Source organism: Centroberyx affinis, unplaced genomic scaffold (genome assembly GCF_046629955.1).
Source record: "Centroberyx affinis isolate AG114_WGS23_722 - 3 ecotype Tasmania unplaced genomic scaffold, CSIRO-AGI_Caff_v1 ptg000270l_1, whole genome shotgun sequence".
NCBI lineage: Eukaryota > Metazoa > Chordata > Actinopteri > Beryciformes > Berycidae > Centroberyx > Centroberyx affinis.
Genome location: NW_027278950.1, coordinates 125,692 through 237,468, shown reverse-complemented (window position 1 = coordinate 237,468; position 111,777 = coordinate 125,692). Strand labels below are relative to the sequence as shown.

Below are 111,777 nucleotides of genomic sequence, written 5' to 3'. Positions count from 1 at the left end.
TTGTACCAGTGGCGAGGTAAGTTCACTTGTCTCAACTAGACTATTTTCAATGTCTTGAGATAAGGCGCGTCACTCCACTAATATCTAGATAAAGTCACTTGGTTCAAGACAATTCTGCAGACAAGTTGATTTGTAGGGGTGAAATGATCATATCTTACCCAACTGGTCGATTTTTACTTGTTTTAGCCTAATTAAAAAAAGAGTTTAAGAGTCCATACTAGATGAATGACTTGACATGTTTGTTGTGGTGAGTAGACCTATATCACTACTGACGTATTGCCCTATAGTTCCCCTAGAAAAGTATATTGTCCCGGCCTCGGCACTATCTTGTCTGCTCCGTTACTTTGCTCGTCTCCACGTCAGCAGTACATATCACAATAGGCTTAAGGCGGAACCAGTGTTTACCGGGAATTAAGGTCATCGGGCTAAACGTATAGGCTCCTGAAAAAAGCAAAAGCAACGATCAAACCCTGGTCAGCTGTCAATCACAGTGTCTAAACTCAAGGCAGACCCGCAGTGTGTTCAGTTGGTTTCAGTTGACAAATTGGTTTCATGTTGCAGTCTAACTGACAATAAAACAGTCTATAAAATTAGGCCTACAGTTTTAAAGACAGTGTAATTTATGTGCGCGCGCGCGTGTGTGTGCAAGATGACATGGCATGCAGTAACCGGCATGTTCTTTTCCATCAGATGTAAAAAAGAAGAGAACAAAAATAAAAGAGAGAAAAAAAAAAAAAAAAAAAAGGAAAATTGGCAGGTAACTGATTTGGCGGGGTGGTGACGCAGCAGTAGTGAAAGTGAAGGTGACTGCACTGAAAATCACTTGTGCTGGAGACCCGACGACGGACAGCAGACGGAGCCTAACCAGTGTAAAGCTAAACACGATTAATAAATAGGACTTCCGCTCTAACGTCCAAAATAAGATCCACGTACTGCTGTTTTTTTTGTAGCCTAATAGAAAGTGCCAGCGTGTAAATAAAGGGCATAATTAAGAAGGAAGTAGGCTACTAAGTGAAAATACATTTGTTTTCCCTAAAGTGTTTTTTTCCCATAGGGGTATCAAGTCCATACGTGTCTATTAGTCTATTTGTCACTAAACTGTTATGCGACAGCGTATTGATGTCACAGTGGGAGAAAAATATAGGCTCACTATCTCGTTATAACGAGATATTTTTCTCATTATAACAAGATATTTTCACGTTGTAATGACATCTTTTCTCGTTATTACGACATACCAACTTATCTCATTATAAGGAGAAACGTTTCTCGTTATAATGAGATACCAACATATCTCGTTATAACGAGAAACGTTTCTCATTATAAGGAGATATTGATTGTGTCTGAGTCAGGATGAGCTGAGCTGACTGCATTCGCCAGCTGGCTGCAGTGCTGAGCATTGTGAAATGTTTGTGCAGTGTATTGTTGATGCAGTGTGGAGCTTGTACCATCCAGCATCCCATTATATGTTGTAGACTTAACACCATACTGATTTCTTGTGTGTGTAAGAGATTACTGTGTGTGTGTGTGTGTGTGTGTGTGTGTGTGTGTGTGTGTGAGTGAGTGTGCGCGCGCGCGCGTACGTGTGCGTGCGTGCTCATATGTGTTTATGGTAAGGATCCATGTAACATGAAGCTCCCCTGTCTGATTGTTGCTGAGTTGTCTCATTCAGTGAGTCTAGTCAACTTGATTAAATCGTGTAAACGAGCCATTCTCAATTTCTCCGATGTCCATAGGCTGTTTTCTCATTAGGCTATAGATCTTTTTCTCATTGATTCCACTGAGGATTTTGAATTTTTGTCGTGTATACCTCAATACTTAGCCGAGGCCTACTTATTCTTTCTTTTCGTTTTGCTTATTCATTTGATATCCTAGCTAACAAATAGGTCTACATTGAAACAGGAAAGATGGGGGAGAGAGAGAATGTTCCTGGGACATGGTATCATGAAACAACGGAAGGTCCCAGGATATCGCAGGTACGGTATGCTGTGCGACCTGCAGGCTTTTATTTTGAAGGCGAACTCCGCTAACTTCCTGTGTGTGTGTGTGTGTGTGTGTGGCTTCATGCAGCTGGAGGGAGCAGTAGCTAGTAGCTCAGCCTGTTGCGCACTTGGCCAGACGCTCAGAGCGCACTCCGGCAGCGTGGACCGTAACAGAGCCTGTGATGGACTTCCTCTGATCACTTTAATTGTTGTGTTCCGCTGGGACGCCGCTGCTGTTGGCCCGGTCGCCGCACTAATTTAATGACCCCACATTAAGGCACCAGCTCTGAACGGATACAGCCTTTACGCATCCCTGGAACCGGGGCTAGATAAGAGGTGCGTGCGTGCGCGTGCTGACTCTGTGGCTGCTGCGCGTGTCGCTCCCTGAACCTGGATGGAGATTTGAAGAGCACGAACTTCCTTCTTTTCCTGGAGATACAGGTGTGTGTGTGTGTGTGTGTGTGTGTGTGTGTGTGTATGTGTGTGTGTGTGTGTGTGTGTGTGTGTTGCCCAGTTGCGGCGTAAACTTTCACTTTCGCCAGGTGTGTGTTTACGGCTCAGGTGGAGCTTCGTTGCTAGCTGGGGAAAACAAGGAGCCTACAAAGGGTGAAAGTGAACATCAGACGTTGTCTGATAGACAACACTGTAGCCTGTTGGTTATGCAACGACTCGCGTAACCATAAACCTAGCAGCTGTCATCAGGTCAAGTCAGATAAAATGAAACATTATTGATCCCAGTGGGGAATTTGGGCGTCACAGCAGCAGGATAGAGCACGCGGATAAGAGTATAAATCAGAGCTAAAGTGAATGAAGTGTGCAAAATAGCATGAGTTGTCGAACTTACTGAGACAAAAAAGACTGAAATGCAGCATGGAATAGGGGGAAAATTATATATAGGCTATCTAATCAATATACAGTATATATATATGTATATATATATATATACATATATATATACACAATGAATGAGAGGAATATGAGATTCTGAATGAAAACAATGTGAAAGATGCAGAATATATACATGGTGTGCAGTCATATTCAAGTCCAGGTTAATTGCATTTTTATTCCAAAAGGGTAAATGATTAAATCCAGAGTACACATAATTCGATAAAGCCACAGACAATTCATGCTTGTCCAAGACTTGTTATTTGTTTCTTTGACCTGAGCCACCTCACGTCTGCTGTCATGCAGTTGTGATTATGGCTGTGGTTGAGAGGAGAATTGGTATTTTTGGCTATTAATTTGCAAATGTAACCTCTAATTTCCGTTCAAATAAAATTGAACAAGGGACAGGATTCAGTGGATAGCCGCCATTCATCATTCTGCTTGGGCTCTATTGCAGATAGACAACACATGCAGCCTTTTATCTTTAGACCACTTACTGCCACACTGGGCATCCTGCCTACTGCTTGCTATTGCTGAAGGCGTTTGGCCAGTTTAGGGCGAATGAGTCTTTTTGGGATTGTAATTGAGATATAGTGGACATCATTATTATGTTGTGTTGGATCAGGGGGCTGAGGGGCAGGCAGGACTAAAAAGAAAACCAAGGATCAAGAAGTCCAGAGAGAGAACAGAGGGGGGAACAGAGGGGGATAGGAGCCAAGAAGAGAGAGAGAAGGGAGAGAGCTGTGGTGAGTCAGCCCCGAGCAATGTCAGCGCCCTGGCCCGCTGTGTGTGTGTGTGTGTGTGTGTAAAGAGAGAGAGACAGCAAGAGGAGGAAAAGAGAAACTAAGAGCAACCTATGTATCCTGGTTTGCATGTCCGATATGTGCGTATTTGTGCATGAAAGCGCAATGTAAAAAATGTGTGTGGAGGGAGGGTCGTGTCCAAAACTGAACTCAGTGACTCTGTTGAATGCAACGAACTGAAAACATACTGACTGACTCCATCAATCCGCTTATCACAATGGAAAGTTATTGATAGTCACGTTAATCATTGCAGCGCTTCGTAGTGATTTTTATATCGGGGGAGATTTCCACGCTGTAGCCAGAGTTTTCTTCTTAGTTTTGGGTGGAACAGTGGATTTTTAGAGTTTTTACTCAGCAGCTGTGGCGACTTTCCAGCAGCGTTCATCCCTCACTGCTGAATCAGTGCTGGTGGACTCCAGTGTCACCGTGCCCTAGAAAGAAGATGTATCAATTTCCTTTTTCACTGTTTCACTGTTTTGGATTATTTTGCTTGAATGACAGTCGGCGTAATGGTTGTAATGACCCCTGGGATCATGTGAGCCCTTTGAAAGAGTGTCAAATGTTAAAACTCGGGGCTGTTATTACTGTTATTAGACAGGTCCCCTGATCCCTTTAGGCCTGTGTGGTGAACGAAATGCCTTGTTGTGATCCGAACTGAACCTAGATTAGCAGTTCTCTCAGTTTAGGTTAGTGTTGCTTTGTTTAACTGAGGGTGGTATGAAATATTTTGAATGTATAGACTTAGAAAATAGAACACTGAGCAGAGGGACTGTGATGGCTGTGGCTGAAGTCTGTCTTCTCAAACTGTTTTCAAGCGTAAGAGCTGATTCAGGATCAGTCGTGCGTATGCAGCTGCTGCAGCAGTTTGGCCAGACAACAACAAAGGGACAAATAAACAAACAGAAAGAAAGAGAAAGTAAAAGAAATTAAATGATAAGTAGACCAATGTGCGATAGCAACTGTTATGGTGTTATTACCCAGTATCAGTTTCTGGGCTTGCTGTGGCTTGCAAATGGCAGTTTGGGTGCTTATATCATGATGTAAACTAACTGAAGTCTCCCTGTTTGTTTGGGGTAATAAATAAGGCTTTATTATGAATTTTCATGCTTTTATGGGGCAGTTTTCCAGCAGTGGTAACTATTTTTTGTGTGTCTCAAGGGTTAAAAATTATCGCCAGGACTTAGATTTCATATCAACAAAAATCATACTCATAGCGGCTTTGAAATGATATACTTCTGCACCAAGTTTTACTTTAGTTGGGCCAGGACTCACTGAAGTAGTTTCCTGTGATTACCAAACCCTCCGGACATTGTTCTAATGGAGACCGCTCTACTTTCACAATCAAGATCGCATTGTTCAAAATCTCATCTTTTGCTCTCATCTGAACTGTTTCATCAGTCAGATTCGGTGATTTGTAGATTTCCTCAGCAAATTTTTCAGCAAATTTCAGAGGTTGGCTGCCTGCCACAGCGGCATGCAGAACTGACAGTCCTATCATTTCGCTGGTGGCTCGTGATGATTTCACGCAATTTCTTTGGCAATCATTCAGCCAGCCAGCCAGCCAGCGAGTCAATGAGCTAGTCGGCAAGCTGCGGACTCGCTCTCTCTTATCTGTGTGTCCCTGTGAACTCTGAAGTGCAGTGGAGTGCTGGAACAAGGCTTTGTGCATTAGGCAAAAGCATCAAGAGGAAGAGAGAGACACAGAGAGAGAGCAGGGAGGGGAATTAGAGAGCCGGAGGGAGGGGAGCTGACTCATAGCTGTACTGTTTTATAAATATATACACTCTTAAAAAAGATATGCTGTTTTCAACACCTGTCTAGTTTGGGTCAACCTATTTGTATGAGCATGTTTTGAAACAACATATTCTGTTATCGGTATGTTATGTTGAAAAGTGACTTCCATGTTCTGTCCCAAACTAGACGCACAGATGTGCTGAGAATTACACAATATTTGATATAAGTGTAGACATTCAGAAGAGATTCTAGACTCCATGCGATTTCTTTCAAAACATTAGAAGAAACTCCTGCACCCTGCCTCCTTTACTTGCAATTGGAACATTTTTATCATGACATGATTATCATATTCAGTGGCAGGCTTTCACGAGGGAGGCTGGACAAGGGATTTTGTCACCTATCTTACAAGTGAAGTCAACAGAGGGCTTAGACAGCAGAATCTCCTCTGAAAGTGAAACCAATATATTGTCAAGTAAGGACGTTGGAGGGTGCCAGTTTGTGGTTTATGGTTCAGGATGTGAACTCCACTGCGAACCTGTCATGCACTGTGCTCATGCTTTCTGAATTAGAGTCCATCCAATACCCTGAGATACAGTCAGAGGACCTGATGCAAGCTTTTTTGGGCGGAAAAAGGCTAAATTTGATAGATTTTGTTCCTGCGAATCCTGTGAGTCAGAAAACACATGATATGAAGTGTTGAACGCATAATTGCCAGTGTTTAGTACACATGAAACAGGGATTGATTGCATGCAAAAAGTGGTGCACAGAGCTTTGAATGTGACTGTTCAGCATATGTAAATTTTTCTGTTTATTTTTATTTCATCTTTGGCTCATATTTCTTGCCCCCAGCTGATATAAAGCTTTTCACATTTTGCAGCGTCTAAAACTGACACTGTAGTGTATGGAGGCAGATGGCTTTCCTACATCTGAAGCTGTGAACTGAAAAGCGATAGGGAGCAGCATTCCCTTCGTTGGAAAACAAAATCCTCAGATGGAGCCCCTTGATAACTTAAGCTCTTTGGGAAAACGCATGGAAAAGTAAACAGTCTGTCAGAGTCGCATAGTGGTTCAGACTCCCTCCTGATGTTAGCTGTTGCCCCCCTGCTGGCCGAGGATGGACCGCTGACAGAACGTTTTCCTCTGTGTCTTCCCTAATGTATAACCTTCTCAGCTTACTTACTCAGTAGAGTGGGACTCATTTTCAGGGGGTGTGGGTGGAGGGGTGCTAACCCTAACTCAGCTAAAACTTGGAGAAATATATGGCAATATGTATGACTAATTTAATATAAACACATAACCTTGTTTTGCTGAATCCTCTTGCAGTGCTTTGATTTTTCTTAATCCGTGCTATTTCAGCTCCCACTTTTGGTGACGATTTTGGATTTTGTTTTGCATGTGGAGGGGCGTGTCAGTAGCAGTGTGTGTATATGTGTGTGTGTGTGTGCCACTGCCAGTCTGACACACAGAAAAGGAAAGAGAGGGCCAGTGAAACTCAGTTCAACCAATTCAGTTACTAAATTGCTCGGTTTATGGAATTATTGCATCCGAGGCGTCCAGCCGGTCCACACACTCAGCAGCCCAGTGGGTTCCTCCTGGTTTTTGGGCAACAGTGTGTTGTTGTCCCCCATGCATGATGCAGTCCACCTCTGGGCCTAATCGTTGCACATACTGAATGTCATACGCCTGTAATTGTAGCGCCCCCCCCAGGCCATTCAGTGTATTTTTTGTTTTTGTTAAAAGACAGACCTCAATGGTGAAATGCATCATTTTGTCAAAAGCAGCTGCATCTGAGATATTGAGCATGATGGATGGGCAAACAAACAATCGTACAAAAATTCCATGGATAGTGGACTCACTTCTTTAGGGAAAAAAAACATTCCTCTCAGATGCTGCTGGAAGTGGCCGTGATTTTACTGCCAACAAATTGCCATTCTTATTGAAAGCAGGACCATTATTTTGACAAAGTGAGAAGAAACGTCCAGAAATCACTGAGTGCCAGTTCTGAGAAGTGAGAAGTGAGTGCAGCTGCACTTTACCCCGCCTGGTCCAGCCCGCTGTAGCAGGAGTGCTGCAGATCTCAGGCGAGGTATCATCAAACATTTTTAATGTCAATATTTGTTCCAATAAAAAGGCTTTTAGCAAACTTGAGATTCCATTGTAAGAATCAAACAGAATACGTTTCATTGCTTTAAAATTGGTATTGATGATGTACTGAAGTCGGTACAGTATAGTTGTTTTTTGATACTGGCCCTCTGCAGATCTAGTAGAATTAGTAGTGTGCTGTACCTGCACTCAACCTGCTATGAGTATGCTACAGTACTCAGTGAGCAGTTTTGGCTTCGTTTGTATGGGGGAGCAACATAGTGACATCATCCCTTTGAAAGCGGCCCAGTAACAACTATGTTCGGGCACCTTACCAGAACATTGCTAATGTCCCTGCGGTGGATCAAACTGTGCACCGAACAGAAAAAACATCCTGTACAGCACAGCGTAGTAACACAGTGGAAAAAGCATCTAGGATCGTGAAGCACGAGATCTCCGAGGGAATTCTGAGGCTTCAGAGAGAATCAAAGGAGATTAATCGCCGTCTTTGGTCCGGCTTCACAGTGGGACCTCTGTAGAGTCAGGATGCCCAGCCATGTGCTGCTGCTCTAACCTTTTTTTTATTTATTATGGTTCTGATGTCAGAGGTATGGGGTCAAAGCGATTCTAGTACATTTCTGAACGTGCGCAATGTTCACAAATGTTTCCCAACTTGTGGTTGTATATCAACATTTGGGAATGCGTAAAAAAAAATATTTGTAGTTGTACATCAACTTTTGCACACATGAAATTAAACACACATTTCAATTCTACATGTGACACAGTGTTTATGAATGTAATTCTTCATGATACACTGTCTATGCGTACAGATTTTTGTAAAATGAACATTTGACGCTTCCATGCGATGAGCCAGTGGAGATGAACAAGGCAAGATGCTGAACCGCGTCAGAGTTAGTTTTTTAATCATGTTCTGTGAAAACTTGCCAATGAAATGAAGGCATTTAACGATTAAAAATCCTCTCCTCTTTAGTGGAATATCTGCACCCTCTGCCATACAGCACCTTCTTGCTAGACATAGTTGTTGGTTTCCAGAAGCTCTCCAGTCCTATCATCCTCAATTGAGAACTCAATAAAGATTGTTTTTGTATGGAAATTGAACCTCTGTGGTGTTTTCTCACTGTCATCTTTGATTAGCCATCTAGTACAGCGAATAAAAGCCCAGGCTGGAGAAATATACACTCCATGCACTCTGTTCAGACCACATCTCCTCTGGTTCGGTAGTCAAAAATTAGGCAAAATTTAGCATCACCACTAGCTAATCGTGTAAAAAATTCTATAGGGGAAATGTGTTATATACTGTATGTCTTTTGTGCACAAGTTAATGTGGAAATGTTTTTGCACATTTAAAAAAAAGGTGATATACAACTACAAGTTGCTAGTTGCTAATTGTAAGTACCAGTCATAAAACATGTGTGGACACAATATAGAAGTGATTTGACTGCAGCAGAGGTTCTTAACACTTTGTCAGGCCTGGTGGAAATGCCTGCCTGCTCCTTGGTGTTGTGCCTTTAAAACTGCAGCTTGCATGTGAACTGACCAGAGGAAGGCCCTGGGCTTATTTATTTTTACATTGAGTTTATGAAACCAGAAGGCCTGAAGGCAGAAAGGGATTTTATCTTTCTTTGTGCCTTTTTATCTTGCCTGCCTCCACCAAACTGCTTGAATGACTGTCCGACCCTCTTTCTGTCTGTCTGCCAGTTTCTCTGTCTGTTTCCCGTCTGTGACTCTCTGTTTTTGGTTTCTTGGTTTCAGGCTGTCAAGAGCAGAGAGCAACAGGGGCGCGAGAGCTTATAAAAAACCAGCATGTGCTTCTGCCAACGTGTTTCAGAAGTGTCGGAACATGCTGTGAAGACCTGAAGACCCCTGAAGCCTGACGACCCATGTGTGTCCCACTGAACACACACACACACTGAAGAGTTGCAGACGCATTGTGTGGCAGTGTATCGCTGTCTGTGTGCGTGTGTGTGTGTGTGTGTGTATACGCACTGCACTGAGTTGAAAGCACTACGGAGCTGAGGACTGAAGCCCAAGCCAGAGTATGGTCCAACTGTCCGCCTCAACCTGCCTGCTGGGAGGCCTTTTGGGTAAGTGAGACATGTGTGTGTGTGTGTGTGTGTGTGTGTGTGTGATGACATGTGTGTGCTCTGTGCTGTGCATTGGTCCTCTGGTGTAATCAGTTTGTGGTTGGTTTTTGTTTGATTCCCTCTGTGGGTTAGGGTTAAATCAGTGCGTGTGTAAAAAGAGAAAGATGGGTGAAGAGAGAGTGAAAAAAGGAGATGGGGATGGTACTATGTGTGCAACAATCATATATCAAAAGGCCTTATATCATATAGCCATTTGTCTCTGTCTCTGCCCCCTATCTCTCAGTGTCTCTCTCTCTCTTTTGCTCTCTCTCGCTGCGTCTCTCCATCTCTGGTTGTCTCTGTGTGATGAAAATGGGGTTAGGGGGTTAACATGGATGTCGCAGTGACTCACTGGTCCTCTCTGTGGAGCAATACCTCAAGGCATTTAGTTTGGGTACAGAATGTGAGGCTGACACACACACACACACACACACACACACACACACACACACACACAGAAATTTCGTACACAAGTGTACAGTATTTTCAGGAGAAGATCTGTCATTAGTCAAGTGATTGCTGTGACAGTTCCGGAACATCAAGTGACCCTTGTAAGTTATTTCCGTCTCAGCATTGCTACATTGAATGGAAGCCATTGTTCGCTCTGACAGAACAGAAGCTAAAGAAAATGGTGTTTTGGCTGCTTAAGCTGTTTAGTAACATTAAGAAGCCTTGAGCTGACAGCCTGTCACCCTTCTGTTCAGAATGATTGGGTTTAGGCTGTAGACAGTTAACTGTAGCCTGAAATAGGTTGACCATTTGATTTGGACTCTGTAGGCAACATAGGCTGTAATGGTCTGGATGAGAGTAAATATAGCCAGGAGAAAGGGCTGAACCCACCACCTTTGGATTTAAAGGTTAAGACAGAGGCTGGACAGAGGCCAACCCGGTGTGACACAGGCTCTCTGTCTGGAGCTTTTGATTGACAGATGTCACCTCAGGATGTGTGGATGGAGGGGTTGGCTTAACTGAGGAACTTTGTTCTCACACTTAGAAAATATAGGATAGCCATTTAGACTGGGGCTCATGTACGGTAAGCGAGTGAGAAAGCTCATGTGGAAATCATTTCACTCGGCATTCCAGTGGCAGTTGAGGTGAACATCCCAAATTTGTGAGTCTCACGCAGTGTTGGACTGAAAAAAATGTATTCCTCATTACTTGTTACTCACTTCAAAAGTAATATTAAGACTTTAAATACTTAAAAAAAAAAAAAAAAAAAAAATCACTCCCTGGGAGCAGTAATTCATTACACTGCTCATTACATTACTTTTCTGTTACACCCCCAAAATTGGCGAGCAAAAATCATGGACAGCTCAATCGCCTCGCCTGTGCGCTTCTGTCTGAGCTATCAGGGAAACCACATAGTGTTGATGTCCAATGTTCTTGTCATGCTTTTTCCAGAATCAAAGTGGAAAACTTTCACCTGGAGAAAATAAACCTTTCTGCCTTTTCTTACCCAAGCTAGCTTTGTATGTTCCTGTGCCACCTGAGAGGAAGCGACTAATGACTAATTCTGACCAAAACAAATCCGCTTCTGCATCCTCTAGGCTGCTGCCACCCCAGTGATAAAAGCAAGCAGCTGATCACAGCAGTAGGACAACAGACAGAATCCTGGTGGTTTCATACCCTAGAGTCTAATTCCAGTCTGCAAGGACCGGTGTCCTGCAGGTTTTTGTTCCTCCCCGATAGTTAAAGAGCCACACTTTGTGTCAAGTAGATGCAGACCAGGTCTGGCTCATTAAACACTGGAATTGGACTGGAATTGAGTACCTAGGGTTAGGGTTGCAAAGGGGTGGAAAATTTCCGGTAAATTTCCGGAAACTTTCCGGTAAATTTCCATGGGAAGTTAAGCTGGGGAATTTTGGAAATATTCCAAATTGGAAACTTTCCATGGGAATTATGGGAATTTATGGGAATTAATGGGAATTTATGGGAATTAACTGGGAATTGAGGGTAATTTAATGGAAAGGTATCATATCCAAGCATAAATATTTGTTTTGTTATAAGCAGACATCCATCCAAAATAATACAATTAAAACAGATTTATTTGTAAGTAGAACTTTATCAAGTGTTAAATATTTTATTGAACAATCAATTCTTTCATTGAAGAACAAAAACATGAATGTTGAGTTGCATGTAGGGGGCGTGGTCTCAATAGCCCTGCAGTAAGCAGTGTGCTATGTGCATGTGATTGAGGAATAGCATAGATATTCAACTGTACTTGCATGATATCTGGTTGTTTTAGTCAGGATTATGCTAAAATATATTTTCCCCAACTATATTTAAGTTCCCTATTAAGAGCATACCTTCAATTTAGTAAATTCCTGGTTTATTCCCGTTTATTCCCATAAATTCCCATTAATTCCCATAAATTCCCGTTAATTCCCATGGAAAGTTTCCAACTTTGAAAATTCCCGGAATTTTGCAACCCTACCTAGGGTCCATAGCAGGGATGGGCAGCTGTGTACCATGAAGAGCTGAGAGTCTGCAGGTTTTCATTGGTCCTCCATGACCTGGTTGCCTATCCTCGTCCTAGATACACTCACTGATTAGTTCCTCTTCTCTGGTTGAAGTTGTGTTAATCAGTGAAATCAGACTTGTGGCCCTCTGTCAAGGAGGCAGAGGCTAGGACCCAGGACCCAGAGGCTAGGACCCAGATGCAGACAGTCGAGGCAGAGTGCTTTTCTGAAGCTTGAAACTTTAATAAAGAACTAAGGCCGAGTACAAATCAGGAAATCCAAAAAGCAAAAAACGCAACAGGCTGGCAAACAAAGGAAGACAAAAAACCCAACCTGGCCGGCAACAAGATATCCACAGGAAAACGGGTGACGAGGCAGGTAACACGGGAACACCACAAGGACAGGTAACACTGTGAAACACAACAGGAAAAGAGCAGGTAACTAAACAGACAAACTGACAAAGACTACAAGGAACCAAGACAAGATATACACACAGACTGATTACACAAATGAGGGACAGTTGGCTGGCAGGGGAAAGTCCGGGAGGTGATTGGCTCATGAGAGGCAGAAAAAAGCAGAACAAGGACACAAGGCTAATGGGCAGATGACACACAGGTGTGGTGGAAGCAGGAGGGGGGAACAGGTGAAGAGGGGAAGTCCGAGGACCTCTGGAGGCTGGCAGGAGGATGGCAGGACTGGGGAGTGAAGGGAGAGATAGACCAGGGGCAGAACACGCAGACAGGGGCAGATCATGACAGCCCTCCATGGCCGAGAGCCGAGAGTGCTGTCCTGGATCTGTTTTTATCATTTATATACTGGAAGATTTAGCACCTAACTTAAGCGTTATACTGAGTTGAGTGCTTACTTTTTCTGAGGGATGATTAATCATTTGAAACGATACATTTTGATGTATTTTTGCCCATCTCTTGTAGGGCTGCAACTAACGATTATTTTCATTGTCGATTAATCTGTCGATTATTTTCTCGATTAATCGATTAGTTGTTTGGTCTATAAAATGTCAGAAAATGGTGAAAAATGTGGATCAGTGTTTCCCAAAGCCCAAGATGACGTCCTCAAATGTCTTGTTTTGTCCACAACCCAAAGATATTCAGTTTACTGTCATAGAGGAGTAAAGAAACCAGAAAATATTCACATTTAAGAAGCTGGAATCAGAGAATTTTGACGTATTTTTCTTAAAAGGTTACTTAAACCGATTAATCGATTATCAAAATAGTTGGCGATTAATTTAATAGTTGACAACTAATCGATTAATCGATTAATTGTTGCAGCTCTAATCTCTTGCCAAGTTAGGCAAATTAATTGCACTTCAAGGTAGTTGTGTTAGTGGAATAACTGAAGCCACCAATACATCCCAGTGGGTGATTCAGCTAGATCTCGGCTAGCTAGCTGTGTGTTTGTGTGTGTGTGTGTGTGTGTGAGTAGTGGGTTCACATTCTGCATTCTCAACTAACAGGTGCTGTGGCTTACTCTATACTTTTGTTGGTTCGTTTTCTGTTTGATTATATAAACATGTTGATGCAACGAGGCCCCTCTGCACTTTATGGATTTAATAACCATATCTATGGCTCATGCCAGACCTGCGCCTGGAGTCCTACAACTTCTCATTAGAAGAGATGACGTACTGCCAGTTGTGCTGTGTTCAGTGGCAGCCAGTGTAGAAATCCTCCATCAAGCATATATCGCATATATAGGCTTCAAGATAATGCACCAGTGTGTGTGTGTGTGAGAGAGAGAGAGTGTATGCCAGCACATGTGAGGGCTGCATTGCCAGAATATGTTCATTCTGACTGCTAAATGCAGCTCATATGGTTCACAAGCAAAAGCTGCTTGCTATTTGTTCCTGTTATTGATTTTTTTATTTGCATCCCACTGTGTTGCCTTTGCTTTCCGAGTTGAGCACCTGCAGCCTCCATTTGTACGGCTGACGCCTAAATCTCATGGTTTATGACTAACACATGAGTGAAAAGCATTCCTCATAATCCCATGGGGTTTAAAAACATGCTGTCGAACTACAGTGAAGTGACAGCTGGGATTGAACTCATGAAACCCAAATCATCGAGGTGAAGGTTAGCTATTATCTCTAACAGCTTTGTGTCTTCTGTGTCTTCTTCTGCTGATTTATTTTTGCACTGTCTTCAGCTTTTATTTTGTAGTATTTTTACTATACTTAAGACTGTTATGATTGTATAGATTGTATTTCCTTTCTATTGAATTATATTAAATTATGGTTCTACATACTGTATGTAGGAGGGTTTTTTATGTCATGCTAGAAACATTTCAAACTCATATCAATTAGTGTGGCAATCATATAAAATCATACAGTAATTGGACTTGTACTTGGTGAGTTATAGAGATTTTAGCATTCCACACTTACTTGCATTGGTTTAGGTCGGAGAGTATACATTGTATAAAGGATACTCTGTCTGGGATTTTGCACCTGAATTTTACCAGCCATAAGTATACATTTTCTAAAATTCTGCAGATCTTTATGATCAAAGCATAACAGCCACCGGAAAAAACATGGTGAAACAACATAAGTTTCACCCTCCTTTCAAATTTGGAGGAAACAGCCAATCTACTTAAAAAGCAGTGGGGCATGTTTTACACACTTGCTGCAGTCTTTTCCAACTGCATCAGTTAAAAACACCTTGCTCTGGCTGCTAAATGCTTTTCTTTCGGTGGATCCTCATCAAACCCTTTTAGAATTGCTTTATTCCAAAAAAATGTCAATCACATTATATATATTGCCCAGTTACAACTTAACAATTCCTAAATGATGGGGAGCACATGGAGAACCTGGCATTGCAAAGATGTGGGAGATGGCTGTACATATTTGGCTTCTATGTGCTGTGCGTGCTTTACAAGCTTCACCAAATCAATTACTGACTATAGAAAGTGTGAGAAAATGTACATTGCATTGTGCCACATCACAGGAAAAAACTTGTGCGTTCGTTCTACCAATCACTCTGAACAAACTGCGTCTCAGACGAGGAGAACAAGGCGGTTTCTGAAGCAACAGCCGGCAGGATGTTGGCACAAGTGTTTCAGTGTTTCAAGTTTTAAATATGTTCCTGCCCTGCACTGACGATGGACTGAAGGCATTTTATTGAGACTCCATGTGATTAAAATGTTGCCCGAAACTGTGATCGAACTTGGGGAATAAAAAGTATGTGTTGTCTTGTGCAAACGTACCATCTGGGTCCCAGAAAAAACCCGCTGCATGACTACAGAAGTTAGTCTCAGACCGATGGTAGACAGGTGACGGGCGACAGGCGACGCTGAAATGGGTTGACAGGGTTCCTGAGGTCGTTTGAGGACACAACCTGCCACTAGTAGATTAGTGTTTTTTATGTGACTGGGTTCAACTCCATTTTTTACAGATGTGGGAAGCGAGAGACGTTAAGTAACTGCAGGTACCGGCAGGATGTTGGTGTGTGTGTGTATGTGAGTGTTCAGGAGGCGCGCCACCAAGCTATTACTCATGATAGATTATACGTTCCAGCCTCATACCTCACATGCCTGCAGCCACTCAAACTGTGTTTCTTATCTTTGGACACTGCAGTATATCTTTACATTACTTAGCAGGTTGTCTATTCCATTCCCCAAAATATCCAAAATATGCAGACAGAGAGTAATTATAGGTAGCGGGAATCACCCGGGTCAGTGAAGTCGTCTGGGACAAAAAACGAAAACGATCAGTGCTCTCTGGTTGCCTGGGTCCAGACCTTTGAATCCACCCACTCCACCGAGTTGACTGATTCTGGTGTGGCATCGTGACATGAAACAGCGGTTTCTACCGGTTGAAAAAGTGATCGGTCCAATGAGTGAATGAATGGGGACTAACGATTAGCCAATCAACGGACTAACGCCGTTGTCAGGCTGTTGTCAAGTTGTGCGCCGGAACCAAGGAGGAGTAATAACAACAATGCTCTCTGGCTTTCCAAGACCAGACAGCCTGCATTTAACCAACATTTCTACTGGGCATGGAACTGTTCTCATGGAGTGAAAGGTATACTTACGTTAGGGTGTAATGAGGTGCACATTCTGTATGCTCTGCAACGTAGATAAGACCATACAATACAGGGACAATTCTTTTTAGTGGGCTTTCCACGTTACGATATTTTATAACAGTTTCCCTCCTGATGGTTTTGTTTTTGTCTGTAACTCACTACACAAAGGACACTCTGCTGTGATACTTTGCTTTTGCCTGTGGGTTTGCCCCCCCTACGATGAATGTGACGTAATTTGGCTGTCCTGAACCGCCTCATGATGGACTGTAGTCTCCCGTCTCCCCTCCTCTCCTCTCCTCTCCTCTCCCCTCCTCTCCTCTCGCCTCCCCTCCCCTCCCCTCCCCTCCCCTCCCCTCCTCCCCTCTCCTCCCCTCTCCTCTCCTCTCCTCTCCGGATGCAGAGTCACATGCATTGCCATTGCAACGCAGTAAACGTACGCCCGCTCGGGACTGGCTGACCCTCAGAACTTATAGATCTCTGTCTACACAGCTGTCTGCTAGTGCTGCGTGTGGTGGGTCGTAGTGGTGATGGTGGTGTGTGTGGGGGTGGGGGGTTTAGAGTTTAGACATTTGAGAATTAATTATTAACCTGTTGAGTATATCTGGCAGACACACGTTCCATTAAAATGTCAATGTAAAATGTAAAAAGATCAAATCAATCACAATGCCATATGTCAGCTGGGCCAGAGAGTATAGAGCTGGGTATTGATGTTGCTATGGAAATGAAACTGTTTGCCGCATTGGCATATTTGTATGTCTGCTATATTATGTTACGTCACTGTATTGGTTCCAGAGGAAACAGAGTACATTAGCAAACTATTATCTCAGATAAAGTGAGACGCAGACAGTAATGCAGGTCAAAAGAGAATATGGAAGAGAGAGGGAAACAATCAGAGAAAGAACGACAGAGAGAGAGCACCCAAAGGGACAAAAAGGAAAAGAACCGTACAGAGAGCTAAGTGCTAACTATGTCTGGATTTCATTAAACATATAGATCGTGGTTACACTTTGAATCGAGAGAGAGTGGGGTGCTAGAGGGGAGAGAGGAAGAGGAGAGCGAGAGAGAGAGAGAGAGAGGAGCTGGAGAAAGGCAGAAGTAGAGGTCGACTGTGTCAGAATCAATCAAGCCCATGAGGTCCATCAGTCGTGTGGTCAAACAAAATGTCCAGAACATTTAAAGCTGTTGAAAGTCCGGGCGAAGCAAAGCTCTTAAAGACTATGGAAAGTGCATGCAGACATATCCTTCAATGCTCTAAGTTGACAAATTTACATTTAAATACAATCTGACACCGAATTTAAATAGTTTCTTTTAGGGTTGTGCGATGCCCAACATTTACACATCATTACATCGCTCAACCAAACGTCTCTCTGATGGCCGATGACATCGGGGACAGGCAGCCTGAGGGACTTTTGTTCCCTCAGTAAAGCCTGCCAGGCTAGCTAGCCTAGTTGCTAAAGGTCTGGAGAAGTGACAATAATTTAAGTGATTTCCTTTTGAAAATAATCACTGTTGTATCCCTAACTACAATGAGGCGTCAGTGAGGGAACAGGATTCATTCTCCATTTTGGGGAAAACAATGTTGCTGCCTCTTAGGAGTGGTGTGTGAGCTGTAGGGCTGTGTGTGTGTGCGTGTGTGTGTGTGTGTGTGTGTGTGTGTGTGTGTGTGTGTGTACGTCCCCTGCTGACTCGGCTGAGGATTGTCCGATGACATCGTACATCAGCACAACCCTAGTTTCAATAGTTTCCCAATATATAGGCTACTGCTATAGGTTACGGCTGCTACTGCATTCCAGTTGCTCACTGATGCGAGAAGAGCCATCAAATGTTACACATGTGGTTTGAGACTGACACTTAACTTCTCTGTTTCTCCCTCCTTCCCACCACTAAAGAAATTGCATTGCCAAGGAACATGATGAACGGCTGATTGAATGATTCAAGTTCTTCACTGACAAAGAAACATACTTGTCAACAAGTCAAAAGGATTACACATAAAAAGCTCTGAGGCTTTTTTGTTTAAACATTGTGGTTATACTGGTCTTGTCAGTGGTTGCTAACAATGAATAATTGGCTCAATCGGTGGCTGTTTGCATTTCAGTTAGTTGGAGGCCACATTTGAATAGCTGTCTTCTGCCATGTTGCACCACCGTTATTTTTTCTACATCAGTGTGAACACTGTTTACGTTTCTGCATAAAAGAAGCTGTTTTCACATACAGCTAACAAATGATTGTCCCAGTCAGGAGTGAGACACTAATTTAACATTTAATTGTTAATATTACACTCAAACTCCCACAATTCTCTTCTTTTATTCAGAACAAACCACTCATGTCAACATCGGACGAAAAATCTCCTTTGGTTTTCTTTACATGCACACTATTGGAATCCTATCTACCAATAGGTCAAATATTCTTGGTCACAATTCACAACCATATCTGACACGGTTTATGTTCGATCGGCTCTTTCAGAATGTGTTTTGAAATAGTTAACCCGTGAAATACAAACCCATGGATTGCGCTGTGAAACTGAACATAATCTGTACTTGTTTTACTCTAATTTGCAGAAATTCTTTCCTCTGTGTGGAAAGGTTTCATAGCCCAGGGAGAAAGTGGCCAAACCATGGATTATGGATTGTAAAATGTAAAAAATGTGTGGGCGCCCATGGGAAAATTGGCCAGACTCAACAAACGTTTGATGTAGTGTCAGAGCATGGGATGAGCAGCATATTGCGTGAACATGCTTGTGTGTTTGATGTCTATATAGGAGACCATGGACTGCATTACCACTCTCTGTCAAGGCTGTATAGTGTTGCACAGTCAGACTTTATTCACTGCTGCTCTCTGACTAGAAAAACCTGTTTGGGCAATGAAGAATCCTGTCTGTCTGTGTCGCAATCTAATCCAGCAGACCGCAACAGAACCACACAATGAAACCCTTTAACTCCGAACAAATGTCAGCTGTTGGCTTGGACACAAAAACATACATGTACATACACACACACATACTGTACATACACATACACACTTGCACACAAACACACAGATGTATAGTCACGGGCGTATGCAGGCGTACAAGCATGCATAGACATGCACGCATGGATACACACAAACACACATTTTAGGTAGCGTTCACACCAGCAAGGTGTCTGACATCCTGTTGTGGTGAGTGTGTGAACTGTTCCCATGGGGAACAGCACCCATGGGTTCACCCATGGGTGCCCACCGCTGCCCACCAACATGAGGCCCACCAACATGAGGTGCTGTACAGCGCCATATAGGAAACCAGTTCAATTGTATAAGTGCTGGGGAAAGGGCTGCATTTGTACCAGAGGAATGCGTTTAGTTCACTCCTTCAACTCTATGAAACAAACTTACTCACACTCACACACATACATACACACACACACACATACACACATACACATTAAAACAGACATATGGTTCTTTTTGTGAAAGCTATAAACAGGCAGAGGTAGTTTTTCATCTCCATGGCACAAATGCTGGGCTCATTTCATAGTTGTTACTCATTTCAGAAGATATAATTCTTTACTCCCTGAGAGCAGTAATTCATTACACTTTCCATGATTTAACTTTTCCATCACACCTGCAAAGCTGGTGTTTCATCCTCTGTGTTGAGATGCTGTTTAAATGATAAGGCTGGTGTTTTTTAATGCATTTCTTACCATCAACAAATCCTATGAAAATAACAAATCAGCAATGAAGTTGTTTTGCTAACAAGTCTCGTCCATGTAGCCGATGCCCAATAAAGCCATGTCTCAGTAGCCATAGAACGCTATTGTATTAAAGAAACTATTAAAAACACGTCAAAGAGCCATGCCGTTGCTCTGGGCAGCATATTTCATCATCACGATGCACCGGGGCGATCTCAGGAAAGTAGTTCCAGAGCACTGAAAATAGTCCCCGGCATAATGAAGAATTTGTTCTCATTTGAATTTGATTTGGTAATAACTACAACAGCCTGACTTTTCATGGTAACAGTTAGCGATTTTTAAAATTGAAACTATGTCTTTGTGAGCTGTATTTAAAGGTTTTTAGCTTACAATTGGAGCCAATGACTTCTGGTTGACGGCTAAAAAGGGAACGTGGGAAATCTGAAAGTAATGGGAGTAGAGCAAACGCATTGTTGATTTCGTTATTTTCATAGGATTTGTTGACGGTAAGAAATGTATAAAAAAACCAGCCGTATCCTTTAAGCAGGTGCTTCAGAAGAGTTGATGGAAGATAGCACTTATGTCCTACTGTTTGTAATGATTATTTGTTCCTTCGCACAATTTACAATCTGACAACAATGTTCTTGTCATCCTTTTTTCCACCTAGGCTAGCTCAGTACATGTCAACTGGGAGGACAGTAATTCATTCTGACAAAAATCTGTCAATGGGGGTGGGATTGTTTTTGCATAATTCAACTTTTCTTTTCATATTTCATCTGACATTTATAGAGGAGGATAATAAAAGTAATGACTTTTGTTTTATGGGTGGTTATATCATTACTGAAATTACTGTAATTAAAATACTACTCATCACCGGAAAAAGTAATAAATTACCTCCTACACATGGCCACCCAAGTCAGCATAGCACACATCTGACCCCCAGCCACTTGCATAGTGCTTGATAGACGTCATCATACTAACAGTGACCGTGACATTAAAGACTTCCTAAGTACTGAGCCATGAGTGCACATTGCCAGACTGAGCGCTGACTGACTGCTGGTTGTGGCAAAACCCCACATGGCAGTGTGTACCGCCCTGCAGATGTGAGGGATGCTGAGCCTTTCAGAGGACCTGAAGCGGGCCTTTAAAGTGATGCTGAACTGTGGTACTACCTTGGGTTGTGTAGCTTCCTGGACATGATAAAAGCCCAACATCGGCGATTCTCTGTTATCCGTTGCTCTGGTAGAGGAGATTACACAACTGTGTTTTTTCCTCTCTCCATCCACTGCCATTATAGGGTGAAACAGGTCTCAAAATCAGACTTCTACCACATAAACAAACGCGAACAAAGCAGATTCTGACAATATATTAAAAAACTAGTCCTGTCGCTCACTTTTGGTTAAATGAATCACTTTCTTTACGTTTATTAAACCTTTTAGAACTGTAACACCGAAATCCGGTCAGAGGAAACTTGGAGTGAAGAAAATAGTATGTTTACCAGCAATTTTAAATAGACAAACTTGTCAGACTCTGCATTGTTCACGTTCCTTTATGTCCTAGAGGTGTGATTTTCAGACCTGTTTTGCCATATAATGGCAGTGAATGGAGAGAGGAAAAAACGCAATTCTCCAATCGCCTCTACTGGAGCAACAGATAACAGAGACTTGTCTATTTTGGGGTTATATCATGTCCAGGAAGCTACACAACCCAAGGTACTACCAAGGTTCAGCATCACTTTAACTTCAACGAGGCAGCAGCCCACTCAATTGGCGGCAGGACAACAACACAGATGCTGTGCATGGATAAGTGTGATTGGCCACACAACTGTATGTGTGGGGTTAGGGGAGCAGAGGGGAGCAGATTCGTACACAAATTAATACCTTGTGCAAAAACACTGACATTGGATTGGCTGTTAATCTGTCAAACTGAAGACAAACAGTCTGAGAGAGGAACACAAGAGCAGAGGAGAAAGGTGAAGCTTTGTACTGTTCAAGTCCTGCCAAGGGCGTTGGTGTGCTTGTAAATATATTGTAAACCCTCAGTGTTAATTTAACTGTAGCTGTATGAGGCTATATAGAGCAGATCCCAGACCCGGGCTGTGAGCATGTTTGTATGAGGGTGAAGCAAGGTTTTATGGGAGTGTGTTACTTTAGTTCCACAGTCCACTCCACCCGCTGGTCATATCTTGTAAAGTCAGCGGGTAGATTTGATTTAATGGCCTATGTGGGCCTTTTGATATCGCAAGTCCACAATGAAATGCTTGTTAGTTTACTGACAAGTAAACTAACCAGCAAGTCAGTAAAAAAGTCAGTAAAAAGTTTACTGACTTGTAAATCAAACTCTGTTTGATGCAGCACAGCATATTTATGATCAGACGTCAAAAATTGCACGGGAATGTAACCAATGAATGAAGTTGTGCTGTTCTCTGAGGCAGTAATGCATAGTGGAGGAAAAAGTGTAAAGCTAGATATAGACAGGCAGACAGATGATACTGATGGATGAGCAAACATGATGAAACAGATTCTGTACAGTCCCACGCTACATTTATGGCAATGACAAACAGGCAGTGCAGAGATTGTTTTCCCACTACTAGGTCGCATGGTATAAAATATTTGGATTTTAAAAAGAAAGGAAGAAAAAGTATAGTTTTCAGCCTACTTATTAGCCATGGACTTCGTACCTTGGTGACAACATAACTGATAAATGAAGTCAATAAACCTAAAACTATGTGACTCATAGGCCTGCTATGCAAAAACTGTCCTTTACTTGAGTCTCAGGCCAAACAGGATGCAGTTGCACCTCACTGCCGTTCAGCCAGGCGAAGCGTTAACAAAACAAAGTGTGTTTCTCCACATTATTCGGGTCTGGTATCCTGGGGTTTCTAGGTGTATTGAGTACGTTTTTCCATGGGTGTAACACGGTCAGTCTGCTGGCAGAGATTGGACAAGGAGATAAATGAACTCTGGTGGATTGCTCAGTGAAGAAATTTAGCACATAGAAAACATTTAAAGTCAGATTGTATCTGGAATTCCTCTTACATTACCTCCCTTAACAAGTCGGGGCCTGGTATGGAATCATCAGTTTTTCAGAGAGATGTTAGCGGCCATTTGCATCGCTTAGCCACATGGATGTTTCACCATCAGGAGGCTGCGGTGTTTGTGTCTCAGACGACATCTGGTCTCTGCTCAGGGGTTTTCATGCAGTTCCTTTACAGTGGTTTGAGGCAATTATGTGTAAGGGGAAAGGAAGAAGAGGGTGAAGAGAAAGAAAGAAAGAAAGAAGATAAAAGTCGTGCTGAAAATATCCGTACCGATTAATGTTTTTGTTATCACAGAATGAAAGACGTCATTGTGTGACTGATCTATTTGGACTGTTAATTGAATTTTATAGAACAAAATGAAATTGATTCCTATTAACTCCTTGATGGCTGATCAACCCGCTCAGTACACACAGTATGGGGTTGGTTTGGATTGGAATGGCCCCATTTTTTCAGCTGAACCATCAGTGGTCAAGTTTGTCGATATTATCAGCTTTGTTCCTACTAATTTGCGTTCAAATAAGACAAAATCTCTGAGACAGCAGATCAGATCCCGTCCTTGCTAGACGCTCCTCTGCACCTGTATCCTATCCTGCGCTGCATCACCTTGATAGTGACAGTGAGAGAGAGAGAGAGAGACTGTACTTCTACTGCCATGTTAGAATAAAGAATAGCCGTGACTCATGGCCACAGTAAAGATACTGTTTATTCTCTCACCCACTTCAAGAGTGTATTTTTCAGCAATCCTCTTAATATAAATCATTTGGATAGTGCAAATACTCAAACACGGGTTCTCTGATCATCAGGAGTAGCATGTGAATAATCACGCTAGAGTATAGGAATGCTTAGTCTTGAAAAAAATGTATCAGGGGCATCTTGTAAGTCCTCACCTCATGTCACGTTAGGATAAAAGTCACAATTTCTGCCCTGTGCCCCCTGGGTTTTCCTCATGACTGCACAAGTGATATCAGTTATCAATACTCCTTTTGTGTACTGTGTATTGTGATCAATTCCAGATTGGCCAATGGGGGGATTTTACATGGTGGTTAAAAGTCATTTTATAGAAATTTGAGCCTGGCCTAATCTGAACTTGTAAAAGTTTTGTTCAAGTCAGAAGTTAGCCCAGGCGGTGTAGCTTTTTTGTCAATAACATTTGAACCCATGACTAAGTGTAGTGAAAGCAGGTGCTTCCACACAGGTGGGGTTCCTAAAAAATGTGACTTTTGATCTAACTGACCAGCATGTTTAGGAGTAGGGATCGGATGATATATTGAAATTCAATATATAGCAATCCAAAAATATGACAATACCTATTGTGAGGAAGAAAAATGAATCGCTCCATTTTACTCTGCTGTAGTAATCACACATGAGACGGCTTGCCCATCACAATTTCACAAGCTCTCCATTGAAATTATAGTATTTTCACTTTGTAATGACATATTTAAATCGTTTGAGCTTTTATGTATTACATCCGTGACCATGGTGTCTGTGCTTTGGTTTGAGATCTACAGTAAAGACAAACAGACAAGCAACTCTCATTTAGTTGACAGCAAATGTCAATCTAAAGCATGAGCAGGCAGTTTCATCAAGAACAGGCAATGGAGAACTTCACAGGGAGCAATGCCACAGTATGGTCAGGGTGTATTACGTCAATCTCTTGTCACATCTAACATTGCACATTTTGTGGTTGAAGTGGTGCAAAAATGGTCTGCTGAGTCACATGGTCAGATCAGGTAATCCTTCGCACAGTTCTCAACAAGTGCAAGAGGACTTGTACTGAGCACCTCAAAGGAGGTCTGCAGGCACAAGCACTTGTTTCCCACACTGTGGTGTTAATCTGTCATGATGTGAGGTCTGTTTTCCTGGCATGAGAGAGGGAGAGGGAGAGAGAGAGAGAGAGAGAGAGAGATAGTTGAGTTGAGCCTGAGGGACAGCAGCTGACTGTCCTCTGAAGACAGACGGATAGACGGACAGACAGCTCTCTTAAGACTCTGTCTATATACAGTACTTCTATTGTTGTTATTCTGTTCTATTGTTGTTCATCTATTATTTCATGTTATGATGGATTTCTGTAATGTCGTTTTGTGAGACTTTCATTTTTATGGATGAGCACTATCAGTGCACATTTGCTTTGGCAATATTGTTACACAACTGTCATGCCAATAAAGCTTTTTGAATTGAATTGAATTGAATTGAATTGAATTGAATTGAATTGAATTGAATTGAATTGAATTGAATTGAATTGAGAGATAGATAGATAAACTTATAGGCACTAAAAATTTCACAGTTTATTTAGACAACCCATACATCATCAGCTTGTCCTAGCAACAGTCTTTCATGAAAACAACTCATCTGGTCCAGTATGTACCTGTACTAAGGCAGTGTGTGTGTGTGTGTGTGTGTGTGCACGTACATGAAAGCACTTGTGCGTGTGTGTACACATGAAAGCGAACATATGTGCATATGAACAGACATACTTACGTACGTGGTCCTCCGATGAAGTGAACAACTCAATAAAGCTTCCTCTCACACATGGAGTGAAAGCACCTTTTGAGAAAGCAAACACCCGTCTCAGGCTTGGGGGTTTCTGGTGCGTCTTTGTGAGATAGATGTTGCAATAAGGTTTATATAACCCCAAACCTAAGTGCAACTTTAAACTTTGATGTGGGTTTCTGGGTGTGAAATATTTAAGAACCCCTAACATGCAGAGCGTTTATCTACCGTGGAACTCGACCACAAGATTGTCAAAACATGGAGGGGAGTGACGGAGTTTACTGCGCTTTCAACACTGCGATAATAAATCACACGTCAGTCACTCTCACTGACGTGTGATGGAAACAAACATGATGTTAGCTTTGATCACTTTTACGTACTTGGCTATCCCCACTGCCAATGAACTGTGAAGTGGTAAAAAAATTAATAACTTTATAATGTTCTTCAATATCCGTGTACAAAATGGCTCTGTCATTAATCTGGTGCTCTGTGTCGCCCCTCGCAGGCCTGTTGCTGCTAGTGCCTGTCCTGACGACCCCGACGCCGCCCGGCCTGTGCACGGCCTTGAAGACGCTCAACGGCAGCCTCACCCATAGGCGACGATACATGGTGAGAGAGTGATGGCATGCCAGTTGAAACTAATTCTGTCAGTGTTAGCTAGTGGCTTTTTATTGTACCCACTTTCCCTCAACCTGCCTCGTCTACAGCATCCAGATAGTGATAGCGATAGTACCAGCAAGAGAGGACGCTACTGTTGGTGGGGAACTTGGTGTCTCTGTAAGTGTGTAACTCTCTCTCTCCCCTCTCTCTGTCTTTCTCTCTTCTTCTCTGCTTTGTGTTACAGAAGCACAACTTCCCCATCAACTACACCATCAGGGTTCACTATGAGGAAGTCTTCAGACTCTCAAACATCAGCAGACTGGTAAGAGTCACCACCTGCTCTCTCTCTCTCTCTCTTCTCATTGAGTAAAGTTTGATTCATTGACCTCCTCTCTCTCTCCTCTCCTCTCTGTCTTTCCCTCCCTCCTGCCCACCAGAAGTTAAAGGTGGAGGGGTTGGAGGAGCTCGTCCTGCAGAGGTTGTGGTTCCAGGTCAACCAAGGCGTGTTGAAAAAAGTAAGGATACAAACTTTCCAATTAAAGATGCTACACGTACGATTTTATCCAGTGCAATGACTTTATTTCATTCAGGAAAAGAGTATCCGTTTTCCATCTTTTTGTTGGCCATCATGTCTGACGCAGAAACAACTGACGCTCAGAGTACAACCTATGCTAGAATACATTTTTTGGACAAAAAGAAAAATAACAAAAAAAGCCTACTGTGAAAATCATCTGTTACGCCCCTGGTCTAAGGGAACCAGGACACAACACGTTCAAAGCCCCCGCTCTTCCCTCTCCCAAGAATGGCCAGCCGCACCACAGTCAAAGTTCACAATGTAGCAGTCTTTATTATTTTTCTGTGCTTCAGAGATGAGCAATGCCCAAAATAACAAACAAAATACTTAAATTACAAAACCCTAAACTTCCCTAACAAAAGAAATAAAGAAACAAAAGACAAGGCTCTAACCTAAACTCCTAACAAAAACAGGAGAAAAATGAATTACAAAAGAAAAGGGCTTCTCACTCCTACTAACTGCTACTAGGGAAGAATTTTCACAGTGGGTAACAGATGCAGATTTACAAGTAACTAAGTCCTTCTGAACCCAGTAGATCAGACCGGCTCACAACTACCAGGTATAATAACACACAGCTCCAAGGTGCAGCAGCGCGGCCTCCATTGTTGGTAATGGGAGTGAGCAAAAGGGGGGGCATTTTGTTGGCCTCAGCTGGTTTATATCATCTGGGTTAACCAATCAGCTAGCCGCAGTCCCGTCCCCTAAGCCAATCAGGAGAACACCAACACCTGCATCTCATCACACACACTGAATGCACACACACACACACACACACACACACTGAGGAGGAGAGACGAGCTGTTAACCCACAAACAACACAAATGACCAGAGTCATAACACATCAAATAGTTAAAAAGCCACATCTTAAATTTAAAGCCAAATAGAAAGTATAAGCCAAGAGTTTTCAACACAGAGGTTTTTCTCCCCTCCTACTGCCTGACTTAAAAAATACAAAAATAATATGCATGTTTAAGGTAAGAAGAGAAGTGAGAAATTGCAAATAACCACATTTTACAGCAGCCTATGTTACTGCTGCCACTTACCAAGGCAATCTCACACTACGGGACACCTCATTATCTATGCATACTGTCGACCAATCAGAGCATTCATTAATATCTGGCTGTATTTTACATCTTTTACACCAGGAAGTAGATTGTATTTCTAAAACTCCTACATTAACATCTCCATTGTTAAATACTACCGTAATATTTAGAACTCTAATTCTCATTTCTTTCATTCTTTTCTCTTAATATTTGTGACAAATTCTAATACAGGGAGGAAAAATGGGACGGTTTCCCCTTACAATCGCACCAGTGATTTATTTTATGCTTTGATCCAGTGCAGGTCGTTTCCTGTTAACCGGTATTAGAGTTCTGTGAAAAAATGAAACCGCGGCGGTTGTCACCATTCCTCTAGCAATGATGCATTGAGAGAAATCCTACACCAAGATTTACACTGGCCCAAATAGTTTGCCCAAGTTTTCTTTCTTTTCTTTTTCCTTTCTTTCACTTTGTGTGACACTGATCTGGGGCTGTTCAGATAAAAGTCCTAAAAAGGTTTCCTGTATCCTTGTGTGGTCTATGAAAAGTGTAAACAGATTTTATGACTCAGGGTAACAAATATGCTTTTCCTCATCCAAACTCTGCGTCAGACAAACTTGTGATAAACTGTTAATAAATACAAATTTCATCAAACTCTTAATCAATTATATAAACATAAAAATACTTAAATAATAATCAGTGCAAATGTAAGATTCTGATAAACACATTTTTGCTAAACTATGAATAAATCTCAAATGGGCTCTGATAGAAGACTAATGAATGCAAATTTAAGGTTCTGATTATGTGAATGTAAGGTTCTGATGAGCTACTAATGAATGCAGATGTAAGGTTGTGATGAGCTACTAATGAATGTGACTTACAGATCATCCGGGTTCTGCCAGAGAGACACCCTTCCCGCCCGTACACGGCCGAGCTGGAGAGCCGCTTCAGGGACGCAGAGGGGGTCTTCGTACAGGCGCATCCCCCAGAGGTAAGCCAGAGTGCACACATTCACATCACGGCTGGATTCAGTTCCCCCTCCACTGAAGCCATTCAGTAAGTGGATTTCCCTCACAGCTCAAACATCCAAGAACGTTTGGCAAGAGACGGCTGTCACGTCGGGCTGATTAAGGATTATTGCTTCTATTTACGACCTTAAAAATGATTTCATTAAAGGTCAATTTATCCCAGGCTTTGTTCATTTATTATGTAAGATATTGAGCTTTGATGACTGATCTACAGTCTTAACGATATTTTAACAAAAGTAATTATGTGGTAAACCAAGGACCATTCAGTTTTGATTATGGTTCTTCATTGACCTCCATGTTACTCCATGGTATCAGCAAAACAGAGCACTCACAACCAATACCTCAGTTTCTACACGCTTCCACATGAGCGGACATGGACAATTCACATGCATACATACAGTCACCGTCACCACGGCGCCCTGAGGCCATGAATCGTCATTGTTGATATCTGAAGAGAGAAAGTGAAGCAGACAGAGAGTGTAAATAATACTCTCCATGCCCTGCTCCACATCCAGCCTGTTCTCTCCTGTGGTTTGCACTTGGTGTGTATTGTTTCTCACAAATGTGAAAAATGGGGCATTTCTCAATCCTCATTTCCATGTGTCATAAGGCATGCAAAGGTGATGAGATATTTACAACTTTCATTTCTCTGATTATGGGACTGGGACTATTTTTGACGTTGTCCAAGGCTAACTACTCTGTTAACTCTGGATTCATTTGGCTCTTAGTCATTAGCCCTAGTGGGCTACCCCAACTTTGCGGCCCGACTTCCCAGTGTTAACTGTAGAATTCTGGACCAGACTGTAGCTCTGTATGGAGGAATATTCAGGACAAATTAAAATAAATAGTGAAATATTATCAGAAATAATATATGTAATTGTTACAAAAAAAGAAGAAAAAAAATCAATATATTAATAAACAGACAATTATATATAACATTTATTTATCTATACATACATTTATGTATTTCAGTGTCACAAGATGTGGCGTGTGCAATGAAACAAGTATCTGTCAACTTCATCCATCAAAGCCAATGGGCGGGCTCTAGCTTTTGATTCTAGCTTTTGATTTTGGTTCTGACTTTTGATTGGTGGTTGAATTTGAGTCACTGTTACATCAAATGTTTAACTAGAGATTTTGTATGATATAGAAGAAGGTCTAGTAAGACCGAAACGGCAGTAAAGTGTGTGAGATTCTTTCTACTAAGAATTCTCTGAAGCTTTTGCAATGACATCGACCCTCTCTGACTGTGACACTGATGATGCCGTGCTTGACAACCTGGAGGAAATTCCACAGTGAATCAGGCTGCATGATGGAGCTGTAGCAGGGACACTGCTCACCCTGCGGCCCGTCTGTTGACATTCCTGCTGAATCATTGAGCATTATGAATTGTGGCTTGGGTGAGTTCTGGATAAATATAATCCGGGTCTGAGAATATGCAGCATGAAAAGCATTAATGTGGTTTTAGAGAATATTTGATCTTCCTCAAAGTCCCGGGTTGTACAGTATAGATTGCACACTACCTCCCCATGCGATCTTTAATCAATTAAAGTTGATGAAAGTCCCTTCTGGAATATGAAATATTTCCAGTATCATCAAAGTATCTGGAATGACTGATTGTGAACGGACGTACCATTATGCATCTGTTTTCTATTGAAATTCAACTCCCGCTCTTTCACAGTCTGTTGTGAAACAGATGAATTATTATTGGAAAATATAGGGTGTGGACAAAATAGACAGAAACATCTATGAAACACCACGAGTATCAGGTATCTAATAAGGCACAGAGCCAACCTTTGCCTTCAGAACAGCTTCAGTCTTCCTGAACTGAGCTGTCTGGTGGGATGTTGGACCATTCTTCATACTTTATAAGTCTTTTATCTTTTGTATCTCTTGTCTGTACTTTTGCACTTTTTAATTGGAAATCTTTTACCTTTACTGTATTTTTATCACTCTGTAAAGCACTTTGAATTGCCCCAGTGTATGAAATGTGCTATACAAATAAAGCTGCCTTGCCTTGCCTTGCCATTCTTCAAGAATGAAAGCTGCCAGTTCTCTGACGGATGAAGGAGATGGGAATCTACTTTGCACTCTGTGCTCCATTAGGCAACTTCCCACAAAGGTTCAGCGATGGTTAGATCAGGTGGTTGAGGCTGTGGAAAGAGTTTGACTTCATCCTGGTGTTCATGAATCCACTCTTGAATGTGTTTAGCAGAATGTATGGGGACATTGTCCTGTTTGCATATGGGAACATCATGAGGGAACAGTGTTTGATCCCTCAATTCATCATGTAAATTGCCTCATAATCCTTGGTTGTTATACGAAGATGCAGAGCAATCATCAGAACAACTGACTGTGACAAAATGGCCGCCCGTGCCACTATAGATCCACCACCATGTTTAACATTTGGCTACAGGCATTGTGGGTTAAATGCAATGATTTTTAAGACTGTTCCCCTTGCCACATTAAACAATTTAGCAGTTTTTGTGACTGATACATCCGCAATTTTTGGACTGATTTCATCTGTTTGGATCGCTGTTATTTGTCAGACCTTTTTTAAAGCCAACATGCTTTAAAAGTCTTTCCTGTGTAGCGGCCTTTATAATCGAGATTTAGTTACTGAAAAGTTAAAAGCCTTTTTCATGTAATGTGTCGATTATTTTTCAAAGCATGGGTAGCAAAACCGAAGAGAAAGTGCTAGAAAAACATAAGCTGTTCTGGGACCAATAAAAAAGGTAAAATAAACAGAACATAAATCACAAATAACAAGCAACATAACTTAATAGAACTAGAATTGCACTCGCAGAGCGCAGACCTCCGCCAAAGTTCGTGCTATTATTGCTTGTTTGTGAGTCGGATCCAGATCCGCTCCAAAATTTAATGGTTCTTCAGTGGCCCATGCTACACCCTTCCACCAAGTTTAATGAAAATCGGGCCAGTAGTTTTTCCATAATCCTGCTAACAGATAAACAGACAGACAAACAAACGGCACCGAAAACATAACCTCCTTGGAGGAGGTAACAACATAATAACAACTGCAACTGAACAGAACAAACTAATGACACACTGGGGAACATTTATACTGGCTGGCCAAACCAGGGCAGACACACGGTGGAAGACAGAAACATAACAGTTCTGACTTTTATGTTTACCACTTAATACGATCTCACATTTTTTACTTCAGTTTACATTGAGATGGTATGTCCCAACATAATAAACGGGAAACAGATATCATGACGTGACGAGAACTGGTATCTTTCGCAACCCCACTTATTTCAGTCTTTCCGCGACATGAACAGATGGAGTGCCTGTCTTTGCCTCTGAATTATTGTCAATGCTCGGAGATTTATGGTGTTTGGAGGAAGTCAAACCAAGTAAAGATGTTATTTGCTCTGACTCAGCTGCCGCCTTGGTAGGCTTGAAGATTAAGAGATCAAGAGCTCGCCCTGACCTCGTTAATGAGATGCTATTATGTCTGTGAATGCAAAAGAGAGGCCAAGGCTTTGGGGAGTTGAGGACAATGAAACGGTGGTTAAAATTGCCAAGGAGTCACTTCCAAAAGAAACAATTGATTTCAGATTACCATTTGGTGGACTGGAGTGCTATAATTTATTCAAAGAGGGACTTGCAAAGAAGTGGCAGGACGAATGGAACAATGAAAAAAAAGAGGGAGGCTTTACTTTTCGGTCCAAGAGTCTGTATAAATGAATAGTGTATATATGGGAGGTGACAGAAAAGATGCTATTAAATTGATTCAGCTAAGACTAGGGCATTGTGGGTGAGTGAGTAAACATCCAGGCAGGCTACGTGAATGTAGCGGTCCAGAGACAGTGCAGCATGCTGTATTTACTTGTGGGAAGTATAGTAAAGGTGGTGAGAGTTATTATTTAAGGAATTAGCCAATTTAGGAGTTTCTTTTTTGCTCAAAGCTTTGGTCAGGCGAGGTAAACATCATCAGAACATTGAAAGAAGAATTTAGAACTTTTTACACATTACAGGCCCATATCCTCGGGTATATTACAGGCAGAAGATGAAATACGGCGGCACAACTCCCCAGCAGCATCGGTAACTTAGAAAAGAAACTACATAAGAACAAAATAGCCAAAATAGTAGTATTGACATTACAATGTCAACCAAAACCTCTGGCCAAGTCTGCACACAGCTGACAGTATATCCTACTTAAGCCAGACATTTTTTCATCACATCCCCTTGTGTGTATGTGTGTGTGTATGTGTGCAGGTGTTCCAGCAGGAGCTTCCGGACAGCATCCAGGACCTTTGGGACCGGCTGACAGAGGAGCCCGACAGAGTGCCAGAGTCCAGCTGGAGATACGCCTCTCCCAAATACCTCCTGGACAACTTCCGCCGCACCATGCAGTGCCTCTTCACTGACTGCTTTGCCAGTACAGATGCACACGATGACTGTGAGTACGGCAGATGCAGTGTGTAAAAACTCTGTCTGGGGTAACTGTGTAACTCATGACTCACAATAAAAACCTCACAAGACTATAAGGCATTATAATGTGAGTCATGATGTGATTGTAATGGAATAATAGAAGACTAGCACATATACAGTGCAGGCAGGCCTTATTTAAATAGCACAAAACACAAACTGCATTACACATGAGTAAAGAAAACAGAATAGGAACCTCTAAAACAGTTACTAAAAAAATCATTACATAAAAGCAAGTAAAAAAATGGATTTTATTAAATGATTTAAAAGGTGATATAGATTTAGCCAGGCTACACTCCAAAGTCTGGGAGCCCCCTCGCCTTTTGTTTTTCATCTACATGTTGGATCAGCCAGTAGGGACCCGGCCAAGGAACTCACACGCTGATCTGGTTCATATGGGCTCAGACTGCTGCCAGACACATCCGTGCCTCAAAATGAACCAGTAAAATGCCCAAACCAATCGTGTAGCCTGTGTAAAGACGTTTAAAACCAGGGGGATGTGAAGCAGTGCACAAGAAGCGAATCTCTCCATCTATCTATCTATCTATCTATCTATCTATCTATCTATCTATCTATCTATCTATCTGTCTGTCTATCTATCTGGGGCTGTGTTATACTTGGAGAGAGAGAACTTACTTGACTGTGTGTATCGTATCTGTGTACATGCTTTTACATGTCCTTGTTTGTTTGCAGTGCATCTGTGCATGTGTGTATGATTAATCCATTTAGATCACCGTGGACAGTCCACCTGTTCAGCAGATAGCAGGCAAAATGTTGCACAGTTTATACAGTATGGTAAATGTGATGCTATCCAGGTCCTTATCAGTTAAATGAATGACGCATAATTACTGCAGCGTCAGTGTTAGGCAAGTTAGCCGTCCAGGCAGCGGAGGAAAGGAGGAAAAGTTAAGATCTGATGCTACCACTTTGTGGAGAGCAGCGTAACAGGCAGCCTGTTAGATACAGAGCCATTGGTTTGCTGTCATTTGATTGGCTCACGATTAGAGAGAGTGTACGGTGGTCAGCAGGGACAAAGTTTGAGAACAGGCAAAGAGCAAAGACTCTATATAACATTCAGATGTTATCGTGTCAAAAAGTGGTTAGTAATTATTATTATTAGTAATAGTAGTAGTTATTAGTATGCCTAATTTTCAGTCCAATGTGACTGAAAATGATAGAGCAGTTCACAGTTAGAATTTCCCCATGCACTGCCCATCACAGGTCACTGCTAGTTGACTGGAATAAAGTCATGTGCGGTCATCGCTTCATGTGCGTGTACTGTACTAACCCTCCAAAACACCGTCCAAATGTCAAATGGGAGTCTACAGCACAATTACAGAATCTGTTTTCCAGTATGCTGCGGTAGTATAAACCATTCCTCATTAGTACTGCAGCCAACATTTTACACATTTTACATTTTACTAGCAGATGGCAACATGACGAGGGGCGAGAGCCATTGCTGCCCTCCTGTTGGCCAAGCAGAGAATATATATTGAATTCCACATACGTTATTTAAGACTTGTTACACAGCTGTGTTGAGAACTTAATCCTCATTGGCCGTGCATGAACGCAGGCCTGTTATTTCAGAATTACAGGATGCTGTTTCATACAACAGACCGCTGTTTTATGTTGCTATGTTTCCAGTTGTGCCTGTATTTTTGATTTTGATTTTTTGGCTGAAGCTTGTCAGTTGCTTTAACTCGTTATGAAATCATTTTAAATCCGTTTTCTGTGTCAAATGGTTCATGTCTTTGGTAAGCAGCTGTGTAATAAGCAGGATGATGTACAGCCAGCCAGTCATTACTGCTAAATAAGCCATTTGAGGGTGAGCAGAGACCCCACGCAACATCATTTACGGTCGGGTTTACATGTCACGCACACCACAGTACAAACCAGTCAGAGAAGTCAGCCACTTCTACTTACTGTACTGTTACTGTTATACACTATCTGTATATAGCCTTTGTGTATTTATGAAAGAAAAGCAGTTGTACACATTTAAAATTGCTTGCAGTAAAACAGTAAACACCATAAAACTTTGTGGCCTTGTAAATAAGCTTAATGTCTCCATCCCATCAACTCCCACAATTGAAACAGAAAACAGAAGTAGTATATAACAGAAAACTTGACCTCAACTTAACTTTAAACTTTACCAATTGTGTAGATGATAATTGTGCATTATCACATAGTACGCATAACATCACCACAGCAGCGCTTCATTATGCACCATAATTAAACATAAATCTTATGGCTTAATTCACTGTGGTGAAGTAGCTTAGGTACACTTTCTATAGTTCATAACACAAGTTTCAAGGAAGGAGATGCTTAGACCACCAAATGCATAGCACAGCATGTAGGAACATACTCTAGTTACAGTTATAAAAGTATGCAGTCTGTGTGAAAATCAGTGTTTATAAGGCAGCTGACCAGGCACATTAAGATATGCTCATTTTATCCTTTACTGATTGATTTATATTTTGAATTTAAAAACATATACACTATAAAATACTATATGTGAAATCATAGCCTGTTGAATATCCCCTTACTAACATCATAAAACTCTATTTGAACATGTTAATGACCTTTCTAGGTGCTCTAGGGGTATGCATTATTAGAGTGGCATAGAGCAATAATAAAAATACACAAAAGCTCTCACATCTAGTCTTCAGGCCATCTAGCATCTCATAGGGGCTTAGCCTGTGCATGCATCCTCACAGACGCACCCACACACTCCATCAGCACAAACACACAGAGCCCAGCTCTTGTTGAGGTGCTTCTTCTGGAGCAGCTAATAAGCAGGACTACAGTGGAGTGAAAATCGGGCGCACTGCCACATCCTGCACCCAAATTCCCTTCGGCATTATGCAGATGCATTAGTAGGCAAGAGGGCAACTCAAGAGTCAAGAACTGGCAGAAATCTAATCAGGCTTGTACTCACTTGCAGCCAGTCTTTATATTATCATAGCTAATCTTAAGATTGACTGATTGCGGTGTAAAACGGGATTGTGGGTGCATTTCTGAATATCTCGTTTGTTGTGTCATGCGGTCTTACGTGTGTACATAATGTGATGTTGTGCAATTGTGATGATGTATAATGTGGACTTTTTTTTAAATGGTGCTTTTATTGGCCTGTGCAGGACATTTTAGATAGCTGTAGTCTATTTAAAAGCCCAAATATGGACAAGGGTTGGAAATTATATTTCAATTGTGAAGTGTAATTATGTTAACTGCACTGACTCCCTATCAAATAAACTACAAAATAAAATAAATGCATGGTGTAGAGACTGCACAGTGGTACACACACTCGTGTCAATTTTAAGTTTCCTTTCTGGACATGCGCTTGGTTTATATATGAGACCCCTGGAATTTATCCTATTGCCACTTCACCTCTGCTGTAGGCAATGTAGCCCATCACCACTGCTTTAAAATGCTGCCCACGTGTCTGAAGGGCTCTTTGTTGAGCTTCGCTGTGGTTTGGTTTTAATCCTGTGCTGCCAGCATGGTGCTGTTTAGCAAGTACAGACTCCCTCCATATCAGAAATTATATCTGACTCCCCAAAAAGTGGTGAAACACGAGGGAGGGAGAGAGAGAGAGAGAAAAGTGCTTGAATCAAGCGCTGTAAGTCCTGCATGCAGTATACCCATATGGATCACTTCTACACCCCTGACAGTGCTGACAGGCTGTTGAGAAACTTGACTCTGGCAAGGAGAGAGTTGGAAAACAGAACATCCTGCTGATGTATGTGGTGAGAATAATGCTGCTCTGGCCGGGCTCCTTCACACTGGCTGGACGGTGAATATCAGGATTAGAGGCATACAGATGTTTGCTGTTACAGAGGCCCTAACATCTGGACATCGAACACACTCACACACACAATAAACACATCAATCATTAAGCAAACATTGTGATGTGTCTCCTGTGGGCCTTGAGCCAGCCCAATATATTCCCCCCAAAATGTATTTTATAAGGCAGACAGTATGTAACGCCACATACGAGTTCCATATCTTTTCAATTATACGTTTCTCGCTGTACTGTCGAGAACATATATAAATATATATATATAAATTTATGTATATAAAACCTGGGAAATGGGAATACAACCTAAAGCCAAAGATGTAAGACTCACATTACAATCACCTAATGTAACTTTCCATGTGTGTAGACTCATGACAGACGAAAAGGGGCACATTATTTGTTGGGTAATCTTTGTATTAGTTGATGGATGAAGCTACATGCTGCAATACATGAATGTAGGAAAACTTCCCATGAGGTTCTTATTCCTTACTTCATCTTTCTGGAATAAACTCTATGGGAGTTAAAGGAGACTCAGCTGGAGTGTACATATAATCACTGCATTGACTCTGAATGGGAATTAACCAAACATTTTTATGGGTGTTGAGACACTAATGCTGCCAGTGTTTTGTGAATTGAACACTGGTTTTTTGTTTTGATGGTATTCATAATCATTAGCTGTGGTTACATGAGCAATATTTTTTCATTATTAATGAAATCATTCTGATTAATGAAATCATTCTGATTAAGTTGTGCGTTCACATGCTCGTATGTAATCAGAATAAAAGTTCCTGATATGTGCAAACTGAATCCAGCACTGTAACATGGGCTTATGTTTTTAAAAGATGGACCTGTGTCAGGTGCTTTACTGCTGTTCTTTGTGATGAAGCAACAGTTTGATCAGAATATGCGACTGCAACAGTTATTAAGTCGAGAGCGGGATGAGCTTTACCGCAGCACAGCATTTCAAGCTAGACAATTCATACTCAGGCTAGCATTTGCCAAGTGATCTAAGATAAGACAACTCAAACCAAAATATGTTTTCTAAATGAAATACAAACCACCTACATCAAATCTAAAAGCAGAGGAATTATACAATTTCCTAAGGGCATCAGTCAGCAGACGTGTTCCATATGTGAAAAGATATATTTTGTGTGAAATGAAGAATATGTTTAGAAATCTGTCTCAGAATATACAAAAAATGGGCAAAAAATGTATCTTTTACATGTAGATGACTTTCATTCCAGATGTATTTTGAGAGGCCAAAATTTGGCTTGCAGAAAAAATGTAAGAAAAACCATTACCTCTATAGGTGCCTCACTGTCTCAGAGAGTCTGCTGTGGTCAGGAAATCAGCCACTTATTGTTATTTGAACACATTATGACTCAGACCCAAGTCACTGTGGTTTAGTCTTAATCCTATGCTGCCAACATTTTGGTTTTGCGAAGACAAAAGATATCCGCATCTATCTGCAACTATATCTGGCTCCCCAAAGTGGTGAAAGTTGAGAAAGGACAAGTGAAGTACTGTATGTCCCGTGGGCAATATTTCCATATGGATCACTTCTGAACTTAAAAAACGCAAAAAGTACTGACAGGATGCTGAGAAACTCTGGTAAAGACAGTGTTGAGCAACATCTTTGCTGGAGGGAGAACAAAACATCATGCTGCCCTGGCCAGGCTCCTTCACACAGGTTCAGGTCCAGTGTGTTTGTTGCACTAATATCTTCACACATCGAAAAATGTCAAAGCATCAGTCATCAAGCAACAGTGTCAATGAGAAGAGGAAAAAGGGCTATACCCAGCTCTCTATAGCAGCAGTGTGTACCTACAAACACAACAGCACATGGGCTGCACTCCACACTCAGTACTGTTGGCACACAGATGTACATTTACCCCATCACTAACAATAACACAATTACACACAGACAAGGGCTAGTCCTCAGCTCTGTGTGCGTGCAAAAATGTAAAGAACTACCACATTTGCTCTGTGGCCTGTAAAAAAATCACTGTTTAAGCTCTGTAAAAATCCTCTAACTCGTCTGCTTCTCTTTATCTACATCTCTGCCTTTGTGATTGGTAGAGATTTAATAAGGGAAATCAATAAGGGATAATGGCTTTTACCTGGATTCACCTCATCAGTGCACTTTATGAGAGGATTAAGTGTCTCTCATACTGTAGAGTTCAATGAGAAAATTAGTCACGAAAACGACAAAGTTAACGTCAATTCAAACTTAACTGGAAATGAGCTGAGGCTGGTTTGATAAGTCCAACTTACCAAACTCTTGTTGCAAAATAGAATCATAGCTGAATTCTCACAGAGATGAAAAACCTGAAAAGAGAGCTTCAAATTAAGATATCAAGAGTCTGTTAGTGTTTGTGGGTCTTTAATGATCTCCTAAAAGTGACCACTTTAGTCCCATTAGCATCATTTGTCCAATACATTTGGCATCCTGAAATGGTGAATCATGAACTAAAACAGCTGTGGGGCGGTTAAGCTTTAAGAACTTTGTGATACAAGCACCAAATATGGCTCACAGGAAGCGCTCTATGGTAGAAAAAGATTCAGATATGCAGCGATTGTAAAGTTGGCCCTCGAGTGCCACAGTGGCCGCCGAACAGCATCGACTCCAATGGTGAAGGGACTCATGATGCATCTTCATCTACTGCATTTCCCCGTGGCACTGTGAGCTCCACAAACATAGAAAATACATTTACACAAAGGTAATGATATGAGACTTTGACAGACTCAATGGCCTATTTAAAAAAAAAAAACAGCTGACGTAGCATGGGGTGGGGGTTGACGGGTATATCTAATGTCTTGAGATGATCTGTCTGTTCTTACATCTAGAGTTATTTAGTGAGTGGTCATAGGAAGCAATCAATCAGCCAACCAGTCAATGAGCAATGTAGAGAATGAAGGAGTGAATGGATAATGGGTTTTCTCTTCTCATGTGTTTTTCAGATTGTGCTATCGCCCATTGGAGGAAAGGCAGGAAGAAACTCTTACAGCCAGAGAGCTGAGAAGAAGCCGGTGGGGTGAAGTTGTCCCTGTTGATACTGATTAGGGATTAGTGTTATAATCTCCCTGAAGGGTAAAAAGGACAATCCACCCTGAAACAAGAATGTCCAGTCCTGATTTGTGAACATCAAGAAGTCTCTCCCACAGCTACAAAAGAAAACCAAGACTGTCTTGATGATGTGATTAAGCAACAATTGACAGTAGGAGATTTTGTGGATACAGTACCACAGTGATTTTATGGGTATATGGACACTTTTCTGGTATAAGACTTTTACGTCTACAATGAAATAAAGCTCATTTGGGAGTAAAAGCTCCAATTCCCTGTAAGTGAGGAAGCCCCAGGTCTTTTGTCTCTTGGTGGCATCTCAGTTCAGAGCCTTGGCACTCAGGTTTCTAGCTTTGGGAGAGACTTCTTTGTGTTCATGTATTGACTGAATGGTTGTGTGGTCAATTTGACGTACACTCACCGAGCACTTTATTAGGAACACCTTACTAATACTGGGTAGGTATCAGCTTTCAGCTCAGTGTCAATCGGCTACCAAAGTGACATCCGCCTCAAGGTTGGACGTGTTGCATTCTGAGATGCTGTTCTGCTCACCACAGTTGAAAAGAGGTTATCTAAGTTACTGTAGCCCAACCAGCTCCAACCAGTCTGGCCATTCTCCTCTGACCTCTCTCATCAACAAGGCGTTTCTGTCCGCAGAGCTACCACTCACTGGATGTTTTTTGTTTTTTGCACCATTCTGTTATAACCTCTAGAGACTGTTGTGCGTGAAATCCCAGGAGATCAGCAGTTTCAGAAATACTCAAAGCAGCCCGTCTGGCACCAACAATCATGCCACGGTCAAAGTCACTGAGATCACATTTTTTCCCCGTTCTGATGTTTGATGCGAACGTTAACTGAAGCTGCTGACCTGTATCTGCATGATCTTATGCATTGCACTGCTGCCACATGATTGTCTGAATGGATAATTGCATGAATAAGCAGGTGTACAGGTGTTCCTAATAAAGTGCTCGGTGAGTGTAGGTTCAATAGGACTGGATTCTGTTTTAAGGTGGATTTTCACTTTAAGTTTAAGAAGGAGGGTGTGGCAGAAGCTGCTGATTCCTGGTCAGCAAAGGGTTTTAACTTCACCCTGGACTGAGGACGTCGCTGTTGCTTTGACATGTCTCTGCCCACAAAGCCCGTGGTGTGCTCCGGTGGACCCGCACACTTCACCACTGAGACCAACACGAGAAAGTAAGAGAGGCTAGACATTGATTTCATCACATTGAGGAAATTCAACATTCAGCTGACTTGTACCGCGGGCCACAATTCTTTTTTTTTCCAGGACTGCTTCGATCAAACACCAGTGAGCCAGAACAGAAAGAACAATGTACATGAACTGGATTTCTTAGCTAAAGGCAAACTATGATAACTGCTGTTTTTCCGGAGATCTGTTCTCACATTACTTCCTCGCTGTACATTGTACAAACACTGCACAAATCTAACTTTACTTTGCTTATCTACAGCCTACATTGAAAGTGTTATTTTTAGAGCGTGTGCTGGTCCCAAAGTAGAGATACAAAAGCTGTCGAAGCCTATTTACGCCCCATACCATGTAATTCTTTCTATATTATGCACAAAGAGTGGAAGCTCTAAGCAGATTGTTGTACAATCATGTCTCGCTTATAGATTTCCATCCAAACCGTGCATTTGTACATTTAGATCTGTTTTGGAGTTTAACATATTTGGCTGTCTCCACTGTCAGCAGACTGTAAAATAGTAACAAGCTAATGCTTAGAGAGAGACCGGTAACATTGAAAGCCAATTAGCTGCAGCCTGAAAGTATCCGGTTGTTTCTGTCTTAGACCTTCGATTGTATCAGCTTTACAACATTTTGCAGCAGCAACAGGGTGAAAAGCATGTGACAGGATGAGGCCAACAGTGCACAGACATATGGTTTGGCGTGGCTTTACTCAGATAGTAAGTGATGATCGCACCACCGCTGGAGGATGATACAGCAGGCCTTGTACCTGACACACCTGTGTGATGTCATGCCATAGACAATGACACATCTCGCCTGCCTGATTTAATGACTTTTTTTTACTCATTCACGCACACACACATACACAGACATCCTGCAACCTGCTGCTAGCATTTGTTTTGCTATTGAATGCTAAGATTGCTAACTATCCATTTTTTTATTCGAAAATACAAAAAGAGTACTTACACATGAATAGAAGCAGACTAAAATTTAAAATGTCAAGGTATGAACTCTTCAAACTCTCCCTATTTTGACAGATAATATTTTATTGTGTATTTATATGACATTGTCAGCTGTCAATGTATGCATTTTATGTTTCAAATGTATTTTGCTAATGAATGTGTTCTGTGACCTGCCTATGTATATATTACTGTATAGACTGTTATTTGATGCAAGAGACATTATAATGTGCCATACAACAGAGGTGGAAAGAGTAGTGAAATATTATTATTATGCTTATCGCATTGTGTCCTGTACAGTCTAACATTTATGTTGAATGTTGTTGCTGTTGAATGAAAATCTTGTATTACCAAAAAGTCAGTTTTTAAGGAATTAAGAAAAACAGCCATACTTCAGATAGACCTTGCACTGTTCAAGTTATCCAATGCCTTTTGAATGGGTTTATTAGTCCTTAGGGCTGTGAAGCTCGCTCAGCACATAAAGGATAATGCAAAGGTTAAATCCAGGGAAAACTAAAAACCTGAACAAAACATGAGACAAGATAGGAAAACAGGCTCACCAAGGAAATTGGCAGCATGCTTGCATGAGCTATGTGGCGTTTCCGCTCTCTCTCAACTCTTACCGAAATAATTACCAAGAAAGCAACCATAATCACAGTAAAGAACACAGCTATACTAGTTACTAATACACATTTAGACACATGTATACTGAATTAATTTTTTTCTTCAAAGCAGTAGCCTACACATACATAAGAAAATGAGATAGATTGGTCGCCACAAAAGCAGGCATATCAGCCAGTGAAGCACAGCTAGCTAAGCTTTATAGCAGCTTTGCAGTTGTGTCACAAATCTCCTAGTATCCAGTATGTGCCATATCTGAAATCGATAGCTGTGGTGTAGATGAGGGTCGTTTCAGTAACATTTTAAGCAAAACTAAATCATCTGATGAGGTAGATTGGTTTTCAGCTCAGGTAACCTAAGCAAACAGTTGTTTTTTTCTGTTTTTGTTAGGAAACCGACTATCCAGCAAGCTAATTTAGCAAAGCAACTAATGTCAATGTACAGCTACCAGCCACTTGTAGTTACTAGCCACTTAGCAGTCTCAGTAAAAAAAAAAAAAGATCAGTCCCGAGCCAAAAACATCACAGAAAATAAGCATGTATATTCCATGCTGTTGAGATGGCAGAATTTTAAGTTGAGTAATGCAGTCAGCTAATTCTTAGTAGTTTAGCTGTTGTTGTCAAGAGCTGAGGACCACTGATATGGCTGCCAGAGGTGAATTACATCACCTGAAAGACCTCAGTCATTATCAGCACAGTTGGAATGCATCTTTGATCATATTGCTTGGCTGAAACTTCCCATTTCATATGTAGGTTCATATGACCGTTTAATGTGTCCCTCGGGGTTACAAGCCTGTTATTACGATGTCCCTCTTGACTGGGAAGTGATACATCTGGGAGCGACTGGGATTTCCTTCAGCTTGATTGTTCATGCCTGGCACATAAGAAAAATACCATACTGTATGCAATGTACAAATAATTGTATATTGAGTCATAGGGCTCACCCTGGGCCTTCTGGGAGGTATTTGACCGACTGCCCCATGGGAAACGTGGCTTATTTAGCCAAGTAACTCTACCTGAGGCCCCATACATGTAAATGCACTTCCTTTGGCCGGGGGGCATTCCTCTTCAGCTAACTGGCAGAGGTTCATGTTCCTGCACTGGGACTGGAGCTCCATCACATTCAGTCCAGTACACTCAGAAAATAGACATAATAATATAATTAGACTGTGAAATATCCATCATCCGTCCATTGGGAATCCTATCTGGAATCACAATGTATGCCATTCATTCATTCCTTCATTCTCTGACTTTTGGCAAATGCTTAGAACAAGAGAATAATATTTTCAAGAGGTTTTGACCTGGTTCTGACAGATAAGTTTGCACTATCTGTCAACAATAGACTATTGGGTATTCCCTGAGGTTATTGTTTAACTGAAAATCAAGCTTCTTGCTTCTTACAAGAAGTGAACCCAAGAGGAGTGGCTGATTCATTCTCTTTTGAGAATGATTAACAATGGTCTGTCAATAGATATTCATACTGTATGTTAAGTAACAAATATCTGTAAGAGAAGTCATTTGTTAGACATACTATTTCTGGACATACGTACACTTGCTGCAGAATATATTTTGTTTGAGGAACCAGTAGCCTATGCACATCTGCTATTCTTTGTTTTTTATCTTAATAAATGGACCAGGTGCTCAAAGATGGCAGCCTTCAAGAGCGTCAGTGTCAGGCTTTCCATGATGCAAACGGGCCAAACATCTGCTCAGAGATTTGAGAGGAAGTAGAGCCATGCTGGGTGTGGGCGGCGCTGTCAGGTGTGCTTGGACGATCGCATCATGTTAAATTAGGAATGTCTAGAATTTGTCCACACCCACGCTCTGGCTGAAAGAATGTAAACCTAACTTTCTCAAATTATTATTATAAACAGGTTGAAAATCTGTACTATTTACTAGAGCCAATCACACGCTGCAAGGGCGTGGCCACTTTTTTTTTTACTACTTCCTCATGTACTTTTCCTAATAACTTCCCAATCCAACATATATGTTTGAGTTTCAGCCTGCCATCCTTATGCACCTGGTCCACTGCCTTCAACTGCTGACTTGCTGGTTTAGTCAGTTTATGATGCTAACATTGCTTCATCTCTTCATTACTTTTGGGCTAATCGTTGCTATTGCTATTTATACAAAGCCAAATGTTTCTCTCACACTTGTTATCAGAGTTGGTTAAATTACTTTACTTCAAATGTAATGTCTTATTGGATATATTACTGTGAGTGGCTTTCACAGACTCACTCATATGACTTGCAAACAAGGAGTGTCAGTCATCCATCAGTTTAGGAATGTAGAGGACTCATTTAACTGAAGTGTTCTTTCCTCTTTATCGTCATTTGACTAAAAGCAATGTGTTTCTTTCCACGAGGAAGAGATTAAATGGAGCGACATTGCAGCTGCTATGTTTCTATGATTTATGGTTGAGCAGAAAATGAGTGAAGGCATGAATCCAGTAAACAGTGTGGCTTTTTAAACAAGAAGGCTACATTATATAAACACTCAGGTAGAAACGTAATTCTGAAAGTTGCTTTGCATTACTTGAAATGGTAATTATACGCAATTTGAAAAAGTAATGTATGATGTTAGTTACACTTCAAGTAATGTTATGATGTGACTGATGGAAACTGAAGAGCTACCCCCAAGACTGCAGGAAAGAACAGCTATTTGTGAAAGATTCTGTGTGAAAGGGACACTTTCAATTAATGCATTCGCTCCTAACTTTGCATATGCTGATGTTATATTCAAGCCTTGCAAGCCTATAGTTGTGTCACTCTTCAGGAGGGAGAATGATGATGTTAAATGATTTTGTAGAAAATACTTAATGGATTGAGCCAGAGTCTGAAAAGAACTTGTTGACTGCCCTTTTAAGTTTATTAGGGGCTAAACTTGGTCCATACATGCAAACGAAGCTCTATAATGAGGTTACAGTAAGATGATATTGACAATTCAAGTTATCAGTATAAATAAGTGTATTTTTATTCTACTTTATCAATCATAAGTAATTGTGTGGTTGTCTTATTATAGCCATAAGGAGAATATTTTAAGGAGTTTTCAGAGATCACTTATTGTGAACATAATGTGTTATTTCCCAAAGTCGACAACAGGAAGATGATAACTGCAGGAACTTGGTTGGTTGTTGTCTGACTATGGTCTGAAGATAGATTTTAAAAACAGATTTTTTTATACACAAGATATTGAAATTATTTATTTTTTTCTGGAAATGTATAATGCTATGAGACAATGCTTTTACAAAAAGAATTAAAAAAAAATAAATGGCTATTTTTATCAACTCAATCTGTTTCCAGAGTTCAGTCATTATAAAAGTTAAAAGATTCTTACAATATACTGCCTTTATTGTGCAAAATTAAATGCAGGCCTAACAATCCCACATTTGTCAAATTAGTACTAGTAAAACCATGGGTCTGATCTGGACAGTTTACAGATTACCTACATATCTATCTTTGTAAATTAATAAAATAATGATTATATATTACAGATATTAAAATCCCTGTTGGGCCTGTTTTGTGGCCACTTTTTGTATATTTTGAAATGTATCTGTAATGTATTCCAGCATAGGTGAAATGTAGCCTAGTTTTTGCAGTAGGCTTATGCAGTTTTTAAGTGTATTGCTGATTTAAATTCTCAAGGTTCCTATCAACACTGGAAAGTAATCTGGTAGACATGTACGTGCGATCCGTAGGCTAACCGTTTTGACAATAATTGTTGGAATTCCTTAGTTTAGTGCCTGCTGATTTATTAGAAAATATTTTTTTTCATTGCAAGAATGCATGTTCAGAGTCACATACTGGTAAAGAAATAAATAGCTTCACTTGGTGGCCATTAGCTCTCATATAAGCAAGCACAATAATGTCATGAAAGCGCCGTAAAAGAACATTATTATCTGCCAGCTCCTCTCTCTTTTGCGGCAATCCATGAACCCAAATCCTTCGGCTATGTCGTTATTTACTTTAGCGAGCGAGTAAAATAAAACCACGTTGGTAAAGTAATGATGCTCCATTTTTTCCTCTACATTCGGCACCGATACTGTTATAGTGTGAACGCTTGAGCAACAGCATATCCCCAGCTAACACGTGACGAACCAGCGACGTAATGCGGTCATTAAATTACCAGTCAGCGAGGTATGTCAACTATCAAGTATGAGCAACCCCAATGAGGCAAAAGGTGCATTTTGTGGACAATCTTAATTTCTGCAAATTGACCAACTGTTACAATCTTAGAGAAAATAAGTTATGTGTATATTTTATATATATATATATATATATATATATATATATATATATATATATATATATATATATATATTTATACACACATACTTATAGTAATATAACTTAGAATATACGTATAGTCTACATATATGTATAAATATACTTAAAATAAATTTTATTAAAATATTTCTAGGTTTCTGTTGTGACTATGTTCATTTGTATCGCTAGTTCGAATGCAATGCAAAATGAAACATGCTTGCATTCTCAAGTATCTAGTAAAATGTACAATATAAAAATTGATTTCATTTGAAATAGAAATAACAGTGATATTACTTCAAAATATGAGAGATTCTAATCATTTTCATTAGACAAATACGCTGCACAAATTCCAATGGCTGTAATTTTGGAACATCCAAGGCAACATACTTGAAAACATCTGTGAACTGCTTTAAGAAGGTACTATTGACTTCTAAAGGTGCACTGTTAAATGAAGGCTAAAAACACGTCTTTTCCCAAAAAAAGATGACATGTTTCCTTCTTCATTCAAAATCAAGGTAATTTTTCTTTATTTTTTTAAACTGATGGAGAGGAGAGTGAAGCCTGGTGTTACTGGCTGATGGACAGGAGAATGAAGCCTGGTGTTATTGGCTGATGGAGAGGAGAGGAAAGTGAAGCCCATTCTGTCTCTTAAGAAAATCTATCAGAATGGGCTACTACCTGTATAAATGTGGTAAAGACTAGGGTAGCCCATCCAGTCGCTTAGGAAAATGGGTCAGAATAAGCTACTACCTGTATAAATGTGGTACAGACTAGAGTAGCCCAACCGGTCGGTTAGAAACATTTATCACAACAGGCTACTAAGTGCGTAAATGTGGTTAAGACAAGGGTACCCCATCCTGTAAGGTCAGAGAATGTATCACAATAGGATACTACCTCTGTAAATGTGGTAAAAACTAAGGTAGAGGCTACTAAGTGTATAAATGTGGTACAGACTAGGGTAGCCCATCCTGTCTCTTAAGAAAATTTTATCAGAATAGGCTACTATTTGTATAAATGTCATTAAGATTAGAGTAGCTTGTAACAAAGTGGATATGTAATAAGGCTTGGGTAGAGCACCTCAGTGATTAAGGACACATAGATGACAGAAAAAAAAAAGATGCTGACTGGACTTCCCTTGATTGCTGAGCAGCCACAGATGCTCAGGTCCGCTGGGTCACGGGACTCACCGGAACATAGGAGGGAACAGGCCTGGCGGGGACTAACCCAAATCTGTGGTGAAGCCTGACATCTACTACCCTACTCCTCCATCTACCCTACTTTTCGCCATTAGATGTCAGGCTACACCACAGATTTGGGTTTGGGGTTTAGTTACTCTTTAAAAACAGAAAAGTCCACCTAACCGGGAAGCCAGGCCACTTTAAACAAACGCACAATCAAATGACAGGCACAAACAGTTCAATCTGAGCCGCGGAGCTGGCAGGTTGTGTTGTGAAAATGTTGGGAAAGAATAACTAATGTGTTCAAGTGAATTTAACTTGTAAACAGACAGAAATATCATTGTCATTTTCTCATTATCCATCTTTGAAAGTTAAATTACTATAGTGTAAAGTCTGCTACCTAGCGTGGCAAGGAGAGTGAAGAGGACGGTTCCTCAGGTTGGTCACATGCATCACTACCCCGATGACTGTTAGCAGCCCATCTAAATGGAAAACACAATGAGTCATGAATTACTTTTATTTAACTGACTACATGCCTTTCTTAAAAACATGAAATAAAAAGTAAAAATAGGAAATTTCATTAATGATACAGGAAAAATTAAAGATGTGAAAATATATCTTAGCTCAAATATTCAGCACTGTTGAAAAAGAAATCCATGCTCAAGCAACAAAAAGGAGTGATGCAACCTTACATCCAAAATAGCATGCTGAGAGAGAAAGGCGTAACACTCTCTTGTAGAAGACAAATGGAAATCTATTTATTTAGCTATAAAAACATTAAGTTTTGGTCACTCGACCCTGTGCCTTTCTCTCTCAGCAAGCCCAAATATTCAGTAAGAATTAATTGTTGGATCATTGTCAAACACATGAATAAGTATATGTACATTGAGAAAGATGCTGGGCTATTTCAGAAATGGTAGGAAAGAAATGGAAGAAAATTTGTTTGACAGTGGGACTGAATGCCAAAGGCTTCCAGAGAAAGCTTAAATAGCTCTAGTTGAGAGACTTGTATAAATCTACATGCACCTAAATCCAGATCACTCTTTGTGATTATCTAAAGGTCTACATTTTATTTCAGCCACACATTATAATGCTTTTGAAACATATATTGACTTTGAAATATTTTTGTAGACTAAGAGAATTCTTTGGGTCTAATGATGGGTGCCTTGATGATATACCCATTGAGGTGCGCTATACAAATAAAATTTATTTTTATGTTTTTTTTAACATGCCCACAGTTAAGATTATTTTTTCCTGGGATTTGCCTGGACATGCTTTACTAATAAACTGCACTCCAATGTCAACATCTAAGAATTATAGAGGAGTGTCAATTAGAAAATATTGTAAAACACTTGAACTAAGATCAAGCCTACAAGTTATATCCTGAAATGTAGTAACTGTAATTGTCCTGTTTTTACTCAATACAGTACAAAATATAAGAACTACAATATGCAATAAATACAATCAATACATTACACAATGTACACTACAATACAATTTGATGATAACTTTAACTGTAGTGCTTTACCACTGAATCCCCATTCATTGTCCCCCACGTTGTATGATAACTTTAACTGTATGACCTGCTTTACCACTGAGTCCCCATTCATTGTCCCCCACGTTGTATGATAACTAACTGTATGACCTGCTTTACCACTGAGTCCCCATTCATTGTCAATGCCGCCCCCTAGCGGCACAAAGTCAACATTACAGTGTGACTAACAAACTAACGAACTAACGGACGGAGACCGATCCATAGTACCCCCTTTGGTGGGGACAACTGTCATGATTGTGCGCTACCACATAATGTTGTTCATCGCAGCCATATGCATATCTCTATTACAATTACAACCTGTTGGAAGGAAGGAGACAATGCATGCAGACAGTCAATACTAAACAGGGAATATTAAATGCCAAGATGTATAAAAGATAGAAACAACAGAGGTTACCACACAGGGATGTAACAAAACTACATCGTCATGCACGATAGTGAAACATGGGACTACAAATGCAGGGCAATGCATGTTTCCTTAGTTCCGCACATTTAGACCCTCGCTACATACCGTAGTTTACGTAAATAAAAGAGCCAGAGAAATACAGGAAGTGGGAGTTCTGTCGGCAAAGTAAAAGCGTAAACTTGCTCGTGTATGACTATGAATATGCTTCGAAAATGATTTTGGGAAACAACAACAGCAATAACAATAACAACTTAAGACAGATTCCTCCTTCAATATATTCCTCATTTATTTCCACATCCGTGCTTCGTATTACCCAACGTCTGTTGTCAATGAGGGTTTTATTTTGAAGGTCGTGGTCGGAACTCATATGCTGTAATTGTGGCTATTTTGACACTGGTTCGCCCAACGACGTGAAAGTACATTCTGTCCGTTTGAGTTGATAAAAACATTGCAGTGGGGTCCGACAGCCTCCGACAATGTCTTCCAACGCTGGCATTCAGATACCGAGCCGTCTCCCCCTGCTGCTGACCCACGAAGGAGTGCTGTTACCGGGCTCCACCATGAGAATTAGCGTGGACACTCCGCGGAATATGCACCTTGTCAGGAGCCGGTTGTTGAAGGGGACCTCGTTGAAAAGCACTATCATAGGAGTCATTCCCAACACCAGAGACCCAGAGCATGACACCGATGACCTCCCAACTTTGCATAGGTACTATATATTCATGTATATTTGGCATGAAATAGCCTAGCTCTTTCTTAGCATGGGCTGTTGGGTCGTTTCCTGAGCTCAAGTGATGTTGTTTTGGAGGCGTCACATGACAGGGGTTTCTAAACTTTTTCAGTTAAAAAACCCTCTTAGGTACACATTAGACCACGCATTAGACCACCATTTGATATGACTGTGTCCCAAGGAGATCTATCTGAGAAGACTTTTGTACTAATAGTCCCAACAACTGTCTATACTGTAGGTTGGGTGATGACAACATTTGGGAAAGTGAAACCTCTATCAAAACAGTCATCCGTATAGCCTACGTTCTTGTGCCAACTTGTAGGGAAAATGAAACTATACAATGATATTAAACTATTCCTCATTTTGCTTTGGGCAAACCTCGTAATCAGTGCAGTGTGTGTGTGTGTGTTGTTCTAGAAAGGTCCTTAACTCAGTAGCGGCCCTGTCTGCCAGACAGACAGACAGACAGCCAGGCCAACAGACTCTAGAAACGGACTTCAACCTGTCTTCCAGTCCAGTCTGGTTACAAAGTTACACAAACATTTAGTACCCCAGCCACTGTTACAGGAACCAGCTATTGTTCTCACTGAGTTTGTGTTCTAATCTGTTCTGATATAATTAGGGCTCCAACTAACGATTAATTTCATTGTCGATTAATCTGTCAATTATTTTCTCGATTAATCGATTAGTTTGGTCTATAAAATGTAAAAAAAATTGTGAAAAATGTCGATCAGTGTTTCCCAAAGCCCAAGATGATGTCCTCAAATGTCTTGTTTTGTCCACAACCCAAAGATATTCAGTTTACTGTCATAGAGGAGTAAAGAAACCAGAAAATATTCACATTTAAGAAGCTGGAATCAGAGAATTTTGACTTATTTTTCTTAAAAAATTACTCAAACCGATTAATCGATTATCAAAATAGTTGGCGATTAATTTAATAGTTGACAACTAAACGATTAATCAATTAATCGTTGCAGCTCTAGATATAATTCCTATTTGGTCATTTATTTTTTGAATCTAGCAAACATTCACCAGTACACAGGGCCTGTGCTGTTTTGGGAGAACATCTATATAGAAATTTGGCCTTGACATTAGAGAAGTTGAGAGTTATGTCATTGGGGTTGGCAAGTGGGACTTCCCATGACAGATGTTTCTTTGATTTAGACCCAGAACCACCTCCACACACACCTGCTCTCAACCCTAAACACCCTGTGCCTACATTTAGGCTTACACCTACTTCACAAAATTACACACAGTAATTTCTAACCTCTGTCTCTCTCTGTCTGTCTGTCTGTCTGTCCCTCTCTCTCTCTCTCATCAGTATTGGTACAGCAGGAATGGCAGTGCAGGTGGTGGGCAGTAACTGGCCGAAGCCCCACTACACCCTCCTTATCACCGGAGTGTGCCGGTTTCGTGTGTCAGCCCTGCTGAAGGAGCGCCCATTTCCACTGGCAGAGGTGAAGCTTCTATAATACAACACCTTTGTTTATTCGAGGGTAATAATGCTGTTATGATACTGGCATCAGATATAGGGCCAATACCAGATCAGTATCATGTCAGAAATGAAAGCGAGAAGGAAGTGAGTTTTTACTTAATGGAGGAAAAATTGATTAAATGTCAGTCATTTTGTCCAGTAACAGATTATTAAGTCTATACAGTTCTGTAAAAGTAATGAATCATATCTGTACTTGGTATCAGCCAATACTTGAGCTCTTGGAATCTGTATTGTCAGTAAAAAGTTGCAGTCAGTGCAGTTCTGCTTGAAGGGCTTCATTCCAAATTGCTATATTTATTTTCAAACCAGATATTCATCAGTCAATATTTCAGAAATCCAAATCCAAATGCAGTTTAAAAACAGGTTATTATATACTCCAAAATGTTACAATGTTGTAAACAAAAGCCTTATGATCGTGTACATGACTATCCTCATCATAATCATTTTCATGCCAGTAATTATTTTGTAGGAGCAGCTGTCACATTTGACATACCAGTGGATATTGAATCCACTATAAGCTTAAATCACCAAACTACACATGACTTCTACTGTGTTTGCTGGGACAGTATAGTATATAATGTAATTATAATGCTCTGTTTATTCAGCGCGTTTACAACATGGCTTTTCACCTTTATACCCCCTTTAGTTACATTCTCTTCACTCAAACCTACAGTTAATAATTAGTGATAATATTATGATGGTGACAAAAATGTTAATTTACCGTTCATGCGCTGTCAGTAAGCGCTTGTTAAAACCGTTTGAGGTTTTTGTAAGTTGCTTTGCATAAGAGCGTCACCTGAAATTCTAAAATGTAAAATGGGTGTGTGAGTGCCTTTTTGTAATTGCAAATTGCAGGTGGAGCAGTTGGATAAGCTGGAGCAGTACACTACCCCAGCCACAGAGGGTGTCACAGCAGAGGATGGAGAGCTGGGGGAGCTGTCACAGAGGTTCTATCAGGCTGCCGTACAGGTGTGTGTGTGTATGTGTGTGTGTGTGTGTGTGTGTGTGTGTGAGAGAGAGAGAAAGGGATAAAGACAGAGAAAGGCAACATTTTTGTAAGCTTAAAGAGGAACATGATCATCAGTGTGTACAGTTTGAAAATGTTCGGGGGTGTTTATTTCAGAACGAGGAAATAAACACTTGTTCTATACAGCGTAATCAGACTACCTGTTATTCACTGAAGCATCATCTGTACCAACTGAATGTCAGCTGATAGACCGGTTTCCCGCTGCCAGGCAGTAGACGGGCTGGGAGTGTTCAGTTTTTGCTCTCTCTCTCTGAACTTTTCCCTCTCATTACTTTCTTCCTTTCTCCACATTTTCTCACACTCTGTCTCTCCACACTCCATTATTATCTCCGCCAACGGAGTTGCACGGGGCTTCTGTTTTCACCCTGTTCCGTCTGTTTGTCTGTCAGCAGGTTATCTCAAAAAGTTAAGAATGGATTTGCAGGAAGCTTTGTGGAAAAGTTGGACATGGGGCAAAGCAGGGTTAGGGTTAGTTTTACGTTTAGGGTTTAGGGTTAGGGTTAGGGTTAAATTCCAATACCTTATTTCCTGTATGAACTTGAGGTCGCAGACTAAAGTCAATCTCATCGATGGCATCTTCCCTCTGGTTTGCAAAAATGTCAAAATGTTATGTTGTATTTTTATAGGAACACAGGAAGTGCTGTGTTTTATGTTTCCAGTAACAGCAACAGTGATTTTTTTGGAATAAATAGAAGAAGAAGTGGGTAGGTAGAATGAGCAGTGATAGCCACCATGACCTAACAGACAAAGAAAAGAGCGCCACCTACAGAAACTCAAACTTCATCAACATCAAAAACATTTTTTGCTCCCAAATATGCTCCTGATTGCTTGCAATGTAACTCTTGGCCAACAGATGCTGCTTTTGGAGGCTGTGTTTGACATTGCTCTGGTCTCAATGAAAATGAAATTGTAAATAATACAATTTCTATTCATTTTTATAAGGTTGTCTGCCTTGACTATATAATACTGAAAAAAATCCTGCCTTTATTTGACTTATTGGGTTGCCATCTTACATATGTTGTCTACAATTTACACAAGTATCAACCAGGTCATTCAGCAGTAAATTAATCTTTATTCTTTGTGGCATGTCTGTGTCTGACAGATGACTTTATAGTCTATGACAGACTTGATTTTACCCTTGTTGGGCAAATCCTTGGTGCTGGACAGCCAACACTAGGCCTGTCTAATAATGTGTGTGTGTGTGTGTAGCTGGTAGGTATGTTGGACATGTCTGTTCCAGTGGTGGCTAAGCTGAAGCGCCTGTTGGACAGCCTGCCCAGGGAAACTCTGCCTGATGTAGTCGCCTCCATGATCCGCACCTCAAACAAGGAGAAGCTACAGGTACACTAAGCTGTGGGACTGGGTCACCTCTTGCGTGTGTGTGTGTGTGTGTGTGTGTGTGTGTGTGTGTGTTTGTGTGTCTGCTTGCCTGTGTCTAAGTAAGTGTGAGTGTTTATTTGTGAGAGAGTGAGTGTGTTTTAATGTCTGTCTGAGCCTCTGTCTTTGTAAGAGTGCGTGTCTGAGAGTGAGTGAGAGCCTGTGAATGTGGAAGTGTGTGTGCTTGTGTGTGTGTATGTGTGTGAGAGAGAGAGAAAGTTTGAGTGAACGTTTGTGCACATCTGTGTGAGTCTGAATTATTAGTCAGTGACTTTTGGATGTATAAATATTCATGATATGCAGGTTAATCTATTCAGCTGATGTAGACATGTCTTGCATTCATTATCTGTTCATTCATGGGATCACCTCTGGTGTGTGTGTGCGCATGTATGTGTGTGTGAGAGAGCATATATTTGTGCATGTATATGTAGTTAAACGAGTAATGACTACAATGATTGAGTGTGTGTGTTCATGGTGTGTGTACAAATGGCACAATTACAGATGACTGGTAAACACAAAATTGAAAGAAATGACAGTAGTTTTTAAAGGATAGTAGGGAACTTAAGTCCTTGGTTGACAAAATGCTTTCACACTTTTACAAACTGGATCGTCCATGTTTGTGCGAAGGTCCTGGATGCGGTGAGCTTGGAGGAGCGTTTTAAGAAGACTCTGCCCATGTTGACCAGACAGATAGAGGGACTGAAACTGCTGCAGAAAACCAGGAAACCCCGGCTGGATGATGACAAGAGGGTAACACACACGTCTCCGTTCCTCCTCTCTCTTTCTACCCTCTGTTTATCTTCATGCCTGTTTACCCCACTCGCTCTCTCCGGTCCAGGTGTTGTCGGTGCGTAAAGGCGGGGGGTTCCCGGGCCGGCAGTTCCCCCTGGAGGACGAGGGTGAGGATGAGGATGGAGATGACACTGCCGCCCTGGAGAGGAAGGTCCATGGGGCCAACATGCCCGAGGCCGCCTTCAGAGTTTGCCTCAAAGAGCTCAAGAGGTACGCTTGCTCCTGATTGCACTCCTGTCTTCTCATTATGTAATGAATTTGTGCTTACTCACTCCTTACTAAACTTTTGCTGACTCCTTAGTAGTCTTGTGCTCTTTTTTTGACATTGACACTTAAAATTTAAAGAAGATTATTCCTTTCTTTGTTAAAGGAAATAGCATTTGATTGTACAAATGAGTAAATTATTTTTGGTGAAATATTGGTATATCATTTGCTTTTCTGTATCCGATCAGATCATGCATAAATTATGTAATCAGTAAAAATCCCTGTTAACCAGAAGAAAGCTTGAATTCTTGAGTTGTAAGAATCTAACATTTTGAAGCTTTTTAAAACCTTCCAATAATGTTTGATGCCTTAAAATCATTATTGATGCCAGAAATTACTATGGTGTCGTTTTGTTTTCAATACACAGTTCTACTCATTCCTTCTTTATAACTGATTTCGATGATCAGTCCTTGGTGACAGTCAAATGTGTTTTGAATTTAATGTTGTTAACCTGTGTTCAGATTAAAGAAGATGCCTCAGTCCATGCCTGAATATGCCCTGACTAGAAACTACTTGGATCTTATGGTGGAGCTCCCATGGAGCAAGAGCACCAAAGGTAATTATAGCTGCAAGCGCCCATTAGCAGGGTCCAACACACACAGATGCCTGAGATATCACAATTTGCTGTGTGTACAATTTGGTGGAGACTGAGTCAACTGTAGGGGAAATTAAAAAATATATCCAGTATGTCTTATTGCATGGATGGCCTGATGGTGGTGCTATGGTGCATGACCAGATGTGGTCTGACCACTTCTGGGTCCATCCCAAACATGTGTTTGGCTAGAAGTGGGCTTGAAACCTATCCACCAAATTTGTTTGCCCTGGGATGTGTGGTCTCTGAACTCCAGATTGGTTTAAGGCAGAAAAAGAAAAAGCAAAAGCCGAAGAAAAATCCTAACCAAAACAGTAGTATTCCAGCACCTGCGGTGCTTGGATTCATGCATTGCCAGGAATCTGCAGCCTATTTGAGAACAAAATGTAGTACATTTAGCCTCATTAAACATAGTTTCTACCCAGAGTTAATTCACAACCTGCAGTTTTTCTGTTATTCAAATTCAAGATTTGGGTTGGTGTTTTGTTTTAAATTTGCAAGAGAAGATTAGAGTAAATCATTGGGTGAGTCTTGCCTTTTACTGAGGGGAATCCACATATTTTCTAGCATGTGTGTGCTAACAACAGACTAGCAGGCTAGTAGAAGAGTATCTAGAGAGCAACAGAGAATGAGAGTCTATGAAGCCAAGGCACGTTCAGTTCAGTTGGCTTTTTTTTAAATGTTTTTTGCCGCATTTGAGAGGCAAATTGGGACTCAAATTCATTGTGATTTTTTGACAGTCTACTGAAATACGAATATTGAAATTTGTTCTGAAGTCCTGAAGAAGTCTTACCAAGTCTTAAATAATACCATCTAAACTGAAGACCTGAAAAGGTTTTATATACAGTTAAAATAAAGTATTTTAGGTCTTTCTTTAAATTCAGTGTTGAAAGTCTTAAATTCAACTTGATGGAACTTGCATAATCACTGTTGTCTCTGTTGCTGGTTGCCAGTGGAGGCTGGTGACTCAAAAAGTTTATTGTAGTCGGGTGGAATAGACAGCCACACTTTATTTACTTTTTTCATCTCCTTTATCCTCTATGGACCAACCATCTCTGCCAAAGACCAAAACTCTGCCAGTGGTTTTTTGTGTCCGTCTTCCTTCTTTAGCTGTAGCTGCTGTTCTCTGAACGGCCACCAGGTGGCAGATCAGACTCTGCTGTTACACAGTGCATCAGTACAGTGACGAGCCATGACTTTGTTGGCAGGGAGCGTTGTGGGAATTGACTGATATGATTATCTTTATTATTAACTCTTGTCCTCCACTTTCCTCTCTTCCTCCTCCCTGTCTCAAATTCCACTCATGCATCCCTCTGTTCCTACTTCTCTTTCCACCTCATTTCCTCCACTCTCCTTTCTCCCCCATCGTCCCCCTACTCTCTTCACCTTTACCCAATGCCCTTCAAATCTTCTCTTCCTTTTTCACCCTTCCCCTCATCCCTTGACTCCCTCCAACTCATCCCCACCCCACCTCGCACACACACACACAAATACACACACACACACACTCTCTCTCTCTCTCTTTCACTCTCTTCAGACTGCCTGGACATCCGAGCAGCTCGTATTCTATTGGACAACGATCACTACGCCATGGACAAGCTGAAGAGACGTGTGCTGGAGTACCTGGCTGTGAGACAGCTGAAGACTTCACTGAAGGTGAATCAATCAGTCGATTATTAATCAATCACTCATTCAATCCAAGCCTCAATGCCTGTTAGTTTCTAACAAGTGCTTCATACTTGTTTATAAGAAAAACAATTAAAAACAACAAGCAATCATAATGCAAGAACTGTTTTGTATTGTATTAAGCAAAAATACACTGTAGCCATTATTTTGAATTTCATGATGCTGCAGTGTAAAAAACCCTAAAAATAAATGTTTTCCAGGGCCCCATCCTGTGCTTTGTGGGGCCCCCAGGAGTCGGTAAGACCAGTGTGGGACGCTCCATAGCCAGGACCCTGGGCAGAGAGTTTCACCGCATCGCACTGGGAGGAGTCTGTGACCAGTCAGACATCCGAGGACACAGGTACGAATACACACTCATTTTATAGACTAGTAGTAGAGTAGAGAGCAGAGAGAGGGAGTTTTCACTGCAAGGCACTGGGATGAGTCTCTGATCAATCTGATATCAGAGGACACAGATAGACTTGAGGCGATATGAATGTGAATAAACTTGCAGGAAGGGAGCTGCACTTGTGTTCAAAATTTCATCACTTACTTCACTGTAGAGCTTTATGTACCTCTGGTTCTCAGGGAGTGCTGCTCCCCAATACACACCCACAGGGCAAATGCAAACTCCAACAGTCGAACCCAAAAAGTGAATAAAACACGTCCTTTAAACAGGAACACTCACACTGCAGTTACACATATCTTATATCTTAAAGAGCTGTGATTGAATTACCATAGTATGACATTTCAGTTATCACAGTCCATTTGATATGTTTTGGCGTTGCTCACACTCTTCCTTGTTTAGCTGCTGGTCTTCTGCAGTGTTCACGTCATATCGGAAAAGCTGGAAGAACAGGATTTCATTGCTACAGCTTGAATTTATGTTTAACTCTTTGGAACACCTTCATCCAGATCAGATTTTTTTCCCATCAAATAGCTATTGATCGTTGTTTTGAGGAGGGGGGAACCAGGAATACAAAACCGTATTTTTTTTTTTCCTGTCGGACATACTGTATGTGTTTTACTCAAACACATTTACCCACGGCTCAGCAACAAAATGGTGTGGGCGTACAACTGGTTGTCATGAGCTTAAACCATCAGGAGCATGATTTTAAATATGCAATCAGACTTTACAAAATAGAGTACCGGTTCGAGAAAAACTGTAGTATAGGAGTGATTCTCAAATCATGTAGTGAGGCATTTTTTTGAGTAACTATACTCTGTGCAACACACACACACAAAAAAACATTATATACAAATGCATATCCATACGCACACGACACACACACACGTACCCAATACCCTTAGTTACCTGAGTCAACATAAAAATAATTGCTCAGAGTTAGACGGTAATGTCATCATTATCTCACCACCCATTTGCCTTTGATGTATCCGTCACCATAGAAACAGCCTCAATCTGGAATGGGTTCATATTTGTGTTTGCATCTGAGCTCCATTAAACACACAAACACACATGCACACAGACATCTTCCCTATGCACAAACATACACACACGCTCTCTCTCTCTGTTGCTCTCCTGTGTATCTGTTGTCACCTGAACCGGCTTGTCAAATCATGTCTGTGTTTTTAGATCTGGGTTCAAGTTGCCATAAATGAGGTTTGACGGGCGAGGTTTCAGGTTGGATGAAGGTATGGATTGACTAGCAATGCAGTGGAATGTGTGTGTGTGTGTATGTGTGTGTGTTTACAGAGAGGTGAGAGTGGTAGTGGAGTTCACGTCGGGTTGCAGGCTGATCCAGCAGGCTTGGTATTTTAAAGGAATACTAACACGGCTGGGGCACTTTTCCCCCAGCTAGATGAAAAACATGTGTCCAGAGCAGCAGGAGTGGAAAAGAGATAAAGATGAAAGAACTTTTAACGGCGGATTACACAATTTGTTCGACTTTTTCATATTTTCTCCGATTGCCCACCTTCCCCTGGTTGTGAAAGATAGATGTCAAGAGAGGAAATGTAAAATAGCACTGACTTCCATAGTAAAACTAGGAAAGTGCACCCTATGTTTTTCCACATGGAGATGGTAGAGTTGTGTTTTTTCTTTTTTTTTTCTCTGAAACTTGAGATCTGGACCCCAATGCCACGGCCAAGTGAACCACACATTCTTAAAGGTTCGATTTCTCTCTTTCGTTCTCTCCTCCCTCTTCCCCTCCGTCTCTACCCATCTGCCAGACGCACATATGTAGGGAGCATGCCCGGCCGAATCATCAACGGTTTGAAGACGGTGGGCGTCAATAATCCTGTGTTCCTATTGGACGAGGTGGACAAACTGGGGAAGAGCCTGCAAGGAGATCCTGCAGCTGCACTGCTGGAGGTCCTGACACACACACACACACGCATGCTCGCTCACTCAGATTACTTCACTTGTATATATATTGACTTAGATGGATTCCCTAACCCTAAATGTTACCTTAACCCATACCATGCTGTCAGCATAACCTGCCCTCTAACCTTAGCCTGTATTGTCAAAATAAGCATTTTCCTCTTTTAAGAGCCAGCAAAATAGTATTACACATGGGAGGTTTCTAATTACACTGTAAAAGATACAATTACTAGGGATTCTTTTATCTTTTTTTAGCTCCTAATTTCCCCATGGAAGTGCCCAACCCTTGCTCTGTTTGCGCTTCTCTTGTTTTTAATTATGTTTGTCTGTTTGTGTTCTTCTGTTTGCTTCGTAAAGCACTTTGCAACAAATTCGATTAGTAAAAAGCTCTTCTACTAAATAGAATTTGGTTTGATTCGAGACAAAGACCCAATCACACAAATATACACGCACACACACACACCGCCCTTAACACTCCGTATATGTTCTCCCAGGTCCTGGACCCAGAGCAGAACCACAGCTTCACAGACCATTACCTCAACGTGGCCTTCGACCTCTCCCAGGTGCTCTTCATCGCCACGGCGAACACCACAGCGACCATTCCCCCCGCACTGTTGGACAGGATGGAGGTGCTGCAGGTACCAGGTGAGCTCAGGTTCAGGTGCTGACCTCCAGGTATCTGACTCAGGTCTGCATGGGCTGGTATTGGTGTCAGAAGTCAAAATGTTGCTCTGGTGACGACACTGATCTCAAGCAGACTGCCTCCATATGAATGACTTTACTGCAGTATAGAGATGGAGTTTTGTATACAAGAACAATTAAAACCTTGAAAATCAGCATACTATCCCATACTGGAGACTATATTATGATCATTATGCTTTAAAAACTATCAAGCTAACAAGCTTATTTCCACTGTGGTCAACACAGTGGGGTCAGAGGTCACAGACAGGCAGCCAGTCTGTACTCAGTTAGTTTTTACTTTTCTAAAAACAACTTATAAATTAAAGTGACAAGGCGTAAACCTCAGAAACCTCTAAATCAGAAATCTGTTTGGACATGCTCCCTTATTTCTAGACAGCTGCATAAATATCAAAAGGGGAGTGGAGAACGGGAAGTCATTTTCCCAGACACCCGTCCCAAAGGAAATTGTGCATTTATTATTTTGTGCACGCTCCCCACCCCATGCTCCCCACACAACACACAACTGCCCCCTCAGCAGCTGACCTCTGGGTCAGTCTGGGAGGGCAGTGGTTAAGAACTGCCAGGAGGCGTATGGATGACGTGTCCGAGTTACTTATCGATTACCGTCCCATTGATTGGATATATTGAGCAGAGAGGCTATTGCCATAAGAATGGGAAAATGTCAGCGCAGTACATGATAAAGTCTTTTCTTTTTAAGATGACGGATGATATGTGTGTGCGCGTGTGTGTGTGTGTGTGTGTGTTTTCCAGGCTATACCCAGGAAGAGAAGGTGGAGATTGCCCACCGTCACCTGATCCCAAATCAGCTGGAGCAGCATGGCTTAACACCTCAACAACTACAGATACCACAGGACACCACACAGGATGTGATCACCAGGTACACACACACACACACACACACACACACACACACACACACACACACACACACACACACACACACACACACACACACACACACACACACACAGAGTAGCAACTACATCCAGAGGGACAAAGAAATATCCCCTACTTAGTCAATAGACAAACGAATTGCGATCAATAATGGGAAGAAAAACCTAAATTATACAACATAATAAAAAGGTGCACAGTTACAGCTTTTGTTTGCAGCTCTTGTCTCCACTCTTTTCCAGCATCATGAGAGCAAATCACCACATATCAGTCATAATAAATACAGAACTGTATTTAAATTATAATTAATAATATATCATTTGCACAACTGTACATACATAAGCAAGACAGGTATTTTTTTGCTGAAAATGCAAGGGACATTAACTCCATTCATTTAGTTTGTGTTGTGTCAGACTCTTCGAGTTTAGGCTAATAAACCATTAAATGCAGAGAAAAAGCTTACAATGGCATGAACAAATTCCATGCATTAATGTAAATAGTGACTTTAAGTAGTACACTGAAAAGGACCAAGCTGCACATTTTGAAACACTGAAGGAGTGCTGCTACAGTCACTCATGACCTTTGCACTTAAAGAGATATATACATATAGAGATTTGAAATGGGTGTGCTCTCACATGGGGTAGGGCTCAGTGGGGCCCACCGCTGAGACACACTGCTCCATAAAGAGGCAGAGAGACGCGTCCAGTAGCTGGTAGAGTGGAACGGAGCGCTCAGCCAACTGGCAACTAGCATTTGAGGTCAACATGGATTTCCACATCTGGTAATCAGAGTGTATCATTAAGTTGTCAAGTGGGTTAGTGGGTATTTGGTTTGAATTCTGACCATTATATCTCTGGCAAGGTGACCTATGAGTTAAAGAAAACATCCCTCTACCAGATGGGCGAGGAGTGAAGCCAACGTGTCGGCAAGCGTCTGCCCTGCTGAAGTGTTCTTGAGCAAGACACTGAATCCCTGCCAGCTCCAGAGGCGCTGGTCTGTGGCCGAGCCTGACCTTTGACCTCTGACCTGCCTGGAAGGCAAGAGAGCAGAGAATTTCCCTATAGGATCGATAAAGCATTACATTATTATATTACAGATTAATATTGGTCCCCGAAACTTTCTAGCATAAACTGGTGGCACCGATCACTGATTAAACCTTTCTGGCATGAGAGGGAAAAAAATCAGAAAACATAGAAAGCATTTGTAGAGAGTTATGGTCTTTTCAGATGGTAAGCAGTATGCTGCCCGCGGTCCTGCACAGCCTCTCCACAACACTCGCTGCACTCCAGCCTGGTTACTATAGAAACAGCCAACAGCACGCAGCTCGGTGCTTGTCCTGTGAGGAATATTCACATTTTTACCTGCTAGATGTCTTAAAAAAAAAAGAGAGAAGAGGTCAGCAGGGTCGGAGACAAGAGAAGGAGGAGAGAAACAGAAACCAGACAGGTTAACAACAGGTTAGCTCACACTGGCTGTCCTCTCACTCACTGACTGAGATGCCTTTTCTGTTTCAGGACGTTGGGTTTTTTGAACACCCATTCATTTTGGCATGTTTCTGTCCCTCTCTGTCTCTGTCTGCTTGTCCATAACACGCAATATCTCAGACACCGCTGATCGGATCTTGATGAAACTTGGAAAAATGATGCACCTCACCTCTGAGTTCAGGCGTTTTCAAAGTTAAACTGATTGGTCTGTAGGTGGCGCTACAGTTACAAGGTGACATATTTGTTACTGATTGGCACAGAGGGGGATTGCATTATTAATAGGGTACGATGATGTTTAGTGTTGCCTAGTTTCCCTGCTTTTTGTGTTCCTGATCACATCCCTGACACACACTGATGGACATGTGCATGCACAGAAGAGTACAGCATTACATACATCACACACACACACACACACACACACCTGCACACGAACCCTCAAACATAGACGCTATTCATGATTTGGGCCTTGGTGTAGATTTATACTTCTCACTTTAGTTGGTTGGCTGCACACAGCAGCATAGTATGGATAGAAATAAATATTCTTGATTGTTCATTTGGCTGGTACATTTAAGGTGGCTGCCATGGAACACATGAGTGTAAAATGATGGTTATGGTAGTGGTTCAAACTCAGAAAGCTGAAGTGTTACCATGGCAAAGTTTTTTTTGCTAAACAGTTCAGTGGTACTTGTATTGAACATTTTATTGTTGAGTTTAATGCACTGTCTGCACATGAAATATGCAAATTTCCATGATAGATCTACAGCTGCCATCTTAGCTGTAACAATAGAGATTAACAACATGTCTAGGCTACTAGTAAAGGCTAATTTGTTGTCCACATTTCAACTGTTTCTGTGTCGTGTGTGTGTGTGTGTGTGTTTGCCTGTGTCCGTTCTTTCAGCTACACCCGCGAGGCCGGCGTCCGCTCCCTGGAGAGGAAGATCGGAGCAATCTGCCGCGCAGTGGCAGTGAAGGTCGCTGAAGGTCAAAAAGTGGCCAAGCCAGAGGCTTCAGCCCCTGAGGGCCCGGCACAGGAGCAGGGAGGTAAGAGCCTCAGCTACCTGTCTGTCTGTCTGCCTGCCTGTCTGTCTCTCTGTGGGCCGGTACAATCGATCTGTTGATGCCTGAGTGTAGAGGTGGGATCCACACAGCTTATATAATGCATCTTAAAGTGTAAGTACAGCAGCCATAAACACCACATCTGGCATTTTCCTCCTACTGAGCCTGTGACTTCTAGTAAAATGCAGGATAGAACAGAAAAAATAAGTTAATTTTTTAAGGAACTTTTTGAAGGGAAAACAAAATATGCCTTTTTGTAGGGTTAGTACTTTGAAAACTCCAACAATATCCACTCACTTTGACTGAAGTCTGTTCCTCAAGGCCAGAGAAAAGAGAGTTTACATGTAAGATCATTATAGCAAAATTATTTTTCAGTAATGACCAGCTCTTTGTACATCATCCTGCTTACTACACAGCTACTTACCAAAAACATAAATCATTTAACACTGAATATTGATTTAAAACGATTTTATGAATTTACAAATTACTACCAAAAAATAGCTCAGCACAACTGCAACTACAGAAACATCTGTAGCTAGCATCATAAGGCTACACTGTTTCAGATCTGTAACCATAGCAACGGTTAGATTGCCCTTCAGCCTCTAACCAACAGCCAAAAGCTTTGTGGTCTAAATTAGAAGTAATATTGGAAAAATCCTCCATGTTTCTAACCTCAGTTAGCCAAGCAATTGTCTGCAGTAATCGGCCAGTAACACCTTTTTGGCACCAGGTGTCGCTAATTAATTTGATTAGGAGTCAACAGAATAGATTTTCTTTCTAATCAAATTAACTCACGACACCTGGTGCCAAAAAGGCGTTACTGCATGATTACTGCAGACGGTCCTGCTGGACTGTTGTTTTTGATGGATGCTTGTAAATCACCTTAGCTTGTAATAAAATCATTTTAAATGAATATTTCATGTCAAATTATGAATGTCTTAAGTAGCTGTGTAATAAGAGGGAGCTGGTCATTATTCAAAATAAGGCCCTTCAGGATGATCAAATCTTTAATCACCATGTTTTGTGATAATGACTGGCTCACTGTACATCCCTTACTCATTTGGCAGTGACATTAGAAAATCCTACTCAAGTTTAGCACAAGGACTACTATCATGCAGTTTTACCAAGGGGCCATGGTTCATCACGGTGCAAAGAGTAAATCAACACTAAATCACATGGGCCAGAAAATTACTGCTGCTGAATTGCTTCATATTGCGGCTGCACTGCTCTCTATGGGTTGAAACTGTCAAGCATGTTGCATTTCTGGCCACACCCCAATCAGTGATGTCAAAGCAGGTGCTGTGCCTTTGACAGCTGATGGAAAACAGCTGCTTTGACATCACTGATTGGGGTGTGGCCAGAAGTGCAACATGCTTGACAGTTTCAACCCATAGAGAGCAGTGCAGCCGCAATGTTCTGCCCCATGTGATTTAGTGTGGTTTACTCTTTAAGAAAATGCCTTTCTACAAATCATCTCTGTTCTTTATTTAGCAGTATCTAACTAATAAAAGGAAGTAAAAGTTAACCGTAAATCCTTACACCTTATCTGTAAATTTTCACACAATCTCCACAATCCTCCTCTCATATTCTGAGAGAAATTACACCTCATCGTTACAAATGTGCAGTGTGACTGAACAGAATCTGAACTCTTTCAGACACTGGCTCAGGACCCAAAACTGGGATTGCCAGAAGATTAAAATGACTCCCCAGATTATTCTGGAGAAAAAGCGGATGACTGTTTTTTTTATACCAGAAAATTCTAATTTTATATGAGGCCACTGGCTGTACTGCCATAGCTGAGGTGAGGCTGGCGCAATAAAGTACTGTAAGTTAGTGGGCAGGAAGCCTAAAATGTGGATGAATTTTGTTGGATTAGTTTATAAAATAGCCTCCAAAATCAGTTTGGGTCACTTTGGGTCATGGGAAAAATTTCTTTCGGTTGTTCCCCAGGGAAAAAAGGCTTGAAAACAATTTGAACTATTTAACTGTACAAGCTTTGGCAATATACGTTGAATTGTACCTCATGCTGTTATAGCTTACCAAAGTGAAGAAGAGAGAGAGAGAGACTAAAGAACAGACAGAGAGAGGGAAAAAAGATACAGGAGGAAAAGAGAGTGACGACAGAATTAAGAGAGAGAGTGAAGACAAAGAGGATATCAGCAGTGCTAACTCCCCTTGTGCAAATGCCTCTCTGTTGCCAGGTAACTGACATTATTGACACGCAACACAAAACACTGGTGTGTGTGTGAGTGACAAGAGTGATGTGTATTCTTGTGGTTTTTGCCAAGGGTGGGGGGTGTTTGATGTTTCTGTTCTCTGTCCACTGTGTGGTGTTTGTAGTTTTTGTGTTCGATGTGTATTTGCACGTGTGTTATTCTGCGTGTCTTTGTATGTTGAGTGTGTGTGTGTGTGTGTGTGTGTGTGCGAACCAGCTGCTCCTCTAGTCTCAGTTGGTGACCAGTTAGCAGCTGTGGTCAACCCCCCGCCTCTCTCTCCCTCTCTCTCTCTCTCTCTCTCTCTCTCTCTCTCTCTCTCTCTCTCTCCCCCTCTCTCTCTCTCTCTCTCTCTCTCTCCCTCTCTCTGTCTGAGCCCCTTTTTTCATTGTCGCTCACAACTCTACACAGGGATCTGTGGATGTGTGTGTGGGTTCCAGCATGGACACCGAATGACTGGCTTGCGTGTCTGTTTGTGTGTGAGATACGTATGTGTGTGAGAGATAGTAGATGGATAGATAGATATACTCTTCCTTTACCTGCGTATCAGACCATCTATCTCTGCCAGTGAGTTCTCTCACACACACAGCAGAAAATGCATGCAACTGCAAATATATTTCATTTTGAATTTACATTTAAGGCATTTAGCAGATGTTCTTATCCAGGAAGACATACAATAAGTGCAACTTACTGAATAAGTTTAAATCCCTGAGTCACCAACACCACAAGCAATCTATAATAAGGACTTGTAAGTTCTCCTGTTTCCCTGGAATATTCAAGTATCATCAAAAACGTGCAGCTACAAGTGCAGCTACAGACGATCAAAGTTCTTGTTTGTTTGTGTTTTTCACCACGACCACACAAGTAACATGGGCCTCAATCACTCACTTTATTGTGTGTGTGTGTGTGTGTGTGTACAGACATGGCCGCACCCCCGGAGATGCCCATAGTGATCGACCACATTGCCCTGAAAGACATCCTGGGACCACCTCTGTTTGAAATGGAGGTAAGGAGGGGAGCGGGGAGGTTAGAGGAGGAGGTGAAGACAGAGAGAGAGAGAGAGAGAGAGAGGGGAGGAAGAGGTGGGTGGGGCAAGTAGACAGGATCTGTCCCGGGGCAAATAGCATCTGCAAATAATTTGCAGCGTCGGGTAGGCTTTACTGCATGGGGACGACCTGGACAGTCACTGGCGAGTTACGTAAAATGTTGCCGGACTGACCCCCAGATATTTTTCTGTGACCGCCTGAGGTTTTCGGGACCTCTTTGTGTCGAAATATGTGGCAAACCATGTGCTACTCCAGGGGGGTTGAGAGGCAGCCAAAGAAGAAGAAGAAGAAGAAGTAGCGGGGGGGGATCAGGAGGGAGGGACAGGGAGGCTTAGGGGGGAAATGAACGGCACCAGGCGGCTCTGAATATAGCCTGTGAAAATGTCTGACAGCTCCACAGCCAGCTCGGCTCATACGCTGAAAATAGCCAGCAGCACAGTAGTGGAATGCTACACTTAAGATAGCATGGTACAGTATAATGTAACACAATGCAGTTTGCCCTGCAGAAGGGCCTGCAAGAGCCAGGCGGGCGCTGTCTCCCTCTCTCAGCATCTCTCCTTCTCTTGTTTTTCTCCCCCCAGTCTCCATTACTCCCCCCCCCCCTTCTTTTTGCTCTTGCATCTTCTGTTTCTCCCGCCCCTCTTTTCCTTAACTCCTGCCCTTCTCTCGTTCTCCTTCCCTCATATCTTTTCATCTCTCCCCACCTGGGGAAGCTTGGTTGTCAGCCATTGTCAGATTTTTGAAGGCTGACTCCAGGTCAGTTTTTAGATCAGTTACAGGACAGGTCTCTCCAGCCACTTGGCCTCCCTCCCTGTCTTATCTTAGACAGTCCTCCTCCTACAGCGATACAAATGTGTGTGTGTCGGTAGGTGTCGGAGCGGCTCACCCTGCCCGGCGTCGCCCTGGGCCTGGCCTGGACTCCTCTGGGGGGGGAGATCATGTTCGTGGAGGCCAGTCGGATGGAGGGAGAGGGCCAGCTCACTCTGACCGGTCAGCTGGGAGACGTCATGAAGGAATCTGCCCATCTGGCCATCAGCTGGCTCAGAGCGAACGCCAAGAACTACCAGCTCACTAACAGTCAGTGGACATGCAACACATGTACAGATACAGCAGAATACACACACACACGTATACTTGCCTATTTATGTATATATATATATATGCAAACAGTCTTCAGCTAGTATAAATTAGCAGCTAAGAGCTGACATTAAGAAACTACCAACTGACTAATAGTGTGTCAACACAGATGTAGAAACACTCACACACACACACACACACACACACAGGTGGGTCAGTTAAAGCTAAGAGCTTCCAGCTGTCTAATAGTTGACACGGAGAGGCAAACACATAAACATAGAAGCACAAACATATAAGCATGTAGTATACACACATACTCATATGTACGGTATGTAAATCTAAAACTCAAAGTAATGTAAGCTGAAGTAATTATCATACACTTAGTCTGTGGATTTGTGTGTGTGTGCAGTGGTGGGGGGTCCAGACCCGATGGAAGGGACAGACATCCACCTCCACTTCCCCGCCGGAGCCGTCACCAAGGACGGCCCCTCGGCCGGTGTTACCATAGTAACCTGCCTAGCCTCGCTGTTCAGCGGCAGGTTGGTCAGATCAGACGTCGCCATGACAGGAGAGATCACGTTAAGAGGGCTGGTGCTGCCGGTGGGTTTTCATACACAACACACACTATAACATGTAAACTTTTCATTTTAATCTTTGCGATAAATGCTTTATTTGCAGCTTCTAGGCTTCTTCCAATAATCAATCAAGTAAAACAGCCCGGAAAATGAAAGTAAAAGTCATGATTTGGTGTCAAAGTTCACCATTTTGAGCATGCTACAGAGGCTGGAGAGGGCATTGCATAGTTTTTAGGCCAGTGCTGCATCCCATCCTCAGACATGATTGGTCTGTCCTCCCCAGGTGGGCGGGATCAAGGACAAGGTCCTGGCGGCCCACAGGGCGGGAGTGAAGCGGGTCATCCTCCCGAAGCGCAACGAGAAGGACCTGGAGGAGCTGCCGGCCAACGTCCGCGCCGAGCTCGACTTCGTGACCGCCGCCAACCTGGACGACGTGCTGAACGCAGCCTTCGACGGGGGGTTTCCCACGACGACCAGCGCACACACACACCCTCAGCTGAGCAGCAAGCTCTAACACACACATTCACGTACACGCACACGCACACGCAAGCGACGACGTGAAGTTCGTAAAACGGCCCTGAGATGGCGATGATGGCAGTCCAAAACGGAGGGCAGAATATGGAAAAGCAGTTGTGACATTCATATGATTGGTAATCTTTTCCTGATTTGCAGTGGCAAGAAGATTTTTGGCTCAGTTGCCCTGGAAGTGTTGGAAAATCAGCCAGTGTGCACAGCTAGAATCCTGACTAGTCATTCTAGACTCTACACCAGCTTTGTCAGTACAGATTTCTAAACCTTTGACCTGTTATGTGAACTTATCAGCGAGTATTATAATTTTCCCTGTCAGCAGTATGGATGGTGTGGTGTCCATATATGATATATATGATAAGTATATATGATAGTATATGTTGTAAATGTTGCTCCTCTCTATTTTGGGTCCAGCCAGGTTTTGTTTAGCCTGCCCCTCAGTTTGCATGGAGATTTAAATTTTATTAACACTGTCAATAGTCTTGCTCTGGCCTCGCCCAGTGGCTCTTAGCTTTGTAATGCTGCAACACACTGGTGAGCACAACTAATCATATTGATACATGTAGGTGCCAGGTGGACCTGGACAGTGTGGCAGGGGCCCAGGCTGGTGTCACTGTGAAGAGTCTGTTTAATCACACACTGTAATCCAGCGCAGCCTGATTTCAGATGGATGGTGGATGTTTTAACTGGCGCTGTAATTAGTCCAGATTTTAGTGTGATTAAACAGTAATTAATCAGCTTTGCATATGTGATGACAGCTAAGGGTTTGCTATGAAAAGATGATTAGATTTGAGCCACACAATGAGACCGGTGTAAGTTTATATAGTCGTGTCACCTAATTAGTGATTCCAGACAAACATCCTGATTAAATAAGGTTTGGAAACAGCTTTTTAGCTAGATTTTGTTTCTGGAACAAACTCTCATTCCAAATTGCCATTAATGGGAAAAGTGTTCTCACTGGCCAAATTAATCATATCAATTTAATTTCTGTGTTTTAGCAATTTTTTTGGGATGCATTTTGAAACCCAGGATTTCAACCCTAGTAGTATTCTGTGTACACAAAACTCCTCACAAATCTTTTTATACCCGGGCTTGATGAGGTTTTATTTTAGAGCTCTTGTATCACCATATCCATGTATACCTCGCAGATCTGAGACACACACACTTGTACTCATTTCAACAAAGGGGTCAGAGGTCAGGTGCAGCCAGACACATTGACAGAGATGGAACCTGTGACTTTCCAGTTATGAAATGATCTCAGACCACAAGGCTACACCTACTCGCCTTGTGTAGCCCTGGAAAATGTGAAATGCTTGTGAAATGCTGACTAGAGAATGAGTGAGACATTGTGTAATTATTGTTAATATGAAAGATGTGGTTGGTGTGGTATGACACTAATGACTAAATGTAATACAGCTCTTGATTGCACACTAAACACATTAAGATGCACTGTTGTCTTATGAAATGACTAACAGTTGAGACTTAATTTTAAAATTAAAGGTGTTTCAAATCTTGCTGTGTGTGTGCCAGAGTGTCACTGAGGAAGGCTTGATTTGTTACATAAATGCTCTTGAAATGCAGAAAAGCATGCAGTAGCGTATTAAATGTATATAGAGATGTACAGCAGAGAGTTAAAATCGTGTCAGTGTGTGTTTCTGTGTGTGTGTGTGTGTGTGTGTGTGTGTGTGGCTGAATTTACCCGGGAACAGATGTGATCTTCCCATGGCCGTCTAATCTGAAACACCAGACTGCAGTGTGTTTTTTCCATTAGAGCATTCAGACCGCCATGAAAAGACCAGTGGTCCCATGTATAAAAAAAACTGCTAAATCAATAACAGAACAAAGAAACACAGCAGAGAAAAATTGCCAGTTATAAAACACAGCGTACACCACTTGTACGCATTATTGAAATACTCTATGGTCTGTTCTGCATTTAGTTTCTCTTTCAACTTGTTAAGTCTTGCCACAAAAACAACAAAAAAAAACAGTGGTAAACTTCAATGTGGCCAATTTGCCAAAGGTTGAATGTGACTGTGGAGGCGTTGCAAACAAAAGAACACTTGTGAAATGGTAAAAAACTAATAATGGATTCGAAGGAAAAGAAAATCAGAGACACTTCACCCCTGTGCACTTCTTCATCAAGCACGATCCGGCTGATAAAGTGAAGTAAAAGTGGTATCGGTGTGAGAACTGAACTTTACCCTAGGAATCCTCACACCTCGGCTGTGAGGTTTCACACGACTCCCACAGTCCTCTTCACTTACTCATTGTGTAACTAGTTTGATCATCGGCAGAAGATGCAGAAACACCAGATGAGATAGATTCCCCTCTCAGCTGTCTAACACAGTGACAGTCTGAACTCTGCAGACTGATGGATGATGTGAGGAAGCTGTCAGTGATGGATCTGTCAGCGCTTGCTCATTCATCTGAGCTATTGTAAAATTAGTAGATGAATTGGTAAATTGGCAATATTGGTAAACAATAACACCCTTCACAAATGCAATAATGTTTTGTTTTTCTCCCTATAATCAGCATTATTTACACATGTATTCACTTAAATGGAATCCTGGGATTGTGATTTGCATTCCCACTATTGAAGGAAACTGTCCCTCAAGTAAAACTGTCTATGCTTAGAATACAATTATCTATCATCCATTATCTGACTTTCCCCCCCCAAAAAAATAAGTTATCCACATATTCATGATCTTTAAATATTACTTTATGCCTGTGTGGTGTCATTTTTTAAAGAACCTTTTGGGGTTACATATTTCAAAAGACAGATAGTTCTGCCAGCCGCTATGCCAAATCTTTGCTGCTCAGTATGTCAGAACCACACTCCACCCAGACGGAACCTTACAATCTATCTAATGCACTCACCTGTTTTTTTTTTTTTTGCGCTATGAAATGAGCCCCCGGACATCTTCATCAGTCACAGCCTCCACTTTGCTGATTGAAGAAGACCTTAATGAACAATGTGTATCGGTGTGACCCGTGACTGCAGGGCGGCTCCAGTCAGCACAAAACCAGCCTCCTCCTCTTCTTCATCACAGCGGCTCCTGCACTCTGTCAGGCTGCTTTCCTTCTGCTTCACCAGAACAAGCCTTACCTGGATTTCTGGGCTTTTTTTTCACTGCATACTTCTTAACATTACCAACCTCAGCCTGTGATTTTTATTGTTGACTCCAGCTGATTACAGTGTGCATTTGTATGTGTTAGACAAGGCCTCTTTAATGAAGCTTATGTATGTGTGTGTGTGTGTGTGTGTGTGTGAGTTCAATGCAGCCACACCCAGCCCCAGCTCAACCCCAGTATTAGGACTCGCTCACTAAGCCCTCTGTATTCTATATTCCCCCTCACCACACACACACACACACACGTACGTTTCCACTCTGGTGAATGGGGGAAGTTAACCTCTACATAATTACCCAGAGGCCCTTGGGGTGCCCTTAGCAGACTGGCAGCGCGCCCACTTCACAAGGCAAGAACACACCCACCCCCAACACACACACACTCATACACTGTGCCGACCTCAGTCTCCTTTAGGTGTGGCTCCTGTCGGCGGCGCGGCCCCCTGGGGCCACATGATGGCAGCTGAGGGGAAACACTGACGTGCCAGCTGCGTGTTTCAACCACGACATGTGAGAGAGATTGACCTGAGATGACTGAATATGTTTTTACCCCCCAACTCAGCCTCCACACAACACTGTTCTGTTTTTAATAGGCTGTTACTCCAGAGATAAAGGCTCCAACTGCGCTTGTTTTCAGCCTGATAGATATGCAACCGCTCCAGCGTTTGTTTCTGTCTTGGCAGACGCAGTTGGGGAGCTTACATTGAAAATAAGTGTTCAATTTAAAAGGTTTAAATATAGGAAATAGTTATGCTTGTATGGGCTGTGTGTACATTGGGAATCTCTTCTTTTTTCCCCCTTATTTTCAATGGAAAAGACACAATGTCGAGTGATCCTGACAGTGCTCAGACCACCGAGCTACAAGTTAAAATATTTAAACGTTAAGCCAAAGAGTGCTTCAAGTGAGTGTTCAATAGTCTCACAGGAACAGCCAGTGCTAGAGGTTCCAGAGCGATGGCCTACCACTTTACATATCGTATCAAATGTTTAATATATCCCTTCATTTGAGATGTAAGTGAAATTGTGTGAGGAAATCAATTACATCCCCAGCTATGGAGAGATATGACTGCCACAATTTGAAAGCTTGAAATTAAGTTCTTGGTTGGCTTGGGTTTCGACAGAGGGCGAATGATTGGTTGAGAGCAAATGGCCCCGCCCCCAGGCCCCACTAGTTCAGGGGACATCATGTGGAAGAGAACAAAAACACAACTGAACATCAAGTTTCAAGTATTCAAACTGAAATTCCAGACAGATTTTTGTAGAGTACAAAACTTTCTTACAAACTCAAACACAAGCACAAATTCATTCCTGCAAAGATTCAAAAGCAGCTTCAGGCTTTCACATTGTGGCACTGACATCCCTCCGTCCCCATGCACCTAGCATGGAATGTAGCTTGTTGGGGGAAACGCGAGGTACACACAGCTCCTCCCCTTATTCAGAGCGAATAGCCGGCGCTCCCTTGGCTGCAGAGAACTATTCCTGTGTTCCACCCTGCCTGTCTGATCTACCTATGTGACCCAGCAGGCTGCCCTACATCCCAAGACCTACTTAAGACTGATAAACTTGGGAGGACGGCGAATGAGTGGAGGACAATATCGCTGCAAACAGAGCTGGGGGGGCAGGGAGATCAGGGCTGCCGTCACACATAAGAGTCATTATTTTTCCTTCTTCCATGCCAATACTTCTTCTTTCTGCATCTGTGTTCCAGAATGATACTGTTGGAGCACCACTAATCCCAACACAATTGTATAACAATTCTGTTTCTTAAAACATGTATTTTGATCCCCCCCAAATTCACCCTGAGTAAGAAGCTGAAGCAGTGTTTGTGGTTCATGATTAATGGGCATGAAATGTGAATTAGCAGTGTCAACTTATTTACCCAAAGATTTGCTGAGCCTGTGTGCTTTTGCCCTGATTCAGTGATACAGATGCACACATTCACACCTGGGAGCTGCCCAGTACAACCACAGTGTGTAAGTGCTGCCCACTGAGCGGCGTCACTGGAGAAGTAAGAGGGTTCACTGCCTTAACTCAAAGACCCAGGAGCTGTTACGGAGGGGGGGGGAACATCCAGATCTCCCCTGGCTTGGATTTGGACCAGTCACAAGTTTACTTCTCTCAATGCAAGCTTGATCAAGGAACTACTGCCTTATCCGTCTTCTCAGGATCAGACATACGTTAAGCAGCATCCGGCCTGCTGAAGGGTCCTTGAGCAAGGCACTGAATCCCCAGCATCCTCCCGTGCTGCTCTGTAGCCGAGCCTGACCTCTGACCTCCCTGTAGAGAGAGAATTTCCCTACGGGGATCAATAAAGCATTGATTATCATTACCACGGCCAGATGAGAGTCAGGACCCCAATGATTACCATTCAATTTTCTGTATTGGCATGAGCTGCATTAGGATACATTCAATCAATTATCAATTGTGATGTCAATCAATATGAAACAAAGACATTTACAGATTAAAATGGGAAGAAGTGAGGCATCAGAGCATGTTTAACTGAACATTTTATGAACAATGTGAGGAAATGGAGGCCGTCACTAAAGGCATACAGGCAGATAAATTGACACTGGCTTCGTAAAATCTTCCTCGCATCAGTATCAGATCCAGAAATCCAGCAGCAGTCAGGCTCCGACGCCTGAAATGAAAGCAAAGGAGAAGTGGCACCGGGTATGAAAAAGATAGATTTATTTAATGACAAATTAAAACAGAAAAAAAAAACAAAAATAAAAGTCAAGGAGTTGAAGGAGAGCAGCAACATTACTGAGACTCCACGTGAAGAGCAGGGAGAGACGATTGGCTTGACCTCCCTCCCTCCTCATAGACAAACAAAAAAATAATAAAATAAAATAAAAACAGACTTGCCCCACAAACAGAAGGACAGAAAGACAGATGGACAACAAGAGAAAACAAACAATCCAACTCAGAAAACAACCGTCGGAAGAACGACACAATTTGTTTTTAACTACAAACACTGAAGTTTAGCCACGAGTTTTACAACTGCCTTTTTCATTTTTGTTTTTAAAAGTCATTACAAAAAATGATAATTATGATAATCTCCATTTAATAATAATAATAGCAACGTTGTAACGGTAGAAACTGTCCCTCGTTCCTGGTTTGGTGGTCAGTCAATCAATCAGTGGTTGAGGCCGAGGCTAGAAGACGGAGTGAGAGAGAGATGGAGGGGAGGGAGAAATAAAATGAGTCGAGTGAAAAAGTGAGCGGGCGTCTCTAGCCAAATGTCCATCTCTCTCTCACGCACACACACATACACACAAAAACACCAGGAGTTCTTCTCTCTTCTCATTCAAAAAGAAAAAAAAGGACAACTAAAATAATTAAAAAAAAAGAAACAAAAAAACAGATTTAAACAATAAATCACAAAAGAAAAAAAAAATAACTTTGACTCAACTGAAATGCACCGTTTTTTTTTTCCTCTTTCTAAAAAAACAAAAACAAAAATTGCCATCATTTATATACCCCTCCCTACCTCGGTCAAAATGCTCTGACACACACTTATAACCCCCCCCGCTATCTCACCTGTTCCTGCCCCCTGGACCACATAAGCACAATGTGTGTAAGGAGCGACTGTGTGTGTGCATGTGTGTGTCTGAACTCCACAAAAAAAATAAAAAAAATAAAAAGAATCATTCCAGGGCTGCTGTAGCTGGGGCCCCATCTTAAATCCATACAGTACAAGAGCAGAGTCTGTTCTAACATCAATCAACGACGACAGTCAACTATTTAAGAGCATCCGACACACAATCCTTAGCCTCGGACTAGACTGGACTGGACTGGAGACTGCGAGGAAACCACATGAGCCGGGGTGTGGGCCGAATTGACGTTTTGGGTTCTAGTCCCAGCCACAGATGTAGACAGACAGCCGCGGTCCAAGCTCCATTACTGCAGATCCTAGGTTCCGGTCCCGGTCATATTTGGACACCTATGGTTATACGGGTGCTGCAGCCATCCATACCTATGGGTCACCTTTAAGGCCCGGCCACAGCCAGCCATGGCTATGGGTTCCAGTCCCAGCCATCGCTAGCTATGTCAGCCGCAGATAAGGATGAACACCCACAGTCCTGGATTTGAGACCCGGCAATAAATAACTATGGATATAGATGAATATCTGTGGTTCTGGGTTCCAGTCCTAGCTAATCATAGATAGAGACAGCCGCCCATGGTCCAATTTCCATAGAAATTGATAGCCATGGTCCTGGTTCAATATATAATGGATTCCCACAAGCAAAAAGTTCAATGATATCGCCATCTCTCTGTGGTCCTAGATTGCAGCCACGCCCATGGTTCTAGCCCTATAAGTGTCGGTAGCGCGTGAACCGTTGAAGCCAGGAGGTCTGATGGGTAATGAGGTCTATTACAGAAAGAAGGGAAGGGGAGGGAGGGGGGAAGGGGGGTAGAGGCGGGGAAAGCTAGAAAGCTGGCTAGCTAACTAGCACTGACCAGGAGTCCGTGTTGAAATATAACGTGAGCCTTCTTCACTATGTGGCCTTCAGCGCGGAGAGGGCCGCTCAGTGGTGACCAGCCTCCAGCATCGCTCAGTGAAGGCCGGAGCGCTGTAGTGTCTGAAATGTCTGAGGATGACGGAGGGAGAGAGAGAGCGAAAGAGAGAGAGAGAGAGAGAAAAAAACACTAAAAGTGGGGGGTTGGAGAGAGAGAACCACCTCGAAGAGAGAGGCGGCGACCGAGAGCGAGAGACAAGAGTTTGACAAGCGAGTTAGACCAAACAGCTTTTTTTTAGTTTGTGTGTTTGTGACCAAGAGAGGGAGAGACTGCATGTGCGTGCACGAGTCTCACATATATATGTGTGTGTATAAGTCTATAGCCATCACTACACAATTACGTCCACGTGTGTCCACCCATCCATCCATTCATCCATTCATCCATCCCACCCCTGGGCCCCCATGGCTGTCCAGTCAGACAGTCCGTTTTGACCTCAAGTCAAGTCTGTCTCAGGGGGTGTGGGGGTGCGGAAGAGAGGGGGCGGTGTGGGGCCACATTTTTGATTTGACCCCTGAAAATGCCCCCTGAACAACCTGCGACTTTTTGACCCCCCTGTCGTCACAAGGTCTTAGCACATGGAGATGGTGACGTTGATGCCCAGGTTGCCGTTCTCGGCGAACAGCTGCGCGATGGACGTGTCGAACACCAGGCAGTCGCTGTTCATGATGGCGGTGGCGATGCCCTCGTGGATGGAGCGCGGCGTGGCCTCCCAGGTCAGCCGGCGCCGGTGCCCGTTCAGCTCCAGGCGGTAGGCGAAGTTCTCCGCCTGCTTGCGCGTCCCGATGAGCTGCACGATGGCGAAGAACTGCTGGTGGCCGTCGTACTTCTCCTGCTTCTCCAGCACCAGCATGAAGTGGAAGCCGAAGCAGGACTGCATCATCACCCAGTCGACCGCGCCCGGCAGGTTGATGTCTGTGGCCAGGAACACAATGTCCTCCCCCTGGACAGAGAGACACAGGTAATACGAGTTTATTCATATACCTTTTATTGAATGTACCCAACTGTTCCTGAGAGTCATATGGTTAGGATAAACAAAAGGCCTCCCACCAACAGGATACGTCCTGGCATGGCAGCAACAGTTGCCAATGCTAAAGACAATAACTTGGAAGGGAGTGTCTGTTTGTTGGTAGATGGGACTGGGCGGTGGCTTTGATTTTAATAAGAGTTATGATCATGTTAAAGAGGCGTGCTGTTTCCTAGCAGACACAATACAAACCTCAAGTGAAAGAAAGTGTAGAGGAAGTCTGTAGACAAAGCTATTTTTGTAATTGCAAACAATGTTAGCAGGTCTACTTTGTGGTCTGCGTGGGTGTGCACCTTACACTCATGAATATGCAAATCAAAAGCTAACATGTAAAAAGTAGCCTAAAGCTGGGGCAAAAAGCACACAATACTCTGGACACAATTCGTTTTTGTGTTGGGTAAAATGATCAAAACCTGTTGTCACAGATTAATCCCTAATTAATCACATGTATCAGTAAAAGAAACCAGATATCAGCCTGTCAGAGTGTTGAGGAATCACAACACAGAACCCATGTTTCATTATGGTGGGCTGGATGGCAACAGATGCAGCATTCAACGGGGGCAGGACATTTCCATTTTCGTAATCACTTTTCGTGGTGTTAAAGACACGCTTTGCAAGTCTGTCCTGTTTCTAACCCTGCGGAGGGACGAGAGGAAGAGCAAGCCAATATTCAACAAGGCTTTTCTTGATATTCCAGTATTCATTCAATCTCACTGTCAAACTCTTTCACCCACAACACACCTAGTTCTGTCTTCCAGAAACAATGCCGTTTCTTTACACAGGGCTTCTGAATGGGTTCAAAAATCCTTGTTTTTTGCTCCTAAAAATGTTGTGGCGTACCCATGGCGATGTAGATGCCTAACCTGCAGTGTAGTGATGGACTTGTGCTGGTGCATCAGGTGGGGCATGACGGCGTCCAGGGAGCCCTGCCACTTGCAGGAGGCGCCGGGGCAGGGGCAGGAGTACGGCCGAAACTCGCACAGCTCCTCGTGCTCCGCCTTGTCGGTGTGGGGCAGGGTGACCTCGCAGCCCGACGAGGCGTACTTGCAGGGGAACAGGACGGAGTTGGCCACCTTCTCCATGGCCAGGTTCCTGATGGAGCCCAGGGGGCCTCGGCAGGTCGGGCAGCAGGTGAGCTTGGGCCGGCAGTTGGAGCATACCTGGTGGGGGGGACAATGGATACGAGTCAGTGGTTTTCCCCCCACAAGTTTTTATTCCCTTGCTGGCGTGAGAAAGGCATCTGAAATCTCACAGCATCTAAGCGGTACTGTGAACAACTACAGATCTTGGCATGTCTTTAGTTCTTTTCCGGGCTAGACTCTACATACCAGGTGTCCGGACTGGCACTGCAGGATGGGGGGCAGCACATAGTCGAAGCAGACAGGGCACTCGAACAGGCTGGCCAGGTCACTGTTGGAGGCGGTGGTGCCTGACAGGGTGGGCACGCGCTGGGAGGGGGGGCACTTGGAGGTTCCTGTGGGCAGCGCGGTGGCGGTCTGGCGACTCATTTCTGGTGGAGGGAGAGAGACGGAGAGGCCTCGTGTTAAAAGTTATCGGTAAGTCTTATGCCTATTAAAGTCTTTGCATCAGAGAGAGGTGTGACAGACGGTCTAGAGCCGTCCTTTCCTTGTAACTTTCCCTGATGACCTCACTCTCTGAACATCTAACAGTTGAGTTAGAGCTACACTGGAGCCATTGGGCGTCAGCCATCAAGTGAACGCTCCCTTTAAAGTCGATTGACCCCGCTACACCGGATGTGCTGCAACTGGAGAGCGCCCAGCGTCGAGAATCGGCTAGATCCAATTTCTCAAGGCTGACACTGGCGTTCATTCCTTTCTGTGAATGGGAAAAATGAACACGGTGGCTGGAGCTGCAACGATTAATCGATTAGTTGTCAACTATTAAATTAATCGCCAACTATTTTGATAATCGATCGGTTTGAGTAATTTTTTTAAGAAAAATAAGTCAAAATTCTGATTCCAGCTTCTTAAATGTGAATATTTTCTGGTTTCTTTACTCCTCTATGACAGTAAACTGAATATCTTTGGGTTGTGGACAAAACAAGACATTTGAGGACGTCATTTTGGGATTTGGGAAATCCATTTTTCACCATTTTCTGACATTTTATAGACCAAACAACTAATCGATTAATCGAGAAAATAATCGACAGCTTAATCGACAATGAAAATAATCGTTAGTTGCAGCCTAACGGTGGCCACACCTCATTGTTTCTAGTGGCATAATGTGAAATTATGGTGATTTGGTTAATGTCAAATAAATAAATTATCCTTTATTATGCCCACTCATTACCAAGCACAATATACATCTAGTATTTTTATTTTTATTTTTATTTTTTAGTTCGGTAAATGTTAAATAACCCGTGGCCCAGATTATGATGATTTACATAGAATGCATTAAAACAACATTACTTAGGTACAATGAATCGGGAATATCTGATGAAATTAGGGCAATGGATGATCAGAACATTATGGACTTAGCAATTCTGTGAGCAGAAGGGAGAGCGTCACAGCAACGCAACAAGAAACACTCCCTCTGGTGTAGCTTCTCTGTACGGGATATGACAGTTAGGGGAATACAGGCCTATAGACAACAGAGCTGATCGAGACCGACAGACCAACCGACTGGCCGGAGACACGGAAAAAGGCTGTTAGAGAAAAGGATAGCAGATAGGCAGGCAGAGACTGACAAGACAGCCTGAACTGTTCTCTCTGAGTGCACCTAGGCTTGTCATATAGTATTCTAGCAGTGAGGTGGACAGCTGAGCAGCACAGAAGGAAAGTGTGGTACAGTTACACGCAGACACTATGAGCTTATCTATTCTTGTCTCTTCTGTGACTATCACCACACATTACGGCTCTTGCACTGAAAGACAACTGGCGAGGACAGCTACACTTCACAGTAGTCTACAGATTGTTTGCCATATATTCATCTAGCTATCAACAGAACAAACATTTCTGAATTATGTAATGAGTTGTGCACAAGCAGATATTACCCAACAGTGCTACTATTCACCCTCTTTCAAAATTTCTGCGACCAGCTGTAGAATGACATGGAGATTGTAATGCGCTTTAAACCAAGTGAACTGTACAAATATAGCTACGCGTATATAAAATCAGTTCATTAAACAATACAAAACGGATTTACTGGCTCACAGAGGCAATTGTTGTATATCCACTGGTGTGAATCTCTGTAGCCCATTTCCACACAGCCTAGCAGGCTATGGGGTCATCCAATGACAACTGTTAATTGCTTTTTTGTTTTAGGCCATGGCTGTTAATTCTTTGTTATAGGGTACAACAGAAGCCCATTCTGTCAACAGTTCTGATTATTCCTGCTTGACTGAGAATTAAATTGTGAAAAAATACCCTTCACGCTGTTACCCTATCTTTATTATACCCATCGTCATCCAGTTTCTCAGGCTTTTCTCTGGCTCAGAAAAAGCTTCTCCTCCTCGGGCTCGCTTTGGGTTCGGACAGAAACTGTGCGGGCTGTAAGTTCAGGTCAGGTTTGAAATTGTAGGCCTGAGATAAGCTCCCACTCGGACCCATCAGCATCCCTTACTAAGAGGAATGTACACCCTCTCTCTCTCTCTCTCTCTCTCTATGGCTGATAGCAACGAACAGACAGGAGCCTTATCTGCACTTTATAAACAGCACTACAGGAGGAATGAGCTGAGAGCGCATCATGCCCTCTCTGTCTTCTTTTCTCTCCCTCTCACACACACACACACACACACACCCAGAGCCTGCCATACAGACAGGGGTCTATTTTTGTCCCAGCAAGAAGTTAGAACTGCAGAGATTTTCATGGTCACATATATAAAAAAAAAGAACAACCAGACAGTAAAGTGAACTCAGATGTGGTCTGCGTGTGTGTGTGTGTGTGTGTGTGTGTGTGTGTGTGTGTGTGTGTGTGTGTGTGTGTCGAGCTGCTGTTTCCTATCGTGCTGTGCAGTTGCCTTGGTAACAGGTTTGTGGCTAGGAATGGGATGGCCTGTGGAGCAGAGGAAAGGAGAGAGTAGAGAAAAGAAGAGAGGGGGGGAAAAAGAAGATGGGGCGGAGAAGAATAGGTATGAGTTGAGGAATGGAGATAGGAGAGGAGGAGTGATAAGAGGAGAAGACAGGAGGATGGAGAAGAGGACAAGGGGAGGGAAGGGGAAGAGAGATGAGGGAGCGTGCAGAGAGGAAGGAACGAGATGGGAAAGTTAGGAATGAAGCGGGGCGAGTAGATAAGAGGTGAGGAGGAGAGAGGAGAGGAGGAGGAGGGGGGAGTGTGGGCAGACTTGACACAAGGAGAAAACAGAATAGGAAGAACAAGGAGAAAAAAAAAAAAAAGAGGACAACCGTCCAACAGAGGACAGGAGAATGGAGAAGGTGAGAAAAGGGGAGGAACAAGATGTGAACATAAAGCAAGAGTGCGTACAGCAAAAGTGGGAAAGGAGGGTGGGTGGGGAGATGCGAGAAGAAAGGGAAGAAAGGAAGGGAGGGTAAGGAGGATGTTTCCCCAGGTCAGGTCTTTTCTGGGCTGAAAAGACGTTTGGGTGCGTGTGTGTGTGTGTGTGTTTGTCCCCACCTGCTCTGCTGCCTGGCATGGCTCATCCTTATTATAGCCTTACGCACAGACAGACACAGCACAGCGAGACCCAGAACAGAGACAAGAGGGGAGAGACAAGAGGAGAGACAGGACTCTGGAGAGGAGGTGGTGTGGGAGGTGAAGACAAGGTAGGAGAAGAGAAAGAGGTGGCGAGAGAGCAGAAATATGTAGAAACAGAGTACAACATATTCTTAAATTAACAACAGCCACCAGCCAAATGCTGCCAAAATCTTTGGCTGTGGCTGCTCAATTTGTCCAACTGACCAGCCACTTTGGGTTAGTTGGGTAATTTATAAAAAAAAACAAAAAAAAAAAAACACACACACTTACTAGGCTGTTACAAGAGGAATTTGGCTGGTGAATAAAAAAAAAAGTTACATTTGCTTCCCTGGAATAAGGAATTGACCAAGGGAAAATGGGAGAAAGGGAGAATTTTTGACTAGAATTCTCTACTTGTTTCCTTGGCATGGATGCTAAACAAATTGTTCATATTTTTCAGGATGTTTGTGGCTATTAGAACATTCAACTCCCCAAACCACTTGTAATCGGAGGATGCGGTTTTCTCAGAGTTTCTGTTATATACATTTTGCAGCGGCAAACTATTGCCGCCGCTGCTTCAGAATTTTATTAAATGTCATGAAGTCGCAATTACACGACTCTGCTGAGGGCTTTTAATTTGAAACGACGGATACAGGAAGTGGCGACACCCGGCCGAGGCGAGAGGGAGAGAGAGAAAGAAGACAAAAAGAATGAGAAGCGAGAGAAAGTTAGATTACGCGGGCGTGTCCACCAAAGCGTTTATTGATGTGGAAAACCGCTGCCTGGAGCGCTTTTTGTGAGGAGAAATAAAAAGCGGATCACGGCAACGTCACCTGACGTTAGCTGAGCAGCTGCTAGCTCACTAACCAGCTGGTTAGCTCTTCTAGCAGACTAAACAGTGTTGTGCAACAAGCAAAGGTTTACCAGATTTTTCCAATACATGTCCAGTTCCAGTATAATCCATACTGCCTTTATGATAGCTGTTGCGATAATGGAAATTCACTTATTACAACGTCCAATTTCTCCACCGGCACTTTCACTTTCTCCATATTTGTTGTTGCTATGGGAAACGGCCAGCGTCTCCGTCATCGCGATTGGTCGGCTGGGGAAAAGCGGTTCACGTCACCCGGCGCTTTCCTGAAAAGTTGAACTTTCTCAACTTTTGAAAGCGCTCCGCTCTGACGAAAAAAACACCGGCTCCATCGCTTTTCGGGAGCGGCCGCCTTTTGTGCGCCTTGCGGCCGCTTCCCATTACTTTTAATGAGAAATGGGCGCTGGCAGTTGGGGGGAAAACGCTATGTGTGAAGTGGAGATGAAGCATTTGATAATATGACTATGGTTAATTTGCATTTTACCTCAGACAAGACAGGACACTAGCCTGATCCTATGAATCGCAGTTTTCAGCACTCTTCGAATTTGCATGGCGATTCATAACATAACCTTATGAATCGCCATGCAAATTCGAAGAGTGCTGAAAACTGCGATTCATAGGGGCTGGATACCAGGCTAACAGGTCACTGCATTCAAGTCTGAAATTCACCTAGATTTGCTAGAAAAAATAAACTTTTCACTTTTTCGCCACTAGGGCGCAGCCATCTTCTCGCAAGCTAGCTGGTGACGTCACAGGGATGGTTCGTCTCCGAGCCATCGAGATACATCTGCTCAACCTACATTTAACATTACTTTAAATAGAATGAGAATGAGAAATGTGTGTGCTGGGATACTGCCAAAGCTGTGCCCCTAAATATTTCATTAATATTTCATTTAACACAAAAAATTACGTATCATATATGAACAGGATTATCACACAATATATGAGGCAGTACTGTATAATCATACAATTAAGTCAGTTGAGTCTACATCATAACAATAATTATATGTAATTATAAGCTAGCCTAATCATAATATATTGAAATAAAAATAAACAAAAATAAAATATTTTCACAACTAACATGACAGGGCAGGTTCAATCAAGTTGGAGCGAAAGGCGTTTACTGCATGGTGTTTGTAAACATGGGACATGTGCTGCACCGGTGCAGGCTGATCTGGTTCTTATTTGCTGTTTTCACGGAAGATTTGGACTTTGGGATTAATTATACTGAACAAAAATATAAATGCAACACTTGTTTTTGCTCCCATTTTTCATGAGTTGAAATAAAAGATCTAAGACTTTTTCTATGCACACAAAAGGCTTATTTCTCTCAAATTTTGTTAACAAATTTGTTTAATCCGTGTTAGTGAGCACTTCTCCTTTGCCAAGATAATCCATCCACCTGACAGGTGTGGCATATCAAGATGCTGATTAAACAGCATGATTATTGCACAGGTGTGCCTTGGGCTGGTCACAATAAAAAAAGGGAAAGAAATGCCTTCTGGTTCTAAAATATGTAACGTTAGTGGTGGCTACTACAATATTTTAATGTTCTTACTGGTTGCGTGATCAAATATTTGTGATGTGAGAGAATTATCTAACGTTACTCATTCTCAAATGTAACCTTATTAGACAAGTAGACAAGTAGACAGGCAGGAGTAGTGGAGGCGAGTGGAGCAGGAGAGCAGAGTGAAGGTCAAGGTAAACTTTATTATCCCACATAGGGAAATTCAGAGTGAAGCAGGACAGCAGAGTGAAGCAGAGTGGAGCAGGAGAGCAGAGTGAAGCAGGAGAGCAGAGTGAAGCAGAAGAGCAGAGTGAAGCAGGAGAGCAGAGTGAAGCAGAAGAGCAGAGTGAAGCAGGAGAGCAGAGTGAAGCAGGAGAGCAGAGTGAAGCAGGAGAGCAGAGTGAAGCAGAGTGAAGCAGAGTGAAGCAGGAGAGCAGAGTGAAGCAGAAGAGCAGAGTGAAGCAGGAGAGCAGAGTGAAGCAGAAGAGCAGAGTGAAGCAGGAGAGCAGAGTGAAGCAGAAGAGCAGAGTGAAGCAGGAGAGCAGAGTGAAGCAGGAGAGCAGAGTGAAGCAGGAGAGCAGAGTGAAGCAGAGTGAAGCAGGAGAGCAGAGTGAAGCAGAGTGAAGCAGGAGAGCAGAGTGAAGCAGAAGAGCAGAGTGAAGCAGGAGAGCAGAGTGAAGCAGAAGAGCAGAGTGAAGCAGGAGAGCAGAGTGAAGCAGAAGAGCAGAGTGAAGCAGGAGAGCAGAGTGAAGCAGAAGAGCAGAGTGAAGCAGAAGAGCAGAGTGAAGCAGAAGAGCAGAGTGAAGCAGGAGAGCAGAGTGAAGCAGGAGAGCAGAGTGAAGCAGAAGAGCAGAGTGAAGCAGGAGAGCAGAGTGAAGCAGGAGAGCAGAGTGAAGCAGAAGAGCAGAGTGAAGCAGGAGAGCAGAGTGAAGCAGGAGAGCAGAGTGAAGCAGAAGAGCAGAGTGAAGCAGAAGAGCAGAGTGAAGCAGAGTGAAGCAGGAGAGCAGAGTGAAGCAGGAGAGCAGAGTGAAGCAGAGTGAAGCAGGAGAGCAGAGTGAAGCAGAGTGAAGCAGGAGAGCAGAGTGAAGCAGAGTGAAGCAGGAGAGCAGAGTGAAGCAGGAGAGCAGAGTGAAGCAGAGTGAAGCAGGAGAGCAGAGTGAAGCAGAGTGAAGCAGGAGAGCAGAGTGAAGCAGAGTGAAGCAGGAGAGCAGAGTGAAGCAGAAGAGCAGAGTGAAGCAGGAGAGCAGAGTGAAGCAGAGTGAAGCAGGAGAGCAGAGTGAAGCAGAGTGAAGCAGGAGAGCAGAGTGAAGCAGAAGAGCAGAGTGAAGCAGAGGGCAGAAAGTGAGGAGAGTGGAGTATGTTCTAAAGTTTGTTTTGCAGTCAAGTGTCACTTTATTTCATATTTTTTAATTACCTATTGATATTCACTCCGACCGCCGGCGTACTACACGCACACACCACCCAGGTACAACTAAACCCTTTCCCCCCGCTGCTAAAAAAAAAAATCCTAGAGGAAACACTGTTTCTTACTGTTTTTTCCATTTTCTCTTTTTTTTTTTTTGGGATCATGATTATACCACTGCTTGCATGTTTCTGTGGGATGCTACAGATTGGGCTAGACCACATTAATTTAACATTATATTGTTAGGCTAGATGTCCGTCTGTTGGTGAGACAACTATTACTACTAATAACAGTAATAATGATAAAATAATTTGTAAAATCTGTTTTGGAAAGTGCTAAAAGCTGCTTTCATACAAACATAACACCACCAATAAGAAGTGCCAGTGCTGCTACAGAAGAGACCATTTTAAATCTCAGTGATTTGTCACATCCTGTTTGAGATTTTTTGGCCACTCCTAGGATGCTTTCGGGTCAACCAATAAGCATGCGGACAAAATGTGGTGCTTTGATCTACAGCATCATTTCTCAGATAAGCTCCCCTACTACGTGTAGTTTGGGAGCTGGCAGCGCTGCTAGCAGGCAGACCGTTCCTGTAAGCACATCTGCTGGGATAAAGCCTCTCTGCACGCGCACACACACGCCAAGTACAGAGGTAAAAAACGGATCTAGTGCGAAACACTATTAGCTAGCTGTCCCTGTGGCTGCCTGCCTGCCTGCCTGTAAACACATCTGCTGTGATGGAGATAATGCCATACCAGCTATTAATAGCCCTTCTTAGCCAGCTAGCACGCTAGCAGCAGCACTTAGAACAGTGGGACCAAATTAGCTTAGGACACTCAGCTAGGCCAAGGCCAGGGTCACAGTCAGCTAGCATGCGAGGCTAATGTAACTAGCCTAGCGTAGTTCAACATAGGCTATAACTAGCTTGACTAATACAGCTTGCTAGCATGCATGACTAAAATCTGGGAGGATAACACCATGATCACAGTCAGTCAGAATCTGTGGTGGAAAACAGGCAGTGCATGGTTTCCTGTAGGAATTTTGGTAACAGGCAGCAGGGATAACTTTGTTGCTGGGACCAAGGTGAGAAATGTTTCCAAAGGTTGGCACATCACTTTGGCACTGGGGGGGCTGTGCGAATAATGTTCTCTATTCCTCTATTTAGTGTATTCAAATAAAAATGGGTTTCATATTGGTTTAGTTGCGTGAGGACCCTATCTAACTACGCTATTATTTTGGTTGCATTTTTATTGACATTTCATTCAGTAAGCTCACCATCAACATAACCCTAACATTACCATAAAACAGCTCAACATATCTTGTAGGCTAATTTTAAAACTTTGCCTCTCTATTCAGCTCACAGCACAACTCGAAAGAAGACAACTGACCAATAACATGTTTGGTGTGTGTAAATGTACGGTGTAAATGTAAAAGTGCCTGAAAATGCTTTTTATTTAGATACTTATCATATTTGGAATAAATGCCCTTTGTTTTGATGAAACCTGATGATGAATTTTCATTGAATTTACACTTTTCTAATAGTGGAGGCAATTTGCCAGCTGTGTGTGTGTGTGTGTGTGTGTGTGTGTGTGTGTGTGTGTGTGTGTGTGTGTGTGTGTGTGTGTGTGTGTGGGTGGGTGGGTGTGGTTGGGGTGTGGCTTAGGGGTGCTGCTGTCAAATAGGGGAAACCAGCTTGCCAGCTAGAAACTGCGAGAGAGTGGAAGTCGGACAGGAATCTCAGTGTGCATGTGTCGCCCTGCCAATCCTGACTGGCTGTGACCATAACAGCTTTCCTCCAGCTCTCCCATTACGGCCTCCAGAGGGTGCTGATGGTGTCTAGTTCAAACTAAACGGGCTAAAGGATTCTGAGTGCAACGCAGTCAGCAGACTTACTGAATGATAAGATGAGAGGCATGACTATACATACAACACTTAAATAGATCAGCACTGCACCTCAACCAGGAGGCCAGGAAGGGGGCTTTGTGACGCCATGTCCCAGAATCCAGAGATGTTGCGTGGCCATACCCAACACTCACTGAGGCAAACCTAATGCCAGTAAAATTATTAGTGAGTTAAAGTAATGGCTTTTTAATTCAGCCCCAATATACGAGTTTAATCCTATTTCAGGTTAATGTTTCATTGTCTCAAGTAATATTATGGTTCACAATCAGGCAGGAGACCACAATTCACTGGTGCGCTGCCATCTTAGACAAAGTTGATTGGTGGAGCCGAATACAGGCTCCTGGGATTTGCATACCAACATGCCACCAACGTGGCAGGAACAAGCTATGGCAGAATGGCTGCAAGACTACGGAAAAATAGGCTTCATGCACATTAGGAAGAAACAGAGGCTAAATCTATTTCTTATGTAGATCAGTGGTTTTAACAAATTCTTTATATGCACTCCTGCCACACACACACTTAAACAAAATCTCTGCTGGCTAACACTACAGCTACAATAGCCATCTGGCAGCACATGGGGGTAAAACAAGTAGTAACATGCACAGCTAAAATGAGCATGCAGGGGGATAAACATAGCATCACTTTTTCAGCCAGCACATGGGGGCTAATAAGTGACACCCCTAAGATAATAGCGAAGGACACACAGAAAATGCCCAGGGCCTTTTTGTTGCTAACAGCTAGCTTTGAAATGGCTTTTACAGTCCATTGAATTTATGGTTTACAAGGCTTCTGGGTTTTGGTTTAAGAGTGTGGAGAGTGGTGAGAAACTGTGGCTCATTAGAGATGATACGTCCCCAGAGAGCCTTTATACATACACCAAAATCACACATTTTACTCTGGTTCACGCACACACACACACACAGAGACAGGAAAAGACAGGGCACAAGAAAGTGCAAGAGGAAGTACAAAACAAAACGAGAGAACAAAAGTGTGACAGAGGGCAGTGGACACATTGTTCTGTGTTCACAGAGGGGCTGGGGAGGCAGAAAGAGACAGAGCTAGTCAGTTAACCAGTTAGAGAGAGGGCAGTGGGCACACAGCGCTCTGTGTCGAGGGGGTGTGGGGATAGATGATGACACGAAAAAAGGAGCAGAGAGAAAGGGCAGTTGGGCACACAGTCGTCTGTGTTCAGGAGGAGCTAAATGGAGGCAGTGCATACAGCTTTCTCTGTTTAGTAAAAGGGAAGAGACAGAGTGAGAGAGGCCGATTATGCCAGGGGATCCGTGTACATTTTCAATCCAAAACCTAAACGAGAAGCTGAGTAGCAGTCAGAGAGAGATGGCAGGCTGCACACAGTTCTCTGTGTTGCAGGAGGAGTAAATGGTGCTGCGCAGGTGGAACATATTGGACGTCCCGACACCGCATGTAGGAAACGGCACATGCTTTGGCCCACCACCAGCCTACAGCTGACGCTATCGAGACAGATAGCAAGAGACAGAAACAGGGTCGGAGAGGCTACTGAAGGAGCTGTTGTAATCATCACAGTCATAATACACAATTGCAAATGGGCAGGGAGACAGAAAGAGAAAAACAAAGACAGAAAGATAAATACACACCTTCGTCCATAAGATTCCCAAATAAGGCTTTCTTCTTCTCTTGAAATGTGGGGACCTCTGAAAAGAGAGAAGAAAAGAAAGGTAAACATGATTTTCAGAAACTATTCCAAACATATTGTCAGGGAATCACACCAACACACTGGGGTCAAATGCCTGTGAACCATCCAAGACAAACATGAAATAGGGCCCTATCCTTAGCGATTTGCAGAAATGATGTCCAACAGAATCTGTGTTTAAAGACAGAGCTCTGACACAAAGGCAGAAAACCATGGTTGAATTGTTGGCTTTGAGGAAATTGCCATGGAAGTAGCAAAGCATTTGATATGTTGGGCACTTTTCCATCAGGTAGAGATAAACAGAAATGCCCATATCATGATGAAAGTATTCTACCACACACTGAAAGGCTTCAGAGACATCTCATTATTTATACGCGTTTAATATTTCTTTAGTAGAACAATCAATACACTGGAGCAAGAAGCACGTTTTTCCTTCAGGCTTCATCAGGTTCAATAGATTCCAGCTGTTTGGCAAGAGTCATGTGAACATATAGTATACATTCTTTAAACACTGCATCGTTTACTATGAGATTCATATTATATTTATACGCATGCTGACATTTCGTAAAATATCAATACAGGCTTTTGAATCAGCACACAATTTTATGAAAACTTTGTGGGAGAGTTGGAGTGCAGCTGAACCTGCCTGACCTCATCAGAATCAGTAGATATATTGTATAACTGTTACAATAACTGTTATTATCCCTTTGTCTCATCTTCACCTTTTCTACCCTGCACCCTTTCCACCTCTATTTAAGCTCTGCAGAACAGAGAGCTCACAAAACACCTTAATGCAATACTAATCGATCCAAACTTCAAATCGATGCAGTTGGCTTTCCAACTTCAAATCGATGTGCTTCGATCACAATGAATCGCTGCTTTTTTTACACCCCTACTCGTTAACCTGCTTGTCAGCTCACATATGAAGCAGCTCTAATTTCCATGATGACAAATCTATTTTCTATGGCAGCCATCTAAAGCCAAAACACCATAATGGACCAAGAAGGGCGATGCCTATCCAGTCCAATTCTATAGACAGAACAGTGCTCATTAAACACATTCAAGCCACTTACTGCACTGCTAATGCAAAATACATTAGACCGCACTTATAAAAACACATCGATTCCTGTCCTGCTGTCAATTTCCTCCCTACTGTTTTCCCAGCACTGTCTATACATATTTCATAATGCAGATAAAGCTCCATCCATGTTGAAGTCTGTGCCTCTTAACTACTGTTTCAGAGCCACAATATGCTGATGCAAGGCCTATTACTCTGCAGACCTGACCAGCTAGCTGAACTGTGGTCACTGACTCAGTCTGATAAGCTTGTTCAGGGCTCTCACTCCATAGGAAGTTATTATCAAGGACATTATTGATCCAATGGCAAAAATGCATGTGCTTTCTGGGAATTAAGAGCATTCAATTGCGACCAGTGTAATTAGGAATTTGTTCCTTCAGATTTCAAACAATTGTGTACTATTTTGTACTGATTTGTGAACCACCAGTATTGGCTGATAATACTGGCACACCTATGTATCAGCCTGGACCTATATTTCTATATTTCTGACGCCCGTCAAAATCTCACACTCCAATGTCAAAGGTTAGCTTAGATTGCGAACAAATGCCTTGCTGAATGTACCTCAGGTATAACAAACCTGTAGGTTCATCAAGGGTGTTAAGTTGTTGCGTGTAAGTGTTTTACTGTAGTACAGCGTCAAAGGTTACACAAGTCTGGTGATGTTCTTTTTATCCAAGTTCTGGCAAGCTGCATTTTTAAAATCAGAGCCCAGTAAGAGGCTCGCACCACCATTGTAGCCTCTGCCACTTAGCCTACTCCTGCAGTAGAAGCTGTTAAATGATTACTACAGTAAACAGGAGCGGAGTCCTTAATAAAAGTAAAAAACGGCATCTACCCTTCTTTTACAGCTGTAAAAAAACAACAACATTGAAATAACCATATTAGGATTTAGAGAATCACTTCTGTTTACTGTGGTAAACAACATCATGATACATTTTGTTCTGTTCCTGGCCATAGTGTGCTGTAAGTGTGTGATCAGTATTATGAGGTCAGGTGAGAAACACAGTGGAGGTTGTGGATATGGAAGGTAATTAATCGGATACACTTTGTCTGTGTGTGTATATACTATCAATAAAAGGAAGCCACCACTACCAGCATGTGTATCACTTTCCTGTCTTCCACTCACGGTGTTCGATTTTTGTTTTTTTACACAATACAGCAGGTGTACCAGCAGGCAGACAAAGTACTAGTTTCTTTTCTGAATAGTCTATACTTGCATGCATTCTTATGTCAGTTTATAGTTCTGTACCCATCCACAAGTCTCGTGATGCTCCGAGTTTGTGATCGGACTGTGCATCATGTGTTTCAATGAATGAGACATTGTGACCAACATAAGGTTTCCATCACCATCAGTCATTGAGATTTAGGCTAAGCTTGAGATCAACAATTTTGGACTAATGAAATAGCACACATCGCAGGCATCCACCTTGGAGGGAAAGTAAGATGCATTTCCATGCATCTACACCATTTCTGGTTGTCAAATGTTAAAAGGTTCCCATTTTCCAACACAAAGGTAAACTGATTATTCTGTGAATATTGGTGGTGTTTTTGTCTTCCACTTGTTGCACATAGCACATGAAGCACTTTCTCTTGTAACAAGATCTGTCTCAGTTAAATCTATCTGAATGGGCTGCAGTGCATAATGAAAATCTAAATACATTTACTTTAAGTCAGCCTAGTTAATATGCAGAATGGAGCCATGGGTATACACACACACATTCAATAATTATTTGTATCTTACAATAATATACAGACGACAGCCATTATCTGAGTTGGCAAAACAGATGCTGGTAGGCCAAAAATGAAAACCCTGCATCCAAGTACAGTGAGTCAAACAGAGATAAAGGAAAAGGAGGTGGGCAAGTACTAGCTTGCCTTGAACAACACACAAACACACATTCACACACCCCATAGGCGTGTGTGTAAGCAGACATAGGCGCACACACAAACAACTACAGCACAACAAAGAGATGGAAATGGATACAACAGAGGGATGCGCAGGCAGATATCAAAGAGTGATGCTGAATGACTGTTGGGCAAAGACTGAAGCCAAGAGAGAGAGGTGGAAATGAAAGCACAGAGGCAAAGAAAGACAGAGACACAAAGACAGAGAAAGGGAGAGAAAGATAGGTGGCAGGGAGGGGGAGAAAACAACTGGGAGAGAAAGACGGAGATACAGAGAGAAAAGGAGACGAGAGAGAGAGACACATACACAAGAGATAGATAAACAGAGAGCAAGAGGGGAGGGGGGAGGCAGAAAACAAGCTGGGCTTCAACACAAACAACATGCCATTCTTTGTTCTCAACTCATGCCCCACTCTTCTCTCAGTCTCTCCAAACACACACATTTCACAGTGGACATACACGCTGCCGCACATAACCCCCAATGCACACATACATTGTTGCTTAAAGCGCCTTCTCTACACGCCCACACACACGCTCTTCGACATGCATTCTGTCACACGCGCATACACTGGCCAAGCTCCCACTGGACAAAGTACCAATTCATCAGCCTGCAGCGTACAGAGCTACAGCTGGCCTGTGCACAGGAATTTACGACACTTTACAACACCTTGGCTGCAGCTGGACAAGGACAAGCCTGTGCGTGTGTGTGTGTGCGCGCATACATTATGACATTAAGCTGATAAGAAAGAGGGGATCAATGTGTCCAAATGTGAGCATGCCATGTGTTTGCGTGTGTCCTTTAAGTACCCATTCACCTTTAGTCCTGTGCACGTTTCTGGCGGCTACACATGAGAAGAATCTGAAAAAGGACTTCCAGGCTGGAGCTCGCAGTGCTAGGCTAGCCGGCTTCGATTTCACTTGGACCAGAGACATAGGGGTAGAGCGATCACGCAGCCCCTCATCGCCATATTCCTTTGGCCTTTTCCATGGAAACCAAACACAGTTGCTGCTGCTGCCCTAAACATAACACAAAACAGAGGATCACATTTCCTTTTCCTCCCACTCGTCCCCCATCCAGAGAGGCAAGCTCATGAGGGTCCGGGGCAAGTCGCCATGAAGGAATGGGGGCTGGAGCAAACGGAGAGCCTGGACAGCCAAAAAGATAACAGCCCAAGAGAGGAGGAGAGAAGGCGATGAGATGAGAGGAAGACCCCCTGCGTTTGTATGTCCTTGTAATCCAAAAAAGTTCCACAAGAAAATATCAGACTACAGCTCCAAGGTCCTCCAGTCAGCAGAACGGTCTCCCGTTGCGTTAGTGAAGCAGGCAACCATCAAACCAGCCTATCAAGCCAAATAGAATGCCAAACTGTGGAAATGAACATCAAGCAAGTTGCTAGGTGCTTAGGCCGCAGTCCAGAGAGAAAGACGGCTCGCTGATGTTTTTCCTTCCACTGAAAGCCTTGCCAATTTTAGTCCGGTCAACAGTCTGCAAGCAGTCTGTCAACGTGTGGCCAACCTGCCACTCCCTGGCTGCATCCCAATCAGCCACTAGGGACCTGTGTAGGGAATATGAGACAGTTTAGCCAAGCCACTGTAGATTTTCCCCCAACACCGGATAATTATCCTTTTACAAGTTCCAGCTTAGAGCAACTTTCTTTTTCCCCGGTGCAAGATCTTCAGGAAAGGTGAGAGTTTAGCACTGCACCGCTGTAGCTTTTCAACAGCACATCCTCTTCCAAAACCCTTTTCCAAAATTTCAGGTTTTCAGCACTAAATCAGAGGTCCCACTGCCAAAGGAGGTCTGGTTTCCATGAAAAAAAAAAAAAAAAAAACGACTTTTAGGACGTAATAGAGATGCTAAAGCAATAATCCTTACTGATTGGAAAAGAGAGCCCCGCTCTCTCCTGGTCTCCCTGGCAGAATGACAGAGGAGGAGGAGGAGAAAAAGAGGAGCGATGGAACAGGAGAAGGCTGCAGCTCGTGGGAGAGGAAGAGAAGGGGGAACTCCCGAACGAAGAAAGTGAACACAAGGCGGGTAGATGACTGTGCTTTCTGTCGCTCACTCCCCGTCATCCCTTCTTTTATTCCAGCGAAGTTCTCTCTGTCCCCTGCAGTGTGGTAGGTGTCATCGCTACTGGGTGTGTGTGTGTGTGTGTGTGAGAGAGAGAGGAGAGCGAGCTAAGCTGGCATCCAATGTCAGCCCTTACAGAGCATGCTCACTCACGACCAGCAGTTTCCCCTTTCTCTCCCCCTCTGTCTCGCCGACTCCCACTCCAACCACACATCCCCTCTCTCTCCACCTCCACAACACATTCTTTCTCTCATACATACACTCTTTCACTTGACCTTTACACACTGTTTCGTTGGCCCCCTAAGCCCGTCTGTCTGCGCTATGCTGATGCCTTCTTCGTCAGTATCTCTCCGTCTGCCTCTCTCTCTCCGACAGTTTCTTGCTTTTTCTCTCTGCCCCCAGCCTACATATTTTGCCTCGCTTTCTTTCTCCTCGATGGACACTCTCTCGCTCACTTGTGTTTCTTTCTCTTTGCCCCCTCCCTCCACCCCCCTCTCTGTGGTTGAGCGAGTCTCAGATTTCAGCCTTGTCTGGCTGCAGGCTGTACCACCAGCTGCCCTCACTGACACCATACCTCACTTTCCCACTGACTTTTCTTTTCGCTCTTTCCTCCTTTTGACTTCTTTCACAATTTGTTGCTCCCCGCAATGTAAGGGTAGAAGAGGGGTGGGGGATATGAAATGGTTTGTTTGTTCGTTCATCACACACACACTATATCTCAGACACTGCTGAATGGATTTTGATGAAACTTGGAGGAATGATGCATCTCAGCACTAACTAAATGGCATTTTCAAAATTACACTGATTAGCCCAAGATGGGTGCTACAATTACAGGTCAAAACAAGGTGACATATTTGATACCGATTGGCCCAGAGGAGTGCTGCATCATTTGTGGATGATGAAATGTTCAGTTTTGCCTTGTAACCTTCTGGAACCAGTCTACCACTTTAACTTTTTTTCTTTTCCCTTACCCAGGCGCACACGCGCACACGCGCACACACACACACACACACACACACACACACCTGAGGCAGCCAGGAAAGAGAAGCCCAAGTGAAACCAAAATATCACTGTGAACCACAATCTGTCTGCAGGAGAGAAAGTGATAGCTAGCTTAGTGCAAACAGAGAGGGAAAGCTTGAGACACTGGTATTAGCCTACCTCTACACCATCAGGGCACAACTGTTTTTTCTTTATCTATACTTTTAAAGATGCTAGGTGTGGCATATCCAATATTTAATTGAGGTTTGTGGTGGCGACACATTGCAACTCATTCTAACCCACCCCACAACCACACTTTCTAGTAGGAGAAAGTGGTAGGAGCACTAGGCTACACCAGGAGAGATGTGTGCAAAGGTGTGGATTCACCGATACTGGTCTGACTGGTTTAGTGTCATGTGTGAGGCCGTGTCAATGTTAAATTACAAATCTAACGTAAAACCTGGCACACTGACGCAAAAAGTCGAAAAGATAAAAACCATGTGGGCATGATAATAAAAATTCAAATTACCTCAGTGTCACAGTACCCTGTTAAACCCCTGTTATACCCTCTGGCAATAAACAGAGTGCTTCTGCATGTTCAGGGATGTTTCAAGTGAAATTACAAGGGGGAAAAAAATAGACAGTGATATGCCTGCTACTAATCACAAAGTTATCCCTAAGCAAAAGAGTGTTGTGCTCTGCAGAGCTCTGAAAGCTCTTAAAGCCTTAAAGGACAATTCCAGCACGACTGGAGTTGTTGCTCATTTCCTGTATTCCCTTACTGTTTGACATCACTGTAGATCGTTTATCACGTTATGAGTAGGGCTGACCCTAATGCCATATTACAGGCTTCAAATACTCATGATTAATGAATGAACACTCAAATACTCATTCTCAATAATAGCATGGCACGTTCAATATAATATTAGAATAAATATTTCTTAACTAGGCATTGCAACCGAATCCTCAAAGCCTGAACCGAAGGTTCAGTTTGATGTACATCAGGTGAGTGGACACTTTTGTATCAATAATGTTGCAGGTGACGGGCAACCAACATGAATTATGTGCCATAGCCTACAGCCATACTAGCTGTGTAGCCTATACCAGCCTAGGCACGCCCGTCGTCCTAGCCTAAAGCCTAGTGGATTTTTCTTTACCAATACGTACATATTTCAGATGATCGATCAAATTTGTCGTGCCCCAGTAGTATGCCAATTTCTGGTCACATACATGGCACTGTACGTTCTTTCATTGGTTGAAAGTTTCATTTTGCAGAGGAAAACATGGAAATTGGACACATAATGATCCAGAAGAGGTTCTCATGTTTACAAGCAGAAAACTGAGGTAAGACGACGGGATGGAAAATGTGAAAAAAAGAGCAAAACAATCATGCTAGAATTGTCCTTAAAGGTAATCTTGGTTTAAGTACAGCAGTAGCGATAACATCAATTTCAGTTTCTACCAGCTGACGTGTCAAGGACGACACAAAGACACCATTTTTTTACGTGTCTTCTTGAGCTGATGAATTAATCACTAGAATAATTGATTATGAAAATAAATGCTTGTTGCTGTTCTAAACCACAGTTTGGAGGTAGAAGTCTAGAATGCATCAGACAGTGTGGGCAATGAACAATAAAAAAAAAGTTTGTTTATCACCCCATAGCCGAGGATACATTGGGGCTGGCTGCACCCCAAGTTCCAGGCTTTTTCCAATTAGGAGAATGACAGACATTAGGCACACTGACCATCTATTCAAGGAGCTGCTTGGCTTTACTGCTATGGCCAGCTGCACTGTGCTGCTTTATTCTCTTCACCAGCTTTACGCTGCATCTGTTCACATTATCACCAGACAATATACACATATGCAGTCAAAAATTGGGCACAGAGAGCCAGAGACAAGCAGAAACAAATATAGGCACAGAGAGAACACGCAGACAGATTCCAAACACACACAGCTATAAAACAGTACTAGTGACACTAGTCAATGCCCAGAGTGTGTTATTAAAGGGGAAGGGCAGCAGAAACAATGAGCCATCTGGAGCAGGCGGCAGTTCATCACCAGGCTAATAGAGAGACCCAAACACTTCATCACCTACAGCCAAGACCAATGGGTTGGGAGATGTAAAAAAGGATGCCTAGGCTGGGAGACTGTAAAACAAGCTAGGGCAGAGACAAGCACCAGAGAGAGCTACATCCCCATCTGAAATGACTCCATTTATATCCCAGCTTAGACTAACTGGATATAGTAGCTGATGTATGACCAAACTAAAAAGTGAAGAAAAAGATTCTTTCTCTGTTAAAAAACAAAAACAAAATAAATAGCCTACATGGTTGGATTGCATGAAGTCTAAATTTGCGATAACAGAAAGGAATATCACTTGACTTTCATAAGCTTTGGCATTGTGTACTAAAACACTTTGCAACAACATTAACAAGATACCGCTCGTCTCAGAGGTTGAACACTGTTGACTACAGCTGGCAGAGTTGCTAAACCAGTGGTGCATTTAACAAGACATTTGTTTGCAAACATGAGCCACATAAACACACTTTAGCCAAGGACGCTTGTGTATGAGCAAATGGATAAAGGATATAGGACGACACTTACTTAAAATTATTGCGAGTAAAACAGCGCTGCTGCATCACAAGTCAACTGGGGATAGTGGCATGGAAAGGCCATTCTACATCTTTCAACTGTACAATACTGTTCCCTGCAAACAGTTTGTTGAACACGCCTCTGTCAATACTACACCTATTGTGTATAAAGTTATGATTACATATTAATGCAAGTTCAATACACCAGAGCACAAAAGTGCGTGTTAAGGTATGGTCCTGACTGTTTGCTTTTTGGCAAGTTTAGTAAATCAGAACACAGATATGTGCCACAGAGGGCCACACACTAAAAACTCAGACCAATTTGTCCAGGGATGCAAAACGAGTCATTCACAGCATTGGTTTTACTTGCTGAAATGACTTGATGTTAAACAAGCTAAGACAAACTGGTCTATGAGTTTTTAGTGTGTGGCAAACCTAACCTCCTATGGACTATGCTTCTCCTCTTCTATGGATTTTGCCAGCACCTAGACGAAGCCCCAGCTGTGCGGTTTCACTTCACTTTTACAGAGATATGTGCCTTGCAATTGTGTAGCCTATGTCATGTTTGCATTGTGCTTCAAGTTGCACTACAGCATACAATGTGCACATTGCCTACATTTAATTCCTCCTTGCCTAACAAAAACAAATGAAAACATTGAAGTAAATACAACTTTTGAGTCAATATGGCCTCTAAACATTTAAATAATTCAGTCTTGTATCGAAACACGGATTATACACACCATGCATCAATTCTTTGAATATTTCAGCCGTGCATATTAAATATCCATACAGATACATACAGTACTGAAATCATCAAAACTATTAAATCAAAAATGGTACTGTGGAGTCCTTGCCAATACAGAGTGTTACTACAAAGTATAAGGAAGATAATCACTAGACAAATAACAAGATACTCCAATGCTATTGGGGGAAAAAATATATATTTTTTGATACTCCATTGATCCCTGATGAGAAATTCTCTTTCTGCTTGCACCCCTTCACAAGGAGGTCAGAACAAAGGATCAACTATAGAATATTGCCCCGGAGCTGGCAGGATTCAGTGTGTTGCTCAAGGACTCTTCAGCAGAACGGATGCTAGCTGACTCAGGGACTTGAGCCTTGATGCTCCAGTATCCCCACTCACTGCACCACACTGCTGTGCCTCTAATTGCGTTGGGTTTTTTTTGCATGTACTTCAGGAACATTGAATTGTATTTCATGACATGTTTCCAGATGATAGTGAATGAAGGCAGCTCATGATACAAGGCTCCAAACTATGTCCCCAAACAAAATACATACAACTACCGAAAGGTACTGGAATGACACTGGGAATGGGTCCTGCAGCCAACCCTGGTCCCAAATTTAATCCCTGAATAAAAAATAAATGCGTACAAACATTTCCTTTAGAGGGTAATGCTGTTCTTTCTTTTATTTTGGCAGTCACCCCTTTTCCACAGCAGGAAAAACAACTGAGGACCAGAGCAGCTTAGCAGCTCGTTACCATGGAGAAGCCACACAGAACTGGGATGTCAGGGCAGAGGCAAAACTACCTCCACACACACACACACACACACACGTCGTAACACATACACTTAAATGTACGCCACATGTGTTCACAATGCGCGCGCGCGCGCGCGCACACACACACACACACACACACACAAAGAGAGCGAGTAGGGACTCCCTTCAGCATTAGTAACAGATCTAGAATTACCTCACTGTTTCAGAGCCAATGAGTCACTCCCAGTCACACACACACACAAACGCACACCCGTCCTGCAGCAGGCTGGCAGAAACGGCTGTCATTCTTGTGAGAAAGGGCTGAGCTCTATTCACTGGACATGTGCTGCTGATGTTCGGCCAGAGCAGTGGCAAAGGGACAGTCTGCTGGCGAGCCAGGCGCACGCACACGCATGCACACACAGCCAGGCTCCTGGAGGACTATAGCAGTTTTGTCCACCGACCACAGTGACTTCTGATTAAAAACAAATTAGCCATATATAAGCACCAGTCAGCCAAAATCAGCAATATGATCATGTCAAAAAAAAAGGATATAGCGGGGGGATTAAGGAAAATACATCTCCACACTGAAGCTGTATGAAGTCCCTCACAACAGTTGGCTAGTTGGTAGGATCCTTAAGTGCCTGTTGGTGTGACAAATGGACAGACTTATCAGCCACAGCACTGAGTGAGCAGTTGTTTGTATTGTTAAAGAACCAGGCAACAGCTACAAAACTTTCCTGCTTTATAAAGCTTTGGTCAAAACAAGCACTTTTAACCAACTACTGTGTTAATACTGCATTTTAATTTCACTGTGGGCTGAAAGACAGAATCTGGAAGTAAGCCTTTTCACATTTATATACACACATCCATATGGCATCGATGATGGGTCTGGAGTGCGTCGCTGTGATCCCATTATGCTGTAAATACTTAAATGCTCATCATTCAGAAACACTGAAGCAGCAAATCAGTAAAAACACAAACAATCTAGCATGACTGTGGGCCAGCTAGCAAATGGCCCATGTCACTGTGCCCCAAAACAGCCAATGCTACACCTCCCGACAGAACAATTTTGATTGACACCACAGCGATGCCACAGCAACACCAACCTGTCTCTTGTATGACTGAAATGCTGATCCTTCAGTATCATGATACACTGGCTGAGGCAATGCAGATGGACAGTTTTGCCACTACACTTTTCTTCATACTTTGTTCCACACAGCCCATGCTATCCATGCTGAAGTTCATCCAGTTGTCAGTTCCCATCCCTCTAACAGACAACACTGTTATCCACACTGACACAAAAACTTGCCAGTGTATTATCACATAGACCATTTCTAGCTCCCCCTACACTCGCTTTTACCATCGGAGGCACACAAGCTTCCTAACACATAAAAATCCCATACTTGATTTTGAAGTGTTGAATGAATATGAAGATTCTGGTAAGGGTTCAATATGACATACGCCAACATTGGGTGAAAGAGGTGTCTACACCTACAAAAAAAAGCAGTGTATCGGTACTGAAAAAACATATATTTAATATATTTTGTGCATCTCCTGCAACTTTTTTTTTTAAAAAGGTGCAAGTAAGAGCAAACAAAAGTGCCTTATATGGTAGGTAATGGTCCTTAAGGTGCTGCTATGTATGGGGCTTAAGATAAAAGGTCCAATGAACACTTGTTTCATATGGCAAAGCCCCAGTACCTAAAGGTACCTTTTGTTTCTGACAGTGTTGTCAACTTCATGTGCCACCTTGAAAACAGTGCAAACAGTCACCAAGTTTGTGCCAGAATAACAGAGTCAAATTGTTTTTTCATCCAACTAAATGAAAATGTGAAAAAGCAAACCCCCAGTAACGGCCTACAAATTTACTATGCGCATTATGACTTCAAAATGAATCTTTCATATGCATGCCACATATTTACTCCAAACAGCACTGCATTTCCTACCTAATGTTCTGTCATCTTGAGTCTGTAAACACCCATTCACACATGAAACCCACCCCAATAGCTACATTACCAACTAAGCCTCTCTAAAAGCTACGGAAAACCCTAGGGTCAAAACAAGTTCAACTCTGCATTACAGACAACCAATATTGTACTGAGCAGACAGCAAAACATCCAGCAACCAATCTTTTGCTCTGGATGTCGAAGCAAAGAACTTTATTGTTGCCGCCAAAAAAAAAAGGTTCCTCTACAAGGTTTTGTGGCCATATTTTAAGCAGGGTTCAATTAGGTTCTGGAACCCAGGCTCTTCTACAGTTTTATTCCCAGTATCACTTCCAGTACTTGTTTAAAAATGACAGATATTTGGATCCTGGAATATTCTCTAGTGCAATTTAAAAAGAAATGCAAAATCCTACAATTCTTCTGGGGTAAACAAGGTATTCTGAAGCAATGCAGTCCTACAGTCCTACAAGTCCTACACCAGTGGCTTTCAATTTTGGTCCTTGGACCCAGAGCCATGTAGCCATCTAATCTGGGACTGATTTACATCTGGGATCCTATCATCCCTCTTCTCATATGCAAATGATTTTAGATGACACATGACTACTGGGTTCTTCATCTAGGCCTACAGTTTGTATGGACTGCTGCAATACAGTGACGTATGTATGTACGCACGTTTTTATGATTGTTAAACAGCACAAACTGGGATTTTCTAATAAATATGTTGTGAAAGCAGTATGTATGCAACATGCTACAGGTTATGTTTACTAACATTACTGTATTCTCAATAGAAGGGATGAAGGCAGCCAGAGAGCTGAGATCACATTCCAATAAACTGATAAATAATAAGGACTATATCTCATTGCCACTAATGAGATGTCAGCCTTTGCAGAATCTGTGCTCACTGAATAATCTGTTAGTCAGTGGACAGCACTTATCTCTGCTGCCCTAACAACAATGGTATGTGCACAGCAATGTTTCCCTATACATAGATATATTTTTGGTGCTTCAAAAGACTACCAGACAGGCCCACCACTGAGTCCCAAAACTAACACAGTAACATATGAAAAAGTGTGTAATATGTTGCATGTGTACATCTTTCCACTACTCAACTCTGAGTCTCCTGCCTACCACCACAAATAACCTAGCAACCTATGGGAAACTCTACAGTGTCTACAGGGGAAAACCTCTGGATTTAGATTTTAAAGTGTCCCTACACACTAACAGTTTAGTCCATTTGAACTGTTAAACTGTTGTCTTTATCTCCCACAGCCACAAACCAGGGAGAGTAGTTTTTCAATCCCTCCAATCTAAGATGTCATTTCAACATAAAGCTCCAAACAGAATGAAGAGGAAAATATAGAAAAGGTGTGTAAGCTAGTGCTCAAGATGATTTTCTGATTGTGTCAGTACACTTTAGTATTACTTTAACAAACTGATTTGGATAGAAAAGCTCAACCAACCACAATACATGAATGCACAATCAGGCTCCCTCATTGTATACTGTGATGTCATTACAGTGTTGTTTCTCTGGTTTCTTGCTCTGGAAGCCTGTTTATGTTAAAATACTTCCACAGGTGTCCTAGTTAATAAGAATAATAGGTGAACTGTTAAACGATAGTACTCCCCTACTGGTAATGACAGTAATCAATGTTTATCACAGCAAACCAAAGCGCCCTGGGGCATACGAATTACATCTAAAAATCTGACATTCAGTCGTACTCCCCTTTGAGACAGGTCAAACACACACACAGTACATCTCAGCTATCGTCACCAACCACAAACGTTACTTTGACCAAACATTAGTCACCACTTCCTCTACAACTCATCATAGAACCAAGTTATACGGGAACGTTGCAATGCAGTCAAAACAATGTCATGATAGGTTTCTGTTGACCTGAACTAACCTGCTTCGAAAGCAAAATGGCCTAGTCTTGCAGGGCAGACAACGGCGTAGCCTAGCTAGCTTTTACAGACATGCAAGGCCTTGTCCTGCCGTAAAGCAGTAAACCGTAGCATAGCTGCTTCGGTAACTTGTTAGCTTAGCTAACGTTAGTGTATGAACAGGCAAGGAAAGTAACATATTCACGCTTTTCGTGCACCATTACAACGTATGTTTACCACCGTTGTTGCTGTCTAAACATCTATATCGACAGTGCACTACAGACAAGTGTGCACCTTAAAGCGTCAAGACGCCAAACAAGCTAGCGTTATGGATAGCCAGCTTTTTGCCAAGCACAGCTAGCTAACAGCCAACATTAGCACCGTGCTAATGAAGGAAGCTAACGTTAGCCAACCAGCTAGCTACCTAGCTAACGTCTGCTAGAGCAGGGCTGTTGTTTTCCCCAACACACACTGCACTCAAAAATCCGATGTGTTTCACTCGCCACGGCAAACCCGCTTACCTCGGATGAAATATCCTTGATTTTATTGTAGCAAAGTGGGTAGATGTATTGCGAGGTGATTGATAAAGGACCTCTCTTTATCGTCTTTCATGCGTTAGCTCGGTGTATCCACATTCGCGCTGCACTTGAAACAGAGACGAGACGCCTGGCGTTAAGTACCAGCCGCTCGGGAGCGCGCACAGTTGTTGGAAGTTTGTCGCGGGAGCTCGCCCTGCACGAATCGCAGAGCCGCCAGCACTCCCTACTCCCCCGGAGTCCAAGGCTGTTGTAAGAGGATGTGGATCCTTAGTACCAATAGGCTCAAATGGAAAATCTCCCTCAGTTTTCATTATCCAGTGTTGATGGTTTTAATGCACAAATTAAATAACAAAACAAAAACAATTTCAGCTCATTTGCCCCTCGCAAAATTTAAGCTCATTTACATCACACCACAATTAGTCTTGACTTTCTGGTTATCTTTTCAGTTTTGTTCTGGCTCAAAACACACACACACACACACACACTAGGGCTACGCCAAGAGAATCATCAGGGTTGGGAAGTCAGCACAGGTGTTTGCTTCATTTTGTTTTCACTTCTCTCTTTCATGCTTTGCCCCCATCCATCTGCTCAGTGTCTTCATCACGGGGGAATCTCCCCCTCGGCTCTGCGTTGTATTGTCAGTACAGGAAAAAAAACAGCCTGTGTTTTCACCTTGTACCTTTAAAATGAATTTACAGTTGTGTATGAAAGAGCCTTTCATAACTACCAACACTGAGTTCTGAAGATAGTTAGGTTTGGACCACTGCGTCCTGTTAAAACCTACTGAACACAATGAAAATCTATAGCTAACAAACTAAAACAAAATAAATACTACAAATGAAAAATAAGGATTCCTCGGAAATAAGGGAGTATTGGCAGCTATGATCAATTTCAACATCAAAAGTGGCATAGTATACTAGCACTCTCCTAATCAAGGCCACAGCACTCTGAAACAGTTGGAAACGACATCATCATATGAACTATTTTCCCAAGTGTGGCCCCGTTTATCTCAGCGGGTAGAGCATGGCCCTAATACTGCCATGCCTAGGGGTTTAAGTCCCACTGGGGCCACCCATACTGAATATTTGTGAAAATTGTACATGAGTGCTTTGGATAAAGATGTACTCTACTCTAGAATAGAAATAGAAATAGTTTGCACCACAATCAATGGTAAAGCAGCTGTGAATGGGACAGTGTGATGCAGCCGCGATGCTGAGCATACATGTAACTGGGTGAGATTAAGATTAAGAGGTCATGTCACCTCTGCCATAGTAATCCGGACATAAGGGAGTTTCCCCCCTCCAGGAACATAACTGGGCTGAGCAATATGAGAGAGAGAGACAGAGAGAGAGAAAGAGGGAGAGAGAGACAGAGAGAGAGAGCAAGAAAAGCAAAGAGAGGGAAACAAGACGAGTGAAACGGAAAAAAGAGGCAAGTGGAGAGGAAAAAGAGAGCAGAGTGAGAGACACAAGGGGAGGGGAGGGGGGATTTGAAGAGGAAGAGAGGAAAGAGAGGGAGAGGGAGGGGAGAGAGAGGGAGGGGCTACACAGGCAGGGATTACAGAGAAGGATTGGTTATGTAAGCGCATTGTCCCAGTAGGCCAGCAGCAGCCTGAGAGCGAGGGAGAGAGAGAGAGAGATAGCAACAGAAAGAAAAGCGAGAGAGAGAGAGAGAGAGAGCAGAGAGACTTGACTTTCAACTTTTGAAAATTTAATGCCATTGTCCTGTCATCAACCTTTGCTTTGGCAGTGTGTGATGCCAGTTTGTCACGCTCATAAATTGTATTGAATTGAATTGAATTGAGAGAAAGAGAGACTTTAGTTTCACCTTTTTTATGTGTAATGCAATTGTTACCCCATCTACGTTTGCTTTGGCAACATAAAACGTAACTTTATCATGCCAATAAAGGTTATTGAATTGAGAGAGAATAGAAAGCAGCAAGAGAGGAGCATGGGAAAAAGGCAACAAATCAGTGTCATTTTAAAAATGCCAGAACTCGGTGGTGAGATGCGTCATTCCCTCAAGTTTCATCGACATCGTATCAGCGGTGTCTGCAAGTGACACATGGACAAATAAACAAATAATGTACCCCCCCACCCCCACCCCCCTCACCTTGGGTCAATCAGTGTAACTTTGAAAATGTCACCACACGGTGAGATGCATCATTCCCCCAAATATCGTCACAATCCGATCAAGATATTGCGCGGCGGACGAAGGGAGGTGAGGTAGACGACACGGCGAGTATAGGAAGAGTAAAGTTTCCCATGAAGAGTGGGGGAAGAGAGGGAAAAGAAATATTGGAGAGAAACGAGTATAGGCAAAGTAGGAGTTAAGGAAAGTGCATAGCCACCTTTTTCTCTGGGCATATAGTGCATATTTACATATCAGCCAAATTGCCATTGACATAGATAGGATTTTGGGGTCATGGCGTACTCATCTCTCCAGCATACAACCCACTCGCCCTGTTCAGTTACCTCTGCACCATGGTGATGAAGCCACAGAGGTATTCTACGGTTGTAGAATAAAGATTAGAAGAATACAGAGGCTGAAGAAAGAGAGAGTGAAAGTAATGAGAGAGCAGGGAGGAGAGAGGTTTGGGGTGAGGGAGGGGAGTGAAAGTGGGGAGATCCAAACCCGACAGAATGTTAAGCTGTTCTGGAATGCCGACGGAATTTGGACATTCCTGGTCGGACGTAACAACATATGTTTTTTTTGTTTTTTTTTCCTTATCCAAGTCAAAGGGAGACGAGGAGGAGGAGGAGGATGAATAATAGAGATCGAGCGGAAAGACAAGAAGAAGAAAAGAGGGAAGGAAGAGGTGAGGGCAGATAGTTTACAAAGAGGAGAGGAGAGGGAGGGAGGGAGGGAGGAGAGGAAGGAAGCAAGGAAAGGGGGAAGGGTAGAGAGAGGAGAGGGTGGAGGGTGGAGAGTGGAGTGGAGAGACGGGTTTGTATAAAAGAGAGGAGGAAGGTGAGTGAGAGTCGGGGTTGGGGTGGGGGTGGAGGAGGAGGAGGGGGCAGAGCAGTCTGGGCTCTCATCAGCAGATTCCAGGCATAATGCCGCTTGGCAGTAGATTCTTCTCCTGACACCAATGCAAATTCTCAGCTTTTTGGTTTCTCGGGCTCCTCGCTGAGGCCTCAGGGCCGAGTTTACTGCTGCAAACCCTGGCCAGGTCGGTTCTGAAGCCTTGTCCTTTACTAAAGGGTACAGCAGGCATCCAGGTGGCTCAGTGGTCTAAGGCAGGGGTCCTTGAGGGGGTTCCAGGGGGTCCCCAGCAAATTGATGAAGTGTTAAACTTTACCATTATTTCATTAACAAGAAGTTAACACAATTAGAGAATGTAGAAGAAAATACTATTTTGATCATAGTTTCACTGTTATCTCTCTACCTACAATACAGACAGTTATGGGATGGGATGGGATGGAATAACAATATTCTCAGATTTGGGACCGAGACAAAATTTCATCAAATGGGGGTCTGGGGCCGTAATGTGGACTAAATTAGGGGTCCTGGATATGAAAAAGTTCGAGAACTACTGGTCTAAGGTGCGTACCATGTAAATGTGACATCCTGGGAATCCAGACCGGGACCTTTGTCACATGTCTCTCTCTCAGTCTGTGCCGTCTGTCTCTACTTTGATCTGTGGACTAAAGGCGACAATGCCTGCTGATGTGTACCAACCTGCCATATATATATACTGTATATCCCAACATCAGCTAAATTGCTTGCAATATCTCACTGAGGTCGTTTTTATCCAAATGGAACTGTATAACAGTGAATCTAACCTTTTGGCTGAAATAGATGATGAGTCTCATTCTTTCCTTGTATTTTGTCTTCAAGGAAATGCTGAATAAGCCCATTTTTGGAAAAGATAGGTACTTGGAGCCTAATGCGATTTTTTTAATTAAGCAAAGTCAAATAATTTGAGAACACACAAAAAGGTAAAATAAATAACCTGCTGGCTGTTAAACTGCAGATCAGGACCCAAAATTGATCTTGGATTTGTCTCTGGTAGCTCTAAGAGTACAAGGATGTTTTCATGAGCCTGGATTCCAGACTGAGAGACTAAACTAAAAAGCTGAAGAAGCCAGAATGAGAATGGTTTTATTTGCTAAGTACAAACCATACAGTGCAATGGGACAGTGCAAGACATACTCATATGAATTCAAAATGTAACAAATAAACAGAACCATAATTCATACCAGCATCTTCCTGTTTTCCTTCATGCTGACCATGGCTGACTGCTGGACAGCTGGGTTTCCACAAACATAAAAGATGCCCATTCAAAACCAATTTGTCAGATCCTGGTTTCTTAAACTCTGGCTCAGGTCACAACACGGGTCACATGGCTGTCGCATGTGGGTCCCCACATAATGACAAGAGCAGTGAAATGTTTTAATGACACCCTGGAAGAGAGGATGGCGTTCTCATTTGTTTCTTTGGCTGAAAAAGGTTTAAGGAACCCGGTGTTACGCTGCATAATGTCATGTATTTCCACTCATTTGCCCAGATTGCAGTGCAGCGTAAATTCCTGGCCACTGAATAACTTTGAAGTGTATTACTGTGATTATGTGATTATGAAATGCAGCTGCTGAACTATGGTCCATGGGCAGCGATCAAAGGACAACTGCAACAAACAGCATTGTCTATGTGTTTATAACCATACAGCTTGTAAATGATACACATAAAACCAAAGGGCAGCGGGACAGTCAGAAACAGTCCGACTCGGAGACAGAGAGGCAGAGGGAAACAGCAGCAAGGCAGGATTTTGTAATTGAGTGGCCTCGTTAAGAGTGGAAAAACCATAGGTCTATAATGGGCAGCAGTATTTCCCCTTTTTCTGTTCAACTGTGGTGGTGAGAGGCACAATTCAATCCTGCGCCCACGGGCCTGACACAGTCCTATAGCATCCGGTGACATTCTAATAAAATAAAACGCGGCAAAATAAACAGAATTAGAAATTAAATATAAATCATATTTGTATTATAACAGGAACTGAGAAAAACAACTTCTATGCAAGAAATATTTGTGAGCTATGTCACTCAGTACTGACATTTACATTTATCTGTATGTGTATCGGCCAATTCAGTGATTGAGAATTAAATTTTCACCCATGTGCTGTGTAACTGTATCATTACATTATTAATGAATGTGCCCTGACAATGTTAAGACCCTGTGAAACGGAAAATGACTTTTTGAGTTGTTAGGTGATGTAGCCAACCACAGTATAGTCCAAAGAAATGTCAAAGGCGAATAAAATTCACAGAAAGCCAAAATATATTTTTTCTCCTCTTCCTGTAATCACTCTTCTCTGTGTGGTTCTCTGGATCAAAATTAGCCAAATGTAGTCTGAAATAAAGAGACAAAATCCTGCCTCTTCTATTCTCTAATAGATCACATCTTGGTGGTTCTTTTGGTTTTTGAAGCTTGTCAATACCCCAAATTATCATGGAGATAGACCATTATTGATGTGGAAATCCTCTGTTTTGATCACACTACCAGTCAAAAGTTTGGACAAACGCATTTGTCTATTTTTACTATTTTTCACATTTTAGAATAATAGTAAAGACATCAAAACTATGAAATTAACACAAATGGAATTATGCAGTGACCAAGTGCTAAGCAAATCCAAACTATCTTTTATATCTTTTCTATATTTTAGATTCTTTGCCTTGTTGGAAAGGCAAAGGCTTTGGAGAGAAATTCATACATAGGCATCAACTTCACTATTTATATTTGTCTAAGAAACACATTTCAATCATTTAAGCAGAAGCCTTTAGATCAAAATGGTGTAGATACAAAAGAAGAGGGACAATTTTAATGTTTTTTTTTGTGGACCATCTTTTTCACAAATTCCCATGATCCTTCATGCTAACACTGAACAAGCTGTGCGCTCGCCATGCTCAATAGCAGGCTTCCCAGTCTGTCCCACAGCGATCCCGAGGCCTGCATGTTATTATGGAGTGTTTTCCACTGCAGTCGAGGAATAATCTTTGGACCGTCCCGCTGTCATAGTGCTGGCATGTCGCTTTGCCTGAAACACAAGCCACACACATTTGCATAATGAGAGACAGGTTGCGAGGTTAAGCATGTTCCTTATGTAATGCTGTACCTGATCTCTATGTGTGTGTGTGTGTGTGTGTGTCTTCTCTGTGGTCTGGGGCCTTCCATTAAAAATATATATATCTACTGTATAAGTGTAAAGGAAACTGTGATGAGTAGAATCCCAAACCAGGAAAAGCAGTGTTCAGTTTCAGCCAGACTGGATTGATTTCCTCCTGGCATCCATCTTGTCTGTGTGCAACCTTTTTTTTTTATTCCAGGACTTTTGAAACGTTTTAATCTGGAAGCCCCAGTGAGAAAGTTTATCTGCTGCCTCGTGGCCCTCGTTAAGGAAAACATGCAATGGGGGATTCAGAGGGAGGCGTGTTTCTCGGCATTGAAATGAACAACGAAAAATGAGATGAAGCAGGTTTAAATATTCCATCTTTCTGCTTTGTTTGAGTATTAGCTGAAACACAAACCACACACATTTGCATGAGAGGCAAACGGGTCGAGAGGAGCGTGTTTCTTGCGCAACCGCTCACCTGATACCTGCGAAGTGTGTGTGTCCTCTTGGAACTAGGGCTTCCCCCCCTAAAAAAAAAAAACACCCTCCAAGGGAAACTACGACAACCAGTATCAGAATCCAGGAAGAGCGGC

The 111,777-nt window shown here is 42.5% G+C and overlaps 3 protein-coding genes across 3 annotated transcripts; 2 read left to right on the top strand and 1 right to left on the bottom strand.

The window, feature by feature from the left end:
* Positions 1–2,204: 2,204 nt before the first annotated feature.
* il34 (interleukin 34) lies at positions 2,205–45,934 on the top strand. The gene is made up of 8 exons (XM_071547509.1): positions 2,205–2,420; positions 9,257–9,588; positions 25,818–25,921; positions 26,157–26,234; positions 26,350–26,427; positions 28,410–28,517; positions 32,794–32,977; positions 39,761–45,934. Exons 2-8 carry the CDS (start codon positions 9,543–9,545, stop codon positions 39,817–39,819), a joined length of 657 nt encoding a protein of 218 aa, XP_071403610.1. The 5' UTR covers positions 2,205–2,420; positions 9,257–9,542; the 3' UTR covers positions 39,820–45,934.
* A 4,528-nt stretch (positions 45,935–50,462) lies between these two features.
* Positions 50,463–71,490, top strand: lonp2 (lon peptidase 2, peroxisomal). Its single transcript, XM_071547476.1, has 17 exons — positions 50,463–50,753; positions 52,096–52,231; positions 53,125–53,238; positions 54,506–54,637; positions 55,301–55,423; positions 55,512–55,675; positions 56,191–56,285; positions 57,859–57,977; positions 58,208–58,347; positions 60,177–60,318; positions 60,822–60,972; positions 61,780–61,906; positions 64,303–64,445; positions 67,594–67,679; positions 68,589–68,796; positions 69,206–69,396; positions 69,655–71,490. The coding sequence occupies exons 1-17, from the start codon at positions 50,521–50,523 to the stop codon at positions 69,883–69,885; spliced, it is 2,535 nt and encodes an 844-aa protein (XP_071403577.1). The 5' UTR covers positions 50,463–50,520; the 3' UTR covers positions 69,886–71,490.
* Positions 71,491–75,448: 3,958 nt separating this feature from the next.
* On the bottom strand, positions 75,449–94,412 carry siah1 (siah E3 ubiquitin protein ligase 1). The gene is made up of 5 exons (XM_071547487.1): positions 94,378–94,412; positions 90,524–90,580; positions 79,901–80,082; positions 79,436–79,732; positions 75,449–78,488 (listed from the first exon to the last, which is right to left on the bottom strand). The coding sequence occupies exons 2-5, from the start codon at positions 90,531–90,533 to the stop codon at positions 78,117–78,119; spliced, it is 861 nt and encodes a 286-aa protein (XP_071403588.1). The 5' UTR covers positions 90,534–90,580; positions 94,378–94,412; the 3' UTR covers positions 75,449–78,116.
* Between the last annotated feature and the right edge of the window lie 17,365 nt (positions 94,413–111,777).

Excerpts from the sequence above, each read along its gene's own strand:
- il34 (XM_071547509.1), top strand. The coding sequence starts at position 9,543 with ATGGTCCAACTGTCCGCCTCAACCTGCCTGCTGGGAGGCCTTTTGG. Across the intron at positions 26,235-26,349 it reads TCTCAAACATCAGCAGACTG|AAGTTAAAGGTGGAGGGGTT; the intron begins GTAAGAGTCACC and ends CCTGCCCACCAG. Across the intron at positions 32,978-39,760 it reads TACAGATGCACACGATGACT|ATTGTGCTATCGCCCATTGG; the intron begins GTGAGTACGGCA and ends TGTGTTTTTCAG.
- lonp2 (XM_071547476.1), top strand. The coding sequence starts at position 50,521 with ATGTCTTCCAACGCTGGCATTCAGATACCGAGCCGTCTCCCCCTGCTG. Across the intron at positions 54,638-55,300 it reads CAAACAAGGAGAAGCTACAG|GTCCTGGATGCGGTGAGCTT; the intron begins GTACACTAAGCT and ends GTTTGTGCGAAG. Across the intron at positions 57,978-58,207 it reads AGCTGAAGACTTCACTGAAG|GGCCCCATCCTGTGCTTTGT; the intron begins GTGAATCAATCA and ends AATGTTTTCCAG.
- siah1 (XM_071547487.1), bottom strand. Across the intron at positions 79,733-79,900 it reads AGTGCCAGTCCGGACACCTG|GTATGCTCCAACTGCCGGCC; the intron begins GTATGTAGAGTC and ends CCCCCCCACCAG. Across the intron at positions 78,489-79,435 it reads AGTCCATCACTACACTGCAG|GGGGAGGACATTGTGTTCCT; the intron begins GTTAGGCATCTA and ends CTCTCTGTCCAG.